This window comes from Glycine soja, chromosome 3 (assembly GCF_004193775.1).
Source record: "Glycine soja cultivar W05 chromosome 3, ASM419377v2, whole genome shotgun sequence".
Taxonomy (NCBI): Eukaryota; Viridiplantae; Streptophyta; class Magnoliopsida; order Fabales; family Fabaceae; genus Glycine; species Glycine soja.
The window spans coordinates 47,065,249-47,206,278 of record NC_041004.1 but is presented as its reverse complement, the minus strand read 5'-3'; the positions used below and the strand labels follow the sequence as shown (position 1 = coordinate 47,206,278).

At 33.4% G+C, this 141,030-nt stretch overlaps 17 protein-coding genes, 1 long non-coding RNA gene, 1 other non-coding gene and 1 pseudogene across 27 annotated transcripts in view; 9 read left to right on the top strand and 11 right to left on the bottom strand.

Moving 5' to 3' along the window:
- LOC114407814 (auxin response factor 18-like) overlaps window positions 1-3,874 on the bottom strand; it is a 4,695-nt gene extending 821 nt beyond the window's left edge. Inside the window, exons 1-12 of the mRNA XM_028371069.1 lie at window positions 3,330-3,874; window positions 2,964-3,079; window positions 2,789-2,884; window positions 2,645-2,701; window positions 2,274-2,426; window positions 2,099-2,183; window positions 1,822-1,912; window positions 1,587-1,751; window positions 1,371-1,505; window positions 1,200-1,272; window positions 975-1,119; window positions 87-664 (exon numbers count right to left, since the gene is read on the bottom strand). Coding sequence (XP_028226870.1) covers window positions 87-664; window positions 975-1,119; window positions 1,200-1,272; window positions 1,371-1,505; window positions 1,587-1,751; window positions 1,822-1,912; window positions 2,099-2,183; window positions 2,274-2,426; window positions 2,645-2,701; window positions 2,789-2,884; window positions 2,964-3,079; window positions 3,330-3,336 — 1,701 coding nt within the window. The 5' untranslated portion in view covers window positions 3,337-3,874. The remainder of the gene's footprint in view (window positions 1-86; window positions 665-974; window positions 1,120-1,199; window positions 1,273-1,370; window positions 1,506-1,586; window positions 1,752-1,821; window positions 1,913-2,098; window positions 2,184-2,273; window positions 2,427-2,644; window positions 2,702-2,788; window positions 2,885-2,963; window positions 3,080-3,329) is intronic.
- A 16,573-nt stretch (window positions 3,875-20,447) lies between these two features.
- On the bottom strand, window positions 20,448-21,202 carry LOC114407813 (ethylene-responsive transcription factor ERF023-like). The gene has a single exon (XM_028371068.1). The coding sequence runs from the start codon at window positions 21,158-21,160 to the stop codon at window positions 20,606-20,608; it is 555 nt and encodes a 184-aa protein (XP_028226869.1). The 5' UTR covers window positions 21,161-21,202; the 3' UTR covers window positions 20,448-20,605.
- A 10,068-nt stretch (window positions 21,203-31,270) lies between these two features.
- Window positions 31,271-33,602, top strand: LOC114407811 (transcription factor bHLH13-like). The gene has a single exon (XM_028371067.1). The coding sequence runs from the start codon at window positions 31,578-31,580 to the stop codon at window positions 33,228-33,230; it is 1,653 nt and encodes a 550-aa protein (XP_028226868.1). The 5' UTR covers window positions 31,271-31,577; the 3' UTR covers window positions 33,231-33,602.
- A 5,915-nt stretch (window positions 33,603-39,517) lies between these two features.
- Window positions 39,518-44,599, bottom strand: LOC114407809. Its single transcript, XM_028371065.1, has 4 exons — window positions 44,130-44,599; window positions 43,772-43,877; window positions 41,259-41,349; window positions 39,518-40,892 (listed from the first exon to the last, which is right to left on the bottom strand). Exons 1-4 carry the CDS (start codon window positions 44,490-44,492, stop codon window positions 39,776-39,778), a joined length of 1,677 nt encoding a protein of 558 aa, XP_028226866.1. The 5' UTR covers window positions 44,493-44,599; the 3' UTR covers window positions 39,518-39,775.
- A 6,012-nt stretch (window positions 44,600-50,611) lies between these two features.
- Window positions 50,612-52,376, top strand: LOC114407810 (aspartyl protease family protein 2-like). The gene has a single exon (XM_028371066.1). The coding sequence runs from the start codon at window positions 50,722-50,724 to the stop codon at window positions 52,105-52,107; it is 1,386 nt and encodes a 461-aa protein (XP_028226867.1). The 5' UTR covers window positions 50,612-50,721; the 3' UTR covers window positions 52,108-52,376.
- A 2,747-nt stretch (window positions 52,377-55,123) lies between these two features.
- Window positions 55,124-57,271, top strand: LOC114407808. Its single transcript, XR_003665681.1, has 3 exons — window positions 55,124-55,325; window positions 55,593-55,661; window positions 55,745-57,271. It is a non-coding gene; the product is annotated as an uncharacterized LOC114407808 (long non-coding RNA).
- Window positions 57,272-60,923: 3,652 nt separating this feature from the next.
- LOC114407807 (UV-stimulated scaffold protein A homolog) lies at window positions 60,924-63,841 on the top strand. Of its 2 annotated transcripts, none has more exons than XM_028371063.1 (2): window positions 60,924-61,289; window positions 61,631-63,841. In XM_028371063.1, exons 1-2 carry the CDS (start codon window positions 61,095-61,097, stop codon window positions 63,389-63,391), a joined length of 1,956 nt encoding a protein of 651 aa, XP_028226864.1. In that variant the 5' UTR covers window positions 60,924-61,094; the 3' UTR covers window positions 63,392-63,841. The 2 variants fall into 2 exon arrangements, with proteins under 2 accessions (XP_028226864.1, XP_028226865.1); XM_028371064.1 differs by having other exon boundaries at window positions 61,176-61,289; window positions 61,618-63,841.
- A 2,962-nt stretch (window positions 63,842-66,803) lies between these two features.
- Window positions 66,804-73,543, top strand: LOC114407806 (E3 ubiquitin-protein ligase SINAT3-like). 2 transcript variants are annotated; one of them, XM_028371061.1, is made up of 4 exons: window positions 66,804-67,378; window positions 72,064-72,450; window positions 72,644-72,974; window positions 73,266-73,543. In XM_028371061.1, the coding sequence occupies exons 1-4, from the start codon at window positions 67,193-67,195 to the stop codon at window positions 73,346-73,348; spliced, it is 987 nt and encodes a 328-aa protein (XP_028226862.1). In that variant the 5' UTR covers window positions 66,804-67,192; the 3' UTR covers window positions 73,349-73,543. The 2 variants fall into 2 exon arrangements, with proteins under 2 accessions (XP_028226862.1, XP_028226863.1); XM_028371062.1 differs by lacking the exon at window positions 73,266-73,543 and having other exon boundaries at window positions 66,805-67,378; window positions 72,644-73,228.
- A 1,044-nt stretch (window positions 73,544-74,587) lies between these two features.
- Window positions 74,588-77,470, bottom strand: LOC114407805 (phosphatidylinositol 4-kinase gamma 4-like). The gene is made up of 2 exons (XM_028371059.1): window positions 75,464-77,470; window positions 74,588-75,329 (listed from the first exon to the last, which is right to left on the bottom strand). The coding sequence occupies exons 1-2, from the start codon at window positions 76,880-76,882 to the stop codon at window positions 74,943-74,945; spliced, it is 1,806 nt and encodes a 601-aa protein (XP_028226860.1). The 5' UTR covers window positions 76,883-77,470; the 3' UTR covers window positions 74,588-74,942.
- A 2,968-nt stretch (window positions 77,471-80,438) lies between these two features.
- Window positions 80,439-80,511, bottom strand: TRNAA-UGC. Its single transcript has one exon. It is a non-coding gene; the product is annotated as a tRNA-Ala (tRNA).
- A 3,667-nt stretch (window positions 80,512-84,178) lies between these two features.
- LOC114407804 (cytochrome b561 and DOMON domain-containing protein At3g61750-like) lies at window positions 84,179-87,262 on the top strand. The gene is made up of 5 exons (XM_028371058.1): window positions 84,179-84,502; window positions 85,214-85,607; window positions 85,933-86,219; window positions 86,489-86,795; window positions 86,897-87,262. The coding sequence occupies exons 1-5, from the start codon at window positions 84,272-84,274 to the stop codon at window positions 86,899-86,901; spliced, it is 1,224 nt and encodes a 407-aa protein (XP_028226859.1). The 5' UTR covers window positions 84,179-84,271; the 3' UTR covers window positions 86,902-87,262.
- Window positions 87,263-93,749: 6,487 nt separating this feature from the next.
- Window positions 93,750-97,202, bottom strand: LOC114407803 (replication stress response regulator SDE2-like). The gene is made up of 3 exons (XM_028371057.1): window positions 96,418-97,202; window positions 95,719-96,292; window positions 93,750-94,227 (listed from the first exon to the last, which is right to left on the bottom strand). Exons 1-3 carry the CDS (start codon window positions 97,062-97,064, stop codon window positions 94,081-94,083), a joined length of 1,368 nt encoding a protein of 455 aa, XP_028226858.1. The 5' UTR covers window positions 97,065-97,202; the 3' UTR covers window positions 93,750-94,080.
- A 1,770-nt stretch (window positions 97,203-98,972) lies between these two features.
- On the top strand, window positions 98,973-99,617 carry LOC114405580 (probable non-specific lipid-transfer protein 1). Its single transcript, XM_028368046.1, has 2 exons — window positions 98,973-99,355; window positions 99,472-99,617. The coding sequence occupies exons 1-2, from the start codon at window positions 99,018-99,020 to the stop codon at window positions 99,488-99,490; spliced, it is 357 nt and encodes a 118-aa protein (XP_028223847.1). The 5' UTR covers window positions 98,973-99,017; the 3' UTR covers window positions 99,491-99,617.
- A 480-nt stretch (window positions 99,618-100,097) lies between these two features.
- On the bottom strand, window positions 100,098-103,968 carry LOC114407801 (annotated as a pseudogene).
- Window positions 103,969-107,077: 3,109 nt separating this feature from the next.
- LOC114407799 (cyclic nucleotide-gated ion channel 1-like) lies at window positions 107,078-111,602 on the bottom strand. Of its 3 annotated transcripts, XM_028371053.1 has the most exons (9): window positions 111,584-111,602; window positions 111,272-111,362; window positions 110,152-110,716; window positions 109,790-110,002; window positions 109,358-109,692; window positions 108,982-109,093; window positions 108,452-108,688; window positions 107,946-108,340; window positions 107,078-107,551 (listed from the first exon to the last, which is right to left on the bottom strand). In XM_028371053.1, the coding sequence occupies exons 2-9, from the start codon at window positions 111,298-111,300 to the stop codon at window positions 107,251-107,253; spliced, it is 2,187 nt and encodes a 728-aa protein (XP_028226854.1). In that variant the 5' UTR covers window positions 111,301-111,362; window positions 111,584-111,602; the 3' UTR covers window positions 107,078-107,250. The 3 variants fall into 3 exon arrangements, with proteins under 3 accessions (XP_028226854.1, XP_028226855.1, XP_028226856.1); XM_028371054.1 differs by lacking the exons at window positions 110,152-110,716; window positions 111,272-111,362; window positions 111,584-111,602 and having other exon boundaries at window positions 109,358-109,658; window positions 109,790-109,915; XM_028371055.1 differs by lacking the exons at window positions 110,152-110,716; window positions 111,272-111,362; window positions 111,584-111,602 and having other exon boundaries at window positions 109,358-109,652; window positions 109,790-109,910.
- A 916-nt stretch (window positions 111,603-112,518) lies between these two features.
- Window positions 112,519-117,268, bottom strand: LOC114407800 (phospholipase A1 PLIP1, chloroplastic-like). The gene is made up of 6 exons (XM_028371056.1): window positions 117,065-117,268; window positions 114,625-115,349; window positions 113,942-114,469; window positions 113,812-113,871; window positions 113,276-113,692; window positions 112,519-113,120 (listed from the first exon to the last, which is right to left on the bottom strand). The coding sequence occupies exons 2-6, from the start codon at window positions 115,297-115,299 to the stop codon at window positions 112,698-112,700; spliced, it is 2,103 nt and encodes a 700-aa protein (XP_028226857.1). The 5' UTR covers window positions 115,300-115,349; window positions 117,065-117,268; the 3' UTR covers window positions 112,519-112,697.
- A 3,428-nt stretch (window positions 117,269-120,696) lies between these two features.
- Window positions 120,697-126,832, top strand: LOC114407798 (chitinase domain-containing protein 1). Of its 3 annotated transcripts, none has more exons than XM_028371052.1 (8): window positions 120,697-120,990; window positions 121,107-121,180; window positions 122,333-122,413; window positions 122,841-122,925; window positions 124,220-124,317; window positions 124,901-124,988; window positions 125,630-125,981; window positions 126,421-126,832. In XM_028371052.1, exons 1-8 carry the CDS (start codon window positions 120,772-120,774, stop codon window positions 126,666-126,668), a joined length of 1,245 nt encoding a protein of 414 aa, XP_028226853.1. In that variant the 5' UTR covers window positions 120,697-120,771; the 3' UTR covers window positions 126,669-126,832. The 3 variants fall into 3 exon arrangements, with proteins under 3 accessions (XP_028226853.1, XP_028226852.1, XP_028226851.1); XM_028371051.1 differs by having other exon boundaries at window positions 126,415-126,832; XM_028371050.1 differs by having other exon boundaries at window positions 126,409-126,832.
- A 2,405-nt stretch (window positions 126,833-129,237) lies between these two features.
- On the top strand, window positions 129,238-132,168 carry LOC114407796 (probable WRKY transcription factor 46). The gene is made up of 3 exons (XM_028371045.1): window positions 129,238-129,905; window positions 130,005-130,133; window positions 131,114-132,168. The coding sequence occupies exons 1-3, from the start codon at window positions 129,589-129,591 to the stop codon at window positions 131,754-131,756; spliced, it is 1,089 nt and encodes a 362-aa protein (XP_028226846.1). The 5' UTR covers window positions 129,238-129,588; the 3' UTR covers window positions 131,757-132,168.
- Window positions 131,167-134,969, bottom strand: LOC114407797 (putative anthocyanidin reductase). Of its 3 annotated transcripts, XM_028371047.1 has the most exons (6): window positions 134,716-134,969; window positions 134,463-134,629; window positions 134,125-134,349; window positions 133,245-133,627; window positions 132,819-132,988; window positions 131,167-131,764 (listed from the first exon to the last, which is right to left on the bottom strand). In XM_028371047.1, the coding sequence occupies exons 1-5, from the start codon at window positions 134,837-134,839 to the stop codon at window positions 132,853-132,855; spliced, it is 1,035 nt and encodes a 344-aa protein (XP_028226848.1). In that variant the 5' UTR covers window positions 134,840-134,969; the 3' UTR covers window positions 131,167-131,764; window positions 132,819-132,852. The 3 variants fall into 3 exon arrangements, with proteins under 3 accessions (XP_028226848.1, XP_028226847.1, XP_028226849.1); XM_028371046.1 differs by lacking the exon at window positions 131,167-131,764 and having other exon boundaries at window positions 132,695-132,988; XM_028371048.1 differs by lacking the exon at window positions 131,167-131,764 and having other exon boundaries at window positions 132,695-132,988; window positions 134,125-134,346; window positions 134,716-134,967.
- Window positions 134,970-135,790: 821 nt separating this feature from the next.
- On the bottom strand, window positions 135,791-138,060 carry LOC114405579. The gene is made up of 2 exons (XM_028368045.1): window positions 136,739-138,060; window positions 135,791-136,657 (listed from the first exon to the last, which is right to left on the bottom strand). The coding sequence occupies exons 1-2, from the start codon at window positions 137,292-137,294 to the stop codon at window positions 136,020-136,022; spliced, it is 1,194 nt and encodes a 397-aa protein (XP_028223846.1). The 5' UTR covers window positions 137,295-138,060; the 3' UTR covers window positions 135,791-136,019.
- Between the last annotated feature and the right edge of the window lie 2,970 nt (window positions 138,061-141,030).

Here is a 141,030-nt window from a genome sequence, read left to right as displayed (position 1 = left end):
ATTCACCTACTTTTTTGTTTATTTTTTTACTTTGTAAGAAAATATGAAAAGGAAGGAATCTTTATGACATTACACTAGGTAGGTACCTTGGTCCGAGTCCTGGTGTGTCTCTGACTGGCACTGGGTGATCCATCAGAAATATTTTGCTTGTGCTCCTTATTGGACAGTGAATAATAGGGATTCTGACCAGCCTCAGTTTCACATGCAGCAACAGGAATAGAATCTTTGGGACCACTGGGAATAATAGCGGGACATCCCAATTGTTCTTTATCCGGAAGGGTAACATTGTTAGTAATATTGTTAGTCAAATTTACTCCAAATATCCAACAATTCATGGGATTCTGACTACTCCTTTTAGCACATTCCATGGGATCATGTGCCAAATCATCTTTCGGCCTAGATGAAACAGTTGATTGTGCTGGGACAGCTTTGCAATTTTTGGGGTCCATAAAAAGGTTTGGTTTTGAATGTGGGGAAGAAGGCCGCATTCCTTCCACGCGGACTTTGGAGCTGCTGTTCATAGGATTGCCATTAATTTCTTTCTGTCGAGTAGACCATACAACTGGATTTTCATTGCTTTGGACCTCTGTACTGCTACCTAATGCTGTAGGGTCTTGTGGTCCACGATACCAGAATGCTAGAGCAGGGGAATTAGGAGCAATTTCTACATCCAACCATCACATAATTTAAGTCAATGTTCATTTAATCCATAAACAACAACTAAAGACTTGTTTGAATAAACTTCTTAAGAAGTGTTTATTCATAAGAGAGAAAATAAAAAGATAGAATAAATGCAGTTTCTCTTTCTTAAGTTAAAATCAACTTATGCACATCAACTTTCTTATTTAACTTCTTCAAAAGCTGATTTTAAACTTATGAGAGAAACTTAATTTATTTTACCTAATTTTTTTCTCCAACAATAAGTTTACCAAAAAAGGGCCTAATTAAGAAAACTTTGAAAAAATATCACCTACCAGAAGATGAAACCTCAGTCCTGGACCTTTTGCTCTTCACCAGTTGTTGAGTGACATTCAAAGCAGTGGAAGCAGCAAAAGGCTCTATCTCCCACGAAGAAACCCTCTCTGGCCTTGGAATTATTGCCGGTTCATCCCATTGAACCTAAGTGGCAAAAGATTATGAATGTTAAATCCAAACAGAACAAGAATTTAGATAGAAAAAAAATAAAGTCCAAGTTCAACCTTCAATGAACGCCACTGAGAGTTCCACCATCCTGGAGATACATCCCCAACCCCGACAATAGTACCAGAAAACCTGACCAAAAAATTAAAGCAATGTGACTACAGAAGACCAACTAGAACGCAAGATGACACTCAGTGACTATTGCTAATTGTTTACTACAGTGGAAATACCTTCTCTCAGGTGAGTCCTCCACCTCAAATCTCATCTTAAAACGCATGCCAACTGAAAACTTATTGTTTTCTGCCTCCAGATATTTGTTTACACCAATAATAAACTGGCTAGTCCTGAATGTATGGAAAGGCATGCTGACCAAGGGTTACACATTCTGTTACATTTTAATTATAAGCTTATGGCACCTAAAAACAAGTTTCAAGATGTTTACCAACCTAGGTTTGTAATAAACCACAAACATGGTACTTGTCAAAAATGCATGAGAGGCAGTGGCAAGCACTCCAAGATGCATACTCTGGCTTGATATCACAGATGAAGGCATGGGACTCTGTTGCCGGGCTACACGCCTGACACCAACTCTCAGTTCACCATTCTCTCCCCTACAACAACCATGTCAAGACCAAAGTGCACATGAACCAGAATAAAAGACACCTAAGTTAAAACAAACACCTTAAAAACACAAAAGCATCTCCCGCAACCAGTTTTTTGGATGTGACAAATGTACTCCAGCCAGTTGTAAGCAAGTGCCTCCTTGGTTGACCTGATCATATTTGCATAAAGGGAGAAGCAGATTGGCAACTAGCAAAATAGTAGGTGTAAAATTTATGTTCCCTAGCATTCCTCATTTTATTTCATACCAGTTATGATATTTACTCTCTTCAGAATTTGAAATTGCAAATATAGCATAAATCCCAAAAGAAGACTTGGAATATTAAAGCAAAATCACCTCTGAATATATGCTTAAACTTCCACTCAAACCCATGAAGATCCTCCGCTACCAATTCCTGAGTGGGAGTAGTTTGGGTCATGTCCTACAATGTATACAAAAGTAGCAAGAATGAAAATGAATGAGGAAAGATGGGTTTTCATTTAATATATATAGCCAATTGAGAGGTAAATACCAATTGAGGCAGACACTCGGTAGCGTGCCTCCGCAGAACTGAAAATCCTCCATGTGTGCTAGTATCAGAAGCAGTTAATATCTTACTAAAAGTGTGAAAAACTTGTTTCTGGGTCTCGGGTGGACTTGGGTCTGGACTCGTTGGTTCTTCTTGCTGAATAAAACCACAAAGATAACTCCTTAGAAAAAACACTCTCAACTTTCAACCTGAAATACTATTTTCCTTTAGTATTACGTATTTCATAGTCGCATTCTAGAATACAAAACAAACACATTCTAGATAGACCAATACATAACGAGGAAAATGGGTTCATAAATTTAATCCCATTCTCTCCGAGTAACTAAAAGGGTGGGAAACACATATAATCTCACATTGGATTCTGGAAGCAAAGTGACACGAGCATAAACTTCATCGGTTTCTTGTTCCGCCTACAAATTAACACAAAACTTCATGATAAGTACATAACCACCACGATAATGAACAAGCAACAAAAGGAATCAAATGTAGCACAGTACCAACAACTGAATGTGCACAACACGGCAGAGAATCTTGGGTGGGAGATTGAAATGAGGAATTTCCTGGTTCAGTCCCTGATTAGTCGAAGCTTGCAACTGCCAAAAAACACAAGACCAAAACTGTCGGTAAATTTCAAAGCAAACAAAAAACCAGAAAGGACCCCAAAAAACAGACTTGTTCCATGTGACCCTGCGGGAAGTAGAAAACTCTCTCCCCTTGGCGAGGAACATCCACCAAAGGTCCCGCGCATAGCTTCCATAGTTGCGAGTACAAATCGCCATCTCCCACACCTGACCAAACAAACACAAATCAAAACAATTAAAGTAAATGAAAGTCAATGCTCTTAGAAAGTAAACAACTTATCTTTTCCATACACTTCCCCCAGTAAGGAAAACACAACACAACAACAATTGAAACAAAACGGCGCAAACCCAACTTCCTTAAAAACTGCTTTAAACATTAAAAAAAAAAAAAAAAACGCAACCACACGGGTTTATTTGTTCAAGTTTTAAAGTAAGCAAAGAAGCAAGAGCCATTGACCTGCCATTGAGGAAGACAGAGAGGCAAAAGCTGAAAGCAGGTGGTAGAGTGATTACTGATTAGATTAGTACCCCACGGCAGGTAAGGAGAGAGAAAGCGGAACCCAGACAGTGAGTAGTTTCCTTCTTTTCGCTTCTAACTCAACTGCCACGGAATTTATCTCTTTAGCTAGCGGCTGTTAGCCTGTTACAGAATACAAACAGGGCCAGTTTTTCTTTGCCCCTTTTGTTGGAATCTCCAAAACCCTTTGCCTCTGTTATGGGCGTTGTTGGTAATTGTTTTCCCACCGGAAACAGCTGAATTGACGTTACCAAATTCCCAGTACGTGGTCGTGGTGTTCTCTTCTCTCTCTTGTCTATCTATCTATTAGAGTATGGTCCTCTAGTCTACAGAGTCAGCTTAGACTACTGTAATTTATTCTCCTGAAATAAAACCCATTGGCCATCATTTTGGTGGAAACCACACTTCATTATTATACACCAAATCTGTTTTTGTTTCTATTTTCAATTACGTAACAAAATACTGTACTTCTCTTGTTCTGCTAGTTTTTTTCTTTTTTTCTTTTCCGGTTTATGAAAATATACGTTTTTCCTAAACTTTTTTCCACGGTTATTTTAGTATTTGTCTATGACGTTGTGCCGTTTGATTATGCTTGGACTTTAGACATTAAATTCAGATTGTAATTCTCTATAAAGTGCAACTCTTTTGATCTTCGGTAGACCTAGACATCGTGGATTATCTTGTTTCAACTATACCAAGTACCAACCACTGGTAACTATATTTATTTTCTTATGTCCTCAAATTAAATTTGATGTTCAATTTCAATAATTTCCTTTAGATTTTAATCTTGATCACTTTCATTCACATGTTACTAAAGTGAAATTCTAATTTTAATTGAAAAACAATATTACAAATATGTAAAGCCTGATTAATTTGAGAAAATACTTTTTATTTTTATTTTCTACTTTGTTTTTTTATTAAAAGTGTTATAATATTTTCATTTTACTTCCTACTTTAAAAGGTCGATCGCGAGCCGAATAAATTTCTTTAAGTATGAAACTTTTGGTACTTGTATAAGTTTCAGATTCTCTCCTAATTAATAATTGGTATTTTGCTTACATAACATGATCTAAGGCTAATGGCTCACTAATTAATGGTGTGTTTGTTTAGAGCAAATATATTGCGGTGGAAACCCACATTGATTGCAGCACAAAATATTTTGCTGCAAGAAAATTTTCTTCAAACAAACAAACTGTCCAATACAAAATTTAAAATGAATTTGGATTATTTTCAGTAAAACTTTGTATATTTGGTGTAATAAATTTTATTAACTTTTTTGTAAAATAAATGTTTACTAGCTATTATAAATATCTGTCAAATAAAACTTTTATAAATAACTAACTATACAGCTTATTGCACAAAAGTTAAGTAACTATATTGTGTTTATGTGGTAAAATAAGTTACAAGCACGATGGGTCCTTCCTTCCAGAAAGAAAAAAAAAAAAACAAAAACAAAAACAAAAGCACTGGGGTTCATGAACTCATGATTCTTTACGCGGTTAATTAATTAATTGAATGAAAACGAATAACCACTTGTCAATAAATTGTATTTAAGCCATTTTGAATATCTTATAATGAAAGTTAGAATATGCTGTTGTCGTGATCTTCGATTGAGTTTCAAAAGAGATTTGGTGGTGACAATTTGAGGTTGATTTTTTCTTTTTCTTGGAGAAAAAAAAATTAAAATCTGCCTATCATGTACTCCTAATGCATAGTACAGAAAGGATCTCCTTTTCATTAACCTAACTATTTTCTGGCCCTTTTCTTAGGCAGAAAAGCAATAGACTGGAACAACTTGAAATTGGTTTAAGGAAAACAATCCAAATAGATATCTAAATGGACCACACGCCACAATGAGCTTTTGACATGCATAATTTTCTTTCGCTTGTATTTTTAAATAATAAAAACGAAAACTTGATGGACCAAAAAATTGCTATGAGAGGGAGAGATATCGCACCAAAACGGTATTAATGCAACTGTCAAAAGGATCGTGGCTCTGGGTGGCAAAATATAACATTTTTTCCTAATGGTGGTGGTCTTATCTTCTTAAGCTACTTGTAAGAACCTTTTTATCCCATGGAATATATTATTTGTTTTTTTATCGGCATGGAATATATCATAGTTAACATTTATATATAATTTAACAAAGATTTTTTTGTTTGGTCTTCAAAATTTAACAAAGTATATTATCATACATTGATTTGAATTTCTTTAATGAAGTGTCAAATACTTTTCAAACTTCATAAAAAGGTTTAATTATTGTTTTTATTCCTAAATTTGGGATGAGTATTTTTTTTAGTACTTGAATTTAAAAATATTTTTTTAATCTCTAAATTTTAATAAATTGTTTGTTTTAGTCCCTAACATAATAAAATGATATTTTATGACAATTTTTAGCATTTTGATATAATTTTAAAATACAAATTTAAGCCATTAAAACATAAAAACTAATTTATGCCAGCTAAAAACAACCACAAAATATCAATTCATTATGTCTGAACAATTTGTCAAAATTCATGAAAAAAAAAGTTTTAAATTTTAGGGACCGAAAAAATATACACCTCAGTTAAACTTTGTTTAAAACTACTTCTGATATCAAAGATTAATTTTTATATTTATTTTAAAAGTTATTGAAACCTATTTGACTAAAAATGGATTAATTTTTCAAATTAAATCAAAATATCAATACATTTTGAATTTATATTTTAAAAATGTCATAAAATATTAAAAAACCGTTACAAAATATTAAAAATTGACATAAAATATCAATTTATTATATTAAGCATTAAAAAATATTTTATCAAAATTTAGGGGAAAAAAATACACCCCTAAATTTAAGGACTAAAATAGTAATCAGACATTATAAAAAAATGGATAAAGTTGATCTATATTAGATATGAATTTTTAGTTTAACAGTTAGATAGTCGAAATTTAATATTAACAATTACTGAATCAGGAAAGTATGCCAAAGGTTGCTTTTGAAATAATTAACTTTATCTTCACTTTTATTTATGTGTGTGTGATTTTAGCGAGAATGATGAAAATAAAAGAAAATGTAATATAAAAATATATTGTTTTGATGGACGGAAAAAGTACAAAATAAGTAAAAAAATTATCTTTACTTATTTAGATGAATGGAAAATCAATATAAATAAATAAATAAACTGTATAAAAAAACTTCAAACATACAAATAGTAATTAGTCACATATTGTAATTTCATTTGAACTTATATTATTTGAGGTTTATGTTAGGAAACTAGAATACTGGTGGGGCATGAGTTGAATGCACACGCCATGTGGAAACCAATTTTGTACGTGCTCATTGGCTTCCCTAAACCGTACACATCATGAAACACCACATAGGCACACTTGCTCTTAGGCTTGGTCACTTTATTTTTATTAATAACTTTTTGCTTTACTTTGATTTAATTTACTAATTTTTTTGTATTAATTGAGGTTGGGTTCATCTGGATTTTAGTGCAGTTGAAGTGTGTACGTACCCTACCCCCCAAAAAAATGATCATAAGGATTTGTTTAATAATAACTTAAGCAATTGATGCTGGAATCCGTGTTGAAGTAACATTAGCATTCCTCCCATCCACCACGGGTAAATTAAAACCCAAACTAAATGTTGTTTAAAATTAAAATGTTTTGTTTAATTCCTATTTCATATTTATTGAATGATCATCGATATTCAGACATTTCATTGTATATAATTTCATACTTTTTATACAACATGGATTTTTTAAATAGTTGAATAGGAAATTAATAAAAATAATCCCAATAATTCTAAAATAATTCATTTTATTTTGAAAATATAAAATTATAAATATTTTATAATTATTACCATACATTATTTTAATGTAACATTAAATTTTCTATCAAGTAGAAGAAATGTTATATAATGAAAAAAATCTATAATAAGAACATTTATATGAATTTTATTTTATTCAGAAATAAAAGTTATGAATTAAAGTATAACATATTCATAAAATACAAAAAAAATCGTGTAAATTTAAAAATAAAAAGATGTAAAAAAATAAAAGTGGCATTAGAATGGTATATTCTATATATATTTATCTAACTCTCATAGGGGGGAGCTCCTCTTCCAACTGATTAAAGTAAAAGTACTGTATTCCTGCAAAAGCAAAGATTTCCGTACAAACAAAGTATTATTATCCTTTTTTCCCCTGTACGGCATTGGACATTTTAATTTGGATGCTCCATTGTCAATTCTTCAGTTGTTAGATCCAAGTGTCAAGCATGAAGATTTCACGTATAAGTCAAACCTACTGGATCTTCACCCTTCTAGCCTTGTCATCCACATCATCCCTTCCTATTCCTGTCAAAAATGCCTATACTAATACCACGCTCCACTAACCCCGAAACGAATGAAGGCCAATCCCAGTACCTTTCAACTCCATTCTAAAAATAATATATATAGACTTGGCAAAATAATGTAAGCTTATTTTGTTTGTTTGTTTTTTAGGGAGTGACCAAGAGAAGTTCCACAATAATATTAATATTTGTAGTCCCAGCCGAATTCTGGAGGGGTCCTATTTGATAGTGGAAATTAACATGATTGTTATCTCAACAACAAGTAGATGTTGTAAAGTAATTAATATTACTCGAGGCAAGTGTTTTATAACAAATTAGTAGCTTAGGCCATAGACTAACGTTCTTTTGTTATATAACTTTAACTTCATCCCTTTGTTGGCATTTTGTGAGTACTTATTATGCATTTCCTTTAGCCGTTGTCTTGGGGTGAGTGCCTAATGTTTACTGTATTAAGTTGCAATGAATGTGAGATTACACATAAGAATTTTGTGTTCTCCTGACCTATTCCTACCAATGATTGGAATTAGCTAGACTTCAAAAATAAAAAATTATTAATATGCCTGTTCCTCTTCTTAACATTGTTATATGCTCCTACTAAAAAGTTAATTTTTTTAACTATAATAATTGGTATTGGTGTATCAATAAAAAAAATGGTATTGGTGTAATGTTATTTTGTACAATTCCACTCTTTACAATTAAAACATCGTAAAAATATATTGTAATGTAACTATTGTGTATAATTTTAAATCGTGTAGGAATTTACTATTATATATAATAATTATCTACGCTAGATTTGCCTTTTCCATTGAGGCGACCTACAACTCCATAACATATCTGTCTTAGGTTGGGCGTGAATTGAATCCTTCCGAAACTACCAAATCTTAACCTATGCACAAAAACAGGTTCTTCATACCGAAAACAAGTTTGGAAATGCATTGAGACAACTAAATCACGTCATTAGGGTGGAAAAAAAACGTATGTTAAAGCTACAACTGGAAGCACTAAATCACCTTGGGACTAATCCACTAGAGAATGCATGAATAGTGCTGAATAGCAACAAAGCACAGAATTCTGAGCTTGGTCCCGACAGTGATAGGATTGCAAATAACGAACTTGTGATGATTTTGTAAAGGTGGTGGAGAATTTCACTCTATTTCCGGAATATTGTGTAGAGTATTTGTGTATGTTTCTATTTGGAGAGGGAAAGCGAATTTCAACTTTCCAATTCCAACACACTCAGAAATTTATAATCTTCTCTGTTGCACTACTATAACCTAAGCAAAAAAAATGCACGTGTTGGTTTGTAATGGACTATATACAATAGTTTCATGTTAAGGCCCAAGCACAATCAATACCTACGCCCAATTTGATACTTTTGGTTTTGGATTCCATCGATCATTTTATAAGTAACGGACTTCCCTTTTGTTTAAGGTCCAAGGATTGGTATATTCGTCGTTTTTTTTCGTGATTCTTATTTCTCGTATTATTAAATCGGAATATCATTTTAGATTTTTAAAATTTCCAAACCTATTTCTATCAATCGTATAGAACAGGGCCTAATTTTTTTATTCTATTATTACCACCTTAAAAACTTTCCACGCACGTTAAAAACAAAAGTAATAATATTCACTATCTCCACACACACACACAAGTTTTTAAAATTAAAAAAGAAAATCATGCCTTTTAAAATAATGTTACATAACTAATATTGTTTCTCTATACATTAATTAATGCAATATTAATTGAGGTTTTTTATATAAGATATTATTTTAATAATACATAATTATATATATATATATATATATATATATATATATATGTATATATTATAGTTTACTTCAAAATTTATATATATAATCAGTGAAATAAATATTAAAAAAATTAACGTGTGTCTTGCAAATATTGTTAAATATAGTGGGCTTAGTAGAATAAATAATGTAAAATTGTATATATAATAAAAAATTTAAAATATATCGATCTGTAATTTTTTTTAAAATATTCGTAATAAACATTAAATTTCTTTACACGCAAAAAAAAATTGTATGAGAATACACACAAAAAAATTAAAATTTTCTGTGAATTTTTTAACTAAAATAAGAAAATATAATATTTTTGTCAAAATTATTTCAAAATTTGCAACAAAAAAAAATCACAAAATTAATTTTAAAATCTGCAAAAGCAATCTAAAAAATTGCAGGTTCAAATCATATTTTTATAAGTCTTCTTATATCAAAACGAAGATGTAAACAAATAAGTCTGAAATTGTAAAACAAAGTTTAAATCATAAAAATATAATTAATTAATGAAAAAATAGTAGATAAAAACTCTTGTTAAATTATCCATAAGAGCTAATGAATAAAAATGTTCGAGTTTAAATATTGAACTGCTCAACAAATTGAAGTTATTATTCATCCGAATCACATCATTTTTTAGACAAAAAAAGGGGGAAATTACACGATTTTAATTTGCTAATGAATACCCACGGAAGTCATGAAGTCACGATGAGTGAGTCATGATGTACATAAGGGACCATTACCCTACAAAATAACGGCTATCTATCGGCTAGAGGGACAAACAATCACGCGCATGGTGCATCCTTTTACTCCTTAGTTGTACTCCACATACTAGCTTCCTCCCCGGAAGTTTCACTAGGGTTTAGAATTATGCCGTGAAAAAATCAGAATGAATGCTTTTTTTCAAGATGAATAGTATTATATTAATTGCATAAGTAACGTATAAATATATATTTAATGGTTTTATATTAAGAGTTTGTTTATCCCAAAAAAATGTTATTTTCTCCTTTCAAGAAAAAACTGAGTTAAACACTGTTTTATAAAAAAACAAATTACTTTCTTAAAATATTTTTGGGAAAAAAATAATTTATCCTAAGTTTTCTTATAATTTGTTATGCTATTACTAATGAAATGTGATTCATCCTAAAAAAAATCAAATGTGGTAAATGATTAAAAAGGTTGAGAAAGCATTGTGATAAAAAAAAAAAAAAAGAAGGAATGACTAATCTGTTTGAAACCTCTATTTATCAATTACATCTCAATTATGTAATGTATATAGCATATAAGCTTATTAACATTAATCACACAAATAATAATAACTTATGTCTTAATTAAAAAAAAACATTTTTTAACTAGTACCCAAAACATTTTTTAAAGTCAGGATGGGGCCATCGCCCTTCAAAACAAGGTCTATACTCTATAAGGTAGTGACTCAATCACGTGCATTGTTTGAACCCAATTAAAAATAATGATATAATGATACCAATAATCACGTGCATGGTTTTGACTTTGATTAAGAATTTTGTGGTGATGAAATGAGCAACGATAGGGTCCGTTCGTAATAGCAATTCAAACAAAACTAGTAGTAGTATTTAGCAGTGCCTGTCTTGTCAATGATGTTCTTGCGTCCTATCGTTCGGTCCCAAGTTGATACTAACTGACAGGTCAAAACTCAGACAACAAGTCTATTACATTTTTCTTTTCTGTACAAAACTAAACTAAAAGGTAAAATGCTTTGATAATATTAAAAATTATTTATTTCACTAAATTTACGTTAATGATATATCAAAAATCATCATGAAAACCAACATTACTTTGGTGAAGCAATTGGGTGTAGATCTTTTAAGAAAAATCTCAAATTTTAATCTTATTGATATAAAAAAAATGCAATCAAGAGAAGCTATTAAATATTTTTTACCTATAGTATAGTAATAAAAAATCATCATAAGGTAAATTAAAAACATTTTTCACCATATATTTTAATCTAATTATTAACAATATCCTTTAAAAAGCACTATGAAGTAGGAACCTTCCCGTTTCTTTACGTGAAAGGAGAAATGGTCAGTTTTTTCTTGTTTTATTTTTTGGTTCTGCCCGTACTCTGTTTTGTCCTCACTCTTGGATGGGGACCGTTCGAGGAGCATCAAAAAATTCTCATTTTCTTATATTTTCTTTCTTAAGTTCCGATTGTAAAAATTAAATACTAGCCCACGATTCCTGTAATAACCCGATGCAGAGTTTTCGATAGCTAAGCTTAATTAATAACTGGTAATCTGGTATTAATAGAAAAGAAAAGGTAATTTTGGTTTTCTATAATTTTAAATTCATAATTTTAATTTTTTATTTTTAAATGAAGATATTTAATTTTCCTATTTTTTAAAATAAATAATTTTGATTTTTTTATGTTTTATTATATTATATATGAATAATTTTACATAAATAATTAGAATAACAATAATATATATATATATATATATATATTAAAATCAATTTTAAAAAATATAAATAATTTACATATTAATTTATGAAATTTAGTTATAAATTGGTAAAATAAAAATAAAAATATATAAATTATTCAAAATAAAAACATATAAAATGATATAAAATAAAATTAAAAATATGTATATATTAAATATTTTATAATTTCTAAATTTTGATGATTTGAACAAAAATTAATAATTCTTAACTAATGATATGATGTAAATGTAATTAACTAAATAAAGTAAGTGTGTTACTTATAATTATCTTATTTATAAATAAATCATCATAAGTTTAATTTTTATTAAGATGTTTTTTTTTTTCACTTTATTTAGTATTTTTTAAGATAAACGTCATATCAAAAAGCTGTATATAAGCGTAGCATGAAGTTTTTAATTAGGGTGACAAGGTTGGTCAAGAGAGTTTTACATTTAAGGGAAAAACTACTTTAGAGATTTTTAATAATATAAAATATTTATTTTTAATCTAGAGATGATGGTTGAGAGATTAAAATTACATTATTTTTAAATATAAGAATTGAAGATAAATAATTTTTGTACAAGACTTAAAACAAATAAATAAACCAAGTGATTAAATATAAGTGATTAATGTGTTAAGTTGAGGTTGAAAAGATACACTATTACTTGTGTTTGATCCTTGGTAAAAATAATTTTTGATCAAATTTTATTTATCTCTTCATCAAACTTTCAATTAATCAAAATTCCTTACATATTAGGAACCGAAACCGAAAGATTATGACAAAAAAATATATTTTGAGGAATTTAACTGTAATTATTACTAATAAAGTTTCTATGTATGTTTTTGTTTGAAACACAATATTCAGCAAATAATAGTCAATTGTTATTGGAACTTATCTGATATTTTAATTTTTTTAAAAACTCAATAGTATATTTTTATAAAATATTCGTAACTTAATCTCATTATTTTTAACAAATAATAACTTTTAAAAAAGATATTTATGTACATATATTGCTACGTTCTAATTTTGGGACACACAAAAGTATATTTACGGGCATAGGCTATGCCTTGTCACCTATGTATAAAGCTTGTCTCTTGTGGGGAGAAGGTACTATTTTTCATTAAAAAAAAAAGAAGAAGAAGCACGCAAGCGTGATTAGAAGTTAACACTGTTTTTTCTTAATAAATAAAATTTACAAGCTAAAACCCACAACAGAAAACATCAAAATAATGGAACATAACATCCGCAAACATAGAAATAGCAATACAATTAAGAGCTACACTGAGAATCCTATATTTAGCAAATAAATTTACCACTTGATTTGCTTCTCAAAAGAAATGGCATCCGGATCCTCTGCAGTAAAACTTATCTGTAGCCTCTCTCTCATAGATCTATGTTTTCATGCATTTTTTACCGGCACCATAAAATTAAGTTACTTTCTTTACTGTAGAGGAAGCAGATTTTATTTTATTTTTGTCAGCAGATGATTGATCCAGAAAGGAACGAGCACACCCGACCATTCTCCCACTACCAGATCATCCTTATTGTTGAAGATGAATTAAACTAAAAATAATGCATTTTTAATATATATATATATATATATATATATATATATATATAATTGTTTCCTATTCATATATAAAATAATTGTTTCCATAGCTTAAACAACACCTTTAGTGCTCATGGAAGGAACAATTTGGTGATCCTAGACCATTGCCCTGATAGTGTTAAGCCTAAGCTACTAGCTGATGCTTTGGGAGTCTTTTTCCTAAGGCCTTAGTTATTTCACCTTTTTCGCTTGCTGTTTTACTTTCAATCTGCATCAAAAAAACAACAACGACCTTTGGTAAATGTCATTTTCAAAAAACTTGTCGAAACTTAAGGGGTTATCAAATTTTGCAATTAATGTATCAATTAATTTTATTAATTGTCACATTAAAAATTATCTTAAAATTATATTAAATAAATCCAAAAGGTTGAAAAAATGATCCAAAATAAACCACGAAATGTTATTTTGGTTAGTTCAAATTTAATATGAAAATAAGTGCTGATATTTTGGTAGGTGAGAGTCTAAAGAGAAAGAATTTTGAAATTGATGAGATTTATTGTATTATGTTTCACTTGTTTTTACTTAACTCTCTATGTTTTTTTCTCATATTTATTCTATTTATCTCTGACCAAACATTTTTTATTTTTTACTTTTAGGTTTTTTTTCAACTATCATATTTTTCTACTCTTTACCAAAAAGGATATAAATTAATGTTAATATAGATTGAGTAAAAAAATATTAATGACTATATTTGAGAAGATATTTCAATTAAATTTTAATTTTTTTATTAGTAACTCATTTGACGTTTGATAAGTAAGTTTTTTTTAATAGTTACATCAAATAACATTTTTTAAAATATTAGTTTTTAATTTTTAATTTTTTAGATTTTCTTTTTTTATTCTTAATATATTTATTAAATTTTTTGTTTATCCTTTTTAAATAAATCAGGATTTGTTATTTAATATGGAATAAGATATCATGAGTTTATTCTAGTTTATTTTATTTTTCATATTATGTTTTAAATATTTTTATATTATATTCTTAATTTATTAATCATGCTATTTATTTTATTAATTTAGGAGATATGTTTATTTTTTATTATATTTTATATTTTTTATGTTACAATATTTATTTTAAGCATTAATCGTATCACTTATAATATTTAATTTATTATTTAAACACTATATTTGTGTATTACTTTTTGAATAATTTAATATTAAATGATTTGTTTTAATTATTACACTAATTAATATAAAAAATATAATGTCTATTTAAGCATATTTTCTTATATTATTTTAAAATTGATTAAAAATACTTTAAGAAATAATATAAGATTAATAGTAGAATATTTAACATAAAAATGTAACATAAAATAAGAGAATATAAATATGTCTATTTTTATTATTTTATACTTTTCAGTTATTTGATTAGTTAATTCTATTGGACACTCTTAATTTATTTAGTAACTATCAGTTTCTAATTAACTTTTCAATTAGTTTTGTCAAATATAATAAATATAAATTAATTTTAATTCATTTTATTAAATAATAAAAAAGAGTATTAAGAAAATTTTAAATATATTACAAAAATAATCACTAGATTTGTTTTTAATCCTGGGGATGATAGCTTCTACAAATTGAAACTTATTGTCGATCCAATTTGCATAGTTGTTTTGAGGAAGAAAAAACACACCATTTTTTTAATAAAAAAAATAGGTCACGATGAGTGAATGATGACGTATATAAGGAACCATCGGCTATCAAAACAACGTCCATAGGGTAGTGACCCAATCACGTGCCCCATTTAAAAAGAATGATATGAATCCCTTGGACCTTGATTACATACTTACATTTCCAGATATTATAGACCTGGGAAGTTTGACTCTGCTTTAGAATTTTGTGGTGCTAAAATGAGCATCCTAAGGGTTCCTTCGTGCTAGTACTCTCAGCTTGTCTTGTCTCCATCTATTTGCTGTTCTTGCGTCCTGTCCTTCCCTCCCAATCTATCACATTATTTTTGGTATATATATATAGTTTTAAGTTTATTACATTTGTTTCTGTACAAGACCAAAAACTAATTAAACACCAACATGTTGTAAAACGAATTTGACTTGGTCACTTTGGATAAGCTTCTTTAAATAAATTTTTACCTAAAAAAATTTATTAAGTTAAAATTAACTCATATATGAACTAATTCATATGAATTTGATCGAGAGAATAAAAAAAAAATAATTAAACTAAAACAAAATGTATAAGATATGAAACCTTCCTGAGATCTATATTATTTTTCTCTACTTTTTACCTTTCACTCTTTGCCAAAGTTCAAACACAAGCTAAAATATGAGAGCTTTCTTATAAATTAACTTGTGCATATGTTAATTTTATCTTTAAAAAAACTTGTTTTAATTTATTTTCTTATCTTAAAAGTTTTATTTTTTTGAATAAACTTACCCAAACACATTCTAGTGTTCTAGCAGTGCAATGTTAAAATGTTAAAAAAACAACATTTTATTAAAATTACGTTAATGATGTAATAAAACTCATATTGAAAGTAAAGTAATAATACTTTTAATGAAAACACTTTTTTTTACCTAATATTAATCCAATCCAATTATTTACACTTGTTTTTAAAAGATATTACCAAATATACAAATAATTCATTGGTTTGAGTAAAATTAGACTCAATTTTATTAAATAAAATTTTAAATTCGAGTCTTCTAAAGAAAAAAATGAGATTAAGAAAAAAAAAGTTCATTAAAAGTGATTAGCGAGAGAAATTAGTTATCGCCAATAAATATTTTGCACCATTATGTTTTATTTTTAAAAAAAAATAGTTACTTTGAAGTAAGAACAACTTAAAACTATATATATATATATATATATATATATATATATATATATATATATATATATATATATATATAAGAGTTAAATATATATTAAAACTTATTTAATTCTTTGTCAATTATTCATATATAAAATTAATTATTGATTTTTAAAAAATGTTGATTAAAAAAATTGTTAAATTTATTGAGAACATAGGGTAGATGACTTAATTAACTACACTTATTAGTTTATTACTAATAAAGTTACTATGTTTTCTTGAAATACAATATTATATTCACTAATTAATAGTCAATTATGTTGGAAGTTATTTAACATTTTTAATTTGAGTAAATGATTTAGTAATAATATTTTTTAACGCAAGATAACATAACTTTAACAGAAAATTTAAAAAAATGGTGTAATGCGAAATATACTTGAATATGCATAAGAAATAAGAGTGCATATTTTAACATAAAAGGATATAGGAGTGTAATAGTTGCATCTATCATGAGAAGAAAGTGTAGTATTTGCATATATTAATTAAAAGAGAAAACACTAATAAATGAAATTCTTTCCATGCCCTGGATATATAAAACGGTTTTAATTTCTAAATATTTTTTTTTTCTTCTTCTTTTTATACATCTCTTTTCTGTTTTTATTACATTTCCTACTACATATATCACCTTTAATAAATATTTTTTTCTTAACACTTACTAAAAATATTATTAAAAACTTTTGACAATATTTTAAAAATATCATAAAAATATATTGATAATATTTATTTATATTTGACTATATTTTTTAAATGTTACATTTTTTTAAGTATTAAGTAAAATGTGCTAAAAATCACCTATAGTGAATATCATTTATCATGTTTCTTTTTTTTCCTTTTTCAATTTCCTGCTCATTTCACATCAAATAAGGGAGTATGAAAAGACATAACTTCAAATAATTTCATCAGATCACGTATTTATTGAGAAAGGAAAGAAATTAAGAAAGCGAAAGGATTCTCACCCTATGATACAGCCTACGGTTAGTGGACAAAAATCTATTATTTCAGTTGTAAGTGTCCGGGCATTTCATTGATTTCATCTTTATTCTGCACATTGGGCAAGGTTTTTATTTTCTGCCAATTATACTATACTTTCCTTTCCGCTAACTTATGAACACAGAAATTGCATTACTGAATACTGATTGATCGATTAAAGTGCCAAAAAAATCAATCACCCACGTTCACCTCATTGTTCTAACTTCTAAAATCCGAAACGTCCTGATTGAGTGTCATATTTATCCACTACCATTATTTAAGTTAAAGACAAATAAACATGGAAACAGCGAGTAAAAGGTCAATTTCTTGTCTTTTTTTTTTTTCTTTTTTCCAAAACAAATACGAAAGTAAAAATGACGAAAACCTATTGTTGTTGATGAGTGATTCTTAGACAACGTCATGCCAGTATGCCACCAAAGAAGAATATATATAAAGTCTTATAATTATCAGGTTTAACTATTGGATAATATCTAGCAAAATGACGTGCTCGACTTAAAGGTCAACTGGAACTTAAAAACTCCTATGAATGATTAGTTTCTTTGGCTCTTGGTTAAAGGATACAACAAGTTTACCAAAAAAAATCCTATATATGCTAACCATTTCATGAGAAGTATTTGATGGCTGTTGGACCTTGTCGTATAGGTTTATGTTACATAAAAAAATAAAATTGAGGAGATTAACTGCAAGTCTCCAATACGTGTGAGAGAAAAATGATAACTTCTATAAACTATGTGAAGAAAAAAGCACTAGTTTTTCTTTTTGAAATAAAAGAAAAATCCATATCAATGCAGACTAATAGAAACATTGAACGTAGCTAGCTGGGCTATATCTTGCTATCAATTAGGGAAAGCTTGTGTCATTCAATTACCTTTAACTTTAAAATACTGTATCGCCTAAGATTGAATACACTACTGCTTTAAAAGATTTCTAAGAAAATAATGTTTTCTGAGTTCTAACAATTTGTTGAATCGATTAAGTTCATTAAGTTGCACTCTATTTACGGGAGATGGGATAGCTTTTATTATAACCATCCGTATTTGTATAATATTTTTTTTACATGTATATACAGAGAAAGAAAAAGAAACTGTGAAATAAGATAATTAGTATGATAAAAAAATGTAACTTGATGGACTAAAGAAAAAGGAGATATGGTTACATGTATAATTGGATATACAGACACACACACACCCTCTGGATACTTATGGAATAATCTTGAACGTACATAAAGATTGTTTTGTCATACGTGCTTGCTTCGACAACAACAACAAGAAATGAAAAAGGCCCGGATCATATGTTTCCAATTGTTCCAGAGTATTTGTCGTGGTTCTCATTACTTATCCTGCAGATTTTGCATTCCGCTGAAAGTTAAATCCTAAATGCATCTCTTCTGCGACTGCAAGACGAATAAAGTTATGGAGATCGATGCTTCAAACTTCAAAGATAAATGTTAAGGATATTTTTTGGTTTTCTTAACTTGATTAATGTAAATACAATTTGAAGATATATAAAATTTAACATACTCCTAAATTTATTTTAAAGTTCAGATTGATATAAAAACTGTAAAAAAGTCATGAGTTAGCTTGAAATCGCAAACCTTTGATATAAGTAACGAATGAATATTCTTGATATAATTACTAATGTAGTATCTCAAGAACTTTAAAAATAATTATTTTCACAAAATAAGTTAGTACAATTATATCCCACATCCGACATTTATGAGAATTGCATATAATTTCACTACACATGCAGTAGTAATTTTTATTTGTGATCACTTGTATCCTTAACACCGTAATAGAAGATCTAGAAAAAATAATTCAAATCAAACCTATTCTCTAATAAGATACTAGTTCTCGAAACAAGTTTTTATTTTTAATACACACCATTATAATTTAATATAAATGTTTTATGATCAATGAATAATTTCAAACCTATAAAGCACCAACTTCAGATATTAGTTAAGCATGAATTTTGTATAAAGAGAAACTTATACTTACAAAAATAATTACGGGCATTGTAATAAAGAGATACAATGAACATTTTTTTTAAAAAAAAATAATGTGTAAACATGTGTGTGAACATAATATATGATAAAACATTTCAGCTAATTTTGATTTTTTTTACTAATTAGAAAATTTGTTTGTCCGTTTGATAAATAATTTTTTAAAGTAGTTTCTAATGTTTTTAAAATCCAATTCAAAGTAATATTTTTTAAATCATCAACTTTTAGCTTTTTAAATTTTCTTTCACTTTTATTTTTAATATATTTATTTAGTTTTTTTTTGTTTTTTTAAATAAATCATAATTTTATTATTTTGTTGATATTTTTTATTTTTCACTTACTAGTTAAATTTTTCGAACATATATAATTTAATAAGTTAATTTTTTGATTTTCAGTTTTCAATTAATTTTTTAATTAATTTTGTTGAAAACAATCATATATATATATATATATATATATATATATATATATATATATATATATATATATATATATATATATTACATGACTTAAAAGTACATTACAGTACTTTAATAAATAATTAAAGTTATAATCAATTAATAGTATCAAAAGTAGTTAACTTAAAATAAAAGAGCCTAAGGATCTAGAATGAAGATGAGCCTAAAAATAAAAGAGCCTAAGCGCATAGCATACAACCTGTTGTACGAAGAACTGAGCAATGTAGGGGGTACGTTATGATTTATTAACATGTTCTTTGAGTACATTTTCAATTTTGGTGGAGCTTAAACCAATCCATCTCTGTCATAAATCATATACTTGTGTTGAAGACATTCTGCTATACGGAAAAATTGGAAATTAAAGAACTTCAAAAAAAGGAAAAACCAACACGCTTTAAGACATACTAGTTTATATATTCACATGATTAGTTAATGCGGGTTGAGTTTTTCTTTCCCCTTAGGGCTTTGATATTGAATCCCAACTAATTCAAAAAGCGCAAGCTAGTAGTAACTTTTTGCTATAACTTATCAAAGAAAAACCCAAAGTTGTATGATAGGGGAAGTACTAGTACTATTTAATTAAAGATATGTTTCGATGAAAATATGACTACTGATAATAACTATTAATATTATTTATGACAACAGGAACAGTTGGCACATAGGATATAACATTAGGAATAGGATATATAATACAAGAAACATACCAACAACAACTGAACATGCAGCATTAATACAGAGATACAGTAGATTATAGACATGCCATAAACGACGGTTGCTGCGGCGAAAGCTCCTCCTCCGGCCACTCGGCGAGATCGCCGGAGGAAGTCCAGGAGGAAGCGCCGGCCGGACAACCCCAGCAGCACTCGCCGTCCATCAGCTCTGGCAACTCAATCTCGCCCCAAAAATCATCGCAACCGCTATCGCCGTCGTCGGAGGCAATGCCGCTTTTCTCATCATTGCCGGAAGCTTTCATCATACGCGCCGCCTGGGCCGCGGCGGTCTGAATGTCTCTTGCCGTGCGGGACGACGGAAGCGGCAGGGAGTCGACGTCGTCGGGAAAGTTGAGCTGCGCCTTCCGGCCTTTGAGGCAGTAGGCTGCGACGTCGTATGCTCGTGCCGCCATCTCCGGCACCGGAAACGACCCCAACCATATGCGGTTCTTCTTCCGTGGCTCCCGGATTTCGGAGACCCATTTGCCCCACCGGCGCTTGCGGACGCCGCGGTACATGGGGTGGCGCGTTCCGCCACGAGGGTTGTCCGTTGCGGAGGCGGCGGCGGGGCACGGTGGAGGTTGATGGTCCATTCACAGTGTATAGAGTGGCATGCGTTTTGGGACTCTGAGTGTGTGCGACATTTATAAGGTTGTTTCATCAGACGTTAAAGGGCGACGGAGAAGGAGATTACGTAACTGCCCTTGGGGATTCATAACTCTTTCTACGTAAAAGGCCCAGCATGCAATTAATTATGAATGGCATGTTTCATACATGACAACGCGCGGGGTAGCTCTTGCTCTTGGACTTTGCCTTCAAACTTTTTTCAACCACTAATCATTTCTACTACTACTACTACTAGTACTAGTATTTAGAGTATGACCTGTGTTATTCATACAATTTTTACAAAAGTGTTTTCAACTTAACTGCAGTGTGATAGTTTCACCTTAGTAATTTCGAGATTGAAATTTATATACATAATAAGTTAAATATTTGAGGAAAAAAATTACTTTCTTGAAGAATATTACACTCATGGTGTTAAATTAAGTACTTAAAAATTAACTTTTTATATATACAATAATAGTATTAAAACTAAAATTTAAGATCGATTTCATACAAATTACCCAAACCTGATTAGCTATCCTAATGGGTAACTTTTAATTTTTTTAAATCGACAAGTATACACGTTCCTTTTTATAAAGAGAACAATAAAAATATCTACGATCGTGGTCAAAATACGTTGATCGATTTTTCTTTTTCTTCTTTCATTCATGACTCGCGGCTGACAGGTTTGACGAAGACACACACACACACTAGAACATTGAAATTAACGCGACAACATTGAGCACGATATATAACAATATGACAGTTTCCAAAATTATATAAGCTCCATCGATCAATTTAACTTAATCAAAACACTGGACTTAAGTTTCAAATTATACAACACAATCATCCATCGTGATGTGAAAATTTCAAGTTGCTAGTTCCAAGTTCCTACCAGTCAAACTTTGTAGTATGGAAATATAGTTGAAGCAACCAGCGAATTACCATTGCTAATGACAAATAAATAGTAAAAAAACATATGATTTGGACATTTTAACAAGCTGCTTCTACATATAATTGATAACGAAATGTGAAATTCAAATTAACAAATTGGATCCAAACCATGGAAAGATCGTGAGAGGCACGGAAGAAAGAAGAGCGTATAAAATTGTGTGTGGATGGATACGATAGATAATGTTTGGAGTAAAATGACGAATGTGCCCCTGATGGCAAAGAAAACGTTCACAATTCACATGGGGTAGTACGTGTTGCACAAGAATTGGGTGACTAGTGTTTGGCCTGTTGGTTTTGGTGGGTGGGAGGATGGTTTGATTGATAATGATATCAAGTTAACAACATACACAAAGCCAATGTGTCACTGGGTTTCATGATAATGATATGAAGCTATGAACACACACAAAGCCAATGTGTCACTGTTCTTGCCAAATGACATTTAATTGGCCAATTAACTTTTCAGCTTAATAGCTCCACAACTCAAAATGAACACAATTTTAACATTACGCATCCCATGAACCGTCTTATCACTTTTCTATATATTAGCATTTCCATTTTAATAATCGTATCATATATATTTGAAACCCACATAGGCACATACCATACCGTACGTAGTACTTACGCTTAATCATTATATATATATATATATATATATATATATATATATATATATATATATATATTATAGTTTGCCACAGATAGCATTAGAATTACAATTTTGGTCGTGGAAAAGTTTTTTTTTTTTATAATTAGAAACAGACTATCAAATATTTTCTAGGTGCAATTAGTAATTATCTAGCAGTAAAAATACATTAATTTAAGGTTATTAAAGTTGTTTAAGTCACAAATTTGACTGGTTTAGGGTTTAACTCAAAGTTATTTGATTTACAAATTGGAAGAAATAATTTTAATTGATTTTGAATTATTGAATGTGATTGAAATATATATTTATTAAATAATTATATTAAAACCCCTTCAGAAAAAAAATAATTATATTAAAATGGGCGTTTTTTTAATAAAGGGTATGATAATTAATTTTCTAAATTGAAAATAAATAGAGGTTTAATTAAGACAAATTTAATTAATAAGAATTATTTCGTAAATTAGCAACTTTTTTTTCTATACACATTTTTGTACTCATTGTGCCAAATAATTTTTTTACTATATTCTTCTTTTTTTGTTCTGTGTGAAAATCAGAATTCGTGCTTAGATTTTGGTCCCGTGACAAAGATTTAAGTACTTTATATATAGTTTTCATGAATTTTCTCCTTGCTTTATATTGAACTCCAGAAACGCATACACGGCTAAGCCCAATCAATTCAGTCAGAGGCGGAGGGAATGTGGGTTGACATGTTATGTCACCATGTTTCTAATTTTACAATTTTTTTTTGTATATTTATATGTTTATTTAATTATTTCTATAAATTAAATTAAATTTGTAATATTTTTTAATTATTGAAAAGTTACACACAAACAACAGAAAAAACGTTTATAAAGAAATTTTTAAATTATTTATTGACAAATTCTAATTTATTTTATGTTATATTCAGCTGATCGACCTGCATATATGGCGTAATTTTTCACTCGAACCTTGAACAATAAGCACACACAAAAAAGCAATTTCCTGGGATATAGCAGTCAAAACACAAATCTTCTATTCCGTGTTATGCAGCTTAATTAAAATCCACCCGACCGTGCTTCCCCTGTTTTTAGTTGAAAAGAAAATAACTTAATACCTTTCATGTATAGTTATTCACTTGCCATAGTTTACTCTTTCTTTTCTGTTAGTCTAATCTTTCCTGTTTTTAGAAATTAGTTTAGGTTTCAACTCTCTTCGGGAACAATTAATATTTTCTAATTTGTCATTGTATAAGTACTTTATCTTTTGAAAATATTTTGTCTCTTTTTTAATGTTTTCGAGAGATATATTTATGGGAATTTCATCTCTCTAAGATAGTCAAAATTTTATTCTTGTCCTCCTAATGCGTTTTTTTTCACCATTAGTGTATGACATATTTCTTTAGCAAAGATGCCATCCTATGTCTCAAATTATATTGGTTTTTTCCCCCAAGTGATTTGTTATTTGTTCTCTCAAAAAACTCTATATATGCTTATGTTTATATTTTACTTAACATTATTTTAAAACTGGCTCATCACTAATTCATTATCTTATTTAATCAGTCTACATCATTCTTACATTATTCAAGTATTTAATTTTAAAATGAGTTGAAAACAAGTTCGTGGTCCATTAATTAATCTATACATATTGTCAACAATGATTTAGTTTATCAATCCTAAAGTCATCTCTTATAAACAATAATAACCTAATCCACCTTGACTCAAAATATATACGGGCAATTTATTAAAGTTTATTTATAAGAGTAATTTATTACACAGCCATATATACCGCGCAGCCATGCATGCAGGGAAAGTTTCTTGATAGAGTGAGCACTACCCGGTTTATTTATTCTCCACCGCTTAAGTAGTACTAATAATGCATATGATTTCCACCCCTTAATTTAAATTATTAACCGAGTTAGAAAATAGTCCCTCTCATAAATTATCCACGACCAAAGCTATCGTAGTTATATATAACACTGACTTAATTTTTATTTCTTTCTATCACATTAATTATCTTAATTATGATCTAACAATTTTTCCTATCTTGCAAATACAAATTTTCTTTTAACGTCTTCAAGTCCAACTGCAGCAGGAGGATTGATGCAAGGGAATGCCTGATTAGTAAAGATAACGATCGACCGCAGAAACTGTATAAAAAACATGCAAGTGATGAGACGGTGCTAAATGGACGTTTGAGGCCTAAATGTTTCTGTGCAATGGTCCTTGTGACTCCTAATTGGAAGGTCTTTAAAGATGAGAAAGATCAATTCGTATGAATTATTGATAACCTGGACTTAATGTTTACAGCAGGTACGATTGAGATAATAATGCAAAACAACCAACATCGTACAACTATAATCAATGCGTAAAATAGTCTTCGTTATTTAATGGGGTGCTGAAATTGTTTGGCCAAGCACATTGCAGCAACAGCATGCATGCAAATAGATTTCTATGATTGAAATGTAAACAGCTGTACTCAACACATCAAATCCTTTTTACTATCTGTACACCTTCCGGCTATTTGGACTAACCGAATACTCATATATATCCTTCCGTCTTTAACATACAAAAATACGAGTCATCCCTAGACAATATTTAGATACTTGACCAGGTCGAATATCTCATTATGAATTAGGAAAATATTTGAAAAACACACAAGTTTTTAGGCATTTAACATAATTAAATATCTGAATATTTATTATTGATTATTTTATATTCGACCAGTTAATATGTCAAAATATGTGTGCATGTCAACTGGTCAAATATAAAACACACTTAAAGCGTAATACTTAGTATGATAGTCAATACTTAACCTAGTTGAATATCCAAATATACGACTACTTTGATCATTAACTAGATATTCAACATAGAAATCGATACTTGACCTAATTGAGAACACGAATACCCAAAGATGAAAAATGATAACCATAAAAGCATGATTACCATAAGTAAAAAACATTAGGGTTATTTAACTAAAAATCATTAGGACTATTAATAGAAACATTAATGACAATTACTAGAGAGTTAACTAAAAATTATAAGGATGTACCAAGGTCCATAGACCATTAAAATATGTATAAATAATTATGGGAATATTAAAGTAAAACTTTCTTCACATTATCTTAAATACTTATTTTTTATTCTTGCCCAGAGACTCGAAGGTCAGAGCACTTTTGACAAGTATCCCTACCCCCTTTTTCCTTCATTGAAGAGCACCGATTACCAGAAACAAAAGACCCTGGAGAAGGAGTTAGCAAGGAAAAAGATGACCTGATTATTCTTTTACAGGTACACTATTAAACAGCTGCTTAATGGAAACCCTATAAATTTTTCTGGTTGTTCAAGAAAGAAATGTTGGAGATCGATCGATATACATAAAACCACAAAGGACCACGTTATTAAATATTAATACAATGTCAAAAGTTCAAGGGGATATTATATTAATCAAATTATGTTATCATTTCCAAAGTTTATCTTTCTATTAATCAGAAAAAATTACTCAAACAATACATAATGCAAAAATTATGAATGATTTCTCAATAAAAAAATACCAAACATAGAAACAATAACTTTAAATAAACAATACTTTCCCATTCAAATTAATTTTATATAGTAACTTTAACATGATATGGATTGTCAATCCATATGGATTCATGCGGATTGACCTTACAAATTGTCATTTCATGGACTATATAAAGAAAAGAAAAAGAAGGGATCCAAGAAGAAAAAAAGAAAAAGTAAAGTTAGAATTTTTAAAATATGGATTGTCAATCCGTATGGGTATGGGTTCATACGGATTGACCATACGAATTGTCAATTCATAGACTATACGAAGAAAAAAAAGGAAGGAACAAAGAAGAAAAAATAAAAAAAAGGGTAAAGCTAGAATATTTTAAAATATGTTTGGTGTAATAGAAATTTATTGGATGTAGGAATAATAACGCTAACTTGGGGCCGCGCATTTACAAGGCCCAATATCCCCAAAGTATGCCAACCTAAAATAGGCCTTGTTCAAAATATACTCTGACGACTCTAACCATCGTAAAAAAAAGAAAGAAGGAGTTAGTAACGTTAAGAAACTATCATAGTTTAATTACCCCTTGATTAATAGCCACACCAAGTTAAACCCACATAAGGAGCATTTGGGACTTCGGACAATCACAAAATATGAAAGATTTGGAGTCTGTAAGGATCAATTGATCAAAGATAACGTAAACAAGAAAATCCTATGTGGTCAGTGGTGTGTGATAAATTCTCTGTATTAGAAGACAGAAAAACCTCCAAAGAAGAATGAATAACGAGAGGAATCAGACAATATTCAACATCCCTGGATGAAAGGAATTACAACCATATATAGGCAATAGCTAAGCCAATTGTCCTCTAGAATATTCTACTCTGCCTATATCAGTAATAGACATATTCAGTCTCACAGTTTGACTTAATACTCCTCTTAGGCCAATGCTAGACTTCCTCCTTCTGCATTTGGGCCGCAACATCATTGATCATATCGGTCATATTCTATCTAAATAATAGTTGATGATGAGTCCTTCTTAAATAAGCTACAGCTGATATAGTGCTGGAAGCTTCTTGGAAGGAAAAAAAAGAAAAAGATAAGGATGGTCATATATTAGACTGAGAGTGGAACAGTAGCCCATTGGGCTATCATCTAGCGTAAGGACTGATGAGCTTTGCCAGAAGCAAGACGAGGAAGAAGAGCTGTCGACCTACTAAACAAAACAAAACAAAAGAAAGGCTTTCTATGCCAAATACAATACTTTGTCCCAGTCAAACACAAGTGTCACAATTAGCTTTCACTTCATACCATCCATCCAGGGAAGTCTTCACGCTATCTTCATCAGTGCCTATTGCTTCAAGTTTGCCAAATATTTGCAGTGCGTGATGTATAAAATAGTTCATTCTCTAATTAATATTTTTTTTTATAAAACTGACATCCTAATACAACTTAAAAAATTATAATATAGAAAGGCCTTGCAAAGTGATTTTGTATTTCGTGTAGTTTTCTGTTTGCAAACATGATTGGCAACTTGCAAGAAGACTTGTTACAAAAAGAAAACAAAAACTTGCTAGAAAGACTGCTAATTGAAGCATGTATTTACCAGGTCCCAATGGACGGGATGAATTTTAAGCCCATCTCATGGTTTGACCCATGTCATGGTTACTAACTGGTGGCTATGTATGTACCAGGCCCAGGATAGTATATATATAACTTCCCTGTTGCTTCCTTGCATTTTTTCTGGAATATTTCTTTTTTGGTCTTTTGAATTGGTTGTTCTGAAACAAAAAAAGAATGCATTTTAGAATATAATTTTATATTCTTAATTAATCATTCCGGAAGTCAAAAAAGTTACAGAAAACATCTGAAAGGAGCAGGAAGCAACAACCATCTGACTTATGGTAATTGGTGGTAACCACTAACAAAAAAAGAGAAAAAGGATATTACTATTGTATCCCAAGTTGGCCACAACACATAATATCCCAATCAAGACAAGAATCAACGGTCATAGTCCAATTCAATTAACCCATAATTTAATAGATGCACCAAGTTAAGCCCACATAATGCATATTTGGGTTTCTAAACATTCTCAATAAAAAAAAAAAATTATCCCTAAGGATTAAACAGAAATATTAGAAATTTACAATAAATGACAAGTACTACTTAATAAAGTGAGTCAGACTCCTTTAATGAAATAAGACAGATTTGGATAAACAAGTTATTATGCAACACGATGACCTCTTCCGTCCAATGCAAACATCTTAATTTCTGGGAGCACCCGCCCATTGGATGATGCAAGGCACGGCAAACACGTTACCCCATTATGGTAATAAAAAATATGTCAAATGCTAATCAGGGTCTCACGGCATTATTTAAGAATTTTTTTTAAAAAAATCTATTAGGATACACAAAAATACAATTCCCTGTCTTTTTGTATTTGTACGTTCTCGTTAAATAGTTTCTTCTTTTAATTTCTTAAACATTATTCTAAACATATTAGCATAAAATATTTTCTTCAGGTGCTTTTCACAGTGGGCCACACCTCCCTTATTATCAGCTGGAGGATGAGTTAGATGAAGACACGTGGGGAACGGAGAGCCCAAATAGGGCACGTGAAACGCGTGTGATGTTCGGAAACGTGTTCGTTTTCATGGAGGGTGAGTATTGAGTATTACTATTGATGGGAGCCGCACAATTTGCGTGACTCGTCGATTCTTTTCACGCGCTACCAACGCGTGGGAGAACCTTTTTATTTGAAAAAGAACAAGAGGCACGTTACTCGTGCTCATGCAATCAAAGCCAAAATCACATGTGAATACTGCTTCTTAAAAAATGTTTTTTATTGATGTACGTAGGGTTAACGAGTAGCGAGTGCGCCAAGTATGCTAGTTAAAATATGTTTATTTTTGTTTTAATTTCTTAGAACGAGTTTTTTTTTGGGAGAAATTCTTAGTACGTGTTTACAGCATTGGAAATTTCTCGTCAAATATAAAAGTAACTATAAGGAATACTAAAAATATTTTATTTAACATTCTCATTCAAATATTCTCTAATTAAAATTTATTAAAAATTATTAATTTTGATAGATTTTGTCTCTTAAGAAATATTTTTTCTTCTAATTTATATTAAATGAGAATAAAATTTATCAAAATTGATGATTTTTAATAAATTATAATCAATTAAAAAAAATATAAAAAAAATGTCACCAGCATTCTTTAATTAACTATTCACCTGTATTTGGTTGAGCGTCCGCAAACCACCTGTTGTTTGTTAAAAAAAAAAAAAAAATCGCGTCAAAATTATCAAAAACGTAGAAGCAACTAACCACCTATTTCAGGAATGACACGCGCCTAAAGCTATCAAATGCCACACCACAAGCAGTGAGTTACTTGAAGATTCATAAATTTTAATCTTAAAATATATAAAAATATATGATAAATTAATTTTAATCTTAAAATATATAAAAAATATGATAAATTAATTATATAGATAATTTAATAATAAATTAATTCATAAATTTATAATTTAATATCAAATTAATTTAAAAAAAAATTAAAAATATAACTTATTATCTTATTGATTGTCAAATATTATAACTTAATGACAAAAATTTTTTACATATTTATAAAATAAATTTTTATTTTTATTTTTCAACATCAATTTGTCATTGGATAATACTTTGGATGATGAATTTAATTATTTAGCCCTTTTTAAAATTTTTTTTTAATCAGAAGTAGTTTCTAATTTGATTCTCCTTAAGATTATCATCATATTTCTTTATTTATATTAAGGGCAAAGATAAGAAACATTTTTAATGAGATTTTTTTAAAAGATTTCTTAAGTGAAAGAAAATATTTCTTGTTATTTATTTTTCATTGAAAGAAATTTATGTGATAAAGAAAGTTTCTTAGTAATAAGATTTATATCTTTTACAATAAATTATTTTTTAATAATAAAAATTAATGTTTATCTAATATATAATAACATCATAATTAAGTAAAAAAAATTAAAAATATGTTTCTTAGAATTTGTTATCATTAAAATAAAATTATATATGACTTTCTTATTAGGAACTGCGGAAACAAAAAAAAAAAACTTAGGAACCCTTAAAAAATTTCTACTGGAGACTTTAGAAATTGCATGTAATGGATTCATTATGAAAAAAAAAAAATCTTTCAAGCATGCTTGCAAAACGTATTATGTTTCTACTCCCTGGGTCTCTCCCCATAGATGGTATGCTATTTGGTTTTTCTCTCTCTCTATAGTCCCTGAGTCTCACTCAGCCTTGGCTCGTTTTCTTCAATTTTGATTTTTCACACTGCCCATCCCTTCACTTTGCTACCAAGGAAAAGGGACAAAACCCCTTTGCCAACCGAGTTTCGTAGGTGCCAAAGTTATCAATATTGTCGAATTGAGTTATTCGTAATCCAACGGTTATTTTTGGCTATTGAGTTATTAGTAATCTCTGTCCTAATCAAACTTGTTGTGCTGCTATAACCATATATGGCCTGCTTAGAGAAGATGATATCATTTAGTTATGTTCTGATGATGTGTTTTCCTTCTTTTTTTTGTTTCTTTTTCTTTGAGCACTCTTAATGCATTTGCTTTTTTTTTTTCCACCTATATCTAACCAAGCAATTATAAGTTGTGATTAAATTAATATTTACACGATTGACTCAATAAAATATTTACTTTACTTTTTAAAATTTCGTAATATTTATGGAATTTGTTAGAAAATTTATTTATATGTTTTTGCATTTTTTCTAGGATAAATAAAAACATATATTAGAAGATTATAAAAATTCTAATTAATTGTTTATAAATATAAGATTTTCATTTTTTAAAATTATTAAGTGAGCACTTCATTTTAACATAAGAATTCTGATTTGAGTTATTGATTGATTCATATTTTCTAGTGCTAAAGAATCTAATTAATTGTTAATGGATTAAAATTTTTAATATTTATTGAAATGATTAGCATATCTGTTTCTATTTTTATTAATGAAAAATAAAAATACATATGGTGGTTAGTGTGCGACCGTGGTTGAATCTCTATAGGTTGGGTAGAAGAGGATGGAGCGCGTGTGAGGTCACCTGTTGTAGCTGCAGTTCAACTAAAATTCTCAGGAGTCAGGGGATTCTGATAAAGAGGAAGATTACTTAGGCACGCTAGAATTCACCCTTCTTCACCCTTGTTTTCATTCTCATTTTCAGTTTTCCTTTCTTGTTCCCCCTTCCCACCTTAATTAGCCTCGTCATATTCAATCTCTCTCTCTCTTGACGATCTGAGAAAGTTGCATTTGGGCTTGAAAAAATAGATGTATTTTATTTCTGTTGAGGAGATGAAGGTTGACGCGGGGTTAGGGCGCGTGGTGTGGGACGATGAGGACAAGGCCATGCTTGGGGCTGTTCTGGGTGGTCGAGCTTTGGAGTTCCTAATGACGAACTCCGTGTCGAATGAGAGTGTTTTAATGGCGGTTGGGAGCGACGAGGGACTTCAGAAAAAGCTGTCGGATCTGGTGGAGCGTCCCCACGTGTCCAATTTCAGTTGGAACTACGCCATTTTCTGGCAGCTCTCGCAGTCCAAATCCGGTGACTGGGTTCTGGGTTGGGGAGACGGGTGCTGCAGGGAACCCAACGAGGAAGAAGAGGAGGGTGCTGTGACTGTGAGAAGACGAACACTGCGCGTGGACGAGGAGGAGATGCAGCAGAGGATGCGGAAGCTGGTGCTGCAGAAGCTGCACACCACGTTCGGGGGCGAGGATGATGACAATTACGCTTTTGGCCTCGACCACGTCACCGACACCGAGATGTTCTTTCTGGCTTCCATGTACTTCTCATTCCCTCGCGGCCATGGTGCCCCAGGTAAGTGCTTCGCCTCCGGGAACCATTTCTGGCTCAAATCTGTCTCTGTGTCTGATCACTGCGTGCGTTCTTCCTTGGCTAACGCTGCGGGAATTCAGACTATTGTTTTGGTACCTACTGATTTGGGAGTCGTGGAGTTGGGTTCTGTCAGAATGTTACCCGAGAGTTTTGAACTCTTGCAGGCTGTTAAATCTGTGTTCTCCACGCCGATTCCCAAGGTTTTGGTGAACACAATTCGCAATCAGACACATTTTAGAGAGAAACTTGCTGTTAGAAAAATGGAGGATAATAGGCCTTGGAACAACAACAACGTTAGTTTTCCGAATGTGCGGAGCAATGGCCTTCATGTTTCAAGTTGTTGGCCAGTGAATTCGGGTTTGAGGCAGCCTGCTCCTAGGGTGGTGGCGGAGCTGGCTAATGGTGTGAGACAGGATTTGAGGCTGAGCAATAGCTATGAACCTCAAAGACAGGTGCAAATGCAAATTGACTTTAGCGGAGGCACTAGCAGGCCTTCTGATGTGGAGGCCTCTTGCAAGGAGGAGCAACCGAGTGTTGCCGATGAAAGGAAGCCCAGGAAGCGGGGAAGGAAGCCCGCCAATGGCAGGGAAGAGCCCCTCAATCATGTGGAGGCCGAGAGGCAAAGGCGCGAGAAGCTCAACCAGCGCTTCTATGCGTTGAGATCTGTGGTGCCCAACATCTCCAAGATGGACAAGGCCTCATTGTTGGGAGACACCATTGCTTATATCAATGAGCTCCAGGCTAAAGTCAAGATCATGGAAGCCGAAAGAGAGAGATTTGAAAGCATTTCAAATCAGGAGAAAGAAGCTCCTGCTGATGTGGATATTCAAGCTGTTCAGGATGATGAGGTCATTGTAAGGGTGAGCTGCCCTCTTGACAATCATCCTCTTTCAAAAGTAATCCAAACATTCAACCAAACACAGATCAGTGTTGTAGAGTCTAAACTTGCTTCTGCAAATGATGCTATTTTTCACACATTTGTAATTAAGTCCCAAGGATCTGAACAGCTCACAAAGGACAAGTTGATTGCTGTTTTTTCTCCAACGGAATCCAACTCATTGCAGCCATTTTCATCAGTTGGATGGTAAGGAGAAAGTTGCAGGTAGCATAGTGCATAGGGATGTCATACATAGAGGAATACCAATTTCTAAAAGCTTCCTCAGAAATTTTTTGTTACACCCTGGAGGATCTTAAAAGAAAAGCATTGGGAACTAGAATAGTAGAATAATAGGTTCCCATTAACGATGTAGGCAGCCAATTTATGTTTGTCTATAGTGTAAACACAGCAGAAAATTGTTCCTGCAATGTCAATCATTTTAATTAGTTTAACCGATCTAGTTGTCATGGTTCAGTTTATGTCTTGATGCCCATGTCTTTCAAGTTCTTGTTTTTTCATGTCTTGTTCTGTGCATAAGAGGAAAGAATTCTTAATTTTTGCTGCTTTTGTTGTTTGAAATTCTTATGATATAGTTGTGCTCTTCCTTGCAGAATTGTAAATCTGTTTTTTTTTTTATATATATATGTTAAGTAGTGAGGTGTCCCCCCATCCTTGCAAGTATACTCAAAGAGAAAGGTGAGTTTTCATTACTTGTTTTACTAGTGTAGAAATAGGAAAATGGACACATCTGTTAGTGGATTGCATTTTCTGGTACAAGTACACCCTTAATTTCTTTCTGTTATTATGTTTCCTTCCCCTCCGCTTTAAAGAAAGTTATTGGTACTGCTCTTAAATTCTTGACCGTTCCGTTGTTATTTTACCTCCTTTCAATGAGAAATTGAGGTATCTCTAATTCATGCAGAAAAGAACATTAGGCTAAAAAGGCTGTTGTTTAGAAGAAAAATATTGGGAAGCTAAACTTGTCCTGTTTATTTCATTAAATATGTTCCCAGGTGCCAGGCAGGAAATAAAATAAACAAAAACACAATTGCAGTTCTGCAAAAATAAGAATACTAGCTATGTGTTGAGACTTGAGTGGTCCTGCATTGCATTATACGCGTGATGTCCTATTTTGAAATTTGAAATTGTGGAAAACATTCACGTGCTATTGTGCTTAGGTCCTTTGGACTAATGAGTTCTGCAATGACAACAATCATGTGGTGCACGTGTTTCTTTGGAAATGCTTTTCTTTGGGGCATGATTAAAAACTTAGACACCAAATGTGAACAATTTTTTGAATATTAATTCATTATATTACGAAAGATTAACCTCTTACATTAAACTTAATTTTCATTAGTTTTTTTTTCTTCTGATTTTTTATTAATTAATCTCTATTAGACGATTTAATTTTTGTTTAAATCTTTAGAAATTTGTCGGTGTATGTGAGATTTTAATAAATTTTTAGAAAAAATATTTTAATCTAAATCATCTATTTTGATTGGACAATAATTATTGAATGCTTTCATCTCTCAATAAAAATATTATATATATATGCGCGCGCAGTTGTGGAGTGAAGTATGTCATTCAATTTGAATTTTCGCATGCAAGAAGTTCCTCAATGATTATTATAATTAAAACTTTTCATATTATCAATCTTTTGTATAAAAAATACAACTGCTCCTAGGAACTGAAAATGTGACCAAAACCAGGGTCCAAAAGGCACTGGCACTGAACTTGGTTCTTTGGGGTCTTTAACTGCCGATGCCCATAAGTCGCACCTGCATACCCTTTATTCCACTTTGGATTGTCTGGATGAAAATCCTAATCTCTAATGTTTAAAGCATCCTTGTCCTTTCTCTTTGGGGGTGGTAAAGGATTAATTCTGAGGATGGGATGTGGGGTTCGTTTTGTCTAATAAATCGCAAATACCAAACATGACATGTGTGGTAGTGGTCACTGGTCAAGCAAGACTTATCAAAATATGTCCTTTTATTTTTTTTTGCGTGTGATGGTGCATATGCATATCGACATTAAGGCCCAAAGCAATATGTGGGATCCATCTAAGGAGAAAATATCAACTAAGAACTGCTCAATTCCATATGAGGAAGGAAATGGGCATATGATTGACCTGATAGGGTAATGAAGAAAAATCACATATTTGCTTGTCACATCCATTTTGGTTGTGTAGTTGGTACAAATTTAATGGTTAATGCAAGCCTACCACTAGTCTAGAGACTTAAAAATCAAAATTATTAGAGTTCAAATTATCCACAACACTTCATACCCAATTATATCATGAGTTAAACGAGAAATAAACTCAGCTCGCTTGTGTTTCTCATTTTTCATTATTCATATACCTATCGCTCAGCACAAGGTGTAGCATCAGAGTTGTACCTAACCCAACCCACCAATTCATTTACTAATTTCCTTATGTTATTATCTCTCACTCTCTCAATTCTAATGCATCTATGGAAGAAAGTGCGTTGTTGTGTAGGAAAAATATCATTGTCAAAATTGCCGAGCACCTCTTCATCAACTATAGGTGAGTTTTACTTGCCATGTCAAAAGTTATGTCTGTATTCTATACTGACATGTACGTAGATATTTAAAAAATTGTTTATGATGAATCTTAATCGAACTGAAAATATAGAAAAAATAATTTAAAAAAATTAAAACTATTTAATCATTTACTTTAAATATTTCCAAACATTTTTTTAAGATTTCAAGCTGCTCCTTAACATCCAGTGATTGTTTATTTATTTATTCACCTTGTAATTGTAAACAGATAAAGTAGCATATTTATAAAACCAACTTTACACTAGTTTTCCCTAATTAAGATAGTTTTAGGTTAAAAACAAAAGATAAAAAAGATTTTTTAATTTTTTTAATGCATATCAAATACTTTAGATTTTCTGAGTTCGATGACAAATACCCCTAATTAATCTGCACATTTTCTTCCAATTTTTTTCTTATAAGTATGAGCTTCAAAATAGATTCGGTACGGAGAAGGATCGCAAGAAATTGGGTTGTAATTTGAAAGAAAAAAGAAATTGTGCATGATCTCAAATATGTTACTCAATCGGATTAAAAACTTTCCATATTTTAGTAGTAGTTCTTCGATGAAACCAAAGAGGATTTCTTTTTTATTTTTATAAATGATCAATTTAGTCTTTGTATTTTATACTCACTAACAATTTCATCCTTATACTATGAAAATTACTTATTTAGTCCACAAATATTAAATGTCATGATAATTTGGTTCAAACGTTAAAATCATTTTGTCTCCGTTAACAGCCATAGCCAACAGAATGTTGGGCGGTCAAGAGCCAACAGGAGAATAAAGTAGGTGTAGCGGAGATGAGGATGTTGAGGTGGATGTGTGGTAAGACTCGACAGGATAAAATTAGAAACGAAGCTATTAGAGAGAGGGTTGGAGTAGCGCCTATTGTAAAGAAGATGGTGGAAAATAGACTTAGGTGGTTTGGGCATGTAGAGAGAAGACCGGTAGACTCTGTAGTGAGGAGAGTAGACCAGATGGAGAGAAGGCAAACAATTCGAGACAGAGGAAGACCCAAAAAGACTATAAGAGAGGTTATCAAAAAGGATCTCGAACTTAATGATTTGGATAGAAGTATGGTACTTGATAGAACATTATGACGAAAGTTGATCCATGTAGCCGACCCCACCTAGTGGGATAAGACGTTGTTGTTGTTGTTGTTGTAACAGTCATAGCCTACATGGCTCAAATTGGTCTACACAATAAAGCAAGTGTATAACATGTAAAGACTAAATTGTCATTAAAATTAAAGAGTGTAGAACACCACAAAAAGTCCTTTGGTGGACATTTCCTTTTCTCAATGCCAACTTCATCCACCATACCATACCACATTCCTCTCTCCTTGTTTTCGCAATGCACACCATTCTCGACGTCGGTTGCACTTCCTCTTGTGGCCACTTGCGAGAACACAGAGGTTTGCCACGTGACCCGAACGTAACACCATCCCCGTCACCCAAGACCTAGAACGTGAACGTGACACACATCCTTCCCAGCGCCAGTTGCGCTTCCATTTGGTGGCAGCTTGCAAGAAGACGGCCTAAAGAGACGCGGCAAGAACGTGGCGGGAGAACGGTGAGAACATGATGGGAGAACGGTGAGAACACGATGCATTATGAGAATATATATTTTTGTGGACTAGTTTGTCAGTTGGTAATATTTGTTAGGGATCAATTTGTTCGTAAATATATACGTTTTGGTGGGAAATTTTTAGAAAAAAAGTTCATTTGTACATAGTTGTTATGTTTGTTGTTTCGAAAATCAATACATTAAAAAAATAACAATTTAATCTAAAATAAGGTATGATTGGGAGGCTACATGCTAATCCACGAAGACATGAGATATTCCAAAATTGGCACAAGTATCAGTTTCGCACCCATATCCAAGGAGTATACTCCATTTTTTTTTAAGAAATGATTGAGAAATACATTTGTGATACGACTTTGATGCTCAGAGAATGGCTCTAAAATTGCCTATCTTTTCCTATGCATCCTTAAATCTATAGTAAAATAGTAGGCTATATAGAGAAAATACTTGAGTAGGGCTAACGATTTTTGCAACTTTCCAATATGGGGAAATTTCGCAACATGTACATGTTAATTGGGGAAAGAGTATATTCTGAGGGTCTTTCTAGCATTGGCAAGTCTAATACTTCCCTAGCAATGGGGAAGTTGACTTTACTGGTTATTAGAGGTAGCTTTCAATTTTCAAAATTATACATCCACCCCTCAAAAAAGTTAAAATTACAAATTTAATAATTATAGATGTATCCCAAAGAAATCGAAACTGAAAAATTGTTTTGTCATCAACTCTTCACTACCAAAACATTAACCGACTCTCACCCAATCACTGCAGCCAATGTCATAAATGTTTGACAATTCACCTTCCATGCCCATGAAATGTGAGAAAAAGATGAGCAGTTGAATAATCCCCAAGCGAATAGTAGCAGTTAGAACTACTTTATTTAAGACTTCCTTTTCCTCCTCAATTGACAACTTGTGTTGTGACTATTTATTTCTTTTATAGGTTAGAGCACTCTTTTCTTTCTCTTGCTTTCATCTAAATATACTACTGTAATCGGAGGACTAATTTGATATATATTTTTTGGCCATATTATGAATGAAATTTCTCACAACACTCTGCCTGTAGGAAAGATGTAGAAGTGAAGTTTCCTCTAATTTCGGGAGAATCTGATGTACCTCCAAACTATATTGAAACTGAAGAGGCGGTGAGGAAGCTGAATTGGGTAACCTCTTAACTTGCTGCAGATAAACAGAGAGCAGCAATTATTGGATTATAGAAAAGGGAAACTTCACTAGGCAAGCCTGAAGAGTTATTATGGAAAGTTACTTTGCAAGACATGGCAACAACTAACCACATCCAATTGTGTGCATTAGCTGTTAATTTTGCAGACTATAAGTTCACGAGGGATATGCCCCAAAGAAAGTAGATAGGTGTGCATAAATAGACATGGCATAGTGAACTTCTTGATGTAACTTAAAGAAGGAGCTATGCTTGCTTACTGTCTGGGTCTGTTGATATGTCTGATTCTTAATTTCAATCAGGAGAAACCATGGATAGTTAGCTTCTCCATTTGAATGATGCAACTTGCTGGGGACTGTCACTTTCTTGAAATGAACATTTGTCACATGAGCACATCCAAATTCTTGTGATCTTCAGTCTTATCCTCCAATTCCAACTCGTTCTATGATTAATAGAGATGCAACATGCGTGGCTTTCAGTTTCACAGCAAAATGGTCTCTGAAAATTAAAGTACAACTACTTCACTTCCACCCACACACAAACTTTGTTTCACTTAAACCATCTACTTTCAGTAAAAGTCCTGAATATGTTCCGTTAAGTATTTTTTTGAAATTTTCACTTCCAAGTTCCAATATTCGTATCATCATTCCAGATATTTTACTCATTGGTGCAAGCTCAGTTGAGTCACTGCTACGAACTATGCCAGTGTTGATATGCATAGCCTATGAACAGCTGCTTTGTGGCGCCATTTACATCCGTTGCAAGTTTATAAAGGTGTTTATTTTAGATTTTGATAAAATTGATTTAAAAATACTGATTTTGATATAATTGATTTAAGAGTTTATTTTTGGTAGATTTTGAGAAATTTTGTTTGAATATGATATTTTAAAAGTAAATTGAGAAAAACAAATTTTGTTTGGTTGACAAAAGAAAACTACACAAAAAGAGATAGTAATTTATAAATTTCATACCCAAAATCAAATGATATTTTGCCCACCGCAATTTTCACAATCAAACACATGCTATCGTATTTGGTTTGGTGGTTTGGCGTGGTCACTGCTTGAAATACTCTAGTTGTCTTAATGAAATATTTAGCCTTTTAAAAAAAAAGCACATGCTATCGTACAAAAACAATTTGCTACAGTTAAAGGTGATTCAAAATTAATTTTGGACATTACCGATGCGGGCAATTAGCCATTAGCTTGAAATAGCCAATTAAAATCATGAACGATATCGCCACTAAATGTATATAAAAAAAAAAGTTATCAACAACTACTATAATTAGGACACTTATATACTCACACAAAAAAAAAGAGACACTTATGTGACACATATATCAAACCCTGTACCCCCTAAAAAAGGCCTACCTTGCCTGCCCAAAAAATAAACAGGTTTTGTATACCCTGGTTCAAAATACAAAAGCATGTTTGTACAAGCAACTACTGGGTAGCACCCTGAGTATCAACTTCTGTAGGTATACGCACATCCTCTTCTGATTTCCTCTCATTAGTTTGTCTGTCATTTCTTCTCCAGCAATGTTTAGAAAGATGTCCCCTCTTGCCACATACAGTACAGGGTACGCTCCTGGCATTAATTTCTGGCCTATTCCTACACATTCCGAGTGCCGGCTTATAGTCAGCTCTCCTATGTCCACCTTTATAGGCCTGGTGATATCCTCCCATACTGTAAGAATATTCGACCACTCGTTTTACTCCATAGCGATATTCTTCCTCTATCTGTATGCGTTCCATTAACTTCCGGTAAGGTAGATACTCCTCACGCATTAACTTGATGCAGAAGTCCTTCCAGGATGGCGGAAGCTTTGAAATGATGGCACTAACATGAAAGTTGTCATCAATAAAAATTCCAGCAGCAGCAATAGAATCTGCAATGCCATTTAATTCTCGGATTTGCTCAATAACTGCTTTCTCCTCAACCATCTGAAATTCAAGATACTTTTTCACTTGAGATCTTTTGGTTCCGAATTCCTCATACAGATAAACCAGTTTTAACTCTTCCCATAAATCCTTAGCACTCATTTTTCTGTTTGCATAGAGGTTGTACAGAGGATCAGATAAATGGCTCAAGATATTGCGTTGACATGTCAAATCATCGTTCAGCCATCTCCTTTCTGCAGCCTTGGTTGCAGCAATGTCTTCAGCCTTGGCACTTTTGCCTAGTGTAGGGTTCGGGCATGGTTCATCAAGCACATAGTCAATCTTTAATTGTTTCAAGAGTAATTCCATCTGCGGAGCCCAGAATTGGAAATTCTTCCCATCAAAACGGATGACCTCAATAGGGACGACAGGCTCAAGAGGAGCAACATCAACAACTGAGTTTGATGCATCTCCATTTTGCTTACCATGAGGCTCAAGAGGAGCAACATCAACAACTGAATTTGATGCATCTCCATTTTGCTTACCATGAGGCTCAAGAGTAGCAACATCAACAACTGAATTTGATGCATCTCCCTTTTGCTTACTATTAGGCTCAAGATAAGCAACATCAACAACTGAATTTGACACATCTCCATTTTGCTTACCATTAGGCTCCGATCTACATAGTGTTGATTACATGTTCTAGGTTAGAATAGTCTATGAATAAATGTTTTCACTGCTGTTCAAAAGCAATTTTTACCATGCACTTATATGCATAATCAAATACCTAGTAACATGTTTTCTTTTCAGCCAAAAAAGTCAGCAAATATTCAGAAGAATACAGAAATTTCTCCAACTAAACTACAACAAAGAATATCATATAATTCGCAGTTAGTAAACAATCAACACACCAGGAGAATAGAAACAAAAATAAGCATTCTGCACATATGCACTCAGCAATTTCTTCACCACCACATTTTGACAATTTGGTCATCAATATCATTTGGAAGCCATAAATTTTCATGTGTCAACATTGAATACTCACCCTATCCTTTCTTCCATCTTTTTGATAGCTTCCTCTATGGCAGGAACACTCTTCTTGAAGGTCGACCATTGTTCCGAAGATAAACTTATCCCTAAAATAAGTAGTACAGGAAAGGGACATGTTTAGTTTCAAAATTCAGAATAATCAAGTTCTCAGCAAAACAGAGCCACATATATGTGGAGACAAATTCAGGGACCTCAACTCCAATACTATTTTATTCATGTAGCAGCTAGCCCGACACAACAACAATAGCTTTTTCCCATTAGATGAGTTTAGTTACATGAATCACGTGATATCATTGGACTTGATTAAAAACAAAATTCTCAAGGATATAATTGATCATGAGATCCTTCAAAATAATTTCTTTTAATGTAATTCTTGGCATCCCTCTACCACTTTTCACAAGGCTAAAAAAATGTGATTTACCCTCCTCGCCTTGCGTCTAGTGACCTTTTTTACACATGTCGAAATCACCTTAAGAGTGTGTTTGGTAGGAAGGAAAGAAATAGGAGAGAAATATGCTGAATATAAATAGGCATGGTAGTCAAACTTGAGATTCCATTCAGACTCAAGGAGTCACAAAATCGTAAATCGTGGAATCATAACCCAGCGTATTCTACAAGATTTATAAAATTAATATGTTTATAAATTCTTATATATGCATTTAACATAGTATATATGAGAGGAAAAAAAAACATTATAATACACATCAAATACTTAATTAAGCATAAATTCATAATCATAGATCCATAAGCATATATAATGAGGAGGAGGGTTAAGGAAGATGGTTGTGTTAGGCCCTTGGCAGCCAACGTAAAACTCACCGTTAGACTTATCATGGATCAATCACAACAGATCCATAAGCATAAGAAAGTCAATCACTAAAACTCCATATAGAATTCATAAATGATAAACAAAATCCACACCTAAAATCGGGTCAAATTCTTGAGGTCATGGGTTCAAATCCCGTCTCCGCAACATTTTGAATTTGATAAAAACAAGGATTCACTAAATGAAAAGGGGCATTATAATGAAACAAAAAAACTTAAAATACTGTCCTAGTGCTTAGTTTCTACTCCTAGTACAAACCACAAGACATGAACACCAAATGAGGGAGTAGCAGAAGGGGTTGGGTTTGCCATCTACAAATTTCAATCACAGAAACAAGCAGGTCATAATGCCAAAACCATGGATTGCCTGAAACAGAGCAGTGGCTCACAGAAAATAGGGAGAGAACTGCACAAACACACCTGCAAAGGAACAAGAGTTGACCTCACACGTGGGGGAGAAGAAATCTGACACAGCAGAGGAGGGCTCTGGTTGCGGTGGTTTGGGCAGCAGAGTTTAAGGGAGTGTTTGCGCGAAATTGAGAATAAATAGATAGGGTGTGTTTTCACAATTTGGGATTTAGTTATAGAAGAGTTGGTTTTGGGGCTTTGGTTTTATCTTAGGCTTTTAGAAGCCCAAAAGGAGGAGGAAAACTGACCCGCCAAACAGAAACGCGCAATTCCACTTGCGCAGCGCTTCTACCGAGTTCGGAAATTTCAAATTCTGCATGTGAAAGTACTCGCCCAGCCATAATAGACCCGCAGAATCATGGCAATCACTACCATGGAAATAGGATGAAAGAAATAGTGAATGGAAATAGGTGAGAAATAGGGGTGTTTGGTCCTTAAGAAATAGGGAAGAAAGAAATAAGAAAAAGAATAAAAAAATTGTTAAATTAAAACAACTGATTTGCAAACTCTTGCAATCGATTGTGCTTGACAGGAAAATCAATTGAAGTATTTGTGTGCGCAGTGCTTAATCGACTGAAGAAGTGTGCAAGGCTTAATTGATTATTGATTTAAAAATAATCAATTGTCGGATATCCAAAATTGGTTACATACGAAAAAGCGATATTTGGCACTAATGATAATCAATTATTTTGGGCAATAAATGCATACTACTGTTCATTTCTGCGCACTTTTGTGGAGAAATAAAAAGGTGTGCCACACCTTTTTACTTCTCTTCCTCCTCATTTCAACGCTGCCAAATGACCCGAATTTCCAATCTCCAAGCTATTTGTCAGCCTTCCCTGCTCCTCCCCACCCCCATCCACCACCCCCCAACTGTTTCTATGCTACCAAACTCACTGTAATTGATTTTCTGTCATATTTTCCTCAACAATAGCCACACTAGTATCTCCCTGAAGCTAGCAAGACACAATGACAGAGATCTTCACGCTATAATGAAACAACCTTATCATAGACTACTGGGCATTCAAACACATAATTAAAAATGTAACTCAACTAAAGACATTCTAGGTCATATATATATATAATCCCTAAAAAAATACTCATCAATGAGTGTTAAGGGAATTCATGCACTCAAATAAGTAGAAGAAAAATAAGATATCAACTATGTCTAATAATGTCAGGGGGCATAGTTCATGTGAGCAAATTCCAGCAACATTTACAGTAAAAAAAGCAGGAAGCAGCGAATTCGTAATAGCAAAGCAATCATGTAATTACCTTTGGAACCAGGAAGTGGTTTTCCATCTTTCATATAGAACTCCCTAATTGAGACCAGGGTTGTCCCTTTGAAATCTTTCACCGCCACGTTCCTCCTGTTGGACAGCTAGATCAAGCAAGCAATATCTACTCAGTCAAAGTGAAATGCAACATTTGAAAACATAAAAATACATCAGCAAATGCAGTTCACACATTGGAGTCATTCTCTTGATCAATTAAGTGAATATTAAACCTAATGAAACAAAACATGTTATTTAGGGTCCAGCTTTCAATTCCTAAATTCCAAAACTAATGAAACAAGACATGTATGTTCTAGGGCTTTTACTCCGTTGAGAATTGAATAGGAAGGAGAGATTACGTGGCAAATAACGCGTTCGGGATCATCCCTCTTCAGTTTGGGCAGCACCTCTGTCTCTCGGGACTCTTCTTCGTTGGCCGCAACGACATCTTCCTTCTTCGCTACGTCGTCGTTTTTGGCGGCAATATCTTCGTTCTCCTTCTTCTTCTCTGCGTCTTTGGACTTTTCATTGGCCGCGACGGAGAGAAGAAAAGACTCGACGACGGATCTCACGAAGTGCTTACTGGCGGTGTCGGAGAGGTCGATGCCGAGACGCTCGGAGGCAGCGACTCGGATGGTGAACTCAGTGGCTTCTTTAATATTGGATTTCTTCAGAATATCCAACAGCATCTCCTCCACTTTCCGTCGAGTTTCCGCTTCCATTGCAAAAAAAAACAATGAAAAACCCCAATGTATATGTGTATGCCACGTTGCACAGAATGAGGGGGGAAACACCTTTTATTCGAGAACATGGTTTTGTACTTTTGTTGAGGCTCAATATCCCGTGGCATGTGTTGTGTGACTTTGTCTGAAACTGAAACATTATATAAAAATAGGGTTCCCACCAACATTTGAACTCGAGTTACTGGATTCAGAGCAACGTCCTAACCACTAGACCATGAAACCTTACATTTTACCGTGTCCATTTTCTTAAAATCTATTCAATTTCATCTTACGATAAAAAAATTTTATTTGTAGGGTTTCATGATACATTTACAAAGACCTGGATGAATTATTATTATTATTATATTTACAAATCGACGTAATCTAGTAATAATTAAAAATTAAACTAAATTGAAAATTATTTATTTTCTTTTAATGATTTTGCTGATTCATAAAATACACCCTTCAAATGTATAATTATTGTTTCTATTTCATTTATCTTTATATACCAAATAATCTCTATAAAATTTAGTTTAAAAATAAGAGTTAAGTTTTCAAAGGTGATCATTATTATTTGTGTTGCTTTCATATGGAGTCCTCTATTAAGGTTTCTTGTAAGGCTTCCCATGAGGTAAAGGATTTGTTGGATTGCAGTAAAAAGAAAATCCAAATGAAAAGGAGAGAGTAATTCTTATAAGGAGGTGTTGTTGGATGTTCCAAACGAGGATGATTATGTTTTCTTTGAAGGGAGGATATTTCAAATGACGAGATGTTTGAAAACAAAATTTATGAAGAAAAGGAAGAGGTGTTCAACCCATGCCATTAAATAATAGTATTAGGGATAAAGAATTTAATGAATGGAGTAGTGCTTGGCATAGGGAAGGGTAAGCTTTGAGATTCTAAAAAATAAATTTATGAAAAAATGGGCTAAAGCTATAACAATACAAATCATTGATATGTCAAAGAATTATCATGTGATGGTTTTTTTCTCAAAGCATAAGCATGTCCATCCATGGATGATAGTAAATCACAATCTTGTTGTGCAAAGATAGAATCCTCTCTCTTTTATAAGTATTAACGAGGTGACCAAGGTTGCATTGCAGTCGGTCACCAAGTCGAACCTGGCTCTGATACCATAAGCAACCACATAAGAGAATTTGACATTACACTTTAACCCAAAACTTTAAGGCTTAAGTTTATGAGTCTTCCTCTCACTTATATGGTGCTTAACTTTTTCACTTCTATTGAGATTTTACCTCACACTTATACTCCAACATATCTAACCACTTGATTTTATGGATAATTCTTTAAATTCAAATGATAAAAAGGAAACAAATTTTGGTTCTTGAATTTTCACGAGAAAACAATTACAAAATAAAGACATGAGCGTTAAATTGAGAAAGAAAGGAAATGTATTAGTGACAAAATTGGTAACAGATTGCATGGACCATCGTTTTGTTTATAATATGAATTGCTTTCATATTGAGGAAAAAAAAAAATACCACGTTCTTAATGGGAGTGATGCCCCAAATGAGTTAAGAGGTAGAGGTAATATTGTGCAATCATATGATAATAAATTGAAAGAGTCAATGAAGGTCTACGATATGATTTACATTAATGTTGAAGGAAAGAGCCTACAAAGGGGAATCATCATGAAGAATCTAAATGAATAAAATAGTTGAACCCACAAATTTGAATAAGGGGCAAGAGAATATGACTTCATCTAAGCCATCGAAGGTGGAGGATGAACGACAAGTTATGATAAAGACCCCATCAACAAAGCATTACATGGAATCATTCATCATGATTTGAAATTTTTTGTCAGTGAAATTCAAAAATAGTGTTACAAAATTATATGAAATAAGATTTTGTTTAGATGTTAGTGCAACATAATATATGATTTGTTTTAATGGTTTTGCTAACTATATTACCTAGTTGATAAACCAATTATATACTGTGTTAAGAATGAATTATACAATAATGAATAAATAAAGTAATAAAAACTAATTTTTATTTTAATTTATCTTTTGTGTATTGTGTCTATGTGCTTAAACAAATGAATTTTAAATAGACATGCAAGAATAACCTTAAAGTGAGATATAAAAGAGAATAGAAGAAATATTGATACATGTATAACTTGAACAAACATGTATGCAAACACATATACATTCATTAGTGTTGTATATGTTATACATCTAGCTCTCAACTCCATGTACCTAACTTCTCAATCCCTAAAAAATGCCCTTAATTAAACTTCTTCACCTCCAAATCATTCTAACTTTTGAAATTTCATCTTTACTTCAATCTCATGGCTCTACTCTTTATTTTTATCTTTGTTTATAATATAATCCTAATGCTATGTTTAGTAAAACTGAAAGTTGAAAAATTAGTTGGTAGTAAAAAATTAAAAAAATTAACTTATTAAATTATAAGTGTTAAGTAAAATTAGTTATTGAAATATTTCAAAAATGTAAAATAACATATTAAAAAGGGATAATAAAAAAAATTGAATAAATATTTTAAGGATAAAAAATAAATAAACTATAAAAAATTAGAAATAGATATTTTAAAAAATATTATTTCAAGTAATGTTTAAAAAACACTAAAAATTACTAAAAAAATATTAAAAATTACCTTAAAATTTTTTTTACAAAAAATCCAATAAAATTTTCAATTAATAAAAATAATTAAAAATTAATTAAAATGACTTAGTCTGAATGCACCTTATTCACATGTTGCGTACGTTTATTTCAAGTTGGGCCGACTTGCGTTGAAACCCATCATCCAATTTTCACTTGGACATATCACAAGAAATGAAAACAATTTGTATTTGCAATAGTTAAATGAAAAAACAAATGTACTTGTTTTTTTTTAATGAAATGATTTAACAGACATAAAGACAGCATACTTGTTCGACAAAAATGATTAAAAATTAAAAAATTAATTCATTAAATTATAAGTATTTAATAAAAATTAATTATTAAAATAATTAAAAAGTATAAAATTATTGAAAATAATAAAATCATAATTTATTTAAAAATAGTAACTATAAAATTTGATAAATATATTAAATATATAAATAAAAAAATATAAAAAGTTATAAGTTAATGCTTTTAAATATGTTACTTCAAGTAACTTTTTAAAAAATACTAAAACCTATTGAAAAATTACTAAAAAAAGTTTATTTATTTAACAATTAAATGAATTTTTTATCTAATAAAAAAAGTTAAAAAATAACTTAAATATATTGCCGAACATAACTTATTTATGTCTCTGTATTCATTATTTTTTCAAACAACTAATTAATATTCATTTTTTCCTCTATCTCCCTATTCCTATATCACGTCTAAAGAAAAGAAACAATAATTTCTGAGTATATCAGTATATCTTCACGCATGACTGCAGCAGGAATTAACATGAAATACAATAAAGGATCGAAATACATAAAAGTTCTATTATTTTAACGTCTAAAATTAATACTACATGTTATGCTGATATCTCACATGATTTCTGTTTTTTTTTCTATACAAAATTAAAGAATTAATATATGTGCACAAAATGCTTCATAAGGATCGGTGAGAAAGGGGACACAGAAGTCACGAGAATCCTCAAGCATGAAAAAATTAATTTTAGGATTCATGGTATGGATAAATATTCGGTATTTCCAGTATTCACTCCTAGAGTGATAAAACGTTTTAGGTTTGAGTTTCACGGATGGTGAATTGCGGTAGGTGGGTGAATCATGGATGGACCATGTTCTGAAATGTTGAAATCAAATGCTAAGGAGCATTGGTACCTAAAGAATTCGATGAAAATATTAAATGAAAGAGGGTATGGGTTTGGTTTTGAGATGACAAAAAATTAAATGCCTTTAATATATTCTTTACTTAATATTTTGGACCAATATTAAGAAGGTTCCTAATTCAATCCTAAAGAGCTAGTTATGCGCAACTGCTAGCATGAATTGAGCCTTTAAATGAGATAGCGTACTAGTATATACTAATGCGTTATGAGTGTCATTGAGATTCATTTTGTGCTGCAGTTGAATGAACCTTTCAAGTCATTTTCTCACATGCATGGAGTTATCACCCATCATCAACAATCCAAACTAACATAAATAAGACCAAATCCCTCAACATCCGATCAAATGTCCTCATCAGATGCATTGTGTTTAAGTTTCTTTATCAAGCCTAAGCTCTTCTCATCGTTTAGATTATGAGAAGAAACATGAAATCAACAGGGGTCTGCACGAGGAAGGGACAGAGAATTTGCACAATGAATATGGGGTTTTGCTTATGTGTCTATCTTTATATAAAACAAGGAAGACACATTCAGTTTGAAAACCATTAATATATGATAACGAGGCATAAAATAGTAAGATATACTTGGAAGCAAAGTTTTTCTTAATGCTTTTTTTTTTCTAATATCGTTCACAAAGATCATTTGGATATCACTATTATAAGTTACATTCCATGTGCCATTGCGAGAATGATTGGTAGCATTTTGTGCATTTAATCACCGGCCATATATCAATAGGTCAACGTTATGAACATTCACATTGGAGCATGATGAGCTTGTAGGGACATGGAGAGTATCCCATTGAAAGCTATTGTGGCGCACACCCGATTACTACGCGTTGTTCTTGCCTGCCAGCTGAATTATTTACTTACCAAGTCATATTTGTTGATGTGACAACTTTCACACTCTCATTAACAATGCTTCATTAAAAACCCAACTATCACCAAACAAACCATTTTGACAAAAAGTAAGAACAATTATGCTTCCAATTCCCGTAGTAACAACTAATAAGCATTCTGACAAGGGGCAATTTAGTAATTAATCCAAACCCACTATATCTATATGTCAAGCCTCACTAATCCAATTAAAAAGAAAACTTTACTAATAAAGTTATGTCGTCCACTACAGACGATTAAAGTGATTATTGACGTGTGCAATGTAAATGAGTATTTTAACTTTAGATTTAGCATGTAGGAAAACATTATTTAATCTTGATTTATATTTTATACAGATCAAATTTAAAGTTTCAACTTGGTTTTATTGGAAAATAATATTGAAATTTGTTTTTTTTATTATTATTATCAGGATCCGTCATACGGCCTAATTCGTGTGTTGGATTTTATCAGCCCAAAGTGGCTTACAGTCAGAACCGTAGTTAACATCTTTGTATATAGAGCTTAAGATATGAAAATTTATAGTGTCTTGTAACTTGGGGCAGAATAAAATTATCCTAATAATTAATACACTAATATAAGTTTTAAAGAAGACTAAGGGCATTTTTTTTTTTAAAAAAAAAGACAGAAAGAAAGAAGACTATGGGCGTTGAACTGAAAATTGAGTTTGTCATAATTATTATAAACATACCAGCAATATCATAATATTATGAATGCATTTGATATATTCTGTCATTTTGGTAGGACTATTATTGATTCGAGCTTAGAATGCCTTTTGTAGATACTTGATACTCCGTCCATTCACCGTGCCATATACCTCAATTGTGTTGCAACATCGACTAATTTCCAAAGTATTAAAGAGTTCAGATAAATTAACAGCTGACTTCGAATAAGTTAACATCTCGCTTGTATAGTTTATTCTGAATTTACTACAACATTTATTTTAGTTAGAATACTTTCACTTGTTAACTAATTTGTAATTTAATTATTTTTATAAATTTTTATTTGAATAAATTTTTATTTATCAATTTATCATTCGATAAATGTATTTGTATTAAGCATATATGATTTTTTTTTGAGTGAATAATGATAAAAGGTTAAAAATATATAAAAATATTTAATAATTACTTAAATAATTTGAAATATTTTTTCATATACAATTCCAACATATTTTTTTTTATGATTTTGTGACCTGTTATCCAAATAAATACCCAAAACCATATATTTTTTAACATTAAAAAACAAATGTAACGAATCAATTTGTCTGTCTATCTAATATAAAAAAATCACAATTTGTTTTATGTTGAATATAAAAGAAATTAACATATTGATTTAGTTGGAGGCAAAATTCATAATTTCATTTATTGTTAGGAAAAACAGAAGTCCCAGTGGTAAGTAAAGTATGTAAATTGTTGACAGTAAATGAGTGTGGAGTGTTTAATAACAGAAGAGGAAGAGGGTGTTAGGCTACCCTAGGCAACGTCATAATGAACTTTGCTTATTTATTCTCTGAGTGAGACTGGTGGCAACAATCAAGAATGGAAGAAGGGAATTGGGTTCTCTTCCTAACCCTGGCCATCAGCCTCTGTGTCTCCGGCGCATTCCAAATCCAAACCGAAACCTTGCCCCTCCACACCCTCCCTGAGCCACACATCCTCTCAGAAACCCTCTCAGAACCCCAAGAAACTCTCTCGCTCTCACTTCACCTCCACCTCCACCACATAGACGCCCTCTCCTCCAACAAAACCCCAGAGCAGCTCTTCCACCTCAGGCTCCAACGCGACGCCAAGAGAGTCGAAGCCCTCCTCATCCAAATCCACGCGCGCAGATCCGCCGGCTCCAGTTTCAGCAGCTCCATCATTTCGGGCCTAGCACAAGGCAGCGGCGAGTACTTCACGCGCATAGGAGTTGGCACACCCGCCAGATACGTCTACATGGTTTTAGACACCGGAAGCGACGTTGTTTGGCTCCAATGCGCCCCTTGCCGCAAATGTTACACCCAAACCGACCACGTCTTTGACCCCACCAAGTCCCGAACCTACGCCGGAATCCCCTGTGGGGCCCCTCTCTGCCGCCGCTTAGACTCCCCCGGTTGCAGCAACAAAAACAAGGTTTGCCAATACCAGGTTTCCTACGGCGACGGCTCCTTCACATTCGGCGATTTCTCCACCGAAACGCTCACGTTTCGAAGAAACAGAGTCACGCGCGTCGCGCTTGGCTGTGGCCACGACAATGAAGGACTTTTCACAGGCGCTGCTGGCCTTTTGGGCCTGGGCCGTGGGAGGTTATCGTTTCCGGTCCAGACCGGACGCCGTTTCAACCACAAATTCTCCTACTGCCTCGTCGACCGTTCCGCTTCGGCCAAACCCTCCTCTGTCATCTTCGGAGATTCCGCTGTTTCCCGAACCGCGCACTTCACTCCTCTCATCAAAAACCCTAAGCTTGACACTTTCTACTACCTCGAGCTCCTCGGGATCAGTGTCGGCGGAGCGCCGGTGCGCGGCCTCTCCGCCTCGCTCTTCCGCCTTGACGCCGCGGGAAACGGCGGCGTCATCATCGACTCCGGCACCTCAGTGACCCGCCTCACCCGACCTGCCTACATTGCCCTCCGGGACGCGTTCCGCATCGGGGCCTCGCATCTGAAGCGCGCGCCGGAGTTCTCGCTCTTCGACACGTGTTTCGATCTGTCCGGGCTCACGGAGGTGAAGGTACCTACGGTGGTGTTGCATTTCCGAGGTGCTGACGTGTCCTTGCCGGCGACGAATTACTTGATTCCGGTGGACAACAGTGGGAGCTTCTGCTTCGCGTTTGCCGGAACTATGAGTGGTTTGTCCATAATTGGTAACATCCAGCAACAAGGTTTCCGGATCTCGTATGATCTGACGGGTTCGCGGGTCGGGTTTGCACCGAGAGGTTGCGTTTGAGTTTTCTTAGGAAATGGGAGCAACTCTTTCCCTGCTGTTCTCTAATTATGAATATCAATTATTGTTGCCATCTCTTTCTTCTTTTGTTTTTTAATATTAAAAAACAAGGTTAGATTAGAGAAGGAGGGGGAGATCTCAATCTAGATCTGAAGGAGAAAACTAGGATTCAACAAAAGGAGAATGTTTCTGTTTGTCGCTTGTTGTGTATTTTATTTCCCAATCCAATCCAATACAATACAAGGGGTTATTCGACGAATTTAATCTTTCAATCGCTTGGTAGTACTATTACTGTACTAGATCAGTACATACTCGTGATATTCTTGTCTTCTATTTTTCACGTTTTCAAGAAATAACTGAAACTCATCAGTCAATGGTAAGATATTTTTGCCATTTCACATGTGCGTGCGTGCGTGCCTTTTCTCTTGTGGATCATACCCACCGCTTTTATATATTCTTCACTCCTATCTGTGCTGCGCTAATTGCGACTAATCTTATTGAACGTTCTTTCTTTCTGTTTGCATGAAAGATAAATCGCATCTAATTTTTATTCATTGAACCTGTATACGATTATTCAGATCTTCTATTAAAAATTATGATCTCAATTATCGATAGACTAGACTGACAAATTTGATAGATATATAGAATCTCGAAAATGAATGAAATGATGTGTGTACTACTACAGGAAGAAATCGTCGAAAGACAAACACGTACGGAATGACTGTCATTTTCTCATTTTGGGCTTCCGTACGCCCATGACATGCTTGTGATTAGGGCTTGGCTATTGATGAATTATTTCGATTTTATTAATTTTAAGCTTCAAATTAGATTATATAACAAAAATATCAAGTTCATACACCATCATTGACATAGTTGATAGATCAAACTTGGAACATATTTATGAATTTTTTTTTATTAAAAGATATTAATTTCTTAAATAAATCTTAGGCCGAAAGATATTTTAGTTCACAACAAAAAAAATCTTAAGTTTAAATTTGATAGTTGATGTCTATTAATTTTGTCACAAAATGTTTATTAAAAATGTGAGACTTATAAGATATATTTTATTTTATAGTTTAAAAATAAATTTATTTTATTCATAACTTAAAAGTAATTTTCTCAGCTAAATTTTAATATCTCAATTAAAAAAAATAGAGAGTGAGAATCCATTTTAGAGAACTAGTTAATAAGTCTTTCTCAATTATCTTAAATTACTTTCATTTTACCTTTACCTATACACGCTTGATCTTTTTAATTGTTTATATCCTTCAAGTTATCTTCTTCTATTATAGAGTATAAATAACAATGAAAATTGTAGCATTCTAGTTGGCAGGCGACCGTTATAGGCCTTCAAGCACTGAACCGTTTTCATTCGGTGCCTCATAATTAACTTATAGTCAATGGTCGGAGGTCGACCATGTTGATTATAACGCCCCTAAAATTGTGACGAGTCACTTTTCCAGCCTTACACCTGGAGAGTGTTGTGTGTCTTATAATGGGTAAGTAACACTTATCTTTAGTCCCCATCAACTATGATGATTCATATATACCTTGGTTGAAGCAGCCAAGACACATGCATGTTCTGGTGCCATAGTTCCGAAATGCCTATATTGCACATGCCACTACATATATAGGTCAAAATGTGCAAAGCATCAACCAGCTCATGCTTAAAAATTAATAGGTACGGGACAAATGGAGAAAATTGTCAAATGTTATGAGTTAAGTGGTAACTTTGGAAAGACAAAAGCAGTTGGTTCTTTTCTTTTCCACATTGATATGAAGTCTAGCTGTTAAAGAGAGATTATAAAGTGGAGATGGCACTATCACACTCACAATGATGAATGTGGAAGCGGAGGGAACCTGCAGAAATTGCACCAGCCTACCATTGTAGATCTACTTTGTGGGTAAGAATCTTTTTTGAGGGATAACAAATTAACAATCCGGCCTATGCAATTTGAGAAAGGAGGTTATATTAAACGTACAAGCAAAATGCGTTATTGACGTCCATATATAGAGTGGAATTTGGTTCGGAATTTACCAAACAAGTTCAAAAATACTACACTAGTTATTTACATCAAATAAATGACACGTGAGGTTCAGACTTTTAAAACTGAAGTCCCACTAGAAATTATCTAAAAAAAATGAAATTCTTATTTTGTAATGAAGATTTTTACAATTTTTTTTTTTAAAATGAGACAAGTCGTAGTTTTTATGCACAACTTTGTTTTAGTTTTTTTTTAATCGAGTTTGGATAAGTTTTATTATCGTACATTTTTTGTTTTTCATGTGGAGTAAGTCATACTCTAGATGTATAACATTGTTATTTTTTTAAAAATCCTATACTTCAGTTGATTTATTTTAAATTTTAAATGCTTTTTGTAGTTAATTTTTAGGTTTCAAGATTAATTGAAATTTAGAATTAAATTATTTTACGTAAAATGTAAAGGCTTTTTATTGTTAATTTTTTTAAGATCGGATATTTTTTCATGATTAAGAAGAACAATAAATAGTTACTTCAGGTTCTAAGTTTAAACCTTGTTTCCATCCTTGTATATTTTTTTTATAAATAAAAAAAACTTCTTCCATGTCAAATCATTAATCTAATATAATAATTTTCCGTAAGAACATCATAGTAAAATTGTGTGGGAGCATGCTAGTAAAAAGTTGGACCAAAACCACGCTTGGTCTTACAATATTTCCCAACACTAATGTGAACAAAAAAGGAATCGACACATATTTTTTTTTTTTGAAATTCACATATTTAAATATTTCTAAATAGACCAGCGGGTCTGCTTTTAACCCATCGAACTTGGGCCAATGTTACGGTGGTCCAGTTTTTTTTTTTTTTTTACTTTGGGGGAACAGTAAATATGTCCTGTAGTATAGGTATATATAAATTTTGATTAAATTATTTTTTTAAATAAATTATGTTATGATGACCTTTATATTTTTAATATTTCATAAAGATAAATATATCCCCGTCTAAGTGTTTTACCTTTGTGTCTCTTTTTTGGGTCTGCGGGTGAAGGTTGTAGTTGTTGAAAAATTACATATCAGAGAAGTAGAATTGAAAATGTCTTGTCCTCGTTGAAGGTTTGTTCGGCGTGATAAAACATTTGATTGTGACACAAGTTGTTTGTCACTCATTATTCAAAGAATGCTCTTTTAGCACCTCGTTTTTGAAAGGTTGTTGTGTTATCCCCATCACCGATACATCAGAGGTATGCTTTGTGTCAATTTTTTTGCTCTGTGATGCGTTATTCGTTGTGTTGTGATCCAATATAATGTTCCCTGTTTTTGTTCTCATATTTTTTATATACTATTCAGTTTTCTGTTTATTGTAATAATACTCTAGGTCTCCGAAATTAGGGAATATTTTGTTTGTTATATGGTGTACTTTTATACCTCTGCATCTTGTTAGTAGTTTACAATTGATTGAGTGTGATTTGTGTTGAGCTTGATATAAATAGTGGGAATTATGGTTTTAGGAATGGAACATATTGATGAAGAGGTAGATGCAAATGATGAAAATGGAATAAATGAAAGGGGTTTCAGTTGTAAGTATTAAATTTGAAATGTTTGTGAATTAATATGGTTTAGTAATGATGCCTTGGTTAGTAACGTATTTTCATGTATAAAGGAATTGAATGAGACACGAGATGAATTTGAAGAGATTGAAGATTGTGGTGAAGAGGATGATGATTGTGGTTGTTCTAAATCTGAATCTAAAGATGATACCTTGTTGGTTGACAACTTAGAAGGCAATTTTTGCGAAGAAAGTGGTGAACCTATTCCAATTATTATAAATGGTTTGGTGGAAATTGTAAGCATAATATGAGATGTATTACTATGGATGAAGTCAACAGGTATTTATTCGGTGATCTTGAAGCAGTGCACTTGTTCTATTATTGGTATGCAAGGATTAATGGATTTTGGTGTAAGGAGGAGCAAAGTTGTGAGAAATTCTAAGGGTGAAAAAACATAGCAGACATTTGTGTGTTCTAGACAAGGTGTTCATAAGGATAGGAGGTTGACTGCAAAAACTAGGAAGCATGAGCCAAGAAATGATATAAGATGCAAGTGTTTGGCTAAATTTGTTCATGTCAAGAAGAATCATGGTAGGCGGGGAGTTAAGGAGTTCACTAATGACCACAAACATGAGTTGTTAGAAAAAGATTATTGTTCTCTTGTACCATCCCACAAGAAGATGACACCAGGTGATGTATTGAAAATTAAGAATCTAAGAAAAACTGACATAATGACTCCTCAAATATTTGGTTCTTTAGCCAACATTTCTGGTGGATATGACACGGTTGGTTTTTGAACCAAAGACCTTCACAACCATCTAGCTAGACAAAGAAGACAAAAGTTTTCAAATGCTACTAGAGCTTTAAAATTCCTGGTGGATATGTTTGTTTGTGATGAAACTGAGCAAACGTATGTGTGGTTGTTGGAGCAATTTATCGATACAATGAAAGGGAAGGCACTAGTGTTCATAATAACTGATGGGGATTTGGCTATGAAAAATGCAATTGAGGTAGTTTTCCTAGTGCAAATCATAAGCTATGCACATGGCTCCTAATTCGTAATGCCAATTCTAATGTGCATATTCCTGAATTCATGAAAGCCTTTAAGAGATGCATGTTAGGTGATTTTGATGCGAAAAATTTGAATAGTTGTGGGCTTCAACGGTAAAAGAGTTTGGACTTCAAGACAATAGGTGGATAAAAGATATGAATAACATGAAGTTTATGTGAGCCACTTCTATAATCAGAGGCAACTTTTTTGTAGGCATAAGGACTACCTCATGGTGTGAAGGATTTCATGATCACCTTGGAAAAATTTGTCAGCTCAAAGATAGGATTGTCAGAGTTTGTAGAACAATTTCACGGGCGTCTTTCTTATTTTCGCTTTAAGGAACCTGAAGCAGATTTTGACTTAAACTCTGCTCTGTGACTTTACAAACAAGTGTGCGGAAACTTGAGAGCTCATTTGCTAGTCAATTTATTAAGAAAAGTTTTCTTTTGTTAAGACCTATTTTGGCATGAGCTCCATCATTGATGAGGGTTAAAGATTGTCATGAGACCCCGATGTACAACATATATTCTGTTTCTATGTAGTGTAATAGTGGTTTAACACTTGCAATCCCAATATTAATAGTATTTAAAGTCAAACTAAACAATTTTAAAAATTTTGATCAGTTTTGATTGATTCAGTTCGGTTTTGATTGGATTTATAAATCTAAACCCATACATGAACGCTTTTGATTGGTTTGGTTTAGTTTTGACCTAAATATATAAATGACCCTACCCAAACTGTTCGGATCGATTTGGGTTAATTCAAATTTGCGAGTGACCTGTGCCCGTGAACACCCCTACCTGCAAGTTACTTGGTTGCTAACTAAAATCTTCTAATAAAGGACCTACTAGCCATTGGGAATGGGTCGGGACGGGCACAAGTAGTAGCTACCAGCTACTCGCACCACTAAAGAAAATCTGCGCTCGTACCTATCCCATTACCCGACAGGTACCCGTTTAAAAATTACCCACGGGTTATTTTTAAACCTGTAGTACCCATGGATACCCATGAATATTTAAATTAAAAAATATTATTTACAAAGGTAATTCTTTTAAAAGAAGCTACCAAATAAATTCTTTATTCACTATAATATTTACAAATAAAATTATACTATTTTTTACAAGAATAATTAAAAATAAAATGTGTAATTAAGTGATTTTTTATGTAAACATTACGTCTATAATTAAAAAAAAATTGTTTTGCATAAAAAAATAACAATAATATTATATGTGATGTGATTTTGAATAATTAGATTTAGATCAAATTTTTACTAGTAAAATGCATCCCAACAACTATAACAACTAAACTAAATAATAATACACATGAGGCTAATTATGTAATTTGACGGGTAATAGGTACCCGCGGTACGAATACTATGATATCCATACTTGTCTCGTTAACGAATGGGTAAAAAAATACTTACTACATGTTATCCACGGATATCCATTCAAACTATCTATTTACTTCCCATAACAGGTATTATATGTGGGTGCAAATTTTTTTCTCATCCCTAGATTTTATTCACAATGCTTAACCAATCAGAGCTTATAAATTCCTCATTATTGTTATTTAAAACAAGATAAACAAATTACAAAACCACACTAAAATTACAAAGCCACCAACTCAAAAAACTAACTAATTTTTTTTTTGTTTGAGCAGACAAAGCCACAAAACATTACAATACCAATGGTAACTTCTTCATTATAATTATTAAACTTCTTCATTACAACTGTAACGTTTAATTTTTTTCCTAATAATTATACTACTCCACTACAATAATTGTGAAAAATAACAACTACATTACGACCCACACGTAACAAATACTTCTTTGCTCAAAAACCAAAAATGGCTACTTCAGACATAAAAACCCAATTACACTACCACACAACTGGCCCAATTACTTCCTTGATCGTCTTCTTTGCCAGCAACCTGGAAGCTGCTGTATCCAATTACACAAGGCTTCAACAAAATTTCGGCCAAACCGCAACAATATATGCTACCATTACAATACTTCAAAACAAACACAATAACCAACCTCGTGGTTAATGGGTGCCGCAAAAGAATTAAACCATTTTGAGTTGCGTCAAGATAAAGACAACATATTTGAGGCTTGTGGTGGATAACAAACACCAAAAGAAACACACCACCAAACACATAGTACTATGCTACACTCTCCTGCAAAATCACCATATTCTTGTCTACACACTCTCTCTCATGGGATGTATCTGATGGTATAATTGTAAACACAACAGTTCAAGAACAACATGGTTATTTACTTCGTAAAATAATAAATTATTTTATTATATTTATCGGCAAAACCTTCTACAAACATTTTTCCTTATCCATCAAAGACCAAATAAAACGAGGTCCACCGTGGCCCAGGCCTCGAACTTGGGGTAGCAATTTCAATTGAAAATTCACGAATGTATGAAACCTTATATATATGACTGACCGTACACAAATCGTGGCCACTATTCAAAGTTTGTATACAATGTTGAAAGAATACTCATTCTATTCATGCCCAGCGAAGCTACATGTGAATAATAAATAGAACACAGATTTCAATTATGCAGGGGGTATAGGCAAAACTTCTCAGATCGATTGTAGAAAACTATGCATTGTATGGGAAGAATAATGGGTCCAACGCATCTAAATCCTATCTTTTGTTCCTGAGCTAATATTTTTTTTTGTACAAACAAAAATGAATTTTAATGTTAATGTTTAACTTTCGTTACGAAGTAAACCACTCTAATTTAGAATAAGTAAATTAAAAAAAGTGAATCGCTACGACTAGTAAAAGGCCCATTTAGAATATATTATAAATAGTTTATTTGAACTTATATGTGCTATAAGTGTTTAAGAGAGTTTATGAAAAAAAATTATGATTGTTTCACAAGATGTTTTAACTTATTAATTTCGGTGAGGTCTCTAAAAGATAATTTGATGAGATTTTTTTATTGCAAATGGATACAATATTTTATGAGAATTTGATTGTATTTTTTTTTAAATGAGAGGCTGAATAAAAAAATTATAATGTTTACATTCATTAGAAGGATAAAAAAATATTTATTCACATATATATATATATATATATATATATATATATCATATTTTTTTTATTACATTAACTTTATTTATCATCATTATATCTTTGGAGCGAATTTAATCCTCCACCTACATCTGTCACCTTCAAAATATTGATTGATTTAGATATTGGGTTAAATGAGACACTGACGGGTGAAAATAAGCTAAGGAGGTCCAATGAGGGTTTATAGCCTAATTCACCAAGTTTGACTTTTTTTTAGCCGTCATCAAGTTTGACTTAAGTATATATCACTTATTAGTTAAATGGGGTCGATGGGTGGCTAATTGAGGATGTCTTTTATTATGTGTCGTGTGTGAGCTGGTAGGATCAATACTACCAGAAGATGGATTAAAGTGTTTAATGACTTTTGTTTATGAGAATTTGAATTTTTTTTAGAACTTAAGAGTTTTAAATTGAACAAAATTGATAAAGAGACTTGATTAAATAAATTAAAAGATTAAGAAATCTGATTATAATAATTATATAATTAAAAGAATAAATTTGAATATAAAAATCATTAAGAAACCAAAATTTTAAATAAATTATAGTAAAAAAACAAAAAACATGATCAAGTCTTATTCTATTAACTTGATTAGTATGCATTCACGGTATAATTTTTTTTTTTACTCTTCTTCATTTATAGATTATTATGGTTGATAAAATTATTCACTTTTATAATAGCATAATTTTTTTCATTTATAAAAATAAACTCATTATTATTTATAAAATACATACTATTTTAAATTATTAATATTAGATTTTTATTTTATTTTCTGTATTTAAAATTTAAGTTAACATACATATCAAATGAATTATATTCATTTACTATACATAATATTAAAATTATGTATATTATATTATATTGACAATGTAGACAAATTTACAAGATTACCTAATTACATATATTATATATAATAAATTTAATAATTTTTATAATAATTATTTTAAAAATAATATTTCAAATAATTTCTAATTAATTAAAAGTATAAAAAATTTTAAGTAATATTTACCAAGATTTCAATAAATAAATTCATATTAAAAAAAATACTATTCTCAGATACTCTTTAATCTTTTTGAGATCTGTCATGTTACCTGTGAGCCCAATAACACAACTCACCTAAACTTTACGCTATCCAATTGGTAAAGAAAAAATAGTGAACACTTCGAAAACGACAGCCCGTTTCATCAAATAGAACCGTGGAGACCTTGACGACGTAGAGCGCAAGCAAATCCCTGAAAAGGGGGAAAATCGCGACGTATATAAATTAGGGTTTTTCAAAATCAGATATAGACGGAACGGAACAGTGAATTTAAGATTTGGGACTTGATGGGTACGGAAGAAGGAGCGCATGGAAAGGTAACAAAGGTGGTATCTTTGATCGAGAAGGCCACCAACTCCACCGCGCCGGAGGTCGATCCCCGCCTCCTCAAGGCTATCAAGACGGTGGTTCGCTATTCCGATTCGGAGCTCCGCCTCGCCACCCAAACCCTTATGGATCTCATGAAGCGTGACCACTCTCAGGTACTCTTCCCTTTCCAATTATCGTTATTAGGGTTTCACTTTCTTCTCTGCTGGTTTCCAATTAGGGTCAATTGAATTCTGCCATCAATAAATTTCATTTTGAATCAATAGCTTGATTCAAATGACAAAGGAAAAAGCGAAAATTGAATACTTAGTTTTATTCTTCCTATTATGGTTGATGCTATAATCGTGATAAGATGATGAAATCCCATTCATTTTTTTGGTATGTTGAAAAATGAAAAGCCTCGCCCATTAGCTCTACCCCTATTTTAACTTTCAGATTACAACTGACATCTCCAGCTCAAAGTCCTCAGGTTGACCTTGACAGATATGTGTTGCAGGTTAGGTACCTTGCGCTTCTAATAATTGACGAGCTCTTCATGCGTTCAAAGCTTTTTAGGACCCTTGTTGTTGAGAACTTGGATCAGTTACTGAGTTTGAGTGTTGGGTTCAGGCGAAATTTGCCGCTTCCTGCTCCACCAGCTGTTGCTTCTGTTTTGCGATCGAAGGCCATTGAATTTTTGGAGAAGTGGAATGTGACGTTTGGGGTACATTATAGACAGCTCAGATTGGGTTATGATTACCTGAAGAATACTCTCAGGCTCCAATTTCCTAACATACAAGCTAATGTGGAGAGGGTTCAGCAAGAGAGAAGGGAAAGGGAGAGGAGGTCAAAAGAGATTTTATTGAACAAGTATGAATCTTTGAAGGAGAATTCATCTTCAATAAAGGGAGGGATTCTTTCTACGATGGACGAGATTGATGAGTGTTTGGAGATTTTGCATGCAAAACAGGAGTCTGTGTCGGATGATATCTTAGATGATGAAGAACTTGGTGACTTCCGTTCTTTGGAACTGCAGCAACTTCGTCTTGAAGCATTGAAAGAAGGGGAGAAAGTTTATGAGGACAATGATAACAAGGTAGTTTTTGAAACATTGAGGGAGCTGTACAAACTTCTGGTCACAAAGCATTTGGTTTCCATCCAAGAGTGGATTTCTGTTCTTGTAAGAGTTGAAGTAGCCGACAATAGATTCAGAGATTCCTTTTTGAAAGAGTTCATTGATATCCGAAATCGTCTGAAATCAGTTAAAAATACATGTGAAAAGGCTGGTTGTTCTCTTTTAAACTCATCAAAACATGACGAGGAAGATTTTTGGGAGGAGGGTAATGTTGTATCTATGGAAATCTCATCTAGTGCATCCAACAATAAAAAAAAACATCTTGGCGTGGCATCAACTTCCCATAAAATGAATAATGATAGTCTTGGTTTGCACAATAAAGAGTCTGATGACTCTGGTACAGACAGCCTGCTTCATCGAGGACGTGAAGTTGAGTCAAACACTCCAAGGAGTAAACTTAAAGCCGAAGCTCCTGTGGTACGATGGAGTTCTTACTTGGATAACTGGGGTTCAAACACGGTTTTTATGGCTAATCAGCGGGGTTTGGAGCTTGAAAGTCACTGGGGTAGGGTGGACAACGATGCAGTTATTCCAGCAGATAAAATTGCCGAATTGAATGTTCATGCAATGCCTTATGAAGAAAAGGAAATTGAGATCCAACCATGCTTGGCTCCTTTGAGGAAAGGAGGATTATGTCAGAGAAGAGATCTGAAAGTTTGTCCATTTCATGGATCTATCATTCCTCGAGATGATGAAGGGAGGCCACTCAATGAGAATTCTTCAGATGGCATGAATATTGATTTAAGGACTGATTTAGTAGAGCAGTTAGCAAAACAAGCGGTGAAAAATGTTCGTGAAAGAGATCAAGAGGTGGCAAGGAAGAGGGAAATTGATGAACAGTCACTGAAACGTGCAAAACTAGCTAAAGTTCGGGAACACAATGAAGCTGTTTTACGGGATGCTGCTTTGGCTTCTACATCAAGATCAGCCATGCTTGGAGAAGATGGGGAGGCAACTAATGAAGATAAACTGTCTGCCAGAGACAAGAAGCAAAGTCTCGCTTCCATGCTGCGAAAGAAAGTAACATCAAAAGATAGAATAGCTCAGAAACTTTTAAGTTCACGGGCAAGGGTTACTGCAGATAGGCAGCATGTGTCATGTGAAGATGCCAAATATAGAGAAGCCTTCCCAAATCAATGGTGAACTGGGTATAATCTTTGTTGAGCTTGTTTGATTTCTCTGAACTCTGAACCATACTTCAGAATCAACTGTATTTTGGGTAAAACCTTGCCTGTGAGTCAGACTCATAAGGTTGATTAGTTGCATTGAGTAAAACAAAACAAATTACTCATCTATTCATTTATTTTTCTGCATAGTTTTTTCTTTGTAGGCAGACTCATAAGGACCAATTTGGCTGCAAAGGATGAAGGGAAGCAGCTGTTTGGCCAGTTTATTATTTTTAAATTTATTTCCAACATTTTTTGTAAAATATTTAGCATATTGTAGGTGCCAGAGGATTACAAGTTCGGCAATGATGCCAGATTACAATTTCACTTGGATTTGTTAACCTTAAGTGCTTTGTAACAAGTCTTCAATTCATTAATATTTGTTACTAAATGTCAAAATCACCTAAATGCACACATTGACATTGGATTTCTATCGCTGAGTAAATGAAGTTGTGGTAGTGATACACACTGGATGGAACCCAGGAAGTTGTCAGAAATGGTTGGAAACTCGTGTGATGTTTTAGCAGCCTGAAGGTGTCATAAATGGTTTCCGTTGCCATTAAAGAAGGGCAGTTAACTTGTCAGTTAAGTGGTCTGAGTTGTTGCTGGTGGTGGTGGTGGACCTTCATGACGACTAAACGAATTATTTCTTCCCCCAACAAGAAGATACTATAACTAAGAAAAGCACAATCCCTCTTAAATCTTAATATAGAATATCATGAGCTTACTCCATCACCACCTAGATTTAACTTCAGACGTTGCTTTCATCAGTAAGTGGATTTGTATTTAGTTTTTATGATTTCAAAATAAAGGGCGTAGGAAGGTGGAGCAGAGTCACTAAGAACTAGAAAAAGAAATATTCCTTTTGCCCCATTTTTTTGGCACCAAACTGAACGTTTGAACTTTTTCTGCCTAATTTTCTGTTGTATGGTAATCATTTGTGGTTCGCGAGGGAAACTTTTGTAAGTACATTACCACTTGGACTAAAATTCGACAAAAAAAAAAAAACCTTTTACTATAATATTTAGGCATGGTGAATTTACCTTGAAGCAGCGACGAATTGGAGTCATTTCTGATGCCAATATTTTATTGCAAACCTTCCTAGGTTGGGATGATGAGCACACGACGGGAATCAGCTCTCATAAAATTTAGGAAACTATTACCGATACATATATGCAAGGAAGTGCGTGCGTGTGTTTGAAAGAGCGTTCCTAAAATTGATTTTAATTAAAATTAATTTTAAAATAATATAATTTATATTTAAATGTTTTTATTATAAGATGCAAAACTTTTAATCATAAAAATTACAAAAAATTCTTTTAGTTTAAAAGCAATTTTGAATTCATAATTAATTTAAATTTTTTCTAAGATAAAACCAAAGATGTTAAAATATAATTAAAATCAATTATAAACTTATAATCCATAGTTTTAACTTAACATGAAATCAACACGTACTAATTAATTAGTATCTTCGTACTATTTTAATTTTATAATAGATTATTAGTACACTGATTCACACACCATGATTCCTATTTCAACTTAGTATTGCACAGTGGTTTAGGGTTAGCAAAAGGAGAGCGTACATTAGATTTTTTGTTGCAAGTCACATTATTCGCTCTAATCTTTCCTTGGAAATTGTTTTCTTTTTACCATCATATTTAACCCAGCAAACCTCATAATTATGCTTCACTTTCCTAAAGCCAAATTGTTATTATGGCTTTCTTCTGTTGTCTTCATGCCAGTAGATAAAATCAAGATTTGAGAACCACAATTGAAGGAAAAAATCTAGCACATTGTTACTCATCTCATTAATTTTAATTATATGCATGGTAGGATGAGTGCAAGGGCACGTGAAAGATTACGATGCGCTTAGAACTTTCTTGTACGTTATTTATTTATTTCTCTAAGTTTGTAAATGTTAAAATTATTTCTAAATACGTTATTTAACTACTTTCCACTTGTCCTATGATGCACGCCTTAACAGTAAAAGATTTACAAATAAGACACGATATGCACGATAAAAGTATAAGTGAAGCAATTATGACGACGGTTACCAAAAAACAAAGGGAAAAAAAGTCACGATCAGAAGGACCTAATAATAATTAAATTATCATCTTATCAACAAGTGTAACTGTGTAAGCCTCGAAATAGAATTATAGAACTATAGAACTAAACATTTTTCCGGCAAGTGGGAAAAATTTTCTTCTAAATAGTTAGTAGAACATCTATAAGGTATACGTGTTTTAAGAGTATCCTCAAATTACGCAATCGTATGACTAACGACAATTAAGTCCACAAATCAATAATATAAAAAGAGAAGCAACACTTTGAACACCCAACTAAGAAACTAAAATGTTTTTCAAACTGCGGATAAGCCTGGCATCCACGCGAAAATAATTGATAGTGGCATAGTGGACCTATCACCTATGATATGATATATGAATATCCATCCATTCTACACAAAGCTGAACTGAAGGTGTAGACCCCCTAAAAGCAAAGCAATCATTCAAATCAATTTGCGCTCCCTTCAATGCTGCAGCCCATGAGACCACCGCATCCTCCCTCCACATGCCACAATTCTAAAGAACTTAAAAAAAAAAAACAGCTATTTTGAATGTATAATGTGATATAATTGATAAATAATTATATTTTTTAAGCATGTAATAAGAGTTTTAATTTAAGGTATTTTTGGATAAATTTATTTAAAGAACACTTAAATGATAAGAAAGTAAAATACAAAATTTCACTTCTGAAAACAAGATAAGATATTTTTATGGTCAGAAGTCATTAGATTAATTCTGTAAAATATTAGTTAAGAGATAATTTCTTTTCTCTTACATATCATTTTATTTATAAAGAAATCAAACTAAGTCATATATTTAAAAGAGTAAAAATGACTATTCACTACATCTCATGAGTAAACTAAAATTAACTAAAGTATAAGTTAAGTAAATTTTTACACGAAGTAATATAAAAGAACTTTTATGAATTGACTTAAAAATAATTAAAATTTAGCAAAAATTATTTTATTTTATTTTCCTTATTTTTTTATATTATTTTTATTTTTATTTATAAGACTTGAAAATCAAATTTATTATTTTCATAAGATTTAATTTATTATATTAATTATTTTTAAATTAAAATATTTCTAATTAAATAAGAGAAATATTACAGTAATAAATACTTCATTTAAGAAATCTGTCTTTTAAATAATTTTTTACATTTGAAGAAACAAATCTCTAATTTTCGGTCAAAGTTACCTAAAAAAAACGAAAAGAGAAGAAAATCCCTTATTAAATTAATTAACCTTCACAATGGCATTTCATTGTGGTAGAAAAAGTTACTCATTTACCTGCCCCTTAAATAATAAATGAGTACTTGATCTACATTTTCTCTCTCTTCATCCTCCAACATCTACGTTATCTCCTCCAATTCCATCCCGATCTCTTTATTGTCTTCTTCTTCTCTCTTCCTGGTTTTCGTTGGAGAATCCTGAAAGCCGTTTGATTTTAATCAAAGGGTCATCAGGATTCGGACACCAATATCTCGAATCACTCCTCTGTTGTCTTGGAAGAAGACCAAGCAAAGGAAACGAAGAAAAACATCAATTTTTGCAAGCAACAATCTTCTTTCTTCTTCTTCTGCCCCTTTTCTTCTCTTCTCTTGTCTTAAAACACACACACACACAACATAGCCACCCATCTGCTGAGGCTGAAGCTGAAGCGTCACAAGTCACATACATATGATTCGAGTGGCCACAAATTAAGAGTGAGAGAGAATGGAATCGAGTAGCATTGAGAGCAGCACTGTGTCATCGATGACTATGATGGAAGAGGATGAGCATCCCCATCATCAGTTTTCTTCAATCTCCAAGCTTCATAACAGTGGCCCCACCACTACCAGTGTCCATGACCTTCTTGAATGCCCCGTTTGCACCAACTCTATGTACCCTCCTATCCATCAGGTACCTCTTTCTCTTATCTGATCCATTTTTTTGCCTTTTGGGTTTGCTTCCAAAAAATTGCTTGATTTGTCTCTTTCCTTTTAACTCGTGTCTATGCGATTTGTTTGTGCCCGTGTTTGCTTTCCTCTTTTTGATTTGCTCCTATAAAAAGAGGATTTTTTTTTTTTAATGGGCATGTCTGGTATGGAGGGTTTGGATTTTTTTTTTTTTTGTGATAACATTCAAGTCTTAGACAAAGGGCATGTGCAATTGTTGTTGAGAATTATGTTTTAATTCCTCCCCTCCCCCCCCCCCCCCCCCCATAAAAAAGAACTGTGTAGATCTTATGTTTTGCTGGAATTGGTTACTTTGATCAAGGATTGGTTCTGACAAATCCTTTTTCCGAGGTTCTGTATCTGTATTGTCTTGTTGCTTACGGTGATTTTAGGATTGGTGATGGATGGAGGGGGCCAAAATCTGAGTAAAATCTTCTTTTCTTCATTTTCATCAAGCCCTACTAAATTTCACTCTCAAGTCATTGTTGTGATTTTTTAGACTTACAGGAGGTATAGCGTGAACATATATATGGCTATAAAAAGGGCATAATCGTTATGTTTTGGTGGAAAATTTCACTAGGGTAACTGTATAGATTGGGATTTGAAAATAGGAAAAGAAACTTAAATGCATCAGTTTTAGGCTATATAACTTCTTTTTCCTATGAGTAAGGGGGACTTAAGTCAATGTCTGTGGATCAATCAAGAGAACTTAGTTAATTGAGCAGATAAGGATGTTTGAAAGGCTTGAAGAAAAGTAAAAACAGGCAAGGCATACAGGGTTTGTGGCTTACTGGGGATTGCTATAAGGAGTTATTGTTTCTAAATAATTTGAATGTGAAATTTTCACTTACGGCATGTTTATTATGTCTGTTCCAACTTTGAGGAACCAGAGAATCTTTTTCAGTTGGGATGTGTCATAGTTTCTTCTATGCATATTGTAATAAGGGAAATGCTAGCAACACATTTTTTATTATTGGATATAGGTCTATTCTTAAAAAAATTCAATGCTTGCTTTTAAAAGTGACCTATTTACGGGATAACCAATTTTAATATGTTAAATAGTGTGTTGTTAGCATTGCTCATCACAGTAATTGTCTTAAAAATTTCATTGTATTGTTAGTCAGATGTCTATGCAGTCTTCCCCTTCCTGTTTGTATATTAAAATTGGAATTTGGGAGATTGGCTATCCATCTTTTCTCTACCATTGATATGAAGCACATGGTAGATCATAATTGGGTTTGCTACAAATCCTGAAATAAGTAGAGATTATTCTGATGAGTTTATGAATGATTGATATGTCCATGATTAAAGTTGTTGGATGCTGCTAATAGGACTTGAAACCTGACTTAATTAGGATGTATAGTCATATAGTTGAAGTTACAAATTCTAAGCATTCATTTAGTGTTGTCAAATAGTGGCTATCGCGTAGCAGGTTTTAGCAAAAACGCAATCACGACAATGTCATGTTGCGGACTCTGCGAAAATCGCAATCGTGGGCGCCTTACGCGTCGCGGAATCATATTGCGTCGTCGGTTTCCGTCAAGGTTGAATCTGAAGAGAAATTGCGTCGATGGTGTTTAGGGTTCTTTGGTTCAGCATTCTGAAAGAAATGAAACTGGGTCTGGTGCGGAATGTGGATTCAGGTCATGTCTTCACGACACTTCAGAGTAGTTTTGGGCTTGCGGAAGGTTTTTGGCTTTGTTAAAACTCACTTGCAGTAGTCATGTGGGTTTTTAAAATTTTATTCTATTGGTTTTTAAAACAGAGTCAAATTTTATGTTTTTACTCTCTTCATTTTACTTTTTACTTATGGACTTGGGCTTTCTTCTAATAGGCCCAACAGTAGCATTTTGACTTCTACTTCATGCAACTTTTCAGTTTTCAGGATCATTCTAGAACCTCTAAGCATTTTCACTTCTACTTCATGCTACTTTTCAGTTTTCCGGACCATTCTAGAATCTCTTAGCATTTCCGGACCATTCTAGTAGGCCCAATGTTTTTAGCTTTTTTTGATTATATTGGGGAAGGGGCAGAGGAGAATGCTTATTTTTATTTGCATATAGCATGCTTTTTTATACATATTTAATTGTTATATATATATATATATATATATATATATATATATATATATATATATATATATATTTCAACCGCTTTGCGGCTTCCGCTATTTGCCTGCGACACTATCTGCCATATTCTATAGCGGATTTTCAGCTTTTTGTGATTTTCCGTGATCCGCTATTGACAACACTGCATTCATTACAGAAGTTGTCATAAGTAGTTAAATCCTTGTGAGACTTAAGCTTTTCCTCTGGGGTTTTACCATGGTAGCTTAAAGGAGAATTAGATGCATCTCATGCAAGAAGCTAGGAAAATATTAAATCTTTCTTTTACTCTTTGGCATATCTTTGAAGTCTGTGGCTTGAATTGATAAGTAACTCCTTTGCTGTGAGGACTTGCATTCTTACTTATTGTGTGTTTAGGTGAATGTTTACAAACTTCATTTTTTTTAAAATATATTTTTTAATTTTTTGTGTGTACAATGGTCGCACCGAGGTTTGACCTCATGCATTCTACTCCAAGCCGCACCACTAGGCCGACCCTAGTGGGTATGCTTATGAACTTGACTTTAGATTACTTTAATTATGTAAAACTGTTTTGGTTAAAAGTGAGTTTGAAGTGAAATGATTTATGCTTGGAAATTTTTATCCCAAAAGTAAGTTTGCACTAAAATTTAGCAAGAAATTTGTTAAGATCCTACTTGCCAATACTTAGGGCAATCCTCCCTTGAAAATGAATTAGCCTTTGAAATTGAGTTAAGTGTAGTTCGTTTCTAATACGATATTAGAACCTCTAGCCTTGATGTTGAACATTGGATAGATAAATGTCCAATCTTGCATGCTCCAAATGTTCAGTTTTGGGTATGAAGAGAGGGGTGTATTATGATCCCACTTGGGCAAGACTTAGGCAATCCTCTCATCTTGAGCAAGCAAGCTTTTGAGATTGAGTCAGACTGTCCATTTCTGATATGGTGTTGAGGAAAGCTTCATTTTAGTGAATTATGCTTGTACATTATTTTTATGCATGAGCACAAGTTTCTATCCCTCAAATGTTTGTTTGAGATATTACAACACATCTGAATATGCAGTTATTAGTTCAAGTTTTCAACTTTATGCTTGGAAATTTTTATCTTTAAAGTTTGTAGTAAAATTTAGTATGGAATTTGTTAAGATCCCACATTAGCAAGACTTAGGGTGATCCTCCTTGGAAAGTGAGTTAGCTTTTGAGATTGAGTTATTCTTATTCCATTTCTAACCTTGGCAAGACTTGGGCAATCTTCTCACCTTGAGCAAGCTTTTGGGATTGAGGTTAGATTCAAGGTGCATTTGGAAGAGTTTATTTACAGTCTTTTGGACATATTTTATGATAAAAATACTTGTACAAGTTTTTGGGAATTGGGAGAACTTGTGAAAATAACTTATGATATCTCCATTCTCCATAAGCTGTTTTCAGACTATTTTCTCTAGTTCTTCAGGATAGCTTATGAAAACAGCTTAGAAGTTATATGTAATTCATTTAATCCTATTTTCTGCTCAATTATAGAAACAAATTGTACATTAGCACTATCTAAAAAGTGCATAATTAAATTGTTTACCTAAACGCATCCTAATTTTAGCAAATAACATCTAGACTTAATTTTATGCGCAGAACAGGTATCACCCAATGTTGTTTGAGATATTACAGCACATATCCAAATATGCAGTTATTATTTAATTAATTTATAATGAAAAGTAACTGGAATGGAAAAATAAAAGGATCAGGTGTTACTTTCTGTTTTTTCTGTGAGATCAAGTGTTAGTTAATTCAGTACTAACACTATGAATTCCCTTCATTCATCACAAGTCTTATGACGTGTAGCCTGGACGGATTCAGAAACCTTATAAAGAGGGGGCTGAAATTTTTTTTTTCTTCCTTTATAATTGTTTAAATGTCTAACTTTTAATAAATAATAATTTTTAAAAATGACTATTTTTTACATATAAATTGAAACTAATTTTTATATTAAATGATGATAACCTTAATTGTTATTATAATAACAACAAATACACAATTAGTTTTACACAATTTTACACTAATTATCACTTTAATCATTGCAATAAAACATCAAACACAACTAATTTTACACAATTTTATAGTAGTTAACATTAACCATTATCCATTATTATAATAATAACTTACAAAATTGATTTTATATAATTTTATACTAATTAACTTTTAAAAATATATATGTATATAGATGAAAAGTTCCAAGAGAGGGGGGGCTCGAGCTCCTGCTCCTCCCCCTCTAGATCTGTCCCTGCATGTAGCTTACATATTTGCAAAAATGTGATCAATCAAATCTGGTGTTATCTTTAGTTTTGTTGTGCGCTCAGTTTATTTCAGCCAAGTGGTGGAGCATTTATTCATCTTGTCATTATAATGTGAGGAATATAACTGGTGTATTGTGCATAACTTATTGTGCATTTTGATTATATTATTATCACTATATTGAAACATTCTGTCCTTGTCCTTGTACAGGTTACTAGATATAGTTGAATAATGATGCTAACAAAACAGTGACTTGTTCTTAAAACCAATTTTTTTATGCAGTGCCACAACGGTCACACACTTTGCTCAACTTGCAAGACAAGGGTACACAATCGATGCCCAACTTGCCGGCAGGAACTCGGTGATATAAGGTGTTTGGCATTAGAGAAGATAGCAGAATCACTTGAACTGCCTTGCAGATACATTTCTCTTGGGTGTCCAGAGATATTTCCCTATTACAGCAAACTTAAACATGAGGCTATTTGTAACTTCAGACCATACAACTGCCCTTATGCCGGGTCAGACTGCTCGGTGGTTGGGGATATTCCATGCCTTGTCGCTCATTTAAGGGACGACCACAGGGTTGATATGCATTCTGGATGCACTTTTAACCATCGCTATGTCAAGTCCAATCCCATGGAAGTAGAAAATGCTACATGGATGCTAACGGTATCTATAACAATTATACACGTCCTTCTTTAGGGTGTAGTGCTGTGCATGGGATGCACTTGATAGTTGATATGACATTCATTGCTATGCATTTGCAGGATATTCCTTCATTTCATGCACAAGCACACACCTACATTTTGGACTTCAAATCCCATCCAAATTGTTATGGTTAACTCATTTTTGTTTATGTTAGGTTTTCCACTGTTTTGGTCAGTATTTTTGCCTCCATTTTGAGGCCTTCCAGCTGGGCATGGCTCCAGTTTACATGGCATTCCTCCGATTCATGGGTGATGAAAGAGAGGCGCGGAACTACAGCTACAGCTTGGAGGTGGGAGGAAATGGACGTAAACTAACTTTTGAGGGGAGTCCAAGAAGCATTAGAGATAGCCATAAGAAGGTAAGAGACAGCCATGATGGTCTCATCATTTACCGCAACATGGCGCTTTTCTTCTCGGGTGGAGACAGGAAAGAGTTGAAGCTACGAGTAACAGGAAGGATATGGAAAGAACAGCAAAACCCTGAAGGTGGAGTGTGCATACCCAACCTGTGTAGCTAGGTTGATTGCATATTCTCTTGATTGCTATTTCTTGCTGTAGATAATTTGAGAAGTGTTAATCTTTGACTGGTGAATGGTTATGGGGATATTTCAACTTCCAAACAAAATAAAAAAACTGAGTTCTAACCAAGATACTGTCAGATATTTGGTCTCCTACGTGTATCATATGCTAAATCACTTGAGATTCTCAAAAATATTTAAGGGGGTTGTTACTTTTCAACATGCTTTGGACTTATACTTCTCTTTTCATTCCGAACAGTTTCTGAACCGGATCAAGTCCCAAATGGATCAGAGTCAATGGTGAACAACTCGGAGATAGCAAGTTTGTACCTTTTGAATTAAAAAAATAGTTTAGGTCAAAATATTTTAGATAGTGCGAAAAAAGGGTTTTAACTTGCATAACTATTTTTTTTTACGAAGGTTAAAATTATCTTTAGGTACAAAAGGCTACAATATTTGCAAAAAATAATATTTATTGGCATATTTGGAGTATAAATCTCTAGACTCCTTGGTGACTTTCGCCATTACATTGAAAAACAGCATTATTGTATTACCAGCTAAAGCAATTAGCAATATGATAGCGTCAATTGCATGACCTACTGGCAATCATAATTCAAGAAATCTCTTTAAACTTTTGTGCAAGTCTAATTCCTGCGCTGCGTTCATAAATGCCTAAAGAACCTCTGGGATTTAGAGAGTGCGATTGCCGATTAGTATGGCATAGAAGAGAAGGCGAAAGCCACGCCTAAATTAAAATAAGAGTTAAAAATGAAAGAGGATTCGTTGATACTATGTATTAGATACTCACTACCTATTAAACTTTTGTAAAATGTAGAATTAACTAATTTAATTGTTAAATTGTGATATACTATGATTATAATGCATATCAAATGTTAAGAACTTTAAACATTTATAAGAATATAATTACAAGTATATATAACTAGATATTTTTATTTTTTACAATATATAAAATTTGGTAAATTTGACATATTTCGTGAAAACTTTCAATCCCATGGTTGGATTAATAAATTTTTCCTTTTGTGAAAGTTATTAACTAATCAAGACTTTTTATAAACGATGTCCGCACACACATATGAATGGATAGGATAGGAAATAACGCATTTAATTTTTACTTTATCCACACGCTGTGAAAACCACTTAGGGTGTGTTTGGTTTGCATTTTCATTTTCTGTTTTCATTTCCTGTTTTCATTTTCTGAAAACTGTTTTCATTTTCAAAAGATTAGAATTCTGAAAATATGTTTGGTTTGACTTCTTATTTTCTGTTTTCATGAAATAAAAATACTGAAAATTTATGATATATTGACTTCTTGTCTTTTTGTATTTTTAGATTTGCTTAAAATTACATTTATTGTCACCATAATTTCATTTTATCCGAAATGAGGTTTCTGTTCTCAACTGAAAACACTGAAAACGAAAATTTATTGTTTTCATTTTCTGGTTGTTTCCTATTTTCATTTCCACTGAAAATGTTTTCAGAAATCCAACCAAACACATTTTCATCACCGTTTTCTGTTTTCAGTGAAAATGAAAACAGAAAACAACCAAACCAAACACCTCCTTAATTTTTCACATTTCCATTTTCACACTCCTAAACAAGCACAGCCTTAGTTGAAACAGACAACACTCACTACAGGCCAAGAATGTTAAACTACAATTCAAATAGAGATGTCTACTATCCCTAGAATTCAAATTTAATAAAGATATCAACAGCAGACTTGAAAGAATTTGTTAACGGAAGGAAACTGCCAAAAAGTAAAACCTAGGGAGTTAAGAATGGTTTGACATTCCAACCAAAGAAATAGACTTCCTTTGTCAAGAACTAAAAATCCAATTATTTGAGCTATACATATGTACGTGAACATATGTACACACTGACATGTATATACCAGCTACCATTGCAGAATTCAATGCTATTATAAATGAGATCTGACAATCTCATCGAGGTGCAAGTCCAGGATTTGGGAAACAGAATCCAGCAATGTAGCTTCACTTGTGCCAGGAAGAACAGAATCCAGTGCTGCTTGTACTACTTCTTCTATCACAGATTCCTTGTTCAAGGATTCCCTGCACATCAGGCTTCCAATGGCAAAAGGGGTCAATCCTCTCTCTACCCCTTTCTTCAAAAGCATGGTTGAGATCCTAAGAGTGCGGGCACATTCAACTGGCAGATCCCATCCATGAAACTTCAAAAGGGCAATGTCTTCTTCAGCATCCAGTGACTTTATGTAGTCAATAGTTTCTGAGGAGTATGGCTGGCGAGCTTGAGGCCAGTAAAGCCATTCAAAGGTGCAATCTTCAAACTGTTGGAATGACAAATATGTCATAATGATAGAAATATAGAAGGTAGAGTGACAAAGAAAGGGAAAATATAGAATGTAGAAGCATAACCACATGCATTATAACACAACCAAGAGGGCATAAATAAGGTGCTTACACTTGTGGGCAAGCAGTATCCATGATCAATTGGAATCAGAACAGACTGGTTGTTGTCCTCCTCTTTGCTGATCAAAATATTCCCAGCATGCCTATCTGCATTTGCCAGTCTTATGTCCAAAACAGTAATTTTATGTACCTCCTTTACTGGGAAAGCCCCCGGGCCCATATCTTCACAACTTCCACTATTTTCTGTGAACATTTGCAAGGAGCCAATCTTAGGAGTCAATTCTCGGGGATAGTTGAATGCTTTATGCAAGCACTTAACCATCAATGTTGGGGGAACACCAGCAAAGCCCTTCCCATCACCAAATAACGAGTGGCGCTGGCACCCACTCAATGGATGGTCTAGAACATAGGCTGCTACTTCCCTGAATGCTCCTTGACCAACTCTTGTACCCTTTTTTAAGCCTTCACCATCTAATGACAAAGGAAGACCTCGAGGGTTATTCACAGCCATTGGTTCTTCATCAATAGGCTTAAAAACAGACACATACTTTTGCTCTGCTGAATCAAGCATAAAGTAAGCTCCTCCTGTACCCTCTGCAGATCTGATTGGACATTTTCCACTGCCAAGTCCCTCATATGTAGAGTTCACCATATTCCGAATAGCTGGAGCTAATTCAATTTTATGGTTAATAATAACTGGCTCCAAAATAAAATCTCTACCAGGAGGCTTTCTCGGCACAGCTCTTTGAATGACATCAGACTTCCTAATAGTATCTTCTTTACCAACATCATAACTTCTCCGATTAGTATTTCCATTGACATCATTTTTTTTCTTATCAATCAAATCTTTTGCTACAATGGACAACTCAAGGGGTCTCCTCTGAACTTTAACATGCTTTTTTCTCACAAACAGATGGACTGCTGCATCATTATGTTTGCAACAGATATCATCAATAAGCCTCTGGTCCTCAAGCCTTTCCCCATTGCACACAAGCTCCTGCTCCTCAGGATCATCAAACTGTTTCTCCCTTCTGGCGATCCGCTGCTTTATGTACCCGACATCCCTGCCTCGTTCGACCTGAAACGTGAACTCCTTCCCACAAGAAGTTTTCACATTGATGACCTGAAGATCTGACAGTTTGATTACCAAATGCAAAACATTTCCATCCGTTACTCCATAGTCCTTGAGCGGCGTATCACTTCGCGCAAGCTCTCGGCCAGCATAAACCAACTTCTGCTTGTTTGTTAAAAATGGAAGGCTTTCACACCTTTGGATTTTGAATTTGACAGATTCAATGGTATCCCACTCCATAACACGGATGGGAGTCAATGAGCCCGAAAAGGAGAGGTATATGAAAATGGATTTATCTTCCAAAGACAAGTGTGATGGAATTGGAAAAGGGAATGCCTTTGGTGACAACAATGGCTCAGTGGGAACCACAGTAAGTGTAGAGACACCAGCTGATGACATTTTCGCTATTGATATCGAAAAGAGAATGAATGCAAAACAAATCAAACTTGAAACGAAGAATGAAACCTCTAAAAACCTACAAAATGTCACAAAAACACTGCCATTTTTTGTACAACTAGGCTACCTGGGTAATGATTAGATTACACCTTCTTGCCCAGGTCACCAAACGGGCTCTAACAACAAACCTGAACAAGAAGCTACGATCTTTTTAAGAAAAAAGATTAAAACTCCAAGACACTACTAATTCCATTTCCTCATCTCAGAACCGTGAGTTTTCTAAAAACGGATCAAATCACAAATGGGTCTCAATCTGAACCAACGGCGAAAAGCTCAAAACAGAGAGATACAAAGAGGGCAGATTCTTACCCCCCGGAAGCTGACCAAAACGACGCCGGAGATCGCAGATTTTTCAGCAACAAGCAGCAAAAGGAAGCGAAAAACGTACAGATGCAACTGGTTATTGAATTGAAGGGCCGATTATGAATGTACCAAACCAACTCAATTGTTATTCAGAAAAGCGTTGCTGCTTCGGACTCTGACAGAAAGAGAGATAAAACATCGTATAAGCGCGTGTATAGTATAATACAGACGTATGTATATACTCAAAGTAGTGGTGGGCTTAATTTAAGGTCATTTTTGTCCTTTTACGTTGAGAAGAAGAAAATGGAAGAAAGGTTTCTTCGTAACTTTATAGTGACATGGCATAACCAATCAACAATGGACGCGTTGATAGGGTAACCTGACGTGGATATGACTTCGAAGAACGTACCTTACGCACATATTCTCAGCCACATTTTTTTGCCACTTGACCATAGGATAGGGTTGAAACTTTAAAAGAAACAACTTGTTACTCTTCTTCTCATTAAGATTATAAAGTTCTTTTCCAAAATTTGCTTATTTGTTTTTGTAAGATTTTTTTCTAATTTTTAAATATATATTTTTTTCATATATATTCTTATTTTATTATTCTTTTTCCAAACATTAATAAAAAATAAATCTGTTAATAAAGAGAACAATGATAATTTTAAAACAATAATACTAATAATTGATGATAATAAATTTATTTTAAATTTATATTTTATAAAAAAATTCCTTATCATCAATTCTTCTCTATTTTCTATGTTGATACATTTTATTTTTTTAAAAAAGAAAATTATTTATAATATAAAAATAATTAATACAATAAATATTATAAATTGAATCTTATAAAAATAATAAATTTTATTTTAAAATTGGGACTTACAAATAGGAAAGGGAGGTAGTATTTTATTTGAAGCTTACTTCACTATGTATTTGTACGTATTTTGAATTAAATTATTCGGTACCTAATTTCGATTTCAGTATTAAAAAAATTGACGAAGACAAGCATTTTTCTGTCTGTCACTTTAGTGTTCATGCTTGTGTTGTGTTATTTCATCATCAATTACCTGGCAAATGGCAATGGATGGGATGATGCCTTGTGTATAGGAACATTGGGAATAAACATAGTTCCTGTATATCATCGCCGACAGTATATTATAGGTGAAAGTTAAAATATAAGAAATTAATTTTAAAGTGTAACAAGATAAAAAAAAATATTTTATGACAAGACTTTAAATATGTAAAAAAAAAATTCTAATAAGGCAAATATTTGCTTTTAAAATAAACCAACAAATATATAATCTTATAATATTAGTGTAAAAATTTAATATAATAATATTATTTATAGGCTCACATATTATTATTATTTACTAAATAAACCTATTAGAGTTAAAAAAGATTTTTTAACTGACCTAAATAACTAAATAAGTTCTTAAAAATTTATTGCCATGACTTACTTAATAAATATGCATGGCTCCAGAATGCATGTAGTTGCCTAGGTTATAAACGTCCTGCTTTTGACTTGACCAATTTTTACTTCTAAGACTTGTAACCCGGTTATATGTAGTAAAGTAGGAAGGTAAACATTCAAGGATGGAGGGGAGTATTTCAGGCGAGGTCTGAAGAGATTTTATTGCATTGGCAATTTAAATGGTCAGATTTCTAGTGTAAGACACTGAAGTGAAACAAATTCATTTACATTCTACTAAGGTTGACTATTTGTCCTTAGATACAGCGTACTGATTAAGCAGGCCATGTCATATACCAGAAGGCAACATCAGGGCAAACAATGATAGCAATACAGTTTGACCAAAACTGGCATTGGAATCAAACACCTAAGCTCCCACCATGTAAGCTTGACAACTGAAACAAGCTACTAAAAAGCCCAGCAGAGCACCAGCAAAGACTTGAGAAGGAGTGTGACCTAGAAGTTCCTTCAGCTTCCTTTCACTAATTGGATGTCCTTGAAACAGGTCAGCCACAATCAAATTACCTGTGTCGAGCCACACAATTTTCAGGTCAAAGATTTTCTTCAAAGTATAAGGAAAACACATTCAAATTACTACACAAAAACTGGAGATTTTTTACATTTAAGGTAGACCTCCTGATAACCTAAGGAACCATAGCAATAAAAAGCCATTGGAGTGTGCTGGCTCAAAAGTGTACAAGTGATAATTTCTATAATCTTTGACATTTTTGGTAAACCTCAACAAGGAGTGCTTTAAAAAAATCAATATTTGATTGTCATAGAACAAACTTGGAATGCAAATGATGGTAAAAGATGCATATATGATTACTTGCAAGCTAACAAAATGATATTCATATCTAACTGATGACTTAGGAGCACTAGTGGACCTTTGGACATAAACATCAACATGACACCATAATTTCTGCTTCTTTCCAGTTCAAGTAAAAATAATAAGCAGCATTATAATAACATACTTCAAAAGTAAAAATAAGTTGAGTAGAACTTGGGAAGAGCAACAACTTATTAATGGAGAAACAGCTATTTTTGGTGGCACAACAAAACCTAGCTAGTTTCTGGAGATCTAAGCTTAGCTTTTGGCTAACAACATCCTCTAAAAACTTGAAATTAACAGCCACCAAGAGTCCAAGACAAAAGAAAACCATATATTTCCAACTCAACAAGTAATTTCTTTCAGCACTTAAAATTAAAGGTTCCACATGCATGCACAGAAAATAAAGGTACATTCAGGGATAATGTATCTGATGTGAACATATATACATTTGCATCCACTAGGTAACTGTTGGGATGGGTATTTTGTCCTCGCTGCATCACAGCTGGGGAAAATCGAATGATGATAAGAAAGCTTAACATTTATTTACACCTCCGTTGTTTCGTTGGGGCTGCAAAACACTCACCTTTTGAACAACTACTACTCTTGCTCGAGGGAGGGGTGTGCAACTATTGAATGGTCGGAGAGAGAATCCATGAGTTTGGGGTTTCTGAGATATACTAAGAACCATCGCGCTGTACTGATTTAATGGACAAGTTAGGCATATTCCTTTTATTGCAACAAGGAGAGGCTTCCCTCTGCGTAGTACAAAAACAAAAACATTCACGTCTTTTGCCTTTTTCATTAACACTACTATTTTATCCCTTCTATTGAACATGTTCAATTTTATGATTATAATTATTTATTATTAAATGCGGGAAAGAAGCCGTGAAAAAAAGTGGAGATGCGGGGAATCGAACCCCGTGCCTCTCGCATGCAAAGCGAGCGCTCTACCATATGAGCTACATCCCCAATATACTTCATTAAAAAATCTTATTATATAACGTTTTTCTCAATTTTCTTTTTTCAAATTTTGATAAATTTAAAACATATTTATCAAATACTAATATCATTTGCATTTGTTTTCTAAAATCTGTACCATTATTAAGGAGATATCTATTGTCGGTAATGACAATAAAACAACATGGTGCTCCTATCTAATCAGCATAGAATTACGATTTGAGTATGACTAAAAAGTCTAAATTTTATTTAAACGCATTTAAAAATTCCTATGAGTAGAAACTAAATGAAAGAATGAGTATAAATGTTTAAAAAAACGTTGTGGTGGCTAGATGGGTGAATCTAAAGTTCCATAAGAAGTCAAACATCAACCGTGTTGGCATAAACAGTGTGATGCTTATATGAAATAGTCACAAATTTTCCTTTCAAATCTGCTATTGTTTCTTCTTTGTGATTTTCAATTTAAGAATCAAATATAAAGAGTATGAAGATGCATTTGAATTTTGAAATGAAACTCACACATACCCAAGGAGGACTTCAATTTGAAATGCCTCATTAAGAATTGGATGTTGACATAAACAGAAAATAACTAACTAATCTAAGTTGTTGCTTTTATCACAGTGTAACAATTATAAAAGACAACTTGGCTCTTGGAGAGTGCAACAACAAGGAAGCAATGAATTTGTGTCAGAAGTAGCAGCAGGGATGAAAGCAAAGCTTATTGTAGAAGTTATACATTTCCCCTTAGTTGATTGCAAAAATGAAAGTCATGCAAGGGTTGGAGGGTTGGAAGACTATGTAAGAAGAAAAAAATGAGAAAGTAGTAGTGAGATCTCTAAAGCATCCTGTAGGAAAATGATGTAGTCTCCATTGGAGCTTGTAGGCCCAGGATCTTCTTCATCAATAGATTCCTTTGTTTCTTGGAAGATAAATGGCAGCGAAATGGAAAAGGAAGAGAGAGAGGAGACGCCACTGGGAGCTTATGGACAAGTTCCAAAGGCTTAAACAAGGGAGTATGAGTGTTGAAGAATATAGACAACAAATGGAACTACTTTTTTTAAGAGCTGGACTTAGGGAGGAGAAAAGAACAAGTATAGCTAGGTTCCTTAGTGAGCTTAATATGAAAGTGAGCGATAAGGTTAAACTCCTTCCATATAGGGACCTAGATGAGCTAGTCCAACTTTGTATAAGAGTGAAACAACAACTTAAAAGAAAGTCTTCTTTAAAATCTTATGGCTTTCACTCTTATCCAAGGAAGGACCAAGCCCAAAGAATTTTGGGGGCTGCACCTTCAAAACCAAAGGAAGATAAGGGTAAGACCATAGAGAAATCCATCAACCCTAAGGCCTTCTATTGCATCTTTAGTCCAATCTTCTTGGAGTCTTCTATCCAATGCCCTTGGGGGGTAAGATTGCATCAGAAAAGGTATGAAAGTGACTATGCTTTGCACAAATGATGAAACTGGTAAGAGAGTTGGGGTCAGAGAAAATCGTAGCAGAAGATCGAGCAAGAGTAAGTGGGTTGCCAAGTTTGATGAGGAGAGTGGGGAGGGGCATATATTCATGTGCATGTTTGGTGTTGATTACTTTTTAGGAAAACAAATTGCTTTTTCTTTTTTTATCAAAAGCTCTCTCAGTAAATACTGCATACTAATTAAGCCGATCTAAATACACAGATAAGGTGTGTGATTCAGCATGAATAGTATATGAGATTGTCTGTATATTGCACCATTGCTTCTCCTGTTTTTTTCCTAGTGCAATCTTTTGCCTCTTTATTTAACCATACGTAAGAATTGACTTAATAAAAATGTGTCAAATGGTAATGGTTCATAATAAACTGAGCCTAAGAAGTGCAGGGTTAGTGCATAGTGTTAATTAACTGCTCCTGCACATAAAGCTACAGAAAGTTGACGACCAAAGGAAAAATTGAGTTAAATTAACACAACTACAGTATGAAACAGGAACTAAGCCATTTAGTACGTCTATTATGTTTTTGAATAATCTTATTTTTTTAGACATAAATCACCATTGGTCACCGTAAACTTCAATGCTGAATGTGGCGTCGGAAGTGTGAGCGTTTTTTTAGCTTCTCTTCGATCTCAATTGTTTTTCTTAAATATACCGTAATGTAAGTACTATCCCACTTTGTATCATGTTAATCTTCTCCTAAGGTGGATCACGCAATCCTCTCACAAACAAAAATTATCCACATTCATAAAGGATTGTGAGAATACAATAAAAATTATACTATGAGAAAAATAATAATAAGCACAAAAATTTAATGTGATTCGACATCTCTTACCTATGTCTCAAAAGTATTTTCCTATCACAAAAATGACTACAAGATTATAATTCACTCCCAAATAGTATATCACTTTACAAACTCAAGTACCTCACTCAATGGTTATAAGAAATGATAACTCTTGCATAAAGATACTTTTCATTCAACAAAGTGATTTTATTTCACAATCTCTCTTCTCATATACTTTCTCTTCATATGTTGTTTGTCAACTAATTATCTTCTCTATTTCTTCTTTATTTATAATCAACTTTGAATGTATGCATTCAAATAAGTTTCATTTAGTAAAATGTAATCTTTTACTTTATATTTAAGCTGTTTAAACTTCAATGATAAAAATTCAATTTTCAATATACATGCATCTTATCTTTTGACTTAACTTAGCATAAACAATTCATGACTTTTTAAACATTAAAATTAGTACCTTCAAGGTGTTTTGCATGCTAGTACGATCCATTTATATCCCAACTGTTTTCCCGAGATACTTATTTACAAGCATTTAGATCCATATGCGAATTTGGATCTTAACTGCACAGTGGCTCCATGCATTAGATTTATTCTCCACTTCACCTCTTTGTTTTTTTTTTATCCCTTATCTTTCATTAAATCAACAGCAAATGCATCATGAAATTAACTTCATTTATATTTGTTTGTTCATCGTTTGCCTTAAACCTTTGCCTCGTAACTCTTAACAAAAGGAACATAATTAGTATCTTGCACAATATTTTTTGTCTTCAGCAACCCATTTGACAAACGGTATATTTCTGTTATAAAGGCCAAAACCAGAAAGAAGAATTGAAGAATGTTGAGAGATAATATTAGAGAGTATTGTAGAAAAGACCAATGAGTCAATTTTTCAAAAAGTCAAGAACAGGTTTATCTATCTACATCAAATTTGGCCAGTTCCAAGTTGCTCCACTATTGGCCACCACAACAAATCTTTTTGATCTATTTGGTAACTTCTTTCAGCCTTTTTAGTTCCCTTTACATCCTATTTTGCTAAACAATATTAACCTTTTTCTGTTTTATCTTTTAACTGCAGCAAAACCCTGCCCCCATCTTCCCCAGATAAGATAGCTAGTTACTAGACAAATTAAAAGTTATGTTTTACTGACTCAAAGATGCATATAAGCTCCATAAACTTTTTTTTGTTACTGAAATTTTGAACATTGAATATGTTTACTACACTACTGCTCATAGAAATGTGAGTGAAAAGCTTCAATCCAATGAAAGAGATGCAGTTGGATGTAGTGTTCACAATCTCAGAACAACGGGGGGTGATGATTACCTCTCAGTACCAACCACTATCCCCATTCCCCACCCACCAAGCCAACAACCAAATTCCAACCTTCAAACCCAAGAGACTAACACCTCTCAACTGTCTTGTTAGGCCCTCTTATTCACATTTCCTTTCTTGCTCTCGACCTTTGTAGCCACTAATACTATTGTTGCTAGCCTTAGATCCAGTCTATGAATGGCAAAGCCAAGATCTTGGACTCAGATATGGCCTTCTATTGTTGGAGTGTGTCTTCTGAATTTTGTTCTGAACTTCAAGATCGTGGCAGTAGCAGATGACACTGGAAGCAACAGTATTGTATCAGAAGGTGACTGCAAGAACACAAATTATCAGATTTTTCTCCCTCCACCTTATCAGAATATATCCTCTACCATATGCAAACCTGTTTGGCATTCATACGAATTGAGGGTAAGTACGTTCATGTACTTATTCTTTTTCTCTTAATGTTAAAAGTTGAAACTTGTTTACTATGATCTGTTCTTTGGTTCTAGGTGGCCTCATTTTTTTTAAGAGTCTAATACATCAATCAACCAGAAATCATCTAAAGAATAACTTTTAATATAATTATTATAAATATCAATAAACAAATTTACCATATGATAGTTTTTGATTATTTAAGATAAATTTATAGTATAAGTATAAAAAACTTTTATACTTTCAATGCATGTATTTTTATTCATTTTTTAAAAGATTTAATACATAATTAATGCCTTTAATTTTTTTTGGAAATTTATAATTAGGTTCCTAAATTAAAAAAAATTGCAATTGAATTTTTAATCTTAAGCAATCTTTGTAATTGGGTTCCTGAGATTAGTTTATGACGGCTTGGAACTTTCAAAAAAGTAGCAATTTCTAACGATTTTATTAATTACAGGTACTTAAATATTCAACTCCATTTTTTTTAATTTAAGAACCTATTAAAAAAATTAAATAATTTAAGGCATACTCATATATTAAATTTGTTAAAAATGATTTTAGAATTTTTTTGTTTTATGATGTTTATATAAGAAGTGGGACAACTGCCCAATTCTAAAAAGTAACATCTATCCAGCTATAAATTATTGATGTCTTATTATTTTAATGTCATGATAGTTTATTTGCATCTAATTTTTGTTGCAGTACACCAAGACGGGTGACACCACAACTATCATATTATCTGCTCCCTACACTGTTGGATGGGTGGGAATTGGATTTTCTAGGGATGGTATGATGGCTGGTTCCAGTGCAATGGTGGGATGGATTAACAAACATGGCCATGCAAAAGTCAAGCAGTTTTATTTAAGGGGTAGGAGGCAATCAGAAGTAATTATAGACAAAGGTGAACTGCCTCTAAATACTGTGCCTGCGGCAGTGGCAACAAATGGAGCTGAAATTTACATAGCTTTTCAGCTGCAAACCACAATTCCATTTGGGAAGCAACCGATTTTATTGGCTTTCAGTACTAAACATCCACTGAACCACCATCTATCAAAACATGTTGACAAAACGGCAATTATATTTGATTTTTCTTCAGGTGTGCAAAACCAGATGTGCCACTTTACTTTATTATTAATTATTATGCTATGCTAATCAATGCCTTAACAAAACCACATTTTACTCCAAAATAGTTGAAGTTCATTTGAACAGGTCCATTTTATTTTTTCATCGCAAAATTACTACTTGAACCAAAGTGAAGAACATTTTATTTGAAGTGCCTAAACTTGAATTAGCCGTTATTTTCACAAAAAATTATTCAAATGCCTTTTCCATATGATGATTTGATGTAACTAGAGTAGCATATACTATATGATAACAAATTTTCCAGAGAAGAAATTCAACAATTATACTTGTTGTGGCAGGTTCTACTGGCCCAGTATCCAATGGGTTGATTCACATGAGAAAGAGCCATGGAATAGTGGGTATAATTGGGTGGGGCCTAATCCTGCCAGTGGGGGCAATTATTGCTAGATACTTCAGGTATAAGGATCCCCTATGGTTCTATCTCCATTCAGTCATTCAATTTGTGGGATTTTCATTTGGGCTTGGCACAGTCCTTCTTGGATTACAACTCTATAGAAACATGCATGTCCACATACCAGCTCACAGAGGCATAGGCATCTTTGTCCTTGTCCTAAGTATTCTTCAGGTCTGCCACTGACTCATGTCACGTATCATATTAAATGTTCAGTCTTCTACCTATCACTTTGTTAAGTATTACCTTTGTTACTAAATATAATACCCGAGTTAAATTAATTAATTTTTAAAATTCCTACGAATTAGTTAAAAAAGTGTTATACACAACCATGGATGCTATACAAATTTTAACTGAGATAAAATTAGGCTTGATGACTTTGAGATATATGCTTTCCATCTAAAGTACAATTTGAACTGACATTTAAAGCTATGTGAGTTCAGATATTGGCATTTTTCTTGAGGCCAGACAAGGATTCCAAGTATCGAAACATTTGGAATTTGTATCACGGTTGGTTTGGAAGAATGGCACTTTTCTTTGCAGCATTGAATATAGTGTTGGGGATGCGAGCTGCGGGGGCAGGGAATGATTGGAAGGCAGGCTATGGATTCCTTCTTAGCATTGTACTTGTGGCAGTTATCGTTCTGGAAGTGTTGGCGTATTTGAAAAGGTCAGAAAAGCGTTCTCTTCCTCAGACTTTCCAAATGGACCCAGTTGGAGAGGCTAACTTTCCAACAAATCTAGCTAAAGGTACGTACATACATTCTTCTCTTTAATGAGATTTATGCTGAAGAACCAACTTATTAGTTGTTGTATCTTATACGTATATGTATGTCACTTTGATGAAGCAGGGTGAATGTGTTGGCTCCTAGTTTTGTTTGCACTTGTACAAGCTGTGTTAATTGTCCAATTCAGCCACTTCAGACTAAACCTCATTCATCCTACATTACTGCATGTGAACTGAGTTGTGGAGCTTTCTTGATGTACATAGCTATGTAGCCACCTACAAGTTTGGCAAGATGGACAATCCTAACGTTTGGCTTCCTCACCTGAACTTGAGATTGAACCTTTTTGCTTTCTTCATTGGTTGTTTTTTTGCAGCTGCATGGTCAGAAATGTAATGCCTACTACATTTACATCTATACTTTGTTATTCTTCTATGAAATGTGATGAAATTTAAGGATCAGATTTTGGTGAGTGGTCATATTTTGATCAAATGAGCACATAGTTCCGTCGCACGGGTATATTGCTTTTGTTAGAATTAGGAAACCCTTCTTCAAGACGTCGATTTCCCAAGAACACGAGTTTGCATTGGCAGCAATACGCAGAGTTTGCTGCATTCCCAGCTGTACATCTAAAAAAATCATACAATCTGCATGTCTAGAAATTGACAATCAATAGCTCTATAAAATGGCACTATAATATAAACAAAATATAGTAATATTTTTTAAACATTAAATTAGTGTAAAACACTCGATTAACCCTTCTCATTTATTTCTAACTATCTTTTCTTATTCGTGTCAAAAAAAATTATATCTTATTACTCTTTCTGGTTCTTTTTACAGGATTTCGTTAACTAATTCATTAATATTAAGAAAATTAATTAATTTAGTTAGTAATATTAAATTTATCTCAAATTTATATATATTTTTAATTAATTGCTAACACTAATAAAACATTTTAGCTTTTTAATATAATTTAATCACTATAAAAATATGTCATATGATCACCCACCTATGACAACTATTCTATTTCTTTTTCTCTCTATATGTATATACACTCATTGGAATATCGAAGAAATATTATCCTAAACAATGCAGTAAGAAAAATAATCCAAACAATAACACCTCTTGTTCCAGATAAAAAAAACTCAATTCCAACTAAGTGCAATTCATCATCTTTATTATTTGTAAAATAAAAAAGAAAAACGCTAACTAATACTCTTACGAACCGCTTAGCAAGACCCAAATAAAATATGCATGTTTTCTTCCCCTTTCAAGTAAAAATAAATAAAAATGTTGCTGCCGAAGCTAGCTTATTCGGTTATTCCATTAAATCTAATTTTATTATACCATGTTTTCTTGCTGTACTAGTAATATTTTTAATTGTACACGATAAGTGTGTGTATATTGATGAAATCTGCTCATGTGCGCACACAAACCGTGTCGTCAGATAGAGTTCAAACTTTTGCTCATTGTATTAAAAATACAATGATCTTCATTAATACTACACATGGAAAGGTCCCAGGAATAGAATCTGATTTTGATATCATCTTAGATTTCATCTTAAAACCAATTGGTTGCACTCCAAGAAGTGAGACAGTCAATGTGAAATTTGGATATTTCTCAATATATACAAATAATGATAATGTTCATTAATACTACACAAACTGTGTCGTAAGATAGAGTATGTTCTATTCCATTTGTAACAAAAAAATATCAAATCAAACAACATAAGAGAACCACTAATACATGGCAAATAATTGAGAGTATATACAAACGAACCAAATTAATTAACAAAACCATTGACAATGATGTAACAAAAGGAAAATCAGAAACGATCTTTAATCCTGTAATTCAGTATGTCAAAATTGCCTAACTACATAACGAACAAATGTTTTTCACCATCAAGGTGCCTCTGAAACCCCAAAACTGATAGCAATGATCCTGCCTGCTGAGCAAGATAATTATTAGCTGTTGTTTGCAACAACTTCTAATATGATTTTAATTCACAAGAACATTTCCACGTCCCAACTAATCATCAAATAATGCATCTTAGTCATTCTAGATGATACAAAACTGTGACTAGCTGGAACAGCGGAATCACTAAATAGCTTCAGTTTTTGTAAGTGGAATCACCTCAAATTGACGAAAAACCTCAGACCTTCATCTCCAAGAAGAAAAATCTGCAAGTTTTTAGAACCTCCATGATTCAGTCGAGGTCAAATCTGATTTCCATGATGCACTCTTTTTAGAGCATGTCTTGTTTGGGGTAAAGGGCCACATAAATAAAGTATACAACATTATCTTCACTTTCCAAAGTTAAACTTCTGCAGAAGGATAGGAAGTAGAAAATCTACCAGAACCTTCCCAAATGGCAAGGCAGCCACATGCAGGAAAATTGTAATTGAGTTCTAGAAATCATTGAAATACTGCATCTCCTTATGAATGTGAAATTGTGAGGTATCTCTCCTTTATTGGAAATAATTCTGCTACAATTAATTAGTAACAACAAAAAAAATGTGGGTTAAGCAGTAGCTGTACAATCCCTTCTAGAAGACAAGCTGATGGACTTGGGTACATCACTTCCTCTGACCACACGGTTATATATAAAACCTTAAATGACTGTGAGCTATTGGGTCTAGTTAGCAAACTTATTGGCATTCTTAGCGTCTGCTTCCGATTTCTTCTTCCCCTAATCAAAATGCTGAAGGTTTTCTCACCATCAATGTTCTTTTCATTTCTGCTAATGTTATTCAAGCCAATGTTACGATTTGGTTTGTTCGCAGCATTTTCAAACCCATGAAAATTAGGATTTCCATTTTCCTTTACACTTTCTGCATTAACTCTACCCACTTCATCATCACTAGTCTCTGATTCTAAAGCTTGCACATCTTTCTTGTTTTCACTGACATTATTAATGTCCTCTGGCAGAACAAAAGCTGAACTTGAATTTTTTCAAACATGACACTGTTTTTGTGGCTCCAAAATGGGATCAGGGATTGGTTTGATGCTAGGTGCTGGAAGAGGAAATTCCCCTGGATGACAACCAGGCCAGACAGCATTGGGACCAAAACTAGATACAGCTGGGTTCATATTACATTGCCATGAGAACTGATTGACATGAAATCCACTGCTAGTAACTGGAAAATTGTTGGTTGGTATTGATTGAGGCTGAGTGTAAGGAGGATACATATATGGCAACGGTTGTATCATCATGTTTGGTGTTGGTGGAGGTGATGGGTATGTATGGTGAGGAGAGGAACACATTGGGGTAACTGCAGGTAACATGGTAGCAGGTCCATGGTGAACATTCATATTTACTGGCCATGGGCCAATTGGTGAAACAGCACCAGCAGCCGAAGGAAGTGTTGTATTCATGGCAAATGGTGCAGCACGTGCAATGCCTGGCGACGGATTGAATGGAGCTGCAGATGCAGATAACTTCTTATACGGGATGCCCTGGGAATCACCTTGACTTGATGGAGATAAACTGACCCTTAACTCTTCACCTTCTTGCATGATGGCGTTAGTATGATTTGGGGATTCAAAACAGTCAGAGTTACTAGTGTCAATCTTTAGTTTGTGAGAATCCACAGGATCCTCCACTGCATCAATCATTATGATACTATCAACTGCTTGATGAACCTCAACATCCACAGATTCAACCCCTTCAGCACTCTCAAAATTGTATTGCTCAGAATCAGTAAACTGTGTTTCATTCCTCTCCGAAACTTTAGTATGATGTGTTGGGAAAACTCGGACTTTCCCGCTTCGTGAAGTTAAGATAGGCACTTAGTAATTAAAGGTAGTAATGGGAGCACACGATTATAATTCTCCAATATGGAGATTCTTCCACTATACAAAGTGATAGTAGGGTTACAAGGATGTGTTTACAAAATTGAAGAATGGAGAAGAGCCATGCAAGAAGAGATGCAATCCTTGCATGAGAATAACACCTATGAATTGGTGGAGTGGAGAATAGCCATGCAAGAAGAGATGAAATCCTTGCATGAGAATAACACTTATGAATTGGTGGTAGAGAAGAGCCATGCAAGAAGATATGCAATCCTTGCATGAGAATAACACCTATGAATTGGTGGGGTGGAGAATAGCCATGCAAGAAGAGATGAAATCCTTGCATGAGAATAACACTTATGAATTGGTGGTGGAGAAGAGCCATGCAAGAAGATATGCAATCCTTGCATGAGAATAACACCTATGAATTGGTGGAGTGGAGAATAGCCATGCAAGAAGAGATGAAATCCTTGCATGAGAATAACACCTATGAATTGGTGGAGTGGAGAAGAGCCATGCAAGAAGAGAAACAATCCTTGCATGATGACCAAAGCACATTGACATAAGGTATCCAAGGAGCCGGTTTTCTACTACCCCCCAATTAAGTCGGGAGGGGGAGATTTGTTAGGATCCCTCCTTAATTGGAGAGGTTCTAGAAAATTCTGGAGCTTTCTGAAAAAGTGTAGAATTTTCTAGAACGTTCTGGAGAACTCTAGAGTAGTGTAGAACTCTCTAGAAACTTGTGGAAGAATGTGAAAACCTCTGAAATATTTTAGAGATGTGTGAAACCTTCTGGAACCTTATGAAAAAGTATGGAAGAGAGTAGAAGAGTGTAGAGACTCCTAGAATGTGTGGAGCATTCTAGAGAATTAGTCTCCACCTTAGGATACAAGTAATCTCCACCATTCATTGTGGAGGTGGAGTAGTATAAATAAGGGTAGGAGCTTCATTCCTAATAAAATCCAATGAGAGAGCCTCTCTGAGAGAGAAGATAAATAGCTTGGGAAGTCTCTATCCTCAAGCTTGAGTAAGTCTCTCCGAGAGAGAAGATAAATAGCTTGGGAAGTCTTTATCCTTAAGTTTGAGTGAGCCACCGTAGAGTAAGTCAATCCCAAGACAAGAGTGAATCCACTTCTTAGAGTGAGAAAGAGTCTCTTTGAGAGAGAAGATAAATAGCTTGGAAAGTCTCTATCCTCAAGCTTGAGTGAGTCACCATAGAGTGAATCAATTTTGTAAACACATCCTTGTAACCCTACTATCACTTTGTATAGTGGAAGAATCTCCATATTGGAGAATTATAATCGTGTGCTCCCATTACTACCTTTAATTACTAAGTGCCTATCTTAATTTCAGGAAGCGGGAAAGTCCGAGTTTTCCCAACATGATGTGAATCATCTAAAGAATCTGACAAAGAATTTTTGTCCTTCTCTTTTAATGTATTTTTTACCTCTTCCAGGGTTGGGTTAGCAATTGCATGTGCTTTATTATCTACCTCTTCATGTTTGCCCACGCTAAAGTCTTAGCAATTCTACATGTTTCGTGTCAGCTATTCCTTCAGTGGACTTGCTCGATCCATTGCCCGAGTCTTGCCATGTTATTAGGAAGCTCTCATTTCCAGTTGCAAGGCCGGGACGGTACGAGGAAATTTTCAGAGATGACCTTAGTGGAGATCTTCGATTAACATGGTATGCACCTAACTGTAGATATTGCGAATCACAAGAGGCCTTGTGCGGATTTGAGAGCATAAACAGTGATCAAGTTCGCAGTTTCTTTGATTTCCAAACGGGTAAATATATACTATCTGCTTTTTTTTTCTTCATGAAGTTAACTCAATAACTTTAAGTCAGAAACTTGATACTCCAAACTCTTTAAAGGACTAAAAGAAACAAGACTTGTTAGTGTTCTCAACGGAGCTGCCATTGTTAGTTGGACTGTAAGCAGTATGCCTGCTCTAGACTAGAATTTGTTTAGAAAAATTAAAGTCAACGTTTTGATATCAGTAGCCATTGTCATAACGATTTTTTTGTATTTTAACGTCTGTTGACTTTAACTTGGTTTGCTTGTTGGGACTTAATCACTGGCAAAAGTTAATGAAAAACATTCTGAAGTCGGTGGCTGCTTGCGTGCAAATTGAAAGTCTAATATAAGACAAATGGTTAAGTGGTTTTCTCTGTCGTGATTTTTTTTTTCTCTATCGTAATTACATTGAATCGAGTTACATTGATTCTTCAAAATTACATGGTGATTATATTAATTCTTTTTTAAAAAAACAGTTAGCAAATAAATTCCTCAAGACCCAAATTATGATTCCATTAATTCTTCAAAAAAATGTTACTAAATTAGTGGTTCAAATATTTAAAAATATTATATTTGATTAACAAAATAAGAGCATCACACAGAACAGTTAAATTGGTGTTATTCAAGGAATTAAATTTTACAACAAAATCTTTAACAAACGGTAACTGATTTGATCATTAAATTTTTTAAAGACTAATATAATGTGGGATGTAATTGAAATATAGAAGGCCAACCCGCTCTAGTATTTACTCACTATCAGTAGTACTATTGAAGTTTCAGCTCCTCCACAACATGGTCTTCGAGTTTTTGGAATCATCACATTATCCATTGTGGGACCAGCTATCATCTTTGCCGCTGCAATGGCATGCTACGCGTCCCTCAAGTACAGAAGAGGCAATACAACCAGAATTGCTGCTGCAGAGGTCGGAACCAAGTGCAATATCACCCCAACCTTCCATTGCTACGATGGTGGGCTTGGATGAGTCTACAATCGAGTCTTATCAGAAACTTGTACTAGGGGAAAGCCGACGAGTGCCAGGACCCAATGACGGATGTTGCACCATATGTTTGTCAGAGTATAAAACCAAAGACACAATCAGATGCATTCCTGAATGTGCGCATTGCTTCCATGCCGAATGCATAGATGAATGGCTTAGCATGAACAGCACATGCCCCCTTTGCCGCAACTCCCCCTCCCATTCTTCCACTGTTCAAGTTATGGCCAGTGACCCTTGATTGCTTGTGGGTTTATCCATTAAGCACTCAACCACAAATCTGGGACACAAATCCAGCTGCTGTCATTGTCCGTTTGTCACACTTCAAGGTTTAGCTAGTACTATTTGGATGGCTTGAATGTTAAACGGTTTTTCAACTTATTACATTGCATGGATTGTAATAATAATAATAATTGGATAAATTAGGAACAACAATATCCAGCCATTGATGATACTCGTCATCTCATAATATAATACCAAAAAGAAAATTTGGAATTGTTCATAATGCACAATTCTTGGGTTATACAGTGTTCAGCTTCCTTTGGCTGGCTGGTAACGGTATTTATTACATCAAAATACAGCCCAATATGAACACTAAAACGAACAGAAAAGGCATGCATCAGTCAGTTCCCAAAGTCATCAGAGGATAGAACTGACACCCATGTAAAAGGTGCAAACAGTTATGAAATACTGTACAGAGAAAGAACTGCCATTTCAAAATTCTCCTTACTTCTTCGCAAGCAGCTTCTTTGGAAGTTCATCCAGGGGAGTTGATTTTAAAAGAAAAAGCCTGGCAGCACGCTCCTTCAAAGTACCTCCACATTTTAACCCACGTGACTGCAGTTCAGACTTCAACCTTTCCAAGCCAAGAACCTGTCAAGACCATAGCAATGGTAAAGGCATTAATCTTCAGAGTCTAATAAACAGTCCATAACCAATGCTAATGCCTAATAGATGGAGGGGATCGGGGGCTTTAGGGGCCATTACTACAACTCTGTTGATATATTTTTCTGATTTTTCCACAAACAAAAAATTTAGTCATCCACAAGAAATGAAAACCATTGCCATATCACCATCGTGCAATGCAACTACTATAAATCATATTACTTAAACCACCTTAAATGGTTAGTTAGAATTCTTCAAAAAAATTCAACCATGGTAACAACTGACTTAATTACACGTAATTTACTAATAGTGTGATTTCTGCTCATATTCAACCATTTAGTTTTGCTTGACTTTTAAATACGGAAAATCTATCTATCAACTTATTTTAAAAAAATCTCGGTGGCTTTATCTATATAACCCCCTATTATTATTATAGTAATAAAATGAAAATGAGAGAAAAATTTCATCTGCTCTTTTAACTATTCAAAAATCTGAACCATCCGACAGTAGAAAATTCAACATATAATGTTTTGATTATGAGTATGAGAGGGTTCTCTACGCTATAACTAACCAGCCTACCCAGTATTAATAGAATTTTTGTTGGCTTTGCAATTAAACTAACTACAACACATAAAATGGACTAGTATTTGAAAGTTCTCTTTAAAAGGCTTTCTATCCTTCTTTGAACTGTTGAGAGGACTAAAGTTCTAGCTAAGCCCCAATACATTAACATTGTATTCAGTTTATCAGTTCCTTTGTTTCTGCTTCTTTTCTTCTGTTTCATCAAGGATCCTCGTTAATTCACCATAAATCCTGCTTCTTCAACTCCTACTTAGCATCCTGATAAAACTTCCAGAATTTGCTTATTCCCACACATCATAACCCAGCTATCCAATTTGATTCTCAGACTAGAAACTAAATTTCTAATAAGTTCCTTTCTCCTTTCAAGGTGCAACCATAAAATGCCACAGATGTAATCTGCAATTTGCCAATGAGCCCTGAACTAATTCCTTAAAAGTCAGAATTTGCAGCTCTAAACTCCCAGTATGGATTTATTTCAATGAATGAACTCAAAATGTATATGCCCATACTAATCGCCCATCCCAACGTCTCCCCTTGCTTCATCAACAGGGTCCATATCATATGTTTCAACACATCAAAGAGAGAAACAAAATAAAATGGGCATTTTAAAAAAATACCACTGGGGACAGACTTGACCTATTCACATAAAGAGAAACCCTATTTTCACATAACCCCTACCTCTAAACTAGAGTCCTATACTAGCAAAACTAATTTTTTAAAGTAACTGGTCATCACCAGCTACTGGTTATAAGTAGTGGTCACCGGTGTGTCACACTATTTGGGCTTCACCCTAGCCACTGCCTTTTTTAAATCCAATTCAACATATGAAACAAACTACAAAATAGCAAAGGGTACCGCACAGACAGACAGAAGTAGAGGATGCTACTGAAAACATACCTCAAGTTCAGCAGCTGAATTAAAGGCATCAAAATTCAGGGGCTCCTCCAACACAGGAACACTAGTGCTTGGTGAGCTTTCTTCATTGACTGCTGCTTTATGCTCAAGAGATCCATCAATTTCCATATAATTAGATTCACCAGCACTGGCGACAGTTTCAGAGCCCATAACAGTTGAGGCCTGATTCACAGCACCATCGAACTTGTCAGGCACGCCTACATAGCAATCCTGATATCCATTATCTTCAGCATTAATTCCAGCAACCACCGACTCCTTTGGCATTTCAGTAGCCTCATCATTTATCACAGGTTCAGCTGCAGCCTGAATACTTTCACCACCCAGCATCGCAACAGATCCCACATTTCCTTCTACAGCAGCTTCCTTCTCTTCTTCAGACCCACTTTCACACGAGCCAGCACCAGAAGAGCCTCCGCCCCCATTTACCGAACCCAAACTGCCCTCAGCCTTATTAGAGCCCGACTCATTCGGACCATTCAACAAATCTGATTTCTCGATCTCCACCTCTTCATCAGAATCATCACTATCACTTTCATTCAATTTCCTCTTCCCCATCCTACAAAACACAAATACCCAAATACCAACATCACTAACCCACAAAGTACAAACAATCATCAAAAGGGAACCACATAACAATAGCAATTAATAAACAACACTCAACACGTGAGTGAGTTCACTTACCATATCTTCAATTTCTTAGCATCATGGTGAGGTTGTGAAGGGCTCTTGCGCTTGGCAGTGAGAGCCTCCTTAACGGACAAGGCAACCTCGGCAACACAACGTTCAGATTCCTCCCTATATTTGGCGACATATTTTTGAGCCCCACCCTCACCTTCACCCTTACCCTTTCCCTTCTTCATCTGCTTCTTGAGAAACTCCTCGGCCACCTTCTCGAGCTTCCTCTCCTGTTCTCCGGCCTTCCACTCCTCCAACCTCTTCTCCGCGTTGACGTGCCTCAGCCTCCGGCCACTCATGTCGCGGCACGCGTCGAAATTGTTGGTCTTCTTCTGCCCGGCCTTGGTGGCGGCGCCACGGAGAAGCGAGCCGAAGCCTCCCTTGCCGCCCTTGAGGCGCAGGAGGAGGCGCACGGAGGGGAACATGTTGCCGTCCTCCGGGAGGCATTGGATGGCAGATTTGTCGTCGTTGAGGTGGCGGCAGCCGGTAACAAGGCGCTGGTGGTGGGCGGGGATTCCGGTGAGTTGGAAGAGGCGATCCCTGATGGAACTCGCGTAGAGGATCGGAGAGGGGAATAGGAGGGTTAGGGTTTTCCCGTCCAAGTGCTTCACAAACAGGTTGTACATCTTGCTACTGCTCCTCTTCTGCTCCATCGTCGAATTCCAAAACCAGGATTGAGGAAATTAGGGTTTGAGGAAATTGGAGAGAACGAGAGCGAGAATCGATGTGTGTAATAACTAATATGTAAATAATTTTAAATTTCCTCAATTTGTTTTGCGCGTATTATTAACAGGGCGGGGTAGACATATATTCCCTCAATATATAGAGGAAAATTCAACGTATTGTAGTAGTACATAAAATTGAATTGGCCGTTCAGCTAAATAAATTCACTAATTTACAATCAATTTATTAATTCCATCATAGTAAAATGTTGTGATATATATATATATATATTAAAATTTATAGTTAAATAAAAAAAATTATGGCTAAAATAAATACGTAAATAAATATATAGTATAAAGTTTAATTGTAATATATTGTCAATATAAAAGTTCCCACGTTATGAACTAATCAAAAAATAAATATGTTAGTTTACTTTTTGCCACCTTTATTTCAAAAAAAAACTTTTTATCACATTTTCTTATACTTTGTTAGTTTTAGAAATTCTCGGATTTTCATTGTCTTTCTTTGTCTATTACTTGCCGACCAAAAACACTAATTCACAATCCAAAACATTTAGAAGGCTTATCAATATTTGTTCCACTAGAAAATTAACATTATTGCTCTTGATATAAGAACTCAATTTTTGATCATGATGTAATCAGATAAATCAAGAAATCTAATATTAATTACATATATAATGAAATAGATGAATTAATTTCATTTAAGTATAAGAAATATTCATTTAAACTAACACCATCAACTCTACTTCCTTGAAAATGAAGACTTTGAAAATTTATAAAACTAACAAAGTCTAAAAAAAAGTTGACAAAAAGTAAAAATAAAATTTGAGAAAAATAAAACAACATAGAAGTTGTCACTGTAAGCACAACTGCACCTTTTAAGTTAAAAAATGTTATAAAAAAAAAAGTGGAGATACAAAACAAGGCTTCGATTAAAAAAAAAAAAACCAAAATTGTGTTTTAAAACACGACTTATCCATACCTTGTAAATTTTTTAAAAAATAACCATTTCAATAATTTTTTTAAAAAGATCACCCCTAATTAGTGAAAATGCCAATTTTTAAGATTTACCATAAAAACCAATGATTTTATTATATAAATTGGTTTGTGATGGTATAACAATATAAAAAATTACATTGTTAGTGCTTATATATATATATATATATATATATAATAAAATATATGATTTTTTTATTAGTTTTATTATTATTTGAAAATTAGTTGATGATATATAGATTAATAATTGTATACTACTTTATTCCTTATTTTCTATTCTTAATTATGATTTTAAATATACTACATGAATTAGTTTTAAATTTAATTATATTTTTAACTACTGTTGTCACAAGAGAGAGATTCTAACTAAGAGAAATAGATTTGCAGAATTTGATTTCTTACAAAAATAACAAAATAAAGTTATATTTTTAGGAAAAGTATATGTTCATTTTGGATCTTAAACTGGATTTCTAATTTATTTAATTTTATGATAGCAAGTTATACTTTTAGGAAAAAATATTTTTAATTTTTTGGTCATGCATACTGAAAAGATTTTGTCGGAGTGGACAAAACCTACTACTTTAATCTTCATGAGCAAATACTTTCACTTGCCAGTAAGAAGACAAATTGGTGTTTATTAAATATGTCGCGGGTCACCCATAGATGACACGTGGTTAATCCATCACGCCTTTGGAATGACATTTATAATAAAGGCATCTTAATTAGTGCTTCCTATGATCATTTGCCTCAGAGAGTAGTTGCCTATACTAGTAAAATTCATTTTTGTTGAAAGTCATCAAGTTTGCATGTAATGCAAGTTGACAGAACCAACCAAACAAACAGTTGCACAAATCTCTATATATACTATATTTGGTGCTAGCTAGCTTAATTAAAACAGTCTAGTTAATTCAAACATTAACAAAGAAAATGTCAAGAGCAGCAATCATATCCATTGCCATTCTCCTAATTACAAGGTCTGGAGCTCTGGCTTCAATATCATGCGCCACAGTTATTGAGGAGGTAGCACCTTGCACTAGCTTCCTGCAAGGAGGCTCAAAGCAGCCCTCGGTGGCGTGTTGCAATGGAATCAAGAAACTAAGTGGTGAGGCTGGGACCCACCAAAACCGAACAGCTATATGCCAGTGCCTCAAGGAAGGACTGGCCTCCATTGGAAATTATGATCCTAAACGTGTACCTCAAGTTCCCAAAGATTGTGGACTGTCTGCTACACTTCCTCCTATTGACAAGAATACTGATTGCTCTAAGTAAGCTTCTTCTTTCCTCTCTTTCAGATTCAATTTCTTATTATGCTTCAACTTTGGATATAACTTATGAAAATCATGGTAACTATTTTTCATTTTTTTTTTTGTTAATTATGCAGTATAAGCTTTATGATGTGAATGTTCAGTGGTGGGGTACTGCAACTGGAAACGTTACCAGGAAATGTAACAAAGGAATTATAAAAATAAATTGCCTACCATGGTTGTACTATCGGCCATGAATAAATAAAAATATCTTTTATATGAATATCAGACCTCCCTTCCCAGCTGAACCAAATTATATTTCTATTCATTTTATTTTTCCAAAATTCTGTTGCTTCTTCATTCTTAAAGTTTACTTATTTATTTAGTGATGTGTCGTAACGTAGTTCTAAAAAAAATTGACGTTGTAAGCTTGATGATCATCTAAACAAAAGCAACAGTCGGACTGGCTAACATATATATCGAATAAATTCTTAGTTGAACTAACGTAAATTGAATAAAAACAAATCATTAATGTATTTCGATCCATTAAAGTTTTACTTAAAAAGTCCAATCCGTCCATGATTCATTCATCTAATAATAAAACACAGTTGCTAATGCCAGATGTCTTTAAAATAAGATGTATAGCTTAACAACAATTTTCCTATTTGATGTGATGCTTCTTATACAAGTACATGGTTCTTAACTATTTTTTATCAATAAAAAAGTATTATCCAAGCCAATAAATAGCAGAAAAACCAGGAAAAAAAACCATGCATTATAAATGCTCTAAAATCAAATCCAATCTATCTATTAACAATTTCTTAAAATTAAATAATTTTTATTTGTAAAATATTCTCTACCCTCACTCCCATCTACATGTAAGAATTGATTTTGCCAAAATTGAAACCTTGTAGCAGTGGTTCTTTGTTGGTGTTTTTATTCATTTGAATTTCATTTAGTATTCTCTGTTTTGCTTTTCAATACAAACCCCCCTTTTCAATTAGATCATAATCAATTAGGTTGTGTCTTCCAGAAGTATGACCTAAGTTGTTCCCTGTAACGCATGATTAAGGAAAACTCTTGTATTTTTGGTAGTGGCCCTCCCAAAATATGCACACACAACAGCTATGGAGTATGATTTATGAATAACATATCCTTATTCCTATTTGCAAGTTAGTGATTCTGAGCAGTGAAATCTGGCTCAGCTGGCTTTTTGAGGTAACAGAGATAGTAGTAGTCTCTGTTGCATTTTGTTGTGTCTGCTATTTTGTATCAAGTTTCGCAGTGCATTGTCAGCAAAACTTGATGCATATATGGTTGCACCAAAGCATCTTTTAGCTTGTCTTCGGCTTCATGCAATGACCTCTCAATCTTCTTTTTCCAGTATCGGCTCCAAGCTGCTTGTATGAAACAGGCAGCCCATGCCCTCTACTGCCCGGAATAGAACCTGCAAGGGAAAAACAAAATTTATAATCTGATGTCATAAACAAACTACTCTCAGAAAAAGTACGAATCTAAATAAAATTTATGGTTTTGAATTATATCTGCACCTTGTTTCCTAATTCCCAGCACGGTTCCACAAATTCTAATGATGATTGATGCATCATCAAAGAGGAAAAAGAAGAAATTAACATAATAAAAACTATCAAACCTTGCCTGAGAGCGTGGTGGAGCTGTTTGCCGCCATGATTTCGAAATTCAGAAGCAAGAAGCTTCAAGTCTTCAGACATGAGAGCAAAGGCTTCAACTTCTGATATAGTTTGTACAGTCCTGGTTGAAATGGGTAATTTTGAGGAGGAGCTGGGATCCGAGGCCCAAATCAGAATCTCCTCTCCACAGAAGTCACCAGCCATGAGAAACAAGGAGTTGAAGAAACCAGTTCTTCCACCATTTGTTGTCACAGAAGAAACTTTTCTACTCATAATGAAAAGCATCTCCTCAACTGGATCTCCTTCACGAACAATAAAGCTATTCTCAGCATAAAGGACTGTCTTTCAGACTATCGCACATTGTATCCAACAACTGCTGATCCATTTCCTCAAACATTGGCACCTAAAGCAATAAAATAACAACATAAAAATGTTTATTACACACACTATAGTTGGAAAATAAAAAATTAGATGGGGAGAAATCATGATTATGGATTACCCACCCTTTTAACTAAATCTAAGCAAAAATGACGCTTTAGGTCCCTCCTGAGATATCTAGGAAGATTACGAATTAATGTCTCCTCATCGACACCCCTATTTTCTTGCCATTTGTATTGTTCATTCCGTCTAATTCTTTCCTTTAGGAACTCAGGTAGCATTCGGTGGGACATCCAAAGTTCTATGTCATGTCTCTTCACTCTCATCTCTTTCCTCTACGATTTAGGTAGGCCATCTTTATGATATTAGTACTTGTGTTGAGGTTTTGTCCAAGAGAACTGCAAAAGATGACAAATTTTAATTTTGGTTGCACTAACTTTTACTTAATTGGATAGAAGTATAGGAAACGAAATTAGATAAAGATATAGAAGTTTTCAGTTCATAAAATAAGCAAGTTGGATTTGCATTTATACATAAAAACAATAGATTGATTGCCAACCTTAAACTGCCCAAACCCCACCAAAAGCAGTAGAAGAACTTCTGATAAAGAACCGTTGTTGATTCGACCACACCTGAATCTAGAGCATCAAAAAATATTCCAAAATTGAAGGTGTTTTTGTCTGTGAAAGAGTGAAGCATTCTTCAACTCTCTGCGCCAGCACCACACCTCTGACTCTATCGAAAGCATGCACCAGATAGCTCCAATCACCTGATAAGCCACTTGTATTTTTTTTATCATAAAACTCAGCATGATAACTACCTAGGAACATGCATAAATTGGAATTAAAATCATCTTACATGACTTGCTATCATAAAGAGAAAAAGATTAAAGGTAGCTCCAGCCCATGCTTTCTCAGTCAATATGCCAGAAGTTTTCGTTACTTCTTGGTATAGTGGATAGATCCGCCAAAGCCTTGGCATATACTGAATACTTCAACAAATCCTTTACTAGTAATGGATCCGACATTTTTAGGTTTGGAATGGCTAAAACAATCACCTAGTGTCAAAAACAACATCAAATTATCATGTCTTTCACATCAAATTGAACTGGAAAATACATTTTGGCTACTTGGTACTTACACAAAATAAATAAATAAGAAAGAGCTTAAGAGGGATATACCTGCGAAAGTGGAATAATTGATAGAATATCAATGATGAAGTGTGAAGTTAAGTATCTTTTCATTATAGCCACAGGATCATCAGTGAGCTCACCCCTTCCAAAAACACGAGAGGAAGGGGCCACGAAACCTGTCTTAAACTGAAAGATTATGCGAAGAATGTGAAATAGATCAAAGAAAGTCCAAAGAACACAGACAGTGATCATAAATGCTCCATCCCAATCAAGGCATTTTTTTATCTTCATTAATCACTGGAATGTAAAAGAAGAGCGGGTCCAAAGTGACTGCCATCACGCACTATATTACAAAGATTTTGTAACATTTCTAAAGGAATGGACCCTGTGGATCAAGAATTTTCTTCCTAGTTCTCTGTCCATCACTTACAGGAAGGACATCTGAATCTCTCCTCCAGTTCTTCATCTTCTCCAGCCTTCTTCCCATACTCTTCAAAACAGCAATCAGACTTGGTGTAACTTTTCTTTCGTGATGTACATCGTTAATAGAATCTTCTATCTCTATCCTAAAAGATGGCTCTGACTTCCTGTCCTCCAACCTGGATGGAGAGAAATTTAAACTTGCAATCATGTATGATGTATCATATAAGTTACTTTCTAACGATTACGAAAATCATATAAATTATGATCAAGTCTTCAAAGGGGCATCTCAATTGTTGACTTTGACTACTACATAGTCCAAAATCAAAATGATAGCACATTAACATGATCAAATCTCATCATTCCTAGCAGCTAGAGGTAGAATGGTGTTTTAAATTGAACAAAAGAGAGAACACAAACCACATAGAGCAGACACTGATGTTATTGTTGATTTAAAACTGGTAGTGGTAATTACCCAACTTGGAAGACTAAGCAAGACAGTATAAAGCTGCAGTATGTCAGTCTGTCATACTTTATAAACATGCAGCTATTAAAATAGTTAAGCTTCATTATTTTTCTAGGCAGATGACCGGGAGCCCATTTTGAAAGAAAATAAATGAGCGAATGAAATTACAAATAGACGAAGCGCAAGTGGTTAGCAATGTGTGTTACAACCAACAGAAACAGTACTAAAATTAAAACAGTAGAAATATGCAGCAACAACAGGATTGAGCAACAGGACCTCAAAAAATTTTGTCCGTTTGAATTCATGATTAAGCTACTTCAGCATCCAGTGAGAACAGGTAGCTTTGCAGAAACAGAACATTCAGGCCTGCAAAATCCAACATCAAATTAGAAATTTGTTTTCTCCTCCCAAAGTTAATGTAGCGCGAATGTAACTAGAAAAGGCAAGGATCAATTATTTGCTTAACAATACTAAAAATTAATTAAAGTAACAAAATTATAGCCACCAATGACTTGAATATTTAAATTCACAAGTCAATATCCAGACTCCAGAGTCAAGTAAATATCAACATGACTCCGTGTTTATTAGTTTATCAAAAAGCAAGGAAAAGAACAAGTTGCTAGAAGTAGAAAGGTAGTTAAATAAAAGTTTAGTCAGTTTTTTCACAAAAGGAAAAGGAAACAACAATCTTAAAGATGCAAAGCTACATTACATGCAGCAATGTAATAACTTGTATTGTAGCCTGGCTAGGAGGGAGAGTTTTTTTAAGAGATAGATATTTGATGGAATGATGGGCGTTTAGTTGTTGTAGTAATGTCTCAGAGAGAAGAAAGAAAGAGAGGGAGCGTTTTTGCAATTTGCAGGCTTCGGAGTTCACACTTCAACTTCACATATACTATTTGATGAAATGAATGATTGTGTCGTGTGTGTCAGTATCCAATAAGGGCCGAGCACTTACACTGTTGAACATTAGAATCAGTTATTATTACTTCTATTATAACAAATTTGCATTTAAAAATGATCACTTAATAAAAAAATGTACATTCATTTTCCTTAATTTTGTGAGTTAGCAAGAGAAATGGCCCTGCATTATTATGGTGAGTTCACGTCACGAGAAAGGACAAATAAGAGAGAGGATAGGAGTCAAGACAAGTCAACTTATGCAAAAATACATTGCAATACGAAAATGTTGAATTATACAGGGCGACACAACACAATACAACAACACCCCAAGTATTAGTCTAACAACTTGTATTTTGGACTGAGTGTCGAATTAATTGGATTTAAATCCTCATGAATCTTACCCTCAATACATCAACAACTAAGAGAAAAATTAGAAGCAAGGGAAACTGGATGGGATTTTTTTTATTAGCAAATGAAAGTTGTATCACTATATATCCAAATTTGGCACAAGATTTGACAAATCACGGGGATATAAGAAGGAAACGGGATGGATTTAAGTTGGGTTATTTTTTTCGATACTATAAGTTGGGTTATTTGGTAGGTAAAAAAGAGGATAAAAATAATGCGATCTACTGTATTATTTCTTATGTATTGTTATTCATTTCTCTTTATCTTTTTTGTAACCAAACAACTTTAGTTTTTATTTTATTTTTCACTTGTTTTCTTTCACTTTTTATTTATTTTCATCTATCTTATTTTTTACCAAACTATCAAAAACTGGGGATAAATTTGTTTTATAAAAGAATTATAAATAACTGGACATTGTGTGTTTGGTTTAACCTTAATTGAACAGACACACATTTCATTGCATATTTTATGAGAAGTAAAAATTTAGAACTTTAGATTCAAGGCCGTTTAGAGGCCTTTCAATGGAAAATCAAACATGCACTTAGCTTTCTGCAAGAAAGCTCAAAGCAGCCCTTTGAGGCGTGTTGCAATGGCATCAAGAAACTGAAGTGGTGAGGCTGGGAACCACGAAGATCGAATAGGTATATGCCAGTGCCTCAAGGAAGGACCGGCCACCATTGGAAATTATGATCTTAAACATATACCTCCAGTTCCTAAAGATCGTTCTTTCCTATCTTTCAAATTCAGTTTATATTAGGCTGAATTGTAATTTTGGATCCCAAGTTTTTTAAATTTATGATTTTAGTTTTCTTGATTCTTAATTGTAATATTTGGTCTTTTAATTTTATAAATTTATGATTTTGGTTCCCTTAATAAATTATTAACTAATAATTCATTATTAAATTAATCATAAATTAAATAAAAATTATAAATCATTAAAAAACTTTAATAAATGACTATTAATCTTAATGTGTGTTATTGTTAGAGGGGTCGTGTGTGATAGTGGAATTAGAAGAGATGTTTGTAGGGGTAGGAATTCAGTGTTGTGAAAAATTAAGATTAATAATTCTTTGTATTCAATTTTTAATAATTAATGATTTTGATTAATTTATAATTAACTTAATTAATCGTAATCATTTTTTAATAATGTATCAAGAGTACCAACCAATTTATAAGATTAAGAAGATCAAATATTACAATTAAAATTCAATTTAAAAGACTAAAATTATAGATTTAAGAAACTAAAGAGGTCAAAATTACAATTTAACCTATATATTATATTATGCTTCTAAGTGCAACTTTGGCTACAACTTGGAAGATGATGATAAATATTTTTTTTTTTTGGTTAATTATGCAGTATAAGCTTTATGATGTTAATGTTCAGTTGTGGGTTCCTGCCACTGGAAACATGACCAGGAAATGTTACAAAGGAAGTAGAAAAATAAATTGAAAGATTATGTGGTCGTTGACTGAAAAATAATCTCGACCAATATCAGTAAAAAAATTAGTCTTGATCTAGGTTAGCCGAAATCAATTAAGTTTTAAATTTTTAAATCAAAAATAATTGTCTTATGGATTAGGAAACCTATTGTCTCTGGCGTAGCACAAAAAAAAGTTAAAAATAATTAAGTTTGAAATTTTTTATTTATAGATAGATATTCTTTCTTAAAAAGAGTGTTAATGGATAGGTAGAATGAACTTTTTTATTAAATGAATCAAAATAAATTAATGGATTATTTTGATCCATTGCGGATACGTATTATGATTGATGTAATCCATCCATTTGTCACTCTACTGTATGTGAGTGCCTCAAGGAAGGACTGGCCATCAACCCCACCATTTGAAATTATGATCCTATACGTATACCTCAAGTTCCTAAATATTGTTCTTTGCTCTCTTTCAAATTCAGTTTATATTATGCTTCTAACTGCAACTTTGGCTACAACATGGAAGATGATGATAAATATACATCATCTTTTTTTTTATGGGTAAATACTACATCTTTTATATGCATGTGTAATCTCCTTTGCAAATTGCAACTGAACCAAATGTGCCATAAAGTTGTTTTAAATAAAAATTGACTAGTGACCTTGATTATCTAAACAAAAGCAACAGGGAGCTGTTAATTAAAGTGGATCTAATTAAACTCAATACGCCCATTTGTTTAAGGATAAGGCTACTCTACAGGAAATGAACCTCGGTTTTATGTTCTTTAGCTACTCTTCCATCAGCATGAATACAAAATAGACTACAATTGTCTTAAAGAACCATCATAATTTACAAGTTCAAGATTAGAACATTTTTTAAGGAAACTGTTGTCAGTGTTGGAGTATTAACTATAAGGTTGTAATTTAAGTTTATAAATTATAATTTAATAGATTCCAATCTAAATTGTTTACGGTAATCATCTTGTATATATTCCTTATAAATATTCATTATATTTTAATGCAATATTACATCTCCCAAAATAGTTGTTGAAGCAATTCTTAAGCAACCCACCCAAAATATGCACACACTAGCTATGGAGTATGGATAACATATCCTTATTCCAATTTGCAAGTTAGTGTTTCTGAGCAGTGAAATCTGGCTCAGCTGGCTTTGGAGGTAACAGAGATAGTAGTCTCTGCTGCATTGTATTGTGTCTGCTATTTTCTCTCAAGTTTCGCAGTGCATTGACAGCAAACCTTGATGCATATATGGTTGCACCAAGGCTTAGACTAGACCCTTCCTCATTTGCCAAAGCATCTTGTAGGTCTGCTTCTGCTTTGCACAATGACCTCTCAATCTTCTTTTTCCAGTATCGACGCCAAGCTGCTTGTATGAAAGTAGCAGCCCATGTCTTCCACTGTGAGGAATAGAACCTGCATGGAATAAAAATCACATTGCAGGATTGATGAGGTTATGAAGTTTTTTGTAAAAAAAATAAGATAAAAATGAGAGAATTGTATTCTAAGATCATTACCATAATCCCACATGTGCTCACATAAAAAAATAAGCAGTGCTTTAAGGTTGGTCATCACATGGTTTTTATGACTGCTGTTATTGCTAAAGTTTTTATAATCTGATATTTAAATGAATTTGATGGGATTATATAAGCAAACTACTCTCAGAAGTCAGAACCTAAACAAAATTTATGGTTTTGAGTTATATCTGCACCTTGTTTCCTATTGTCTAGCACGATTCCAAATATTGTAATGATGCATAATCAATGAAGAAAAAGAAGAAATTAACATGATAGAAATTATCAAGCCTTGCCTGAAAGCGTGTTGGAGCTGTTTGCTGTGAAGGCGTCGAAATTGGGAAGCAACAAACTTCAAGTCATCGGCCATGAGAGCAAAGGCTTCAACTTCTGATATAGTTTCTACTGTCCTAGTTGAAATGGGTAGATTTGAGGAGGAGTTGGGATCCAAGGCCCATGTCAGAAGTTCCTCTCCACAAAAGTCACCAGCCATGAGGAACATGGAGTTGAAGAAACCAGTTCTTCCACCATTTGTTGTCATAGTAGAAACCTTTCCACGCATAATGAAAAGCATCTCATCAACTGGATCTTCTTCACGAACAATGTAGCTCTTCTCAGTGTAAAGGACTGGCTTCAGTCTATCGCACATTGCATCCAACAACTGCTCATCCATTTTCTCAAACATTGGCACCTAAAGCAATAAAATAAGAAAATAAAAATGTTCATTACACAATTACACTACAGTTAGATTAAAAAAAAAAAAAACAATAGATGGGGAGACATGATTATGAGTGACACTCACTTTTTTAACTAAAGCTAAGCAAAGGTGACGCTTTATGTCCCTTCGGAGATCTTTAGGAAGGTTACGAATTAATGCCTCCTCCTCAACACCCTTATTTTCTTGCCATTGGTACTGTTCGTACTTTCTAATTCTTTCCTTCAAGTTCTCAGGTAGCATACGGTGGGACATCCACTGTTCCGCGTCCTGTCTCTTCACTCTCATCTCCTCCACTCTAACAGTTGTAGATTGCAGATATTTCTGTAACAATATTCAAAACAATAGTTAACTAACTAATGTTGCATAAAATTAACTTTTCAAATTTTAGGTGGGCATGTAATCGCGCAGGGGTCAACTGTAATTTAGTAATCTATAAATGGGAGAATCTTTGGATGACCATTTAAATCAACATTCGGGATAGGAAGTTCTATCTATGTTGCTTCATTGGGACATGCCCCAACTTCTGAAAAGCTACTGCTTTTTGAAATAAAAAACATTCTTCAACTTGGTCCCTAAACAACTATATTATTTCTTTTTGGCAGGCAATGAACTACCTGCATGTTTCCAATAAGTAACGAGAATAAGACCAATCCAAAGATGGCAATGAAGATTGCAAAGGCTATTTCTGAGACATCAGTACTAGTCTTGAGATTTTGTCCAAGAGAACTGCAAAAGATGACAAATTTTTTAATATTGGTATGCTTTGGGCACCCATCTAATAAATTGCACTAACTTTACAAACACTAATAATAAATCCATAGAAATATTGGAAATGAAATTAAATAAGGATATAGAAGTATTGGCCAACCTTAAATTGCGCAAGGATACAGAAGATTATATTGGCCAACTTTAATATTGGAAATGAAATTAAATAAGTATGTTGCATTTGCATATATGAAAACAAGGATACAGAAGGTTATATTGGCCAACCTTAAATTGCGCAAACCCCACCAAAAGCAGTAGAAGAACTTCTGAGGAAAATCTGTTGTTGATTCTACCACATGTGAATCTAGAGCATCAGAAAATATTCCAAAATTGAAGGTTTTTGGGTCTTTGATTGTATCAGGGTCAACCAAAGAACAAGTTTGATTAAGAACTGTTTGATTCAATAGTGTCTGATTAAGAAGATTGAGAAGTGTAAAGTTTTTTTGATTGCGGTCTCCACAACTCATGTATTCTCGATGACAGAGTGAAGCATTCTTTAACTCTCGCCAGCACCGCACCTCTGACTCTACCGAAAGCATATACCAGTTAGCTCCAACCACCTTATAAGCCACATGTATTTGGTGATCATAAACTCAGCACGATAACTACCTAGGAACATGCATAAATTGGATTTGAATAAGCAATAAAGTTACTTACATGACTTGCCAGCATATAGAGAAAAAGATTAAAAGCAGCTCCAGCCCATGCTGTCTCGGTCAATATGCCAGAAGTTCTAGTTACTTCTTTGAATAGTGGATAGATCCGCAAAAGCCTTGGCACATACTGGATTAATACTGAATACTTCAACAAATCCTTTGCTACAAATGGATCTGATGTTTTCAGGTTTCGATTTATGGCTAAAAGAATCACCTAAATGTCAAACACAACAAATTATTATGTCTTTCACATCAAACAGATTTGAAAACTGTTTATTGATACAAAATGCCTTCATTTTGGCTTCTTATCATCGGAAAATAAATAAATAAATACATATAAGAAAGACTTTAAGAGGGATATACCTGTGGAAGTGGAATAATTGATAGAACATCAATGATGAAGTGTGAAGTTAAGTATCTTTTCATTATAGCCATAGGATCATCAATGAGCTCACCCCTTCCAAAAACACGAGAAGAAGGGGCAATGAATCCTGTCTTAAACTGGAAGATTATGCGAAGAATGTAGAATAGATCAAAGAAGGTGCGAAGAACACTGGCAGTGATCTGCAATACTCCATCCAAATCAACACGTTTTCTAGCATTATTTATCACCGGAATGTAAAAGAAGAGAGGATCCACAGAGACTGCCATCACACACGTTATTACAAAGATTTTGTTCCATTTCTGAAGGATTGGACCCTGTGGATCAAGAATTTTCTTCCTAGGAGGAAGCTTTTTCTTTCCATCACTTACAGGATGGACAGCTGAAGCTCTTGTCAAGTTCTTCATCTTCTCTGACACACTCTCCAGCCTTCTTCCTATACTCTTCAAAACCGCACCCACACTAGGTCTTCTTTTGTGATTCCCATTGTTAATAGAATTTTCTTGCTCTGGACTAAAAGATGACTCTGATTTCCAGTCCTCAAACCTGGATGGAGAGAAATTTTTTAAACTTAACAATTATGCATCAGATATATGTTAGTTTCCAACAATTACAATTATCATATGAATTATGATCAAGTCTCCAATGGGACACCTCAATGGTGCTTTTTGGCTACTACTTACTCCAAAATCAAAATGATACCATGATCAAATCTCATTACTAGCAGCTAGAGGTAGAATAGGGTTTGAACATGTAGAAAATAGAGAACACGAACCACACAGAGCAGACATTGATCTTGTTATTGATTCAAAATTGGTAATTACCCAACTTGGAAAACTATAGTTGCAGTATAAAAGCACAATTTGGTGCCAATCTGTCATGTTTTATAAAAATGCAGTTATTAACTTAAATTTCATTCTTTTTTTAGGCGGATGATCCCATTTTGAAAGGAAAACAAAAAACAAAAAAACTGAAGCAGCATGAACAAATGAAATCTCAAATAGATGAAGCAGAAGCGGTTCACAATGTGTGTACCAAGACAAGAGTAGTAAAATTAAAACAATGGAAATATGCAGCAACACCAGGATTGAGCAACCGAACCTCACAAATTTATGTCCCTTTGCATTCATGATTAGGCTACTTCAGCATTCAGTGAGAACAGGTAAGGTCTGCAGAAACAGAAGATTAAGGCCTGCAAAATCCAGCATCAATTAGAAACTTATTTTCGTCCTCCCCAAGTTAAATTAGTGCGAATGTAACAAGTAAAAGGCAAGGGTCAATCATTTGTTAAACAATAATATAAATAAAAATAAAAATGAATCAAAGTTACAAGAGTATAGCCACCAACGACTTGGATATTTAAGTCAAGAAATCTCCAAAAATCATAATCAAGTATGGACCGCGACAACCAACCTTCACCAAGACAGAAAAGACTGTTGTAAATGTAAACCAAAGGACACGCGAATATTTTAATATTTTAAGGAAAACAAGTGGGGACACTTGAACTTCAACCATATGAAACTCAAAGGACCAATGATGAAACCATAAAGGATAAACAAGGAATTGCGGGTAGCAAACAAATTCAAATTCCCATGAGTTATGATCATGCTAGCTAATCTGAATGGTGGAGCATTTGAGGAGCAAAGGTGATCTACCCACTTTGTTTACATTTTTCCATCCAAGACTTAAACTTTGTGTTTAGGATGAGGATGCAGTACTCGGTGATTAGTTTCATTCAAGGTAATTTTGGACACAATTGTAACCCAATCAAATAAAATCACAATACTCGCTTTGGTTCAGAATCCACAAATTTTGGCAGCTTCTCATTCTCTTACAGTATTTGTTGTAGTGTAGGGCCTCTGCTAGATATTTCTTGAAAAATGTTATACGTCTAGTTGGTGAGATTATGATGTTATACGAAATGATTATGATGTTAAACAGTTTTGGCAGCTTCTCTTAAATGTTTATACGAAATGATTATGATGTTAATTTATGCTGAAAATAGAAATAATAAGAAACCCACCGCCTGTTAGTCTCCAGTTGAATCTCAGTCCAAAAGAAACTAACAGGCGGAGAGGAGATGGCATCTTTGAAACATTTTTCATGAGAATTAATAATAACTTGTTTACATTATTTATGTCATCAATAAGAACATTTTTCCTGAGAATTAATAATAATTTCTTTATATTATTTATTTCATCAATAAGCTAGGAAAAAAGCAATTATTTTTTAAAATAAACTGATATATTCTTCCATTAAAATACTACATTTGCGATTCTCAATGGGAGTAACAAGATAGTACTAGATTGCTTCATGCAAAAATCAGTAGACAATTTTGTTCTATTTTCTATAAGAATTATCGACATGTATATGCACAAGGTATTCAAATATGGAGTAATGGATACATACACTAGTTATTTAGGGATGTACATAGAATAAAATGATGTAGTTTGCTAATTAATTCCATGATTTTAATTAATTTGATCATGATCTGTGGGAACCTCAAAAGAAACGCTTTTTCTTTAAATTAAACCCCTGTAACTATCTCCTTTGTCCTCAAGCTGCATCTCTCCGAGTTCTGTTCATGGCTCCTAGAGTGTGGAGATGGTGATGTCAACAGAGGCCACAACTGATTAATCCTTTGCTTCCTCACTCTGCCGACGATAATCTTTGAATGTTTCCTCAACACTCCATTGATGGCTTTGAGGTAGTTGCTGGAGTCGTGGTCTCTTAGGATTGTGCCTTCTGAACCATATGCCGTTGGATCACTTAGTGTATCAATAGGGTGTGGTTGATTCAGGAAGGTTCGAAGAACACTTGGAGAGTATCCACATTTAGTATTGTCCAGGGCATAGAAGGCACTTCCTCGAGGGAGTAAAGGATGCGGAGGAGATGTCTTCTCATCGGGTTGGAGAATGAATATTTTACCCAGTGGTGAGTACAACAGCTTCTGAAAAACAAAAAAAGAATCCAAAGAAAATGAATGAATATCTTACTCATCAGTGGTGAGTATAGTTAAATTTCATAATTTAAATTAGGTATGTTCATTATGGGTTTATGACTTTTGTCCCACGAGGCCTTGCCAGAAAGATGATGCTTACTTACATTTTTTAGCAGACATGGATGTGACCGAAATGAGGTGTGTAAGCGCTTAAGGACTAGAGCTACATGGTTTGGGTAATTGCAGGAGAAGGCCCTGGGAACAATATCTCTATGCATCATCACACAGTGGATTTGGCTCTCATCCAGGCCTAGCTCATCGATTATTTGTTGCCCTCCACAGAATACAAACGGTGAGCCAAAAGTCACTATTGGTCCAAGAGTGGAGGGACTCACAACCTTGTTAGTCAATAGCATCAAATGAACCAGAAGAGAGAGACTACCCCCAAGGGAGTGCCCAGTGAACTGAAGCTTTGCACGATCCCCATGTCTCTTCAAATGCTCCATTATTTCTGGCATGAATTGCTTGTATATTCCTTTTGCGGCCTCATAAATTCCTCTGTGAACAAGTACGTCTGTGCCCTATAAGAGAATAATGGATCACAAGTGGTTTGGTGTTTTTATTACAAAATCAACATTTGAAAATTGCAACTGCACAATGAATGCAATGAATGTCTCCATGAAATAAGAATTGTTCTTACCTCGAATTTGGTGGGCTCAAAGAAGAGGTTTGCTTGCCAAGATGCCAGGGAGTCTGAGCCCTGCAACATAGAACAAAATATATAACCTTGTGGTAGAAATCAGGATAGCAAGGAGTGATTAAGGAATTACCTGAATTACAAAGCATCGAGTGTAATTGCCGGGATCATCACAAACAAACCATTCACAAGGTGAGGAATGAAGTGACTGGAGGTCATTTGCTGTTTCTTGTTTTTCCTTCTCCCCTGCTGCAACCACTGCTGTCATTGTGGACGCTGCAACATAAGCTGCAACCTCTGATTTGTAACCTCGCGAAGTGCCTTCTAGCTCTTCTCGCCCCGGCAAGTCTTCTCTTTCATTAGAATCTTCATTTTCAGTCTGTTGTGTGTCTTGTGACTTAGCAGCACGGTGCAAAAGATCCTTAGCTCGTAATTGGACATAAGAGGCTGCTGAGGCAGCAATATCATAAGCTAGTTTGATTTGAGGCTTCTTTGTATTATCTTTGTCTTTCTTTGATACATCTTGAGAGGCTACCGAGTCATCTACAGGAACGCAAGTGGAGTCCTGATTAAGTTGCACTTTTAACTTGGCCACTTCAGCTTTCTTCTCTAAAGAAGATGTTATAAATTGAAGGCTGTAGTATCTTCGCAAGTCCTTAGCCTGCAAAGTGATTGGCAGAAGTTGTTTGTTTGTGATTCTTTTTTCATTCATACATGGAAAGAGGAAAATAAAAAAACACACTCGAACTCTTATATTACTAATTAAATATGCAAGAAATCTGATAAATTATCCTACCATTGGGGGTGAATGCTTACCTTGATTTGGGGTATTACATAGGCCATGTTGCAGAGGAAAGCGAGTTGAGAGTATAGTTTGGTATCAGACCATGGCACTTGAACCAGAAAGCTTGAGAATGAGTCACGATCATATGTCACTTCCTGCTCATCTTCATCTTCACCCACCACACAAACATTGTCATCTCCATCCCCATCACATTCACATTCATCATACGTATTGTCGTTGCATATCGCATCTGTATTCATGCTTTCTTTGGGCAGTCTGTTTCTCCAATGTTTCTTGATTTCCATAAGCCTCTCTACCCAGTTGGCTCTATTCACTATCTCTTCCTTGCTGCTTTCTACCATGTTTTCCTCAATGCTTACCACCTTCTCCTCCACAACTAGATCATTGCTTGTTTCTGGGTCAAACAAGAAGGAGCGCAGTGAATTTGGAAGAATGGAGCCTGAAAATTGAAATGGTGAAATCCCCATTGGTTGATTGCTCTTAAGTTTTGGTGGCACTGATGTGGCTTGTACGCGATTGATGGAGCAACATAGGTGGTTGTCAGAATAAGACCTCCGCATAACGGCACGTGTGTGTAGTTCTTTGCTGGATTGCGAGCGGCGAAGACCGTTATGCTCTTTTGCAATGTCTACAGTTGCCGAGGTAGCTGCTGGAGAGGTAGGCATGGCAACTGCAGTGTAAGCCATGCTTGTAAATTTTTATGTCAGATATCTAGATCCTTCACTGTACTTGGTCTCTGTAGATTATGAATAATCAGATATCGAAGCTTGATATGTTGTGTTGTGGTCTTTCAAACAAGTCCAACGTATTAACATAAGATATTATAAGAAAACGGACAACAACCATTTTTCTTGTTATCAACGAGGACATTCTTAAAGATGTTGAAACTTCCAATACACTCGTAGTGAAATTAGTTTACCTATCAATGAACGCAACTCCTACGTTAAGGTATAGACGAAAGCATCGTTATGTGGTATGTGCTACGACCAAAGCCAAAACATAGTTAAGCTCGAGACCGTGCTTATTGGAAAAATAGTGACGATTCAAACCATTGGACCAGATGAATATGAGGGAAAAACATGTAATGTTCGTTGAATTCTATGATTCTGAATAAAGGCATTTACTAGCTCTCTATTTGTCGTATGTGCACATGGAGACAGTATCGGTTTATAAGGGTAGAAAAGTTAGCGAACAAGGATACGTAAAGAGGGAGAAACAAGTTATATTGTAGTTTGAAAATGAGAACAAAAGACATCCTGTATTATGAAAATTTAGGTTTGTCAAAAGTTATATATATAATTGAGTAAAACAAATTGTAAACCGATGTTACTCAACAAGTAAAATTATTCTTTAATTTGCAATTGCAAAACAATAATGTGATAGTATTCTTTTATGAAATGAAACAGTACCCCAACTAAATTCCTTAGTAAGGGTTACATCTAAAGTTGTACATGATTTTCTTGGAATTGTCGCATATTTAAGAGATCAAGCTTTCAACCGATATTGTAGGAAGGAAAATTGAAAAAGAAAAGGACTTCTTCCAAATTTTTTTTTCTTACAGACTTCCTCCAACATAAATACACTACTATTTTTTTCTCACAGACTTCCTCCAACATAAGTACACTACTATTAAATAATAAATAGTTGTATACCAAACACTATTAACCCCATCCACACACACAAAGTACCAAACAAAATAAAAGCACCATACAAGGTAAAGTACCTCGGAATTACCGATGTAATATTATATTACCAACATATTCTTCTCGTTAAATATATAGGCTGAGGCCTCAAAAAAGAGGGGGGGTGGCGTTGCTAGTACTTTTTTTTTGCCGGACTTAAACTAGATAAAAAAATTGAAAGTGCAGGCCAGACTTACTTCTTACCTACTTATTGTGAATGCTTCAATTCAAATAATGTATAAAGAAAGTGTAGTGTGTGCATAAAACTAAGGTATACAAATATAAAAATGATTTTAATAAAAAAATATCTTGCAAACCATCACTTGTTTAAAGAAGAAAGAGAAACTGAAGAATGAAAAGTAGTTTCATGAATAGTTTTTTTTAACAATAAAAAGAAAAACAACACCGACCAAAAGCCAAGGAAATTGAGGAATCACAACCAGAGTGCTCGTGTACGTGTGCAAGCATGAGATGCATCAAACCAAAATCCCATCAAAATTCTAAAAAAAATAATACCTATAAAGAGAGGGGGAGAAGAACTTTGTTAATTATAGCCATAAAATGAGAAAGCTTAAGATCAAAGGAGCAAAAGTACGTGGAATGTGGGAAGTAAATAACTGAAATGAAAATTTTAGCAACCTGATTCCAGTGTTTGACACTTGTTGCATGGTTAGGAAATTCAAGGAGCTGAACAAAAAATTATTCACAAGCACAGAGAAGAAGCAGAACAAAAAAAAAAAACAGAGAATATGAAAATGCATGTATTTACCCGGAGAGGCAAGTAAGCAATGAATGTACAGAACAGAACCACTATTGGCAAGAATATTTATAGTGCAACAATTGGTTACCAGAGACTCAGAACCAACACGGTGAATAAAATAATCTAATTTTTTTAAGTGTTCAGATCAGATGCAGGGACCTTTCTTTCTCTCTGTCTCTGATAACTACTCTGTGTGCATGTTTTTTACAGAAATATGTTTAGAAAAGTGGGGAAGAGAAGTGCTAATAAATGAGGGAAAGGACCATGAGAGAATATGCTCACGTGGGGTCCCTAAACTTCAAACAAAATAACTTTTTTCATGGACGAAAATACCCTTTTGATTTTCCTTTTTTCTCCATACTCTAGTTGTTACTAATGAGAAATCAAATACGAGTAATTTGTATGATAAAAAAAATAAGAGTAATTTGCGTGTGAGGGATGGGAAACATGATTAAGTTAATACTAAGATTTAGATTGATTTAACATGGAACTAAAACATACATTAGGGATGGGAAATCAAACGGGAGCAATATTGTTTCTTTTTATAAAATTATCTTATCAATTCTCTAAATATTTATAGTTTATAAAATAAGTATTAAGTAAAAAATAAATATACTAGTATGTTAAAAATATAAATATTTAGTATTTTTATTAATAAAAAAAGGAAAATTATTCATCCATCAGTATCTATCCAAAATTAAACATATGACACATCCAAAATAACACGAAGTGGACTTAGAAAGCAGGTGGGACTCGTAAAGCACAAAAAAGTAGGGGTAAAATGTCAAAGTAAAATTATAAAATGTATTAAATTTGCAAGTAGATTAGTCTACTCAAAACATAAATGCCACATTTGTTAGGAGCTTAGGCGGGGGCATTTTCGTCATATAATTGGAATCGGGTCCACATTATTATTGTTCATGACCACCTGGTCGCACGTGTAAAAAGAAAAAGAAATGAAAAACGTAACAGAACTGGTATGATTTGTTAGTGCGACGGCCAAATGTGCGGTTGCATGCAGCAGGGGTTGCGAGTGGCAGCCACATTTCTTTACACCGGTGGCGGCGCCCCTCACCACCTCTTTCGCCCCCAATTCTTTTCACGTGTCATTCAAACACCATTGTCTTTCGGTTTCATACGTGTTGCATTGTTGCATCATGCAACAGGAATTCTACAACAGTGACGATTCAACTTAAACATATATGATATTTTTCAATTCCTTCACCTCAATTCATTAACAATGTTACTTTAAATTTTTTTACTAGTTATTTCAAAATTTTCGTATAGTCTCTAGCGAGAGAGAGAGAGAGAGAGCCTCACTTCCCATAAAATGGATGGATCGATATTTTTTAGAATTAAAATTTCAGAATGTCTTGTCTCTCTTTTTTGTTACTAATGAATTGTAGCAAATTAATTATATATTGTCAATAATAAGGAGAGGTACGCCTTTAAAAATAAAAAAAAACGGAAACGTACCTCACATTTTCAGATGCAAAATGAGATGCACTATTTTCATCATTTCTGCAACTCAATTACAATTTCCATGCAGCTACTCCCTTTTATACAATTTTATAAAAAATGTCTTCCCTTAAGAGTTTTTGGTTCATTATGCATGCTTTGCTTCCACTCTCACAACAAATAGATCCAGATTTCAGGATAGGACTCGAAAATTTATCAATCTCGGACAGAGAAGGGGAAAAATGTTACATTCTTTTTTATCTCCAAACGAAGGAATCTCTTTTCCTATTTTTAAACGGACAAATGCTAAAAGATATCCAAGAGCACTAGTTAAACAGTTAAAAGTAAAGTAAATATATATATATATATATATATATATATATATATATATATATATATATATATTGAAAGACTTAAAATTGCATTCTTGATATTCTTTTTAATTTTTTTATGAAAAAACTAGTGTGCATGAGTCGGTTATTATTTTTTTTTATGGAATAGCCAGTTATTATGTTTTAAAATTCTAAATTTGTTATTTTAATTTATGTTTATTAAGTATTATTTGAAATTTATGTAACATAAAATGTAGTGTAATGATTACAGATAGTTAACTTAATTTAATTTTAGGAAAAAAATTATACATCACATTTGACGATTAAAAAATACTTTAAAACATAACTTAAATTACTTAACTACAAATATTAAAATTTTATGAAATATATAAGTCTTAATGTACGTGTGTGACATTAGACAAATTTTGTTATAAAGTTGAAATTGTAATAACAACTATTAATTTTTTTCAATTTTTTAGATTGTGAAAATATTGCAAGGTATTAAAATTAACTCAAATATACAATTGCAAAATATGTGGAACTAATCTGAGTGGTGAAATAGAAAAAAAAAAATTCTGATTGGATACTTGCCTTCGATGAGGGTGGTAGATGACTATAATGATGATGAAGCTTCAAATTATATGTAACTATTCATCTCACTTTTTTCATATCATAATTCATTTTGTTCTCCTATTTGCTATTTAATCTCATCCTCTCACTTTTATTTTAGTTTCATTTTAAAAATATAAAGAGGCATGGAATCGGAGTGCTTCTCCCTAATTTAAATAAAATGGATGGATTGATATTTTATTAGATTTAAATTTTCAGAAGTCATTTATGTTGTGAGATTAATATCATATTCTTTTATGGTTATTTGTGAAATTCATTTTTATATATTTTTTATTGTGTTTATGTTTATCTTTTTTCCGAACGTTAATTAGGTCTCATATTCATGTAAGTGATTCAAATAAGATAAATTTCATGATTTGAATTAGTAAAAAAAAGGTTAAAATTATGTCCTAAAATAAAATAAAAATATTATTATTTCAAAATTATCATTTTAATCCTATTTAAAAACAAAGAATAATTGTATTTTTGTCTCACATGGTAACTTGTGTATTTCAAGTTAAATATTTCACTTTATTTAATGATTTTTTTATCAGAATAAATATTAATTTTTAATTATTAACTATTAATTTTTTGTTAATGAAAAAAAAATACATAACTTTTTTCTTTTTTCTCTTTACCTTTTAGTGCAAGTTAACCTTGTAAATGTATTTGATAATCTTATAACTCTATTGTATCTAATGATTTGTTCTCTACACTACCATCAATATTAAAATTATTTGGACATTGTATTTCTTTTTTTTTTTCTTTCTAAATGATGGAGGACAAGAAATAAGAATTAAAATCTTCAACTATTCCATCATGCATCATCATTCATCACCCACTAAAAAAAATCCCATCATCATAAAATAACGAGATGAAGATAAGATTTCAGGATATGACCAAATACATCAATGAACTACTAGCATCCTCCCAAATGAAAAAAAAAAGAAAAAAACTACTAATACAAGGCATTATTAGGATTCATTGAAATCGATTATGCAGTTCAAACTATATAGCACAAGACAGTATTTTACTTAAAATAAATATTTAATGATAAATTGATCATGTGTAACTTAATTTAAAAATAATTTATTCTAAAATTGAATTTTAAAAATTATCATGATAAAATCATCTAATAAATTTAATGACATGATTCATTTATCACATTCTTTTATGATATTCTATAACTAAATTTGAATTTTTCATATTTGAAAGTCACCAAAATGAATGTTTATCTTTTTCTTTTTCTTTTCACAAATCGCACGATAGGAGGCACTACGCTGTCGTTTGCGGTGTTAGAAGACCTAGTCGGGCGTGATGGCGAAGAAGCGATCAGCCCCGAGTGGCGGTCGTCGGGAAAACCGAGCCGAATCATCTTCCCGACGGCTCAACTCAGCTTCCGGTCGCAGAAAACTCGTTGCGTTCTTCATCGTATCGTCCATCATCGCTATCGTCACTTATCGTTATCGCTTCAGACAATCTTCTCCTTCGCAAGGCCTTGTCACAACTCATGCTAATTGCCAACATATACTCGCCGTAAGTTCCGCCCAATTCTCTTCATTTTTTTTCTAATCAATATTTAGTGATTGTTGGTGAAGCAAATCTCCAGTTTTGATTTTAGTATCTAATGTTGTAAATTTATAATGGATTAGGAAAATTCAAAAGTATCAGGAAATTCGTCTCAGCGCCATTATACTTATCCTGTGCTTGGCTACATTACTCCCTGGTAATTTATGTTTTTTGTATATTAATTTTAGCAATTTCTTAGATGAATCATGAATTTGGTACTTGACATGCAATATTCTATGCTAAATAAGGAGCTAAATTTGTTTCACGTAATGTGATCTTTTATTTTTTCGATTATAATATGATAACATAAAAGAAGTCTTTGAGCTCTTGATTCCGAGTGTCAAGTGCTAATAACTTTAAACTGGCCATATCCGATCTTTGCTTAGGGTTGTGTGGTAATATGAATGAAAGTGCATTACTTTGTACATTATTGTCAAATGAATAATTCTGTACTGGTGGCACTGGCACCTGCATTGCAGGTGAACAGAAGATTTAAATTTTATATTAACACTTGATTGTATAATAATTTACTCCTAATTTGCATAAATTGGCTCAAATATCTCTATTTGTAAAGAAAACATTTTTAAAGGTCTTTAACAGTAGGAGGTGAGTGGGATAAATAAAGGGAATTCAGACTTGAGAGAGAATAGGTTTAGTTGTGGTGGTGGTAAGTTTTTTTTTTTTTTGAAAAAAACATTGAGAGATCATCAGGTGTATTAGCTATTTGGCTTTATACATTAGCATATAGATGAAACAGACATGTGTTCCTAATTCCTATAATGCAGTTCATTAATCGGCATGATTATTAAAATTTCAACTTTATGATTTTAGCTGGTTGAAACAAAGAATTATGTTAAGTAATTGATTTTCACTCAACCCTTGAGACTTTTAAAATATTGTTGATTGTTGATATAGGAGTATTAGTTTTATACATTAGCATAGATGGTAGAGACACATTCCTATGATATAGTTCATTAGTCTGCAGGATTCTTAAAGTTGCTATTCTATCTTTAATTTTAGCTGGTAGAAACAAAGAAGTACAGTAAGCAATTGCTTCATCCAACCCTTAACGATTTAAAATCTATTGAAATTTCACAATTTGAAAGTTATGGTTTTGATTGTTACAGTATTATGAGTCTTCTTTCTGGTAAAAACCACTTCATATCCTCTACTAAGTACTATCCAATTTGTTTCCTAACCCCTATCATTTTCATAGTTATATTGCTTTGTATTCATAGTGAAAATTCAATTTTCTGATCTATTGTGTCTGCAATCCTTTTGCATGTTCAAAAAATGTTAATTATGACAGGAATTCTCGAGGTTATGAATTGGCAAAAAGGTTCAACTCTAAGTTCACACATTTATCACCCATTTGGTATGATCTAAAGAGGTATGTACTTCAGTCCTAAATGACTTTTGAAGAAATAGATGGGTGGGGGCATATTTAAGACCTCTCAGTCCAAACTATCCTTGGGTCAGTTCATCAGAGCTTTCAAATGTATTTGCAAGCATCCAAAAATTTCTCGCAGCTTTAATTTTGGTTTCCAAAGTCTTGTTATTTTATTTACCCTTCTTTATACTACAAATTATGACCTGAGATGCCTTCCTTTTGGAAATGAAATATTAAGGGTTGATTTGAACTGACATCGCAGCCTCCTTGAGGGTCAGCAGAATATTTTAATCCTCATATATGTTTGCAATTTATGCACTACAATGAAATTCTAGTGAATACTTGATTATAAGTCCTTGGTTTTGTTTTTTTAGTGAGTTTTTATTATATCGCTTTATGGGTTTGCTTCATCAGTTGTTATTCGCAGCCAACAGACTAGCTTAGTTCTAGAGGGGAGACATAATGCTGACAGAGGATGGATCTCAGAGCTTAAAAAGGCAGGAGAAGCTTTGGTAAAATGAATAAGTTCTCTACTTTTAAACTTTTTTTCATTTCATCATATCCAATTAACTGCCCCTTTTTATCCAAAAAGTTATTGTAAATATCTTATTTTCATTTTGAAAGCTATTTACTTGATGACAATCTTAATTTTGGATTTGTAAACTAGAAAGTAGAGCTAAATTGAGGAGTTATGTATGGGTTAGCTAATGGGAGTAATGCTCGGTCAGTAGGATTGCTCTGTGCCTTGTGCTCAATCACTCCCAAATTAGTTATTAGACCACAACTAATCCTTTAAAGGTTAGCTCAGAGTTCAGACAGAATGTGACCTCAAGTCATCAACAGCTGACAATGAGATATTAGTTATATGTGTATTTTCCTTTAGCTTTGTTCCTTTGCTTCTTCTTTATAAGCACATTATTATCACTTGGCCTATAGCTTTGCTTCTTCTTTATAAGCACATTATTATCACTTGGCCTATAGCTTTGCTTCTTTATTTATATTTTGATATCTCAGAAATCAATCCTTTGAATTTCGATCTGTCTACTGCTACCACCTGTACACATAATATGGAACATGTTGAATGCTTAATGCTTTGTAAGTTTATGATGGAATGGAACCCATGTTATGCAGCTCTGGGCTATATATGTGTGTGTGTGGGTGTGGGTGTGATATTCAATTATAGTTCAAATTCATTTTTGTGTAATTAATATAATACAAAAGAAATGTGTGTGTGTGTGATATTCAATTATAATTTAAATTCATTTTTATGTAATTAATATAATACAAAAGAAATATACTTTTTTGTACGTACATAGGATTTATTTCTATTTTTTTGGCATTTGTTTGTGAAAACTATGTATAAAAAGTTAGATGGATCCTTTAATGTTAAGCTTTCCTACCGACTGGTGAGTTATGTGGAATGGCTGATGAGAGAAAAGAAAATAGAGAGGAGAGAAAATATGGACAACAGTGCATTTTCTTTTATTTGTTTGAAGAGAGAAAATTTTATTTTTAAAACCAAAAATTCAAAATTTTCTTTACTCCCATTCAAATTTCAAATTTTTTTCTCCCCTTATTTTCTTTCCTCTCAAGCAAACAAAGGGTAAGGTTGTCGCTTACTTTAACCCTCTTCCCAAGTAGTCTGATTTGGACCTTGAACTAGCTACAAATGTGACTAACCCTATTTTATGATATCATTAACTTGTCGAACCTAACACTTGTTTAATTGTCTTAGGTTTATTGTTATGCTTTTCTTTGTGTAACTACTGACCTCATCAAACCATCCATTTTTTTCATGGCATTTAGATTTTGCCTAGAGTTGTTCTGGAAGCATCACCAGCAGTGCTGTTGGGAAAGGAAAAACAAAGGAACAAAGCCATTAACCTTATAGTAACAGAGTGCAAGTAAGCCTCTAATTATTTTTCAAATTACCTGTTTTAGGCTAATGGCAGTATGAGAACAGAGTTATTTCCTGAATGCTAAAAAGGTCTTGTTTTTGCTTTTATAAGCTTCTCATGGTCTCTAATTTAGCTATACTGTTTTTTATTATCATCGACTGTGAGAATGAATGTTCGGATTTGTCTCTTGGTGCCTTCTGCAAAAGGAATTCTTGATATTGATATTTCTAGTTTAGGATGAAGTCAACTGACCACTCAATTGGTTAATGATGTTCAAACACTAATTGACTTGAATATTGGCGTGATTTGTTCGTAAACCAGGAATGTCTTTGCCAATAATTCCTTTTTCTTGTAATTTTCCCATTTTTTATTTTACCAGAACATGGTTTTGTGGGGGTATTATTGCTTTCTTTACCCAGCTAAAGGCTTTATGGTAGTGAGATTCTCTCCCTATAGCAAACCCATTACCCATATACTGCATGAGTATCAGAAGTTGTTCATGGAAGCAAGCCTTCAGATAAATCAGATCCATATATGAAGCACTCCCTTTGTGCTTTGATTTGCTTTTCATGTGAATGTTCTTCTGTAGGGAAATGGGATATGATGGTATTGTTTTGGAATCTTGGTCAAGGTGGGCAGCTTATGGTATCTTGCATGATCCAAGCATGCGGAATTTGGTGAGCATTTGTTCTATTGAATCTTTTACAGTACTTATTATACAGCGAAGTTATAATATGGAACTCTGCCTTTGATTCATGAACTAAGCTATAAAGACTTCTCCAATCTGTTGATTGTTTAAAGGTGACAGTTAAAACTATGAACTCTATTTCGGAGAACTCAACTAATCTCTCTCAGGTGAGACTATTGTATATATATTAAAGAAGAAGCAAGTACATGACAAGATATGACAGGATAGGGTGCAGATTGCAGCCCCTTGTACAGCAGAGAAAGAGTTCAAAATAAGAAAAATAATAAAACATATACAAAAAGCACATATTAATCTAACCACAAGGTTAGTCATTATATGGTTACATCACAATTGTTGTTGTTTCAGTAATGACTGAGATGGTTCCTTTCCCACTTGAAACATGGATCACATAATTAAGTTCTCTTCAATTTGGAAGCATACCATTACTATTTTTTCACCTTCATCTGTGACAGTTTTGTTCTTGATAACTCAACTCTATTAGCATGTATACATTGCCATGGGGAAAAACATTGTAAATTCATCCTTCATGTTTCTGTGAGACAAATGTATTCATTTTGTATTTGGCCACTCTAGTAATAGATATGGTGCATTCTTCTTTTGCAAGCACAGGCATTGCAGTTTGTAAAACAGCTTGGAGATGCACTGCATTCTATAAGCTCAGAGAAAATTAGTGGGCAGCAGCTGCAGTTGGTCTATGTTATAGGTCCACCTTCTGAGAAGTTGCAAGAGCATGATTTTGGTCCTAAAGATCTTGAGACTTTAAGTGAAGCTGTGGATGGATTCTCGTTAATGACATATGATTTCTCTAATCCTCATAATCCTGGTCCTAATGCACCTTTGAAATGGATTCAAATTGTTCTACAGCTGCTTCTCGGTACCTCTGGCAATAGAGCCCAAAGCCTTGCCCCCAAGATACTTCTTGGTATCAACTTCTATGGAAATGATTTCTCCCTTTCAAGGGGTAATTCCTTTGTTTCTTGTCTTCGTAATCCTTTACATGTTTGGTTGGAGGGGAATGAAGGAGGTTGGGTACCAGGACAATCCCTCCTCCTTCATCCTTTGAACTAAACTTGTAGTTAATTTCAATTTTCACAGTGGCACACACACACACACACATACGCACAGGGTGCTAGATCTGCTGAAGTGGTGCCTAACGGATCTCCACTAGGGGGGCCCAAGGAGGAGAAGGGGAATGGGAAAGGAATGTTCCATTAGGGCATCATTTATATTAATTCTTTATTTCTTGAGTGGAACATGAACACCCTTTTGAGCCATTCTGATACTTTGAGATCATTTAGAGGACTTACTATTCCTTTTCTTTTTTTTAGCTTTTATGAGGTATTATGTTGTAAAAGTTTATTTATTTTACATATTAGTGAAAGTTAAGAATGCAGATGCAGGGGGTGGAGCTATTATTGGGAGAGATTACCTGGCACTTTTGGAGAAGCACTGGCCTGAACTGCAGTGGGATAAGAATAGTGGGGAGCATTTTTTCTTTTACACTGACGACAAGGATATCAGGCATGTGGTATTTTATCCATCTTTGAAGTCAATTTCTTTGCGGTTAGAGGAAGCTCGTTCATGGGGATGTGGCATCTCGATCTGGGAAATTGGCCAAGGTCTGGATTATTTTTTTGACCTTCTGTGATAGCTTGTTATGTGTACTTCTTTTGTGGCCCATGCTAATGTTTATTCCTACGTCGTAATGTTGTGTATTCAGTATAATCGAAACGTACTTCAGTTAAATTGGGATTTTGTTTTTCAGAAATCTAGTTTGAGGAAATGTGCAGTTAGTTCACTTACGTGACAGCATAGAGGATATTTGAGAACGTAATAAAAATGCCATATAACAAAACACCAATAGTCCTATATTACGAATACAGGCCTTGATATACCATAAAATTGTCTATTTTTTTATTTTAAAATTTATTTTCATTTTGTTATTTCTTGATTTTAAAACTCATTTTGATTTCTAAACTGGTCATTCTTTATATATATGAGTGCATATTTTTTATCCTAATTATAAGAAATATATTAGTAATTATTATCAGAGAACTTTGAAATAGTTTTTTTAAAGAAAGTCAGTAGTCTGTTTTATAAATTAAGGATAAAATTTATATATAATATTATAAGTGTTTTGAATGATATTTCTCAATTATAATTGAATTTTGAATTTGATAATTTGTATAACAAAAACCAACAATAAAAATATACGTCAACTGCTAATCTATATATCTTAATAAATATGTAAATTTTACTTGAACTTTTTGTAACCTTTAGACTAAAATTTTAATTTTACAGTAGTCGTTGATTTGATTTAATTATATAATTTTTTCTTCAACACTTTTGAAAGGTTAAATCAAAACTTTAATTTCACAATAGTCGTCCATATATAATTTAATATGATGTAACATTAATATATAATTTTAATTAATATATAATTTTTTATTTTTATAAATTCAGACTTTAATAATAAATTAGTAATAATAATATATATAAATAATAACAATAACAACTTTAAAATTTAAATAATAATAACAATAAGATTTTTATTTTTTAAAACAATTATTTATTAATATAATATTATCTTTTGTATACTTATTAAATAGAAATAGAGAAAAATAATAGAATAAAACTTAATACAGTATTAATTTAAAATTTGAAAATTTTATTTTTAAAATAATATACACTGATTTATGTAGAAATAGAGAAAATTAATAAAATAAGAGAAAATGTAGTGTTAATTTAAAAGTTAAAAATTATATTTTAAAAATAATTATTCACTTTTTTATATATAATGATTAACTTATGATTATTTTTTTAAATGTATAGTAGAATTCCTTTCTTATAAAATATTCATATTATAAAAATGTAATAAACTACAGTTTAGCGCTGGAATCAAAATATCATTCATGGCAAATACAAAAGATAATTATTTAAATAACTTTTTTAATAAATATAATACATTATTTCTTATTTATCTACTTATTTGTTATTTTAAAACAAAATATATATGATAAGATATATTTTATCATAAAATATTATTTAATAATTTATTTCATAGTTTTTATGCTTAGTTATTAATTAAAATAAAATATTATGATTTATTTAAAATTTATCCACATATTTATAAAATCACTAATTTAATAATTCAAATTATTATAATATCTAAATAATTTAATAAACTGTTAACTCCAATGATAAGTTAAAATTTTGATGTATTCTAAAATGTTCAAATAAAATTTAAATATATGAAAAATTATTATGAAATTAAAATTTCAATCCAACAACTCTATATAAATTGTCTAAGTAAAATTTAAATTAGAATGGGACACGGTAAGCTATTTTAGTAAATTCAAGAATTCATAAAAGCACCTTTTTCCTTCGCTGCTAATTAACATTTAACAGATTACAAGACAGACACCTACCCAAGGCAGGACCAATTAATGGGGAGGGCAGGGATGGGATGAGACTCACGTAGCACATAAACATCAACCTAGGCAATGTGATGCACATTACATTACGTCCCTTTCTGTTGTTTAGTCCTATTCAACTCCAGACATGTCACTTGCTTTCAGCCTAAACCCTCGTAGATAAACTGTTCACCAAGTGAATTCAATTACTTAACCATCTATAATCCTTAATTAAGTAGTATGTTGTTGTTATTACTTAAATATGGAAATCTCTTTATGGCTAGTTGAATAATTACAACTGAGTAAATTCGTCTGTGGTTTAAGTCTGTGTGATAATTTTCATTCTCAACATGTCACTAGATTGTGCGCAAGTAACATTTCTGTTCAAAATAGGAAAGAAGATACAACAGAGAAGATATTGGATTGGGAATGATGAGGTGCAACAAAAGAATTTTCGGTCTTCTTTCCATGTTGTTGCTGAGTCCGTTCCATAAGGAAGAAACAACGCGTGAGGCTCTCTTGACCCACCCAAGGGGTTGGACTAGTCGTTTGAAAGGGTCAGCACATCAAATGAAAAGAAAAGATCAGTTTCACTCTCACTCTCACTTCCAAAGACTCGAAGTCATACTGAATTTAATTTCATTAAATAAAATCTCATGATCAAGTTTCACGGATGAAAAATGTGATTGTATGAAAATTTTTATACTAATAATGAGTCAAATTTTTTTATAGAAATAAATCATCATTAAAACTGATAGATATTTTCTATCAATAATATGATAAAAAGAGAAAAGAAAAAAAAAATAGAGTCAAACCTGTACTATTCTCTCCACTATTCTGGACCCACGTTGTGGAAAACTCGTTCAGTTTGGCTAGTCAAAACTATCTTCTTTCCATTCAAATTCCCACCCTTACATATATATCACTCTTCTTCTCACCTTCCCCAAGCAAGTCCTCTCGATCTGTCTATTTCACACGCACCTTCACTTCCACATTTGTAGCTTATATCTCCTCACTTAAGCACCCTCTTATTTGGCATATCAGTAGCTCACTTTGGCTTGTTGAGAGCAATTCAGCAACCACAGGCCTTAGCTGCAACTAAAAGTAGGAGAGCAATTCCATTGCCGTTGCTTGTTATTAGTTCATTTTCACAAAATGGAAGAGAGCACCAAGAGGAAATACACTAATCTGATCCATGAACTAATCCAAGGAAAGGAACTAACAAAGCAGCTCAGTGACCATCTGGTTTCATCTTCTCCATCATCCCATGAAACCAATGAATTGTTGGTTGAGAAAATACTTTTGTCCTATGAGAAAGCACTCACCATGTTGAACTGGGGGTCTATTGTGGGAGAAGCCAAAACCACCAGTCTCAACATCATGGATTCCCGTTGTTCTTTTACAAATAGTGAAAGCCCCAGAAGTGAGGTCGTGGACCGTGAATTTGAGCACAAAGCTGTCTTCAAGAAAAGGTAATGTCAGAAGTTACCAAGTTCTTGTTTCTTTGTGACTTGTTGAGGTTGTGTTCTGGTTTCAAATATCTGGGGCTCTTTTGAATTTGTGGGGTGCAGAAAGACCATGCCCAGATGGACCGAGCAAGTGAAGATTTGCTCAAGAACAGGACTTGAAGGGTCTTTGGATGATGGATATAGCTGGAGAAAATATGGCCAAAAGGATATTCTCGGAGCTAAGTTTCCAAGGTTAGATTGAAGCTCTTTTTCTCATTTAACTTTTTCTTGTCATAAATTAAACAAGTTTAATTAGCATTTTTTTTTGTAGGATAAGTTTATATAGTAATTGCCATTTGATTTCAATGTGACAGAATGGTTCACCCCTCTAACTTTATGACATAGAAGCATGAGAACATAGTTTAGTTAGTGCCAGAGGCCTTAGGTACCTGCTAACTGAACAACCACTGGCCAATTAGCTAATGATGTTTAATGAGGGAACTAAATATGCATGTACGATGCTCTCTTTCCTTATTTTAATGGTTATAGTCCCTCCAGTGTTTTAAAATGACTTGCAATCTGTAAACTTATCCAAAGGATCACGTCAGCTAGTTTCAAATGTATCCAAATTAGTGCTTTTTGTTAAATGTGTCGTGTTATATTAATGAGGTTATGCGAGTGGTGCAAGAGGGATGCATGCATCCGTACACTGGAGAAACCTGACACTCTTATAAAGCGGAACAACTTGTTGCAAAGTGTCATGTTGGATGTGGGTTTGGCAGCTCATGTGCTCCAATTCAGAAGTAAATGCAGTAACATGCTATTTGGCAAATTGCAATCGAATTCATAATGAGATAAGAATAGATCATTAATATCCATTTTTCTGATTTTTTTTATTTCTGGAAGTAAACTGTACTATAACCTTCACTGCAACTAACAAACTATTTAATATAAAAATTATAAAAGAATATAAAAAATACATAAATAATACAATTTTATGTATTTTAATAATTGTTTTTTAATTTTAATTCTTTAACCGTGCCTATTTGCCCAAAAAAATACAGGTTTCTTGTCCCACTTCCAAATCAAGCCATAAAACAAAAGGGGTTTTTATTTGGCATTCGGATTCGGACCATAATAACTTTGCCAATCTAATATTTATATTAATAACATAAAAATAAGTTATTTTCTAGTTTTACCGAAAAATTGACAACTAGTGGTTTGCATTGCAGAGGATATTACAGATGCACACAGAGAAATGTACAAGGGTGTCTAGCAACAAAACAAGTTCAAAGGTCAGATGAAGACCCAACAACAATTGAGGTGACCTACAGAGGAAGACATACATGCACGCAAGCTAAGCATTTAAACAAGGCATTCTCATCAAACATAAAGATAGGTTTGGGGGAAAATCAATTCCAAAAGAATCAACCACTTCTAGAGAAAACACAACAACAGAACCCTGAGGGGATTTTCACCTTTGAAACAGAGCTTAAAGTCAAAACAGAGGAATTGGAAACCAAGGAGGATATCTTCCCATGGTTTTCCTTTTCTTCTTCATCAATTGGATCAGAAAATGAGGATAACATGTTACCCGACACCATGATTGAAAACCATTTCATGGAAAGCTTTTCTCCTGTATTCATATCACCAGCGACTTCAGAATCAAACCCTTTCTGTTTGTCAGCATACGACTTGGACAGCACTGGACTATTATGCCGAAACATACAAACCTCAGAATCTGATATCACTGAGATAGTTTCAGCCCCAACTTCAGTCACCAACTCCCCAATCCTGGATTTGGATATCTTACTTGATAAGGGGGATTTTGACACGGATTTCCCTTTCAACATTCCTGAATTTTTCTCTTCATAAGAACTTCCCTGCAGTTCCACGTAGATAGTTAGAGAGAGTAAGAGCTAAGGACAGCATAGCCATAGTCTGTTCTGGATTAACTGGTGAGCCGTAGATCCTGACTATGGAAGGGTAATCATAAGTCATGTTGATAAATCAAGACAATGAATCATCCCTGTCATGCAAGTTTGGAGAGTTTTCCTGTATGTAATGTACCTTCACCTAGGATGTAATGCGTATATAATTTGTAGCTGTAGTCTACCGTTTTCTTACTTCTCTTGTAATTGGTTCAAGCAGGGTTGAAATTTCTGAAATGAATGAGTTTTCCTCTCATAGTTGTTATCTAGAATTTTGATTGTGATCAATGGTCAATGCATCATGTCATATGCCTTCTTTTAGCCCATCACTTAATGTTAATTGTTAGTTTGTATTAGTGGGTGGATTCGAATCTACAACCTTTCTCCCCTCTCTTCTCCCTTATCTATCAAGTCAACCTTATATCTCCATGATTTTGTATTTTCTACCCAATAAAATGACCTCTCTCTACCTCTCCACCTAATGGTATGTAGGATCCAGATTTCCTTAATATCACAGAATTCACGCATTGAGTCAATCATAACTGTTTGATGAAGATAAAACGGTTTACATTTAAAATCAAGTCATTCGATCTTCATCAACAGTATGAATTCATGACTGCATGAATGCATGGAATCCATTTCCCTGGTTATGTACTTGTCATAAAAGAATGTGGTACTCCTTGAGACCAGCTAGCAAAATGTGTGTCATGTCTCTCACCTGATTAAGAGTCAAAACAAGTTGTTTAAGTGATTCATCTGTTCAGCACAGTCAAATTCCATCAAACTGAGTCTTAGCCCATTATGATCCAGGTTTTCAACCCTGCTCAATTTTCCTATTTTTTTTTTTCTTTTTCTATTGGAAACTCTCATAGTCGCAGTCAATTCACTTTTCTAATTGATTTGAAGCCGAGTTTATTTTTTAATCATAATTGCGAAAACAATAGTAACAACAGTAAGATAGGGAGCAAGAAGAAATGAGGCAGACGCCTGGTGCATATTGTATTACAAGCAGATATAGCAATCAAGGGTGTAGATGGAGACTAGATATCACCCATCCTTCTTGCACATTTGATACAATCATCCAATAGCATCTTGGCGTCATATTTGTATACAAAGCCTTTGTCACACAGCTTTGTTGAGGCCCACTTGATATCCTTCTTCAGCCCATCTTCATATCTGAAATGTAATTTTCATATGAAAACCGTTAACAACTAAAAGGAAGAAAGCTAAATTTGTGTATTCTAAGACTACATAATCATGATCAGTTTTGATTTTAAAGTTATTCCATGGAAAATGTGCTTGTTTAACATTTGTTTTCATAAAAATTTAAAATTCTACCGTTTAGTCCTTTGTGTTAATTCTTTCAAAAACAAACAAACGAAAAAAGAGTGAGTAATAATAAATATAGTAATAACCAAGATCAGCCACTTACTCTTGTTTCACATTGAATTCTGGATAATGAAGAGCGTAATGATTAGCCATCTCTTCTAATGAAATATATGAACTTGCACACAAGAATCTTCCACTGATCGAGGTGCTTTCCATGCAGAAAATATGAGCTTCACAGACATCATCAACGTGTACAAGAGGAATTTTCCCCAACAATTCCTTTAGGAACTTGAGTGATATGTACGCCCTTTCATTCTGCATGATCTGAGCGATACAAACTACTCCGCTAGCGGGTGTAGAAGATAGAAGGGTGTCACCTCCCACTAGTCCACAAGTGAGTGTTACCACCTCCATTCCTCCACCATTTTCTTCGTTCCCGTAGCTCAGCACATGTCTCTCCGACAGTGTCTTTGAATAAGTATAGCCCTTCAAATATAAGATTAAGACCAATACAATAATAAAGTCAACATTTGGACATTTGTATCTCTGAATTGGATTTGGCTCTTGTAAAGGAGCAATGCTAAGATAAGTAATTTCAATCAATCGATGGTATTTTAAAACATTCCTAATCTATTATTATTCACGTGCACCTAATATCTATAATGTCAATAATTGATTTTCTCATTAACCACTGAAATTACTCACGTTAGAGTAACCGAATCCCTTGAATATAGATTAAGAAATGACTGTGTTGGGAAATTGGGGTGGCTTCTATCCTACCTTTAAAGATAAATTTACTTTAAAATCTCTCTAAGAAGTATATCCTTAATAAAGCTTATACCCCAGGCACATGGTTTATGTTACATGCTTATCTCTGATGCTAGTGTCCTCAAGTACGCAAAAAAAAAAAAAAAAATTACGCGGCCCTGATATCTGATCAAGGAGAACTATGAATCTAAATTCTTTGAAACTTGGGAACTAACCTTAAGAAAAGGATCGTCACGGTATATATATGCCAAGGAATCATTGAGAGGGGTCCAGCAATTTTCATCCATTGCATCTTTGAAACCGCTCCCATCTTCTTTCAATGGAGAAGCAGAAACAACAGACGCGGTGTAGATGAGACGCTTCACCGTCCCTGCTCTCACACAAGACAGGAAAATGCTTTTTGTTCCAGCAACTGCCGCTTCACTAGTATCCTTGTACTGCTATGCATATATATATTTATGACATGACTCAGGTACACATGTTAAAATTAAAATCTATTATACGTTGTTTTAAAGAGAGAAAGAGTGATATAATTAAGACTTAAGAGGCGAACCTGGGAGCCAGGTTCATGGATCATGGGAGTAGCAACATGAAACACAAACTTGCAGCCTTCAATTGCAAGGTCAAAATCATTTGGGTTGTAAATATCAGCTTCAAACAGCACCAGTTTTCCTTCTGATTGTGGAAGGCTCTTTAAGAGGCCAACCTTTGACTCATTCTCTGTTATTGCAAATTCAAAATCAAAATTCATAAGACAACAAAATTAACAGGCATATGTATAGAGAGAGAAATTATAGAGTAGTAACTCAAGTCTCTGAGAGTTGCATGAACTGTGTAGCCCTTGGCCAGTAGCTTCTTGATGAGCCAGGAACCAATGTAACCACTGCCTCCTGTAACACATACCTTGCACCCTTCTTCCCCCATTACCATTCATTCACTTTCTGCAGATACGTACACGGTACGCCACACTCACTTTCAAAATTCAAACTGAAATAGATTTCAAAGTGCAGGCTAGTTATGGCCTAACATATAGGTCCTCATCCCGAGAAATAGTGTCAAAACACTTTTTAATACCCTCGTTATTATATATTATATCCCTGCGGACTTCAAATGAAATGCTATTAAGTTTCCTTGTTTGCATTGCTTGAGCTCACCGTTCCATTGGGTCATTTTCACTCAAATGGGTTAAAAATGAAAATTAATTACTTAATGAATTGGTCAAAAAAATATCAAAATGTATGATTTTTGTCACTTAAAAAAATCTAAGAACCACTATCTTAAATGACAATTTATGTGTTTTTTGTTTGTCCTAATCAGGAAGCATTAGATTTTTTACCATTCTGCACCTTCTCTCTCCAATTTTTGCTTGAAATACACTACTTTGGGAATTAATTCCCAAACTACACCACTTTCAGTAGCGTTCATGGAAGTCGGATTCTGGCACCCCCCGACTTCCCTTCTTCCTTTTTTTTTTATAAAAAAATTTATATATTATTAAAATTAAATATTATATTATATAAAATTATTTTAAATTAATTTTAAAATTATTTATTTATTAAATTAATTTATGTAATATTATTTTATAATTTAATTTTGTTATTAAGAAAATGATATTATTAAATTTAAATATTTTTGTTATATTATTTAAATTATTTAAGATATTTTTTGGGTGAATATATGTTTCAAAATCTGAATTTTGTATAATAATATATTTATTTTAGTAAATATTTATTTTGTATAATAATATGAATTTTAAAATTTTTAATTTAACTATTTTACTAAATATAATTAGTTTGTTTATGTTATTAGATTTAATTAAAAATGATAAAACTAAAGCTTTTAACAATTTATTTATATAAGAACATTATACTATGTCATCAATAAAATATTTAAACAATGACATTTGTCTAAGGAAAAACTAAGATGAGGATACATTAGGACAATTATTTCTGCTATGACCATGTTGCCGGCAAAGTCCACATTTTTTTTTACTTGCTCGTTCATTTTCGTCTTCGTCCATCTCAGTAGGAATGCGAGTTGAAACGGGACGACCCTTTGCAGTTCTCTTTCTCCTTGGATCAAGACCCCACTGATCTCCTTCATATTCTTGTCACATTGATTCGTGTGGCAATAAACCAAAGGAGTTGTCATAGATATGCAAAATGTGTTGTAAAGTGAATATCATCGGCACATAGGTCATGGGATCAACATTGACAGATTTATAGGCAGCCATGACGTGAGAACACGGTAAATGTTTAGCCTGAAATTCACCACAATCACACTTTTGGGATTGTAACATTACTCTAAACCTTCCAGGTGGTCTGGGTGTTTCAAGTGGAGATTGAGTCTCTGTTATAATAAAAGTCTGATTGTGTCTGTCGAATTCATTTACAATGTGTGTATTAGATTCTTGTTGACCACTATTGATTGCATCGAAGACGACTTCAGAATACTGTGAGTCGGAGTTGATCATTGCTTGAGTTTGTCGACCTCTATTAGCAAAGAGTTGTGCGGTCTTGAAATAGGTCTCCTCAACCAATGATGACACCGACAAATGTCTTGTGTTTTTTAACATGGAATTAACAGACTCCGACAAATTGGTAGTCATATGTCCCCAACGTTTCCCCACATCAAAGCATTGTACCCATTTTTGTTTGGGTAATTGATCAAGCCATTCAGCTGCACTTGGCTTATTCGCATGAATATCCCCAAGATGTCGCCAGTGCATCTTCTCCGTGTATGCGTACCCTGTAAATATTTAATCAATGTATTATGTTATAAAATTTGATTGAAAGAAAATTATAACGAATAAATAAAATAGATTCTCACCAGCCAACATAAGTGGTTTCTTTAAATGTTTGCAGTTTGAGTTACCACGAAGAAAGTTTTGTGCAATGTGGCGCAGGCAAAAGAAATGGGATGTGTCCTGGACCCATAAGTTACTTGGGTTGTTGTAGGCACTTATAATTGAGGGGTGTCGATCTGAAATAAGAGAAATGTTAATTTGCGAAGTAACATGTCTTCTCAAATTCTTTAGAAAAAACCCCCAAGATGAAGTTGTCTCCCCTTCTACAATGGCATAGGCAATCGGGAAGATATGGTTAGCTCCATCTTGTGCGGTAGCTATCAACAGTGTGCTAGTATACTTTCCATAAAGCCATATACCATCTACTTGTACAATGGGTTTGCAATATGCAAAACCATTAATGCATGGACCAAATGACCAAAAGACACGTTTAAACAATCTTTTGTCCGGTACTATTTCTCCCCCCTTATACAAGGATTCTGTTTGAGCAGCGACCATAGTCCCGGGAACACAAGATTGCAAAGCTCCAAAAAGTTTTGGCAGTTTGGCATATGATTCTTCCCAGTTTCCATGAATCATCTCCAATGCTTTTTGCTTTGCTAATCATGTCTTCTTTTAGGATGGGGTATAATTCATGAACGTTTTGATCTCTGCAATCAACGTCTTGATGGAGACAGTTGGGTTTGTTTTGACAATTGGTTGGATGATCTGTGCTATGACGTGTTTGTCGAGTTGGCGATGATCTTGTCTGAGCATCGGCACGAGACAAGTGTGATAACCTCTGATACTCTTGATAATCCATTTGTTATGCCTCTTTGAATTGCATGCGCCCAAGCTCCATGTACAACCATTTTCATGTAACTTGCAGACGAAGTTTAGCCTTCCTTGGTCAGAGTAAATTGTTCTGCAATCAAAATGATTTCTGATATTGTATTCTTTGATTGCTCGAATACATTGTGCTTTGTCATCGAAAGTCATGCCAACCTCGAGTACACCGACTGGTGGTTGTACATTGTGTTGCTGATGAACAAAATTGTGTCGATCAATATAGTGTGGTAGGTGGTCAAAGTTCAAGTCTACTGGACACCTAGGTTGCTGATATTGCAACAGAGGTGACGGAGGTGTCGTTGGTCTGCCAACACCCTCGTCATCGGTTTGGTCATCACTTTGGTCATCGTTTTGCTGATTGATGTGATCAAAGAACTGTTGATCCTCATCCTCAGTAAAATCATCCATGTTTTCATGATGAAATCGTATAATGGGATCTTCGTTAGCAATGGGATGTTCATCTCGGTTTAATGTTTGCGTTTGTGGTAGCTGTGAAGGTGGCATAAAAGGGGATGAATAATGGTTTTGTTGGTCAAAGGAGGTTTGTTGGCCATGAAAAAATGAATTATTCTCAGATAATATTTGTGTGTATGAAGTATAAATATCAAAGGGGTCTTGTGATTCAAGGTTGTTGTATGAAGATACTGGATTATTGAGATCTATGTTGTTGTACGGTAACTGTTGTGGAGGCGGTAGTTGTAGTTATGGACATGAGGGTTGTGGAGACGATGGTTGTGGTTGAGGAAATAAGCTCAGTAACAGCATAGAATTCGGCAGAATTCAATTGTGGATTCTGGATAATTGTTTCCATCGCGCCTCTAAGATCATCATTGTCGAATAGTTGAGCTGAAATAAAACGTATCTGACCGAGATGAATTGAAATAGGGACACGAAATAACAATTGAGCAACTTGTTCAGTTGCTCGAGTAGAAAGACAATTGTTAATTTTTCGAATGAATTGTGTAAACGTAATAGAACGACTGGCGTAAAAAAATATTGGGGTTGTACATTGGTACGTCAATCCTTGAACTGGATCGTCTACAATGTGACCACTGTGGTAAATTAGGGTCGGAATTTCTTTAGGTAGAGCCATGGTGGTGCTTATGAGATATGAGTGGAAATGGTGTGAGAGTTACAAATCGAGTTTTGTTTTGTGAGAAAGGGTTAGATGGGAGAGTTAGGTTGGAGTGTTAGATGGGAGAGTTAAATTGGAAGGTTAGGTGAGAGAGTTAGTTATGAGGGTTAGATGGGAGGGTTAGATTGGAAGGTTAGGTAAGATAGTTAGATCGGAAGGTTAGGTAGGAGGGTTAGGCAGCAAAGTTAGTTACGACGGTTAGGTAGGAGAGTTAGGTAGGACATTAAGTGCATGTGAGTAAATTAGTGTATACATGTGAGTGAACAATATGCAACCTCACACATTAATATACATGACAGACTGTTCGTTTAATCATGATTGTTGACCGCAGTGTTCCGTATCGGATGCCAAGGTCACATGGATTGTTCAGAAACATGTTAATGGGATAAACATACGCATGTGAGTGAACAGTGTGCAACACCACACTTTAATGGGGTGTCAGTGCATGTGAGGGTTAGGTCTGACATTGCTCCGCATCTCTGAAATGATGCATATGTAGACTATTATTACTGAAGTAAATTAAAAATAACAACTTCAAAGCATGCAACAACTACAACTAGATAATAAAGACGGAGAAAAACTTCAATGCAATACAACAACAAAATATGTTAAATTATTCATTCTAATTTCATGGTATTCTCCAGCTTCTGCTCCATGTTGGCCTAACTTAGGTCATTAACTTGAGTAGGTGATAATGAATTATGAACAACAACTTTAAGTTCCATACATATTACACTTCTCATATTGAGAAATGTATGAAACATGCATAAGACACCTTCTTCGTCAATAATTTGAATTGCCCTATATTGAACTTCACCATTTAATTGATATGCAGGACAACGAGACCAAAGGGTATTAATTATAGGCGTAACACCATTATCTGTAATTGATGGCTGTATTGCAGTGATTATATTTGGCAACGTCATTGTTGGATTCAAGAGTAACGACTTTGTGTTGTCACCTTTGAAAATTGCATTTGCACTTGAACTTTGAATGATTTCACCATTGATATAAACGTACACACAAATAGGCTCTGACCTCGTTGCTAGCCCTCTCTGTTTTCTCTCACAATTTGATTAGACACAACAGTGCAAAGTATTAGGTGACATGGTAGGTTTATATATGCAATCAATCACGGGTCCATGGTTCACGTGAATTAGAATCTCGATGCATCATACCACAGTCGTGTTAATGATATAAGTCTCTTTGACATAAAAAACGATACACGTATCTTCTATTTGTTCCTTGTGCATTTGAAGCTTTCTTTTGCATGGTATTTGCAATGTACTTTGTTTTGGGTGGAGGTACATCATAGTTTATAGAGTGAATGAAATAAAAATAAAAATAAAAATTTCTCCACTATCAAAGTCAATAATAGATACATTCAAAATAATGGAAGGAACAAATTTATTAATAACAATAAATCTCATTAAATAATACTACAGTGGATGGTTGTGATCGAATTTGCAAAAGAAAGGATCCAGATTGTGTAGATCACAGCATTGAAGCATGGAGAGCACCTAATTTAATAAATTATTTGATAATTAAAACAGAGGCATGATCATACAGACATTAATTTCCTTTTGAAGTTTTTTTTAGGGAATTCATTTTGAAGTCTTAATTGTTGTAGGATTGCACCGTGTGCAGATGGTTATTGGTTTCCAAACTTGAGAGGATCCGCATGCATGCTTTCAGAGTTTTTATTAAAAAATACTACCATTTAAAAATAAAAAATGAAAACTAGAGGTCGCCTATATATCCTTCTTGCGCATCTTATACAATCATCCAATATCATCTTTAAGGCATATTTGTAGGCAAACCCTTTGTCTGTCAGCTTCGTTGAAGTCCATTTGATATCCCTCTTGGACCCTTCCAAATACCTAAAATCAATTACCAAATATTCATCAAATCAAAATTTACCCTGAAATCAAACATATATATAAAATTTTAAATAAAATCAAATTAACCGGTGTTTTAGGGTAATTTTGAAGAATCTGAAGTGAAATTAAACATGCCCTTATTGATATTCTAAAAGACCATCCCTCCACCAGAACTTAATCCCCGTTGACAAATAGAAAAGAAAAAAAAAAAAAAGAGGAGAAGGAGGCAATTACCTTCACAAGAGGAGAAAGGAGAATGAGGGAACGCAAGAATAAGGGGGCATAGGGGAGGAGGAGCTGTTGTGGGAGGGAGAGGTGTTGTCAAGGGAGGAGGTGCCATTGAGAGAGGGGTGTCATCATGGTGGGTGTGTCATCGAGGGAGATGTCATTGAGGGGGGTGTTAGGGTTGAGAAAGGGAGAAGACATGTGTTAGGGTTGGAAGGTGAGAAGTGAAAATTTCATTAAGAATATT

What these genes read in the sequence shown, in the direction of transcription:
- LOC114407813 (XM_028371068.1), bottom strand. Translation starts at nt 21,160, where the DNA reads ATGGACCATCAACCTCCACCGTGCCCCGCCGCCGCCTCCGCAACGGAC.
- LOC114407811 (XM_028371067.1), top strand. Translation starts at nt 31,578, where the DNA reads ATGTATTTTATTTCTGTTGAGGAGATGAAGGTTGACGCGGGGTTAGGG.
- LOC114407809 (XM_028371065.1), bottom strand. Translation starts at nt 44,492, where the DNA reads ATGGAAGCGGAAACTCGACGGAAAGTGGAGGAGATGCTGTTGGATATT. An exon ending in CCGAACGCGTTATTTGCCAC is followed by an intron (nt 43,878 to 44,129) that starts GTAATCTCTCCT and finishes TGCTTGATCTAG; the next exon opens with CTGTCCAACAGGAGGAACGT. An exon ending in AAGATGGAAGAAAGGATAGG is followed by an intron (nt 40,893 to 41,258) that starts GTGAGTATTCAA and finishes AACACTATGTAG; the next exon opens with ATCGGAGCCTAATGGTAAGC.
- LOC114407810 (XM_028371066.1), top strand. Translation starts at nt 50,722, where the DNA reads ATGGAAGAAGGGAATTGGGTTCTCTTCCTAACCCTGGCCATCAGCCTC.
- LOC114407807 (XM_028371063.1), top strand. Translation starts at nt 61,095, where the DNA reads ATGGGTACGGAAGAAGGAGCGCATGGAAAGGTAACAAAGGTGGTATCT. An exon ending in TGAAGCGTGACCACTCTCAG is followed by an intron (nt 61,290 to 61,630) that starts GTACTCTTCCCT and finishes TATGTGTTGCAG; the next exon opens with GTTAGGTACCTTGCGCTTCT.
- LOC114407806 (XM_028371061.1), top strand. Translation starts at nt 67,193, where the DNA reads ATGGAATCGAGTAGCATTGAGAGCAGCACTGTGTCATCGATGACTATG. An exon ending in TGTACCCTCCTATCCATCAG is followed by an intron (nt 67,379 to 72,063) that starts GTACCTCTTTCT and finishes TTTTTTATGCAG; the next exon opens with TGCCACAACGGTCACACACT. An exon ending in ATGCTACATGGATGCTAACG is followed by an intron (nt 72,451 to 72,643) that starts GTATCTATAACA and finishes TGTTTATGTTAG; the next exon opens with GTTTTCCACTGTTTTGGTCA.
- LOC114407805 (XM_028371059.1), bottom strand. Translation starts at nt 76,882, where the DNA reads ATGTCATCAGCTGGTGTCTCTACACTTACTGTGGTTCCCACTGAGCCA. An exon ending in GATACTGCTTGCCCACAAGT is followed by an intron (nt 75,330 to 75,463) that starts GTAAGCACCTTA and finishes TCATTCCAACAG; the next exon opens with TTTGAAGATTGCACCTTTGA.
- LOC114407804 (XM_028371058.1), top strand. Translation starts at nt 84,272, where the DNA reads ATGGCAAAGCCAAGATCTTGGACTCAGATATGGCCTTCTATTGTTGGA. An exon ending in GGCATTCATACGAATTGAGG is followed by an intron (nt 84,503 to 85,213) that starts GTAAGTACGTTC and finishes TTTTTGTTGCAG; the next exon opens with TACACCAAGACGGGTGACAC. An exon ending in TTGTCCTAAGTATTCTTCAG is followed by an intron (nt 86,220 to 86,488) that starts GTCTGCCACTGA and finishes ATGTGAGTTCAG; the next exon opens with ATATTGGCATTTTTCTTGAG.
- LOC114407803 (XM_028371057.1), bottom strand. Translation starts at nt 97,064, where the DNA reads ATGGAGCAGAAGAGGAGCAGTAGCAAGATGTACAACCTGTTTGTGAAG. An exon ending in GCTAAGAAATTGAAGATATG is followed by an intron (nt 96,293 to 96,417) that starts GTAAGTGAACTC and finishes TGTGTTTTGTAG; the next exon opens with GATGGGGAAGAGGAAATTGA. An exon ending in ATTCAGCTGCTGAACTTGAG is followed by an intron (nt 94,228 to 95,718) that starts GTATGTTTTCAG and finishes TGGTCTTGACAG; the next exon opens with GTTCTTGGCTTGGAAAGGTT.
- LOC114405580 (XM_028368046.1), top strand. Translation starts at nt 99,018, where the DNA reads ATGTCAAGAGCAGCAATCATATCCATTGCCATTCTCCTAATTACAAGG.
- LOC114407799 (XM_028371053.1), bottom strand. Translation starts at nt 111,300, where the DNA reads ATGAATGCAAAGGGACATAAATTTGTGAG. An exon ending in TACTTATTGGAAACATGCAG is followed by an intron (nt 108,689 to 108,981) that starts GTAGTTCATTGC and finishes ATATTGTTACAG; the next exon opens with AAATATCTGCAATCTACAAC. An exon ending in GCTTAGCTTTAGTTAAAAAA is followed by an intron (nt 108,341 to 108,451) that starts GTGAGTGTCACT and finishes TTATTGCTTTAG; the next exon opens with GTGCCAATGTTTGAGAAAAT.
- LOC114407800 (XM_028371056.1), bottom strand. Translation starts at nt 115,299, where the DNA reads ATGGCTTACACTGCAGTTGCCATGCCTACCTCTCCAGCAGCTACCTCG. An exon ending in TTGAGCCCACCAAATTCGAG is followed by an intron (nt 113,693 to 113,811) that starts GTAAGAACAATT and finishes ATTCTCTTATAG; the next exon opens with GGCACAGACGTACTTGTTCA. An exon ending in ATCCATGTCTGCTAAAAAAT is followed by an intron (nt 113,121 to 113,275) that starts GTAAGTAAGCAT and finishes TTTGTTTTTCAG; the next exon opens with AAGCTGTTGTACTCACCACT.
- LOC114407798 (XM_028371050.1), top strand. Translation starts at nt 120,772, where the DNA reads ATGGCGAAGAAGCGATCAGCCCCGAGTGGCGGTCGTCGGGAAAACCGA. An exon ending in AAAAGGCAGGAGAAGCTTTG is followed by an intron (nt 122,926 to 124,219) that starts GTAAAATGAATA and finishes CATGGCATTTAG; the next exon opens with ATTTTGCCTAGAGTTGTTCT. An exon ending in TGATTTCTCCCTTTCAAGGG is followed by an intron (nt 125,982 to 126,408) that starts GTAATTCCTTTG and finishes TGAAAGTTAAGA; the next exon opens with ATGCAGATGCAGGGGGTGGA.
- LOC114407796 (XM_028371045.1), top strand. Translation starts at nt 129,589, where the DNA reads ATGGAAGAGAGCACCAAGAGGAAATACACTAATCTGATCCATGAACTA. An exon ending in AAAGCTGTCTTCAAGAAAAG is followed by an intron (nt 129,906 to 130,004) that starts GTAATGTCAGAA and finishes TGTGGGGTGCAG; the next exon opens with AAAGACCATGCCCAGATGGA. An exon ending in CTCGGAGCTAAGTTTCCAAG is followed by an intron (nt 130,134 to 131,113) that starts GTTAGATTGAAG and finishes TTTGCATTGCAG; the next exon opens with AGGATATTACAGATGCACAC.
- LOC114407797 (XM_028371047.1), bottom strand. Translation starts at nt 134,839, where the DNA reads ATGGTAATGGGGGAAGAAGGGTGCAAGGTATGTGTTACAGGAGGCAGT. An exon ending in TCCATGAACCTGGCTCCCAG is followed by an intron (nt 134,350 to 134,462) that starts GTTCGCCTCTTA and finishes ATATATGCATAG; the next exon opens with CAGTACAAGGATACTAGTGA. An exon ending in GAATTCAATGTGAAACAAGA is followed by an intron (nt 132,989 to 133,244) that starts GTAAGTGGCTGA and finishes ATTACATTTCAG; the next exon opens with ATATGAAGATGGGCTGAAGA.
- LOC114405579 (XM_028368045.1), bottom strand. Translation starts at nt 137,294, where the DNA reads ATGATTCATGGAAACTGGGAAGAATCATATGCCAAACTGCCAAAACTT. An exon ending in GAAACCACTTATGTTGGCTG is followed by an intron (nt 136,658 to 136,738) that starts GTGAGAATCTAT and finishes AAATATTTACAG; the next exon opens with GGTACGCATACACGGAGAAG.